This window comes from Leucoraja erinacea, chromosome 1, assembly GCF_028641065.1.
Source record: "Leucoraja erinacea ecotype New England chromosome 1, Leri_hhj_1, whole genome shotgun sequence".
NCBI lineage: Eukaryota > Metazoa > Chordata > Chondrichthyes > Rajiformes > Rajidae > Leucoraja > Leucoraja erinaceus.
In genome coordinates, this window is record NC_073377.1 from 105,714,785 (window position 1) to 105,858,963 (window position 144,179).

A 144,179-nucleotide genomic window follows, 5' to 3' on the forward strand; every position below is an offset into this window, starting at 1 on the left:
TGCATTATAAATACATTTGAGAATTTTAGCTATGTTTTCTATTTCTTCAAGATCTTTGTTAGCTAAAATCACTCTCTCACATTTTCCTTGTATGTCTTTACCTACATCGCCAAGAACTTTACGAATATCGTCAGTTACTTTGTTGAAAACTTGCAAGTTATTCACTAATGTTTCGCCACGTTTCTCAAGGAACGTGATAACTTGTGGGAAGTTTGCAAAATTGGAAGCAATAAACACAAGATGGAAGGATTTTTTTCTGCATGATTTCATTGACGACCGTGACTGCAGCAGATTCTTCTTCTTCAAAACAGTTGACGATTTATTTTATCTTTACAAAATTTGCAGCATGGTAGAGTACAGCAGAGACCTATGTACCCCAGCTAGTCAAAACGGGCTGAGGAAGTAGCGGAATCTTGGGTGCCATTTCCTTGAACAACAGCACACGTGATGGTGCTTTGAGGAAGATATTCTTGACATTGGAAAGTAGGCGATCGACATTTGGAAACAAGCTACATATTTGCTTGGCAATTCTATGAAGTCCTTGAGCTAAGCATGTCAACTCCACCATTTTGGGGAATAAAACTTTGTCACAAACAGAAGAATATTCTCGTGTTTTATACCTACTGGCCAAAGTACAGCAAGTGTAGATATAAACAACTGAGCAATAGTGGAGCTGTTTGAATTTTTCACTACTTCCAAATACTCCTTTGATGGTTGACCTGCCTCTAGTGTACTGATGACCACATTGGCAACATATCTCCCCACAGCATTTTGTTGCATGCAGCTTCATCTTTAATTTTCTGCACAACAATGTTGAAGTTGCTGTCAACATAATTTTTCCATAATGATGACTCGCTTGGTATATGTTCCTCTGTGTATTTCTCTGAAAAACCTCTGAGAGGTTTGTTTTCCAATTTCCACAGTGGAATTCCAGCATCAATGAATGCCTTGCACCGATCACTCGAAAACTCAGATTTGCGACTAGAGCCAGCAGTAAATGTAGCAAGCGTGGATATTTTGCTTGGGTAGGCTACACCCAAGCGGTATCAACATTGACTTCTCTAATTTTAGATAGCCCTTGACTTCTCATTCCTCCCCCTCCACCTTCCCAGCTCTCCTTCTAGTCCTACTGTCTCCACCTCTTCCTTTCTTTTTCCCACCTTCCCCATATCAGTTTGAAGAAGGGTCTCGACCTGAAATGTTACCTATTCCTTCTCTCCAAAGATATAGATTCTGCCTCACCCGCTGAGTTGCTCAGCATTTTTTTGTCTACCTTCGATTTCTCCAGCATCTGCAGTTCTTTCTTAAATAGATCTTGGAGAAGACTGAACCAGTGGGCAGCAGCATGAACTAATGAATGACCGAAAGTGGCGCCCCCAGTTTCATCCGAGTGATAGAAGTTTTCTTGTAAGTTATATTATGTTAACATGTTAATAATAACATTAATATTAACGTGTTAACATAGAAAACGTCATTGTAATCACGGTACAATTAGAGAAAATAGCACAACCTTTTAGCAAAATGGCAAAAAAAGGCTGATTTAGGCACGATCGTGAAAAAGGCAATATCCTGGAAAAATCATCAAAAAAAGGCATGAAATGGCACGTATGGCATTTATGGCAAAATCCTGGCTCTAGTTATATATTTTTTATATGTTATTGATTCAAAATCACAAATTATAAATTCAGATTTCAAAAATGGTTTCACAATTCAGTAGTACTGATTTTCAGTATTCCACACTGATATTTGAGAATACATGAGGTTGCATACAAAATACTGATTTTCAAAAATCCAGTTTTTGTGTAGTACGTTCTATTGCATTTATGTGAGAAATACTGATTTCCCCAACAAAATACTGATTTTCAGCCATCAAAATACGGAAATGCTCAGCAAAACTTGGTAGCTCTGCAATTATTCACAATCTCATTGTGTTTGAGAATGCAAAATGTGATTTGCGATCTTGTTTATGAGTCATCATGGAACTAGAATTTGTTATAACAGTATGACAGTAAAATAGGTTAACACACTCTAACAGTAACAGGCAATCAAATCAACACACAAAACATTTTCTAAAAAAAGGTTTTATTTACCGCAATAACTTCCAGTATTTTATTTGCAGTTTTTGCATGCTCCTTTATAACATTTTACATAACATTTTACAACAGTACAACTTGATTATTAAAACAAGGACAACTTCAATTTTTGATATTAAAAAATGTATACAACAATGACCCCATACACTGGTATCAGCATTTTTAGTCTTCCATAGTGCCTATAAATTTTAAACATAGAAATGCTGCTGAAACAGCATACTCTGGTATCAGCATATAGTGTGTACTCTATTCATAGGGGCATTGGAAATATTACACACAACTCTTTAATTTAAGTCAAAATCTGAAGTACTGGTTAGGGTAATTAAAAATAGAGCTGTCAGTTTTTAATAGCAGTTGCCGTTCGGTCACATTTGTGACTATTGCAGCAGATAGGACATTCCTATTTGACTTAACTTTTCGACACAGTAAGGAACTCCATTGAGGCTCCAGAAAAGAGCTCCTGGCTTGGGAAGCCTTTTTTCAGCTGTGCGTATCAGACACCTGTGGAGCTATACCTAGTGCAGGGTTGCAGTATTTCTCCCACTCCATCTAGCGGACTTTCTGGAAGAGGTAACTCCGATTATAATGCCGGATCATCCGAGTCATATGGGGGCCAGAGGCGCTCCAGTCCTTATCTGTAATACTCCGTTGGGGCTCCAGAAGGAAGTAAGGACTCGGAGTCATTAACAGGTGCAACCTATCTGGTAAGTAAAATGATGATACCGTTAGAGCACCGATCTGCACAACTAGTCCCGGTTTGGCTCCTAGAGGGAGCAGCTTGGCAACCCCGAGTCGGGGCAAAGTCAAAGCCAAGTCTGTGGGACAAGTCCCATTGGACGATTTGGGTCAACAGGATGCTGTCCCCACATCTATGCCAGATATAATTGGCCGTTTTTTTCAATTGCAACATCTGATGAATCAGATGGCGGCACAAGAAATGCTCCGTGTTAATGAAGGCATGTACAGGCAGTTTGAATCATACACCTGAGGCAGCTCCTGGTTCAGGGTTGCAATATTCCTCCCACTCGAATGAAAGGAGTGGTGGAGATGATGCCAAATAATATGCTCCATGTTACGGAGACATGCACAGGCAGTTTAAGTCATACGCCTGAGGCAGCTCTTGGTTCAGCGTTGCTATATTCCTCCCACTCAGATGGAAGGAGTGGTGGAGATGGTGCCAAATAATATGCTCCATATTACGGAAGCATGCACAGGCAGTTCAAGTCATATGCCTGTAGCTACCCCTGGTTCAGGGTTGGAATATTCCTCCCACTCGAAAGACTATCGGAGATGGTGTCACTAAATATGCTCCGTGTTACGGAAGCATGCACAGGCAATCCGAGGCAGACGCATGTGGCAATGTCTGGTTCGGGGTGCACTATTTCTCCCATTCTAAGAGAGTGTCAGAGATCAGTATGGAACTGACTCCAAACATGACTATGTGCCTGAATCCCATGCTTTAATGCATGATGTACGAGAGTCGCATAAGGAAGAGCTGCCTGCTCTTGCCTCTAAATTTGCTGTTCACTCGGGGATGGACAAGCCACTACAAGAGGAGTTGGCCAGAGGCATCAGCTATCTAACATCAGCTAACACCAGCTGAAGAAATGACAGACAGGGTCTGCAAATGGAACCTCGCTGAAGCTCCAACAAGCAAATCGACCCGGAGTCAGAGACGCTGGCAGATGAGGTATCTTTATTAACCTCCATAAAACTCCAAATGGAGCTGTCTGTCGGCCCAGGTTTGGGTTTACTGGCAGCATGGGCTGTCTAATGTTTTTCACTGTCTCTGGAATAGATCCAGTTGATGTAGAGACATTGGCAGGGGCCTTGCATAGTAAGCTTTGAAAGTTCCAAGTAGGAATAGTTTGGTTACCCTAGCTCATGGTAGACCATAATGGTACTTGCTGGCCATATGGGTCATATTGACCAGGGAAGCACTGCTTCCCTGATTGAGTGCAGGGTCGAAGAGATTGTGTTGTACACTCTGGCGACTCAGACAAGTACTACGAGGCAATTCCTGAATCAGGCTTGCATTATACTAATTTCCACTCTATAAAAGAATACTGAGTATTCGTGGTGACTCTTATAGTCAAGTGTTGACAGGGAACTTGTATTCCCACATCTTAGGGAAACTGTATTTTCAGCTCTCGTCATAAGGTTCTGATTTTATGTTACCAGCAAAATGTATGAATAACTAGATAATGCATCTTCCGCGGCAAGAGAAGCCAAATATTTTCTGTCCGTATAGTCAATACAGGAACGGGGGTTCCGAGTGGAATCAGTGACATCTCATCCGAGGATGAGTGGTCTGGCCAAGGACTAGAGGGGTATATTTCTGATACTTCTCAAGATTACAGACACATGGTGCAGTTCGAATCAGGTTAGCATTTGGCTAATCTGATCATGTGTTTAGTTACCCAGTTTAAGATAGATGATTGGCTTTTAGCAATTTAACTGATTCAGTGAATCGATTTTGAAGTTGCATACTTTACCATATCTATACACACGAGGCACAGATTATCTGGTGGTTTTGATAACAAAGCCAGTGGTGGAAGCCAATACTGCTCTACTCAGACCTGGGGGCATTGTGGCATCAAGTTTTAGATAACTATTAAAAATATTGTAGCTGATAAACGTGAGGGTTATCAGTAGATACCTCCTGCGATATTAAGTATGAGGCAACATGAAATTTAATAATGCCAATTTGCCTATTCATTCAGGCCATGGTAAGGCGTCTGAAGCAACTACTATTTACTCACTCACGAGTAAAGGCTGGGGCAGCCTGTCTTCTCGGGCAGCTAGCTCTGCACGATTGTGTGGGAAATTTATGAACAAAATATGTGAGTTATAATTTAAACAAAAGTAACAGAGGTTTGTATGGTTTTCAGTTTGAGCCTAGAGTAGTGTTTATGTGACAGCACAATTGACATTGCTTGTGCTGCTTTGTCATTCTCTATAGTACCATAAGTGGGACAATAGATGATTGGTTATTCACCCGCTGTTCACTAACGTTATGAGAAAAATGGGCAGGATTGCGTACATTTGAAGTTGACAGCATACCCACCAGAGCAGAGATCGGGGGTGTCATTAGGTACACAAGTGCACTGAGTTTGCTGGTACCTATGAGATGAAAGATAGTTTTTTTTTTGTTATTCAATAGTCTGAAAATATTGCTGATTGCTCATTAACAGCCAACAGAATGGATATTTCCCCTTTCATCTTACAGCAAGAGGCTTACATAGTGTGTGTTAATAAATTATAAAATTTGGTTGAATATATCTGGATATTTGTAGATAGAATTCTGCACAATATTGCATGAGTTATTGTCTATCTCAACAGTCTATTGCGACTATGGTCCGGTTAAGAATAATGGCCATGCATGCAAGTTAGCATCATGTTATTAATAACCCATGTTTTTTCTACCATTAATGGTTTATCTTTTTAAGTTTCACACACAGATTAGGTTACTGCATGAAACCACAGAGCTTTGAAGTCTTCACGTTGTCACTCAGGTGACTTCGAAATAAAATAGAAAGATTAAACGATAACTTACCGCTTGAAGTTTGATCTTTATTTTATGAGAAGTTGAAGTGAGGGAATATGTGCCCTCCACTCCCAACCCTACTTCTCATAAAGACCATTCGGTAGTTTAAGGTAGTTTAAGCTCGTTAATACAGCTGCTCTAAAGACTGACGCGCATGCGGACTAGCGGGCTCTTCACATATTCCCTCACTTCAACCTCATAAAATAAAGATCAAACTTCAAACGGTAAGTTCTCGTTTAATCTTTCTATTAAACACTACAACCACCAAATAGGCTCCAAATTATACAGACTTGAGGGCATTTTGTTTTACTTTGCTCTATTATTGTTTGTTTATTATGGGTTTTACAGGGTACTATGTTTACATATCTGTTGTGCTGCTGCAAGTAAGAAATTCATTGTTCCTTTTTTGGACACATGACAATAAAACACATACTCTCATTGATAAATAGACAATCATAATGTTGGACGTAATAAATTCTGTGTTGCTGGGATTGATGTGGAGCTGGAATGGGGAAGGAGACCAGGGTACTTAAGGAAGTGGCTCTAGAAATTGTGGATGCATTGGTGATCATTTTGCAATGTTCTATAGATTCAGGATCAGTTCCTGCGGATTAGAGGGTAGCTAATGTTATCCCATTTTTTAAGAAAGGAGGAAGAGACAAAACAGGGTATTATAGACCAGTTAACCTGACATCGGTGGTGGGGAAGATGCTGGTCAATTATAAAAGATGAAATAGCGACACATTTGGATAGCGTTAAGATGGTCAGTCCGAGTCAGCATGGATTTATGAAGGGGAAATCTTGCTTAGCTAATCTTCTTGAATTTTTTGAGGATGTAACTAGGAAAATGGACAAGGGAGAGCCAGTAGATGTAGTGTACCTTATTCCTTAAACAAATGACTTTAACAAGTTTATTCCAATGTGTCTTCTGTGATGGAACTAGATTGGGACAATCCAAGTGTTTCAAACAATGTTCAAATTATCCCTGGCTTCAGAATACATCATTTTTGCCCTAATGCTGCTCAATTTCATATATTCTCTGACTTAGGTTGCACATTATTGGGAAATAACATGACCTCTTTGCATTATGTATGTAATAGGTAAGTTACAAGCTATTAATGGGCCAATGCGTTTTAGAATTCAGCAAAAAATAAAGAACCATTTATCACGGTCATTCAAACACCAACATGTTATCAATGAATTTAAAGCATACCTCCATGAAATTGTAATTACATAATGGGCACAATTTTTAACTATTTACCCTGTGGAATATTTTTGGAAACAATATAAGTAAAAAATAAATGTGCCGTGTGACAGAAAATGTATACTTTTGTATCTCTCTTTTAAAATTATTTTTTTTGGGCAAATAGCTAATTTAAACCCACTTGTTCTGTTCATCCAGTAAAATGTTGTTATAGCTGATGGTTAATACAATGTTCAAGAAGCCATGGATTGGTATTCTGACTGTACTTCTTTTGAGCAACCAACCAAGCAGACTCGGGTCTGTTCAAGATTAGATTGGAGCGCACCTGGGAGGCTTGCTGCCGGGAGAAATACATGATCCAACCAGCAGAATGCATTCAATAAGGATCTCAGTCACATTGTATGTGGTAAACAATGACCCACATCTTGTTTAGTTGCAACACACGTTTATCTTTGGCCATCAGCACATTCCTTGACTATTGCCACATTCTGTAGTTTTGGTGGTTTTATTTTCTTAATAGATATAATTTGTATCAAAGGATGTGCAGCTAGTACCTGCTTGAGGCATTCCTTGTCAATGGCATTTCTGCGTTACTGGAAGATACTTGAGCAATCAATATTGCGAACTATGTGTCAGCTGGACACCTCCCTGTGGGCATCACAGTAAAATACCAGAATGTAAATAATATTTAGTTGCTCTGACATTTTATTGAATGAATAAACTTAAAACCTCAGTGTCTTGTTCAGATCATGAAGTGGTGAATCACATTTAACACAAAAAATAAGCTGCTGTGGTTATTTCAACTCATGCTTTATGAAAATGTTATTTTAGTAAATTACTATTTTCTTATGTGCTTGAAACTCTATCATGGTTTAATGATTAATATAATTAATATTGTATTATATTTAACCATTTATTTGTCTTGGATTATAATTGCATCAAGTGGAAAGGCGACAGTAGTGGCACATTGTCCTTTCAGCTTCGGTACTTAGGCTTGAATGAAATCCAAACTGCAGAGATAAAAAGCTCTCACCACTACAAGTACCATGAATGAAATGAGTTTCCGCAGTGCCAGTAATTCCTGCTTGATTCTTCTGGTTCACTTTTCTTTCAGAGGGATTTGAACCCTGGAAAATTAGTTGTAAACTGTTTATTTTACGATCTAACACACTTTTAAATTTGATGCTCATATTGACAATATCAATCAATATTTAACCAACACCAAGTTATGGGCTTGTCCCACTTAGGCAACTCTTTAGGCGACTGCCAGGGACTAATTTTAATGGAATTCACCTACGACACCAGGCGATCGCAAAAATTGTCGCGACTGTCACCGAAAAATGTTCGGCATGTTGAAAATTTTGTGGCAATCGCCTGGAGTTGCCCCAAAAAATCGCCTAAGTGGGACAGGCCCATAAGGCTTCATCTAGACCAAGTACAGATACCAATTGGAACAACAACTTTGGTCCTCAGTTTTAATATCCTTCATCTTAATGAACATTAAAATATTTGACAAATATTCAGCATATTTTGGGAAGATGATTTTAAAAAAGCATCCATCACAGAAATATACAGCATAAAAACAGTTCATTTGACCCAAGCTGTCACTGCCGACCAAATCACCCACTTGACCTGGTCACCTTGCCTTTCAAACCAGCACCTGCAGTTTCATTTTACTACATTTTATCCCATTGGCCTTTGTTTGGTCCACAACCATCTAAACTTTTTCTATCCACATGCCTGCCTTAAATGTCTTTTAAACATCGTAATGGTACCCTACTCTATCACTTCCACTAGTAGTTTGTTCCATATACCCACTACTCTCTCTGTGAAAAGGTTGTTCCTCAGGTCCAATTTAAAGCTCTTCCCCCTCATAGGACATAGAACAGTAGAGCACAGGAACAGGCCCTACAACCTGTTCATGCCGGCCCTGCAGCCCACAATGCTCATGCCAAACATGATGCCAAGTTAAATGAAACTCCTCTGCCTGCATGTGATCCATATCCCTCCACATCCATGTGCCTATCCAAATTGTATCTGCTTCCACCACCACCACCTCGGGCCGTGCATTCCAGGCACCCACCATTTGCTGTGCACTTGTCCCACACATCTCCTTTAAACTTTTCTCCTCTTGCTTATAAAGCTATGTCCTCTAGTCTTTGACATGTACACCATGGGATAAAAGTTCTGACTGTCTACCTTATCTATACCTCTCATAATTATGTACTTCCAACAAGTTTCCCCTCAGCCTCCAACACTCCAGAGAAAATAATCCAAGTTTTTCCCACCTTTCCTTGCGGCTAATACCCTCGATTGCAGGCAAAATTCTAGTAAACCTTTTCTCTACCCTCTCCATGTACTTCACATTGTAATGGGAAACTAGAACTCAACACAATATTTCTAATACTCCAAACTACTATGCCCTCTAATATTAATTTTTCCCCACCCTGGATAAAAGACTATGATCATTCACCTTAGTCTTGGCATTATAGCTCTATAAGTTCACCTCTCAGTCCCCTACACGCCAAGAACAAAAATGGTGCCAACCTGTGGCATCCTTCATATTCTAACTCTCAGGGATAAAGGTCTTTATCATATTAGGTTTCCCAGTGGGCGGAATGGTTAGATGACATTTTGGGTTGCGACCCTTCTTCTGATGGAATAGGGTGGAAACAGCTGGGTGGATACAGGTGGGACAGGGGAAATGATGAATGGAGATAGTGACAAAGATTGGAGGCAAATAGAAGACAAGAGGCTCTAAGGAGGGCTGCGGAGTGTTACTTCATAGTAGTACTGTCTTTCAGAAGATGTTTAACTTTGCCCAAATCTATTTTCTAAACAATTTCAGTGCATTAGTTTTGAAGGACAAGGAGGATAGTTCCAGTGAACTCAGAATACCCCTTACTCAATACCTTATCTAGTTTTTAATCAATCACCTTGCCGTTTATGGGTTTGCCGTGCACAAACGGTGTACCATGTGTGCTACATTACAACAGTGACTGCACTGTAAAAGCACTTCATTGGCTGCGTGAGATAAATGTGATTAACACTTTCTCAGAAGCAAACGATGACCTACTTTAAAGTCATTATGTGAGCAATTATTTTGATTTCAACTGAGTTGTGTTTCCAACTCTGTTTTAGGTGTGTAAGAATTGTTAGTGAGGCAGTTATACTTCTAATCTGACACTGTGAAGATGTATTTCATGCAGAAAGGGCCCAATTACTTTCATTTCACCACTTTTGGTACAGCAAAAATGGTTAAGAAGGGAGAAAGAGCACACTAAAGTAAAACACTGCTAATCCCCGGTCGGTGGTTCTGCTACAATGCAATAATAATGATCCAAAGGAACTACGTGTTCAAAAATTCATAAGGGATAGGAAAAGAATTAGGTCATTCGGCCCATAAAGTCTACTCCACCATTCAATCATGGCTGATCTGTCTTTCCCTTTTAACCCCATTCTCCTCCCTTCTCCCCATAACCCCTGTTATAGAAAATAGTGTTATAAAAACAATGATGTCAACAGGGGAAAAGGAAATTAAAGGCTAGAGAGTTTCAGACTCACAATAACGTTATAAAAACAATTGTGTCAAAGGGGAAATAACAAAGTTAATCACAATAACAAAGTTATTTTTCCCCTGCAGGATTTTCAAAAAGAAAGCTATTTTTAATAACTATGTTTACTTTGTTACCCCAAGCTAAAATACCAATAGCTGTATATCATGTTATTAAACAGAGTATCAGTGCACAAATGCCATTAGAAGTGACTACGTGTCAATTTCACAGTGAAATTGACAGACAGTGTTCTTAAGAGACAATGATGTCTGCTTACTGCAGGGAGCCTACATGAAAATATTTTTTTCCCAAGACAGCTTTTTCTCTGCTTACCATTTTCCAAAGCAACGTTTCAGCAGTTCCATAATTCCTGTTCAACATCAAGAACCAATTAGGCCCACAAAATGCCACTGGTGTTCTCTAATTCCTCATCAATCATGTTATATCCACTTTGCATTGTGGCAACATGCATTACAGCAGAACCAACTGTATCAGGTCAAATAGAAATCCAGGAGGTTTGGAATCAGGCTCAAAAGGAAATATACACCATTCATACTAACCGAGGTCTCAGTTCCTCCCCTTCCCACTCACTACAGTGTCCTATCCTGTGCCCCCCTCTATGCTTCCTTCCCACCCATCGGGGCCCTGGTGTCTGTGCTTACTACCCACTCACTAGACTCCAGTACCTGTGTTGCCTTCCCACCCACCAGGGCCCTGTACCTGAGCTCCCTAACTAACCACTGTCTCCTTGATTCTTCCGCTCTCTTCCAAGTCACTTGGACCCCAGGGGATTCCTGCACTTTCTACCAACTCGCTCTCCTGGTGGTCATTCATCTACTTCCTGCCTGTACTTTAGGCATGGCTACTTCACTATAACTCTATGACTAGGTATAGAGAGCAGGACGGCACGGTGGTGCAGTGGTAGAATTGCTGCCTTACAACTCATGGCTTGTTCCTGACCCATGGCTTGCTCCTGACTACGGATGCTGTCTGTACGGAGTTTGTACTTTCTTCCCGTGGATTTTCCCCGAGATCTTCGGTGTTCTCATTTGTTCTCATTCTCCCACACTCCAAATAAGTCTAGGCTTGTAGGTTAATTGGTTTGGTATAATTGTAAATAGTAAATAGTCCCTAGTGATTGTAGGATAGCATTAGTGTGCGGGGATCACTGGTTGGCATGGACCCGGTGGGCTGAAAGGCCTGTTTCTGTATCTCAAAACTAAACTAAACTCTATCTAGTACACTCTCACACCCTTGGGTAATCCTGAAATCATCCAGTTGCAGTTCCAGTTCCTGAATGTGGTCCTTAATGAGCTCTATCTGAATGCACATACAACATATAGTCCTCAGGGGCATTGTAAATGCCCCTGACTTCCAAGATCCTTCAGAAGGAGCATTCCACTATCCCACCTGCCATTTATTATGGTACCAAAACCCTAGGTAGAATTTCCCTGAGAATCAGACTGTACCTTAACCTGTTGTAACTCTTTCCTCAGCTCTCTCACTGAAGCCTCTTGAGCCAAAGATTCAGTGCTACTCTTCACCTCCTCGCTGTCTCTCTTCCAACATGGCCGCTCCCAATAGGCTGCTCCGCTAAACCTTGCCTGCCTTTTTTTGCTGCTATGTCTCTTCAGCAGCCAATCAATCACCTACTTTTTCAAATAATTGCATGAGGGAAAGAAAATGACAGAGGTGGTCTTAAAAGTTCAAGTTGGATGACAGCGAGGCTGAAGGGATTCAATCATAAAATGGAGAGAACATGGAGCCAGGGGTGGAATGTTCAAGAAATATGGCTGAAAATTGTGTTTTTCAGGATGGAAATTGAAGGTATGGATTGCAGATAAAAATTGAATGAAGTAAGGTGGTTTTGTGGGGAAAAAGAGGTTAAGAGAGTTTGTTTGGAGGAGGTAAGCTTGATGAAGGCACATGAGAGGACCATATGTGTAGGTGTTGTGTTTGCTGGAGTTGGATGCCAGATGCAAAAATGTGTTAAAATTAAATGTGATCATTAAGTGAATCTCATTTGGCTACAATGAGTGTCTAGTATATCAGGTCTTATAGAGGATCAAATATTATTATTTCCCCTCATTCATGTTACCAAATAAGAATAATGGCAGGGCTCAGGGTGATTTTGTAAAAAGGAAAAAAAAAAATCTGATTAGGAGTAAGAGGCTATGAACAGTGATAGATGATCTTTCTACTCTGTGAGCATGCCAAATCATGCATAGCATTTATTCAGCAATGATTCATTCAGACTGAAGTTTTGGAACTTTGTTTGATTGTGCTTGATGGGATTGAAGGAGAATTTTGAGAAGCTTTCCTTAGAAGATTAAATGGAAAGATTAGAGTGTGTAATTCATCATATTTCACATGCCTGTGGAAGGAAGGAACAAAATTGACCGGAACGGCTGTCCTCGTTTAGAGGGGCTGACATTTGGAAGATCTACTAACTGATGGCCTGTCACACCTCGCCGGGGAAGCCTGGCAGTAATTGTCAGTCAGCAGTGGAGGTGGTGGGTACTTCCTGGTGTCTTTGGCAGTCATTTAGTTGTAGAGTCAAAGTCATACGGCATGGAAACAGGACATTGGACTTAGCTTTGCTATTTTCTTTGCTATTTAAGGGCATTCGCAGATGTAGTGAGATACGAACAGCCTTGCATCTGGAAAAGGGTCACATGAACTGTCTCAGAATACCTAAACATAGAAACATAGAAAACATAAAGGTCCTGCGACTAGTGGTGTGCCTCAGGATTCGGTGCTGGGCCCGTTCCTGTTTATCATCTGTATCAATAATTTGGATGAGAACATACATGGCAAGATTAGCAAGTTTGCAGATTATGCAAAAGTGGGTGGTTTTGCAGATAGTGAAGATGGTGTATTGAACAAGCTACCAGAGGAAGCAGTTGAGGCCGTGACTATCCCAACATTTAGGAAACAGTTCGATAGGTACATGGATAGGGCAGGTTTAGAGGGATGTGGACCAAACGCAGGCAGGTGGGATTAGTGTAGCTGGGACATGTTGGCCAGTGTGGGCAAGTTGGGCCGAAGGGCCTGTTTCCACCCTGTATCACCATGACTCCATGAGGTTGTAACATGCAGAATTAAGTGAACTCTTCTTTATTATTGATCTTCTATGGAAAGGTATCTGTTCTTCTGCTTGGAAAACACCATTAGCTCCATGTTTTCTGATGGAAGCAATATCAAGTTGCCACCTGCCACCCCTCAACCACTCTCACTGTTTACAACATGATTTATTTTGAGAATGACAAGGGAAAACAGCTACAAGTCTCCTTAACAGCTGCTGAAACGATTCATCCAGATCTCTGGAGCTACAAGCACCAGTTTTGTTGTCACTAAGTAAGATCCCCATTTCCTCCCCCCATAGTCAACTCATGTCAGTTGCAGTGAAATTAAAAATTATTTGGTCAATACAATAGTATCACAACATACTTTTTGTACCTCATTTTACATCATTGTTTCTTCACTTGATACGGTGCATTGCTTGCTCTCTTTCAGACAGACAATTGGACCGCATTTCAGAGTACCACTCTCAAAGCAGGTATGGCACAACACATGCGCTTGTTTATAAAGATGTTGAGATTAAATGTTGTAAAGTCCACAGGGACAAAAATCAAAGGTTAATGACCAATGCTTGCATTTAATATCCAATGGATGGTTAACAATTCCATCCCATCTCCCATTAAAAAAACAGCTTTCTCGCTCTCCTATGGAAATTTGATTATGATGATCCCTTAACTGCATGACTATCTTCATAAAATCACGGAGGTCTGGACCAGTGCCTGGTCAGGGGACTGCTTGGGAGGAAGGGGTATTGAGGAGAGTGTTCCAGAGTTAGGGGAGTAAAGGTTTGGCTCAAGCAGGCAAACGGAGGGTTGACAGGAATCGGCTAAGGTGGGGCTGCAATCTTTAGATGGGCAGAAGGGCTTCAGCATGTTTTGGGGGTCAGTGTCAGGTAAAGGCTAAGACCATGAGTGGGATGTGGGGGGGGGGGGGTCCCAAGAAGGGTTCTGACCCAGAACGTCGCCCATCCTTTTTCACCAGAGATGCTGCCTGACCCACTGAGTTACTCCAGCACTTTGTGTCTATCTTCTAATTGCATCAAGTGCCTGATACCATAATGGGAAGTGCTCAGACAGATTCCCTTTAAGTACAGGGAGCAGAAAGCTTCACGAGTGGTTCAGAACCTTCTCCTCTCGGTGTAACCTGCACTCCAGGTGAGACACTCAAGTATCACTGAAATTCCCGGAACAGGGGGAAACAAAAGTTCAATATCCTCATGAGTCACATGTCAAATTCATGGAAGGTGGGTTTAGATAGGACAGTGACGTTTTAGATGCTTTTAGATAGGCACATAGGAGATCAACAAATAGAAGGATATGGATCATCATAACATCTATCTCCAGAGATAGAGTCCCACACGGTTGAGTCGAGGTCAGAGCCTCGAGGCAGAGTCCCAGCAGTAGGAGTCCCAGCTTTGTAGCAATTTGTGGTGGTCAGAATCTTGAGGTCAGAGCCTTGAGGTCAGAGTCGCGACGAGATCGGAGCCTCCAGGTGGAGTGAGTTGGGCCGAGGTGGACGGCCGAGAACTTGGGGGACCTGCCGTGGCGGGGGTAGGCGCCGGGAAATAATGGGGACCTGGCTGGGACGAGGTAAGACGAAAAAGGGATGAGTACTTTTTGTGACTTTGTCGACGCCTTTGTGGCGACTCTTGTATGCAAAAACAAAGGATTTCACTGTACCTCAGTACAATTGACAATAAAGTATCATCATTATCATAAATATTTTCAAAGAATCTCTTTCGACTTTATTTTAAGGAAGACGTTGGATAAATGTTTACCTTACTTCTACCTTAAATAAACATTTTATTTTTATCCACTGATCTCCAATTCTAGAATCTCCCACAAAAATAACTTTCTCTCCGTGTCCACCCTCATAACATTTTACAAGGTTTCAATCAAACACCTTTTCACTTTGAATATTTTTTACACAAACCACAACACAGCTCTATTGAATGCCAGGCCCTGTGCAATCCATTTTCTGAGAGTGTGTGTTTCATCGAGGTTACCTCTTGGAACACATAGAATCCAAACCTTTCCTGTCCATGTACCCGTCCAAGTGGTTTTTTACATGTTATAACTGTACTCGCCTTTACCACTTCCTCTCACAGCTCATTCCATATATGCCTGAAATCTACATCCTCTGGACTCCCATGCCTGGGCAAGAGACTGTGGCTATTCATCTCATCTATATCATTCATGATTTTATATACCTCTAAAAGGTCACCCCTCAGCATCCCATGCTCCAAGGAAAAATGATGCTGCCCATCTGGCCTCTTTATAGCTCAAAACCTTCAGACCCGGTAACATCCTCGTAAATCTTTTTTACATCTTTTTAAGTTTAAGGACATCCTTCCTATAGCAGGGTGACCAGATTGCACACGGTACTCCAGAAATTGTCTTGTACAGCTGTCACATGACAACATAATTCCTATACTGAGCATACTGAGCAATGAAGCCAAGCATGCCAGATATCTTCTTCACCACCCTGTCTGCCTGTGTCACCACCTTCATGGAATTATGTACCTACTTCCCCAGATATTGTAGCTCGACAACCCTCACCAGGGCCCAACCATTTACAGAGTAAGTCCTACCCTGAGAGAGGGGGGAGAGGGGGGGGGGTAAGAGGGGGGGGGAGGGAGAGGGGGGAGGAAGATGGGGGTTAGAAAGAGGGGGGGGGGAGAAAGAGGGGGGGAGAAGAAAGGGGGGGGTAGAATAAATAGGGGGGAGAAAGAGGGAGTAGGGGGAGAAGAGTGGAGAAAGAATGGGGAAAGAAAGAGGGGGTGGAGGTAAAGGGGGGAAAGAGGAGGGGGGTGGAGGTAAAGGGGGGAAAGGGGGGGGGGGAAAGAGGGGGAATGGGGGGGGGGGGAATGGGGGAGGGGGAAGAGGAGGAGGGGGGAGGAAGGAAGAAAGGCTCTTGATCCAGAGACCGGGAGGTAGGGGGGACGTGTTGGGTTGGTCACAGTGGTCAGGGGGATGATGTGTCCCGCAGCCCTTTGAGCCCTTTGGTGGCTACCGGCTGCAGGCTGCAGGCTTCAGGGCCAGAGTACAGGGGGGAGGGAGTAGAGGGATCGTCGGGGGGGGGGGGGGGGGGGGGGGCACGAGTGACGCCACTCGCAGCGCATGGAACTCAAGAAAATCAACGCAGCGAAAAGTCGGCGGTGGGGGGAGGGGATCACACACACACACACACACACACACACACACACACACACACACACACACACACACACACACACACACACACACACACACACACACACACACACACACACACACACACACACACACACACACACACACACACACACACACACAGAGAGTTTATAAACTATAGACATAACTCAGTTGCCCCTTTAAACCAACATTTATCAGGCTCTTATCATTTTAACAAAAAGCATTTTTATCTTCCTAATAAAGTGACTAATCTCACAATTCACCATCCATCAGCTGCATGTACTCTGACTTACACCAATCAATCATTGACATTACCTAAATGGAAAGCATAGCCCTCCTCCAGGGCAGTTCCTTGGGTTGAGGGTGGGTTATTTCCACCAGATCAGTGGGTCCTGGGGTTAATGATGAGGCTTATGTGGGACCCAGCGACTCTGTCACAGGTGTGACAAAAGGTGCTCTACCAGGTGGGTGCTGGATTGTTTTGGAGATTTGTTCAATTCTACATTTTGGGCGGTCGCAGGCCAGGAATTTGAGAGCACAACTCTGAAGAAGGGTTTCGACCCGAAATATCACCTATTCCTTTTCTCCAGAGATGCTGAGTTATTCTAACTATCTATCTTTGGTTCAAACCAGCATCGGCAGTTCCTTCTTACACAGCCACTGTTGGAATGAACAATATGGTAAAAGATGACTGAATGCATGAAAATATATTTAATTAAATTCAAAAATACTAAACCTGGTCATGGTGATTGGGATGAGTAATAATTTCATCCCGCTAACATTATCAACATTTGCATCTTTGTTGAAAATTTATTGCAATTGCAATGTTACTTTAATGTTCACTCTGCCATTTTAATCTGGTGAAATGGCCACCTTGCAGCGTTACTGTTATTGTGAAAACTCAATAAATTGTTCATATAGCAATAATTTTTGCCTACACTGTTTTACTGTGTGCTGAGTGTGATAAGCTTTGAATCCTCTCAACTCAGTTCCAAGTCAACACAAGCACATTCACCACAGAAGAGATCACAGTCCAGCAATCCTATCCAAGTACATGACATCCCCAGTAAGGCAGCCTCAAGGTTATAACGATACATGTAACGGTTTTTAGCCTGTATGATAATCTGCAGGAGGCACACACCAACCTCCGTGTTTTCCAGATATAAATGCTGCAAACTTTCCTCCAGGTTTGTGGTATTACTTTTACAAAAAATGTTCCAGGGCTGGTGATACCTTCTAATATATATCACATTCCAATATATATTTTAGATTGATTTTAACAGGGGTACAATTAAAGTACATTTTAATCTATATCAACATCAAAATGGCATGTTTAAATATTTCATTCAAGATTACATGGGTATCTATTTCCTGAAAATGCAAGATTTGGTTCTCATTCCAATGATCCTAAATAGATGTGCTGTCAATAAGGTTATTGACCTATTTTTATGTTTTATTGATTCATTCTGAGCTACAGAGTGCAACAGCATGGGATGATTCAATCACTCTTTAGTCAACAACATTGAGAGATCTGCGGAGAAATTGCAAAAAAATGACTGTTAAATTAGTTGTCAAAATGATTGCCTGCATTTGCAATTCACCCATAAATCATGGAAACGACTACCACACTTCACAACAGTGTGCTTGTAAGAAAGGTCTTAGAGTCAGTTTTGCAACTTGATGTTCACAACATAATTTGGGATATTGAAGACTAAAATCCTTGTATTAACTCTTTCACCAGCCTGTCGAGGGGGGATAGATTTAACGTTCCTCTGCTTTTAACTCCTGAGTTTCAGAAGATGGGTGGGCCATCGCCACAGACAGTAAGAGGCCTGATAAATATCTCAAGGCCAGTTCGAATAACATCTCTTGAATTTAAAGCAATGTTGATGCTGGGATTGCCACGCTGTGTTAAATGCACAAAGGAAAACCCATATCAGATGGATTCATGACCAGAAAAGGCCCAGCAATGTACTGCTTGAGTGTTTCACTCACAAGTGTACTTATTGAGCAGGAAAACTCCTCCAGGCCCATAGGAACATTTTAGATTGCTGTTGACAATAGACACTAGACAATAGGTGCAGGAGTAGGCCATTTGGCCCTTCGAGCCAGCACCGCCATTGAATGTGATCATGGCTGATCATCCCAAATCAGTATCCTGTTCCTGCCTTCTCCCCATATCCCCTGACTCCGCTATTTTTACGAGCCCTATCTAGCCCTCTCTTGAAAGCATCCAGAGAACCTGCCTCCATCGCCCTCTGAGGCAGAGCATTCCAGAGACTCACCAGTCTCTGTGAGAAAAAGTGTTTCCTCGTCTCCGTTCTAAATGGCTTACTCCTTATTCTTAAACTGTGGCCCCTGGTTCTGGACTCCCCCAACATCGGGAACATGTTTCCTGCCTCCAGCGTGTCCAAACCCTTAACAATCTTATATGTTTCAATAAGATGCCCTCTCATCCTAAACTCCACAGTGTACAAGCCCAGCTGCTCCATTCTCTCAACATATGACAGTCCCGCCATTCCAGGAATTAACCTTGTAAACCTACTGGCTCAATAGTAAGAATGTCCTTCCACAAATTAGGGGACCAAAACTGCACACAATATTCCAGGTGTGGTCTCACTAGGGCTCTGTACAACTGCAGAAAGACCTCTTTGTTCCTATATTCAATTCCTCTTGTTATAAAGGCCAACATGCCATTCGCTTTCTTCACTGCCTGCTGTACCTGCATGCTTACTGTAGATTGGTTTTGTGCATGACAACCAATCATAATAGGCTAGCATCACTAACCCCACCTTACTGTACCATTTATACCGACTTCCTACACTGCTCAGTTCTGGAAGCAGTCAGGATGCTCTGACAACTAACGATCTACTGTACTGCTACAGTTTGCATAACGATTAAAGATGATCTTGGATTATATATTCTTGTATATATTTCTTGTTTACATGGTGTCAGCCAGTTTGGGTTAACCCACTGCTTCTGTATATCGGGTTTTATTTTCTTTTCGTGAGTTGTTTTTCCGTTTTGCGATAGCTCTATCTTGCCGAAAGCCTGCACAGCTTATCTTCGATTCCGACATCGGTGAGCGATGGCGACTTTTGAGATTGATTAGCAACACTACATGAACATCGTGCACCAAAATGATCCATACGCTGTCAAAACTTCCCTTCTACTTAACCTCGTGGGTCCCGACGCCATGAGGAGGGCTAGGACATCCCAATTCGCCCCTGCAGTCCTCGACGGCAACAACCAGGTAGTTACACCAGCAGAATCTGCAAACTATCCAAATGTTTTACTGCGTAAATTCAGTGAGATCTGTGACCTGCCCTCGAACCACATTTTGGAAAGAGTCAGATTCTTTGCTAGGCGACAGCTTCCCGATGAACCGGTTGAGACATTTATCTGCGATTTGAAATATATGGCCCAAAGGTGCCGCTTTGAAAATATGACTGATCAGCTGACAAGAGACATTTTGGTGACAGGGATGAATGATCAAAAGCTGTGATCAGAGTTGTTGCGTAATCCTAATTTAACGATAGATGAGGCCGCCCGCGCATGCCTGTCACTTGGCAGAGCTCGTCGACCCATTAAACGGTCAACGAGAAACTGAAACTAAATCCATCAACTTGACTGGATTCACTAGACCGCGAACACAGACAGACAACAGAATATTACGACGTGTGCATCAATCAGAAAGATTTGAACTCTGCCATCACGCGCCCTCACTATCCTATGAGGACTGTCGAGGATGTTGCGGCACAGATCGGACAAGCCACCGTATTTTCCGTACTCGATGCAAAGAGCTCTTTCTGGCAGATACCGCTGGACAACGAGTTGTCATACCTCACCACATTTGCCACCCCATTTGACCGATTCAAGATTCTAAGAATGCCATTTCGTTTGCTATGTCGCTCTTCAAGGGAGATGCTAAATGCATTTCGTTGTCTCTGTACTGTACACTGACAATGACAATTAAAATTGAATCTGAATCTGAATCTGATCAACTCAGCCAGTGAGGTCTTCCAGAGGAACATGGAGCTGCTGTTTCTGGGCCTCCCATGTGCCATCATTGTTGCCGATATCCTGGTGTATGGCAAAGACGCACCGGAGCACAACCTACGGCTTATCTTGGACCGGGCACGTCAGATCAACCTGAAGCTCAACCCTAACAAGTGCAAGTTCAGGGTCTCAGAGGCCACCTACGTCGGGCATGCATTCACTCCCGACTGCCTCAAGCCTGATCCGAAGAAAGCTGCTGCCATCACAGGGATGCCTACCCCCATCGACGTGCTCAGCATGCATCGATTCCTGGGTATGGTGAACTATCTTGGAAAATTCATACCAAACCTCAGTGAACTGAGTTCGCCTCTGCGACAACTTACTAGAAAGGATACTACTTGGTCCTGGTTCCAGCGACACCAAAAAACATTTGACGCTTTAAAATCGAAGCTGACCAGCGCACCAACCCTGACATTCTTTGACCTGAAGCGCCCTGTGACAGTTACCTGTGATGCCTCGTGATTCGGGCTCGGTGCAGCCTGCCTACAGCCATCTGCTGATGGTACCTTGCGCCCTGTCTCCTATGCCTCCCGCACCATGACCGACACTGAACAGCGCTATGCACAGATCGAGAAGGATCTGCTGGCTGTCGTCTTCGCCTGTTCAAAATTCGAGGATTTGATCTTTGGAAACGCCTTCACGGTCGAGACTGACATCCAACCACTGGTGACGATCCTCAACAAACCCATCCATGCTGCACCAGCTCGCCTGCAATGCATGATGATGCAGCTTCAGCGTTTCGATTTTACACTTGTCTACAAAAAGGGTAAAGACATGCACGTTGCGGACACTCTCTCTCGTGCACCACGGGCATCCAGCGAACGTCACCCCTATGAACGGGAAGAGTTTACGGTCCTCGGCACTGACTTTGTTCCTACGAAACAACTGTGCCGCCTAGCCGAACATACTGCTGCCGACGCCACCCTCTAGTTACTCTCATCAGTGATCAAAAGAGGTTGGCCAGACGGACAATCCGGCGTACCAACAGAGGTGCAGTCGTTCTTCTTAGTCCGCGATGAACTGGTAATACAGGATGGTGTCATAGTTAAGGGTCATAAAGTCGTGATCCCCTCATCACTACATGAGAAATACAACAAAGAGGCACACAGCGGTCACCCAGGAATTGATGCCACACTGGCCCACCCACAGAACCTGTTCTACTTGCCTGGGATGGCCAAGTACATACGGGACCGTACAGCCTCCTGCCCCACCTGCAACAGTCTCGCACCACACCAGCAGCGGCAGCCCCTACTGCAACAACCTCCACCAGCCCTGCCCTGGACGTCGGTGGCAGCAGACATTTTCGAATGGCGCGGTAAGCTATCTCGTCCTAGTCGACTATAATTCAAACTGGTTTGAACTCGACCTACTGACCTCCATCACATCTGAGATGGTCATTCGAAAACTAAAGAAACATTTCTCTCCATTCGGCCCACCCATCCGTTTGAAGACAGTTTACCAGCAACAATTTCAAGCTCTTTGCCAACCGATGGAATTTCCACCACGTCACGAGCAGCCCCGAATACCCACAGAGTAATGGGCTCGCTGAACGAGCTGTCAGAAGCGCTAAACAACTGATGGAACGAGCACGCCTTGCCAATTCAAACGTATATATCCTTGATCTTTTAAATCTCAGAAACATTGCTAGAGACGGGACCCTGGGCTCGCCAGCCCAGCGACTGATGTCCAGAACAACGAGACCTCCAATTCCGATTGCTCAGCAGCAGCTAATACCGCAGGCGCTGAAGCCAGCCACAATCCAAAAGCGTATTCAGGAGAAACACGACATTCAGAAACGAGCGCATGACAAATCAAGCAAACCACTTAAGCCTCTACTGCCGGGGCAGGTCGTTCATTTACAAACTTCTATGGAACATTCCCGTCTGGGTACTGTTGTCGGCCTGGCTGAAGAACCACAATCTTACCTTGTGGACTATGATGGAACTGTATCCCGCAGAAGTCGCCAACATTTGCTTGCCGTGCAGGAACCTGGTCCGCCACCAGCCGCTCCTTATGCTCCACCGCTTCAGTTCCAGTCGTTTGCTGCCGTACCTTCCACCGATCCCCGCATGTCCCACACTCCTCCACGACCAGCGGCTGTGACTAACCATGTGATTACCCCTCCTGCATGCTCCCCGTGTCGGTCACCACATGTGTTCCCTGCAACTTTCTCGCTTCCGGGTTCACCCCCTCCCTCTAATCTCTCCTGTGAAGGAGGAGAGGGCTTGGTCCGTACGCGTTTGGGTCGGATTAGTAGACCGCCTGATAGATATGGCGAGTTTTTTTCATTCTTATGGCATGTGTGCTCACTATACTCACTCTTTAGGGGGAAGGATGTAGATTGGTTTATGCATGACAACCAATCATAAAAGGTCAGCATCACTAACCCCACCTTACTGTATCATTTATATTAACACCCACTTCCTACACTGCTCAGTTCTGGAAGCAGTCAGGATGCTCTGACAACTAACAATCTACTGTACTGCTATAGTTTGCATAACAATTAAAGATGATCTTGGATTTTACTTCGGAGTCACGTGAGTGACTACGTGAAAGAAGCCCGCTACGACGCATGCATGTCATATCGCATACACGCATTGAACGAGTCAGACATGGGAGAGGACGTCTCCCTAGAGGGAAATGCAAAGAAGCAGGTAAGAGACTGCAAAATTTTTCCCACTTACCTTGCAGGTAGGAAAGGCAAGAAGCTGCGGGAAGCTGGAGGGGAGAACCGCGGAAACAGCGGACAGCCAGCAGCCAGCAGCAGCCGATGCGCGAATCCTCCGGAGAGGATTCCTAAAAGGCTATTTTTAGTAGCAGCAGAACAGCTGTGCCCGACGTCGCTCCCCGCACCGGCAAGATTGACTGCCGCCGGGCGGGAAGCGAAGCAACACGTCCCGGGGGTTTTCCAGACTAAGCAGTCTATGTTGGAGCAGTCGCTAGCGGCTCTGGAGCCGATTGAAGCAGCTGCGGGACCCGGAAGAGAGCAGGACTACTCAGTAGCCGTCAGCCGACATCTGGGACAGCAGCCCAAGGACCTACGCTACGGGGTCCGTGGGGCTGCGGGAGGAAGGACGTTCCTCCCAAACGACAGGCTGAAAACCAGTACAGGTAAGAACAAATTTCCCTTACCTTTGGTTCTTTTTCCAGAGTTTGCTGCTGTATTCTGAAGAGCAGCAGGCAGCCAGCTAAGGACGTCAGGGCAGAGCCACAAGTCGTTACTGCTGTGTTCTGAACAGCAGGCAGCCAGCTACTGATGTCAGTATAGAGCTGAAGTGCTGCCACACAGAATTGCTCCTGCTTAATGACCAGCAGCAGGCAGCAATGAATGTCGGCACCAGCATCTCCCATAAGGGAGCGAGTGCCAAATTTCACCCTAAATGGGTAGAGGTGCCCGTGAGTACCAGGACCATGGGGAGCGACCAGTGCCCGTAGGCATGGGGACCGGCTGCGGGAAATACCGCGTGCGACTAGTGCCAGAGAGCACCAAGGTCGGCAGGAGCGGTCCCATATATTAAAGCACCCGCGACGACTAGTGCCCGAGAGCATGTAAGTCGGCTGGAGCGGTGGCTGGAGTAAATTTCTCCACAGTGGCAGGATTGGAGGATAGCCACAGTGGGCAAATAAATATAAGTCCCACAGCAGTTTTCCATAAGGGCTGCATGAAATGTCAGACGCCTCTGAGGAGGGTATGGACGGTCTGACGGGGTAAAATCTGAGCAGGTGATGGAGCCACTTTCCCCTATTGAAGGGTGGGAAAAAACAACCTGCTGAACATGATGAGCCAGTACTGCCAGCAGGAACACACTGAGAATGATCTCGAGAAGGATGGCTGTGAGTATTGAAGGACTGTGAGTCCACCCATAAACTTCAAGCTAATATTTTTGCTGAAGTGTTGGCAAGGCTTTTATACCCCGGGATATTGTGGTGCTCTTAATGTAGCCATTGTTACAGGTGCATTTGCAGACATGTTGGGAAGGCCGTTAGGAGTCGGGATATTAAAATCCGTAATACTCTGAAAGGTCTCATGGCGGGCATAACAGTTTTGGCCCGCATGTTAAAAAAGGTGGACAAAATTAGTGACCACAAGGATGCCATTAGCACTATTTTTTGCGATGTGCAGTTTGAAGGGCCATTCAGCCAGCTCTAGACCCTAGTTCGCTATACTATGTAAGCAAAGGGCTATAGACCCCGTTATTTGGGGGGGGAGACCTGTCTAAACAGGTAAAAGAATTGGCGAGGAGGCTCGACTTTGGGGCTGATTAGAGCATCCAAAGGATATCTGGGGAAGACATTAACCTTATGTGCATCCTAAGAGAGGTGTGTTTTGTAATTATACTACAAAGAATTGGGCAGAGGTACCCAGCAGCAGCGTCCTGTTTAGGGTTTGGCCCGGGACGACCACTGTGGAAGATGCAAAAGTCTCTACGTCAGCATCTACCCTAACATTAACCTTTAGGCTCTCCACAACCGCGTATGAAACCAAGAAAATAACTTGGTTACCACCGATAACCATGGAGGTAGGTGAATTTGGGGCTCCAGCATTAATAGGGAGCACGGAAGTTGGAGGGACATTGCAACTTCATGTTGAAGCTTGGTGTAATATATCTATGGACAGATATATCCTTAGCAGTTTTAAGGGATATCTGATAGAGTTTCTACACAAACAAAACCCTCCAGTACAACATAAACCGGACAGATATACAAGCTGGTAATGGAATAAACCAAACCTGAACAACAGGATTTGTCTCAAACATCTTTATTAGAAATAAGAAAGATGGGGGTTGCCGTATTATTATGGATTATCAATACTTCACAATGTTGTGCAATATATTCATTTTAAAAATGGATACTTTTAGCAGTGCTAAAGACTTAGTTTTCAGCAGGCTACTGTATGGCAAGTATTAATCTTTAAGATCCTTGCTATTCAATATCCAACAGGGGGGAAAATTTTAAACCAGCGTTGGGACTGCTGCAACACCAAAATCATAGAGTAATGGTATAGTTGGATGATATCCTTATTGTGGGAATAACTTATGAATCGGCATGTTAGGCAGTGGTTGCCACTAAACAATTGTTTGAACAGCTGGGATTCATTGTCCATCCACTTAAGTCAAAATTGACACCATTAACACATTTAATATGTTAATGACTTTACTAATATGGAAAGCCACAGAGTTCAATGGGCTCATAATTATAGAGGTCATTTATTTTGGCCAATGGAGCTAATGATAGAAGCTATAAAAGAATTACAATGTTGGGAACACAAAGTTAAGTATTGCTCCAAACCCAATAGTTATTCACAACCCGTCTGTGCTATTACAAACAGATGCCAGTGCAATTGGTTACGGTACAACTGATACCATCTCGAGCTATGGGGGAGATGGAATATATAAGAAGCTAACCTACATAACACTAAGGGTTAGAAATGTTAAGTGCATTTCATGGGCTAAAATCTTATTGCTCAGGAATGAAACTGCAGCATGTTAGATGGTAGATAGATAATACCTCGGTGATGGCATATATAAGTCATATGGGTGGAAAGATATCAACATCTTGTGATGAATTGGCAAATTCAATTTGGCAATGGTGTGTCCAAAGGAATATTTGGTTATGGGCTACGTATCTACCAGGGATACTAATTCAGTGGCAGACACCAGGTCACGAAAATTTATTGAAAGTACTGAATGGATGTTGGATAGAAGGGTATTTGCTGAAATCAGTAAAGTATGTAAGGCCGGATATTAGAATTGCATCCAGGGTTAAATCACCAGTTACCGAGGTATGTATCATTGGTACCAGATCCTGAGGCAGAAGCTACAGATGCTGTTTCACTGCACTAGGGGAGGGTTTTCATTTATGTATTTCCTCCTTTTCTACTTTATAAATTTGGGGTACTAAGGGAAATTCAACAGGAATTGGCATCGGGGATGTCTTAGTACCTGATTGGCTTACCCAACTATGGTTTTCCGGGGTACAGGACATGGTGCTGGAACCATGTATAACGGTAAGACATAGTCCTAAGTTGCTGGTGCATCCAGTAACTGAGGATAGCTATACATGTCATAGAAAATATTGATTTAGTAGGTTGTAGACTCTAAAACACCGCTACGGGACATGGGGCTATCAAAAAGAACTGTGGACATGATCACAGCAGCACAAAGAAGGTCTACACAAAAACAGTATTTAGGTCATATTAAAAATGGACTAATTACTGCCATAATAACTTTCGGGACCACAGAAATAAGGATGTTCCGGCGGTGTTTGAGTTTTCTCACCAGCCTGCACTATGGAGGACTGAGTTTCAGCACTGTGAATAGTGCCAAAAGTGCATTGTCAAGTTATTGGTGGCAAGGAACAGTAAGACAGTCTGTGGGATCACATCCTCTGGTAGTTAAAATTTTAAGAGGAAATGTTAACACCAAGCCACCAAAAATAAGATACAACTATATCTGGGATGTAAGTGTGGTCTTGACCTTACTAAGGAATTGGTCGCCGGCTACAGCATTAAATCTGGATAACTAACTAGAAATGGTAATGCTGATGGCGCTAGTCACAGCGCATAAGCTCCAGTTATTGCAAAAAGTAAGACTGGATGGCTTCACTATGGCGGCAGGAAGTTTGGGGTTTGTGATCCAGGACCGTATTATTAAACAAAATAGGCCAGGATCAGCGGGGCAGGTCATAGAATTGATGGCCTACCCGGAGGACAAACGCCTCTGTATAGTGAAGCACGTTTTGTTATACAGTGAAAGTACAAAGGCTATCAGAGGCAAGGAATTGGCGTTTAATCAGCTATAAGAAACTGTACCATAGAGTGTAACTCAGACCATTTCGCGGTGGCTGAAATATGGGTTAAGATAGGCGGGAGTGGACAATAACATATTTAATTATCACTCCACCAGGGCTGCAGCTACATCCGCAGCAAAACGCCTTGATGTATCCATGGACCAAATCCTCAGGATTGCAGGATGGTTGTCGGAGAAAACGTTTCAGAAATGTTATAACAAACCAGTTAGCAGTATGGGAACGTTTTCGGGGAACATTTTAAGTTCTGTATGATAATTTATCCCTGAAGAATACAGGGTTATGATTTGAATTAATTCGATATTATTTATCATTTCCATTAAATAATTGGTATGAATGTTTTGAATATAATTAACAATTTCTCCCTAACTACCAAGGCAGTTGTGAAGCATGGACTCGTTTCCACGACATGAGGTCACAGAGCTTTGAAATCTTTGACGTAGTCACTCACGTGACTCCGAAGTAAAATAGTAAGATTAAACGAGAACTTACCAGTTTGAAGTTTGATCTTTATTTTATGAGGAGGAACGTTGAGGGAATACGTGCCCTCCGCTCCCACCCTCGAATGGTCATATCTTAAACTGGTATCTCTTTAATAATCTTACTATTTTAGGTCATTATAGTGTATCTGTGACCTCACACCGCTGCTTTGAAGGATGACACGCATGCGTCGTAGCGGGCTTCTTTCACGTATTCCCTCAACGTTCCTCCTCATAAAATTAAGATCAAACTTCAAACTGGTAAGTTCTCGTTTAATCTTACTATTATATATCGTGTGAATCTCTTGTTTACACTTGTTCATAGACTGATGTACAAGGACCCCCAGATCCTGTTGTACTTCCCCTTTTCCCAACTTGACGCCATTTAGATAGTAATCTGCCTTCCTGGTTTTGCTACCAAAGTAGATAACCTCACATTTATCCGCATTAAACTTCACCTGCCATGCATCTGCCCACTCCCCCAACTTGTCCAAGTCACCCTGCATTCTCATAGCATCCTCCTCACAGTTCACACTGTCACCCAGCTTTGTGTCATCTGCAAATTTACTAATGTTACTTTGAATCCCTTTATCCAAATCATTGATTTATATTGTAAATAGCTGCGGTCCCAGCACAGAGCCTTACGGTACCTCCCTAGTCACTGCCTGCCATTCTGAAAGGGACCCGTTAATCCTTACTCTTTGTTTCCTGTCTGCCAACCACTTCTCTATCCATGTCAGCACTCTACCCCCAATACCATGTGCCCAAACTTTGTCCACTAATCCCCTATGCGGGACCTTATCAAATGCTTTCTGAAAGTCCAGGTACACTACATCCACTGGCTCGCCCTTGTCCATTTTCTTAGTTACATCTTTAAAAATTCCAGAAGATTAGTCAAGCACGATTTCCCCTTCATAAATCCATGCTGACTCGGACCGATTCTTTTATAATTGACTCCAGCATCTTCCCCACCACCGATGTCAGGCTAACTGGTATATAATTCCCCGTTTTCTCTATCCCGCCTTTGTTTAAAAGTGGGATAACATTATCTACCCTCCAATCCACAGGAACTGATCCTGAGTCTATAGAACATTGGAAAATTATCACCAATGCATCCACGATTTCTAGAGCCACTTCCTTATGTACCCTGGGATGCAGACCATCAGGCCCTGGGGATTTATCAACCTTCAGTCCCATCAGTCTATCCAACACCATTTCCTGCCAAATGTGGATTTCCTTCAGTTCCTCTGTCACCCCAGATCTCTGGCCACTACTATATCAGGAAGATTGTTTGTGTTGATTGTGCATCCTTCTACAGCAAAAATTGCCATCAGACCCACACAGCTCTCCCAACCCAGCCCCCTTGATCCAAAGTTTGAAGTTCTAGCTACTTTTCCAAAGGCTCTTTCAGCAGTTTTCAGCCACTCGCAACCCTGCATTCTTCCACCAGCCGTCACATCGTACATCGCATCTCAGGGTGGCAGTCCAATTGAGTTTCAATAATGGAGTCAGCATTCCATAATTGAAATGAGGCCCAGCAATAATATAGCTCTGGTACATGTTGACTTGACATATGGGCCTGCCACTCACTCCCTGCCCAATCCCCTACCCAGGGCTCCCTGCATTGGCCCCTTCACTGCACCTGCACTTATGGAGCTGAAATTATGTTTCAGTCTGTCAAATCTTAAGCAATCAAAGCAATCCGATATGTTAACCATGATGGAAAACTATCCTATTTCAATTTTAATGCCTAGATTTATGCCAACAGGTTCAGTGCAACACTATACTTTTTCTGGAATAATGTAAGAAAGAAACATGTGTCTTCAAATTGATCAAATTTTAAATATAATTATCACCACAAAGCTTTGCATCTAATCCATATTGGTCTCTTTAAATGCATGTGCAATGCTTGAGTTATGGTCGAATATGGCTCACATTTATGTTCATCGAAAAATACATAATTTCCAGCAAAATCCAGGGAAAGGATCACATACAAAGCCTTTTTAATCTGGCAAATGGTGGTCACAGTTAATGAAAAATAAGATGCCAAATTACTCACAGCTCTGCAAATTTCCCAGTGCTTATTAAAAGAAAAATATTAGAAATCATTGCAGTTAATGTCCAGCTGGAAAGTGTATCCTGAGCATTTTGCTGGCTACACAAATGTATCACATGCACATGTGCTGGACCAGCAATGTTATTTATAATTACAGCAAAGTCTCCTTGCTGTGCACAATTATTTCGACATTTCTGACATTTTAATTTTGCTGTTTGATTACTCTTTCTGTGACGCACCCTTTCCCTCTTTGCATAAGCCACTAATTTATCTTCTAAAAATGCAGAGGCTCTGCATACTGAATGAGCTGTGAGACTACTGAAGGGATTGATTTCATAAATCACAGACTTGTTTACTGTGCATGTGTGGGGTTTTTTTCTGTGCTGCACAGCAATACAGCAAGCTACCTTCCCTGAAATAAAAAGGTAAATATACTGCAAAGCTGATCAAGGTTTTCCCCATTTGACTTCAACATCAGAAGTAGTCGCAGTGCCAGAAAGGGACAAGCAGATAACATGATGAACATATCAAGCTTGAAAATAATGGATTGATGCCACTTCACTGCCCATTTTCCTTCACTGGTATGAGCTGCATGATAATTGCAGTGAAAACTTGGTAGAAAGTCCTCCCAGACCCAGGAACTTGACCACTACAGTTTAGTTTATTGTGGCAAGGTAGTAGATATATGCGGCCATCATCACTTCTAAGTTTTCTTTCAAGTTATACATTATCCCAACCTGTCACCAAAATAACTTTCCTTCATAGTTGGTGGGAAAGGTTTCTGCAGCCAAAATGTGTAGGAAGGAAATGCAGATGCTGGTCAACACCGAAGATAGACACAAAATGCTGGAGTAACTCAGCAGGACAGGCAGCATCTCTGGATAGAAGGAAATGAGTGACGTTTCAGATCGAGACCCTATTTCAGCCACCAATGCACAGGGATCTATTGTCATCTTAAGAATGTTGCAATTCAAGAAGTGGCTAACTCCACCTTCTCAAAGGCAGCAAGGAGCAGGTCTCAATGCTGAACATCATCAGACAATGCTACCAATACCCCAGACTTTAACGTGTGAACATTCTGATGTTACACATGTCCAGTTGCTACAGACTAAGACTGCAGATGGACTGCTCACTGATCAACATCACTGATTCGGCATATATATTCATCGCTGGAGAAAGCAGTACATTGTCATTATGATTTTTGTATTTTTATGGCGGTCCCAATTGTTTTGGTTTATTATTGTCATGTGTATCGAGGTACAGTGATAAGTTGTATACATAATGTTACACACAAATAGAATCACATCAAACTAATTGTATTTATGTATTATTATCTGATCTGATTGGATAGCATGCTAAACAAAGCTTCTCAGTAATAGTAAAACTAAACAATTAAGACTGCCACATAAATACCATTAAAACTCTCTCTTCCCAAGCATCTTTATGAGCATGTAGCATTTGCCTCAGGCTGATATTTATCATAATCTGGCAAAAATGTTTCCAGACCCTTTTCCCTTCAGCTGTGACCATCAGTATATGTGCTTCTCCATTTATTGCTTTGCCAAGGGACATTGACCGAGGTAATATTTAGTGTTGTCTTTATCTTGCTTTCCCAGAAACAGAAGGCAAGGGATTGCTATCAGGAGGCAGTGTTATTTGAGCGTATGTATGACAGATGAAAGACCACTGTTAAAAGTATGTAAAGGAACTATTGATCTTATTGTTCTATTATTAATGTTTCCCCTTAGGGGATATTCCTGGATCCTCGCTGGCAACTATCCACAGTGACATAATTGAAATCAGGAGCTTCCTGTTTGGGGAGTTGCATGCACAAATCTGCACTCATCACTTGATGATACATATGTTGTATCACTTATGAGATTAGTCCCTGAGCAAGACCCTGCTCCTGATGATGGCTCCGGACAAAAGGTTAACGAGCTTGATCCATGCAGGTGTGGTCTTGACTTTAATGGCATCTGTAAATTCTCCATTATAAATATGATATGAAAACCTTGTCTTTGAAATTGCATTGTGCAATATTACCCCATGCACAACAAGCACAACATTTCAGTCTCCATATGTTCAATGGACCATGAGTAGTGGTGACAAAGGGAATTTCATACGACAGGTTCTGTGCATAGAAGTAACATTTTGCAGCATAAATTGGACATCAAATAATGGCCAAATGAGCATGTTCATCGCAAATATGTAAAGACATTTACGATATACAATGCACGTTGAGTGTCTGCTGTACACAGCAAGTGTTATTTGTGTTGTTCCATGGCCATATGCATTTGCTGGAGCCTGAAAGGATGTGCAGCAAGAACTACTTAAATGTAACCTGCAACCATTAAAAGAAATGCATAGTGGATGCAAGAAGTGGTGAAAAACAGAGTTATAGGGTCGTACAGTACAGAAACAGGCCGTCTGGCCTCTGGTCCATGCCGCCCAAGGTGCCCTATCTAAGCTAGTCCCACTTGCCCACATTTGACCCGTAATGCACTAAACCATTCTATATGTATTCTTGTCCAAGTGTCCTTGAAATGCGAACACAATACCTGCCTCAACGACATCATGGGGCGGGACGTTCCATATACCACCGTCCTCTGAATGAAAAGGTTTCCCCTCATTTAAAGCGTAATGTATGTATAATTTGTTTTTGTGTGTTGCCCAAGACTCTGTGCCTGTGATGTTACTGCAAGATGTTTAATTGTACCGTTACCTCACTGCATAGTACATATGACAATAAACTCAACATGACTTAACAGTACATGCAGTAACTTAACATGCCATTGGATTGTGGTAAACTCTCCTGTAACTAACCATGTAGACATGCTGTGCACACACACATGATTCCATATTAGATTCATCATTCATTATCAATAGGGACAACAATAACTTCCACCCTCTAGTGGTTTGACTCTTTGGGGTACAGTTGCTTCATTCTCCCAGATATGTTCAGGCCACCCTAGTCTGCAAAAAATATGTTGTCTGAACACACATAACAAATTCCATCTCATCTAAACCCTCAGCACTATGCCAGTCTCAGTCTATACTTGACTTCATGTTCAGTGTGCACTTTTAATTCCGTTTATAGACTGATGCATGCATTTCAGTCAGTGGGGCCATTAGATCAGCATTTCAAAACAATTTATGTCATAATCTACCTCTGTTGTATATGCTTTTCTTTCATCATTTAACTTCCAAAATTTGCTCTCGCCACCATGTTTCACTCTTTAGTCAATGCCCGTATTCTCATAGATTCACCAGCTAAGTACTTCCAGCACCTTCTGACTTAACTTTGTAATCAACCTCCCCCTGCTTGCTGCTGCCTCTGTTTAGCTCCTTGGACAGGTAAACTTCTTTACAAAGATGGTGCCTAGTGTTTTTTCCCAAATGTAATGTGTGCAGTCGGTCGGCACCATCATTGACCGCCGTACCGATCTCTCCACGGTGCCGACACAGGCCCCACGCGGGCTCCAACCTCGGTTGCGGGCTTAGCTGACCCAGGCTCAGTCAGCCACGTTCTCCGACCTAGGCCGCGGGCTTCACGTCTGACCCACGGGGGCTCTGGCTTCACCGACTCCGCCGGCTGCTTGTTTACACTTTACCCCCATAGTCACCTTGGCTTTACCGAGGGACATCCCACTCCCCCAACTTCCCTCCAGTTTAATGAGCTTCTTATGCCATCTTCCCAGTTCTGACCTGAAATGTTACGTCTGTTTCTCTCCCCACAGGTGTAGACTTTGCTGAAACTGCAGCATTTTCTGTTTTTATTTCATAGAATATATTTGTTTTTCCACTGTCTCATCAATAAGAGAGTCAAGAGTGCTTAATTGTCCTACATAGTGGCACAGGGAAGTTATTTTTTTACTTGGGGCAGCTTTAAAGGCGTGTAAATGCAATAACACAAATAAATATTTAAAAAGCAATAATACAATGATACAATAAATTAATAAACAATAATGCTCTAACCGCAGCATCAAAGTGCAAAACTGGTATTGTAATCAAAACCAAAGTCCATAGTAGATGATAAATGCCGAGGTAGAGGTTCGTATTGTGCCTAATGTTTTCTGGGGTAAAAGCTGTTCTTGAACCTAAAGATCATAGTTCTCAGCCATGTACCTCCTTCTTGATGGTAGTCCTGAGGTGAGAGCATGATCAATGTGCTCTGGAATATTACCTGCCTTTTCGAGCAACATCTGTAGATCCCTTCGATGGTGGGGAGATCAGAACCCAAGATGGACCGGGCAATACCCACCTTCATTCCTGGGTGTTTGAGTTGCTGAACTGGGCCACAATACAATCAGTCAACAATGCTCTGTATTATAAACTTGTATAAGTTTGATAGACTATTGGGCGACATACTGAATCTTTGCAATGATCTTAAGAGAGACATGTTGATCTGGAACCATTCAGACCAATTATCAATCTTCCTCCTGCACTCAGATGCATTGATTCCCATTGTTCATCCAACAAAATTGTGTATTTAAAGATGGCCCTGGAGCTCTGTTTGGCTACACAGTCATGAGTGTAGAGAGAGTAGAGCAAGGGACTGAGCACACAGCCTTGAGGCACGCATGTTGATGGCCATCATGGAGGACGTTTTATTGCCAAAATCTGTGGCCTGCCAGCGAGGAAGTTGAGGATCCAATTGTATTGTAACCAGTCCTATACTTACCTTTTTAAAGATCAACAAACAACTTCATACCGAGTACACAGCAGACAGCAGGTGGTTGATAGTTTGAAATTGACTGTCAGATTCTTGGTATGCAGGGACAGGGATCCACCACAGTTTTCATTCCCTCTAACATATACTTTGCTTTCCCTGCAGTTGGAATCAACCATAACAAGACCTTAGCTCCTGCAGTTGGAATCAACTGTAACAAGACCTTCGCTCCTCCAGTTGGAATCAACTGTAACAAGACCTTCGCTCCAGTCTCAAAAATAATCTAGTCGCTGTACCTCTTCCAATCCATTTCACCATGGGTGAGCACTGTTGTCCCACCTGTCCCCCACACACCAATATCAGCAAATATCCATCCTACAAAATGAAAATTATGCTTATTTTTCAATTATTTTTATCTTACAATATGTAAGCAATGCCACAATGTTTCTTTTCAGATATTTTACCTGTCACTTGATGCTATTATTCTTCAAAGCCAAGATTAAGAATTGTTTCATATGTATGTCTGCATCAGAAGGATTATTTTCCTGCAAGTAATCCTCTTGAAGGTATTCTCTAAAGATTGGCCACTGACGCGCAGACTTCCTCCAACAGCAAGTATCAATATCAGACCATTCTAACAGACAATAGACAATAGGAGCAGGAGTAGGCCATCCGGCCCTTCGAGCCAGCACCATCATTCAATGTGATCATGGCTGATCATCCCCAAACAGTAACCCATTCCTGCCTTCTCCCCATATCCCTTGACTCCGCTATCTTTAAGAGCCCTATCTAGCTCTCTCTTGAAAGCATCCAGAGAACCTGCCTCCACTGCCTTCTGAGGCAGAGAATTCCCCAGTTTCACAACTCTCTGTGAGAAAAAGTGTTTCCTCTTCTCCGTTCTAAATGGCTTACTCCTTATTCTTAAACTGTGGCCCCTGGTTCTGGACTCGCCCAACATAATTACTTGTATTTTGTATCCTTTCCAGTTATTGGCAAAGGCCCGAGTTTTCATTTCATATTGTGGAATAGTATTTTGAGAGGTACATTAACCTCGGTACAGAGACTTATTAACCTACGGTTACAGCAGTGAGCTCGTCATTAGAATCACAGATGTTAATTTAATTCCTTCACTAAGTCAGGCTCATTAATTTTTTCAAGCCAGTTCCCCATATGATGCCAACTGTAATTAGCATTTAACAAAACATATATTTAAGACCAACAGTAAAGAAATAGGAACTTAATATTAAAAAGCCAATCTACTAAATGGTTTATAAGCAATGCTGACAGAGTTTGATTCTCTAAACATATTCAATGCATTTCTTCATTCTTTATTGCAGCTAAATGCTTATGAGAGGCGAGTCTCCACTGACTTGATTAATAAATATTAGATCAGATTTCCATCATCAAACATAGGTCACCAAGCTGTCTGATCATACACTGCACCGCAGACCCTTAAGAGCACTCGGCTCCCTGCTAATCAGTAGCATCACCCAGTAAGATACTTTGAATCCTCGTTAAATAAATGTGGTATGTAATTATAGAAAAAAAATGCTGAGGGTGATTTACAAGGAACAGAGTCTTAGAACCACATCATATTTCACAAACTGAATTTCACTCTTATTTGGATTTTGTGTAGTACACCCTCCAGAAAAAACATCATAAAGTTGGGAAATTTACTTTTAAAATATTGTGCACAAACTATGCTGGAGGAATATCAACTATGTTTGGAGTAAACTGAGCACAGAAGTAGCCGACTATCCCCTTAATTAAGAACTGAATGGCGTGCATGATTTGTCCCCCGAAAAGCAGGCGTTAATGGTTTCAATATCTCTGCTTTATTGTGTTATGAAACTTCTAAATAACTACCACTTTCTGACTCTATAAAATAGCAGTATTCTGAGTTTTAATCTAAATGAGACAGTCATTGTTTTTGACTGTCGTATTCCAATACTTTCAATATTAACCCCCTCCAAACAATGACACTTTTGGTTCATTATACTGATCTTTCATGTACTTGCATAAATGCAAGCAAAAATATATGACCTTGTCACTACAAAAACAACCTTCTTAAATATTACCTGCAGTGCCTGCTGATGTGAGATTTTACTTCAGAGTCACGTGAGTGACTACGTGAAGAACCTGACAGGACGCATGCGTGCCATATCGCTACATACATTGTGAAACGACAGGCGGGGTGGAACGACGTTCCCCCGTAGCGGCAAGTTTGAAAGGTGAGACCGACAGGTAAGTGAGTTACTCTGCAGTCGTTGTTATTTCCCGTACTGTTTCACAGGTGGGAAAACGATGGATAAAACCAAAAAGTCGACTAGAGCTGCGACAAAGCTGGCTGTGGAGGACCGCAGAGTTGCGGGCAGCCAGCAGCGGCTGATGGCACTAGAATCACCAGTAGTGGGATCAGCTGTGCCCGACTTCGCCCCTGCGCCGGCCAGAACAACACCGCGGCCAGGCGGGAAGGCAAAACGGAAAACTAACAGAGCCGTTGACTCTGATGAGTCCGACTTTGAGGAGATACCGCGAGCGGCCAGCGACCGTGAGCACTGGAGCCGAATGGAGCAGCTTATGGAGCAGATGCTCCAACATGACAGACTCCGGGAAAAGGAGTCTAGTCATCCTGGGTTATACAAAACACCCACAGCAGCACCTTATGTAGGGCTGCACAGTGCATCTCCCTCGTCAGAGGGGAGTACTGGGGATCAATTCTGGGCTGACCCTGAAGGGGGGTTTGCTGAACAAACAACAAGTGTGCAGGGGGTGCAGGAAGGAGAAAACCTACTGGACCTGGTGTCCAAATACATACAGCCAGATCAGACTGGAAAAAATCTAGAACAAAAACTAGCATCCAGCATTGATTTCCTATCATTCAAGCAACTACAGGAACAGGCTGTGATGGACACCACTGCCAAATATTTGGCACCAGGAAATTGTGTATCCCTGAATGTTCCAGTGGGGAACAATTGTATTTGGAAACACGTCGGAGCAGGAGTTAGAAGCCTGGAGGTAAAACTCCAGAAAGTACTACAATTACTAACAGCATGGATCACAGCATTCACTCGCACAGTGAATGAGATCAATAGTATCAGAAAGAATGCCATCCGACCTGCCTTAAATCCAAAGTTCGCAGGCCTGTGCAAACCTGGAGACACAAAACCACCAATATTATTATTTGGGTGCAACCTGTCCAAACAGGTTAAGGAGCTCGATGAGGAGGCAAAAATCCTGGGGCTCATAAAGGCGACAACAGGAAGGACCTCCTTCACTCAAAGACAGCACCCTTACGCGCCCACCAGCAGAGCAAGACAATCAGAATCTGGTGGAAGCTCAAAGGCCGGACATACAGGACAGCGGTCTTTTTCAGGCCATGGCCCAGACCGACCTTCGTGGAAAATGCACAAGCCCCAAACCCAAACCCAGACACCGGCGTCTCAACCTCCTCGAAGACTACATAGGAAGAAGTAAACTTTCCACTGGTAACCATGGAGGTAGGTGGGTCTGGTCCCTTACAAATTATAGGAAGTGTGGATAATACACATATCAGTGGGAGATTACACTTCTTTTGAGAGGCATGGAGTGCATTAACAACAGACACATATCGTAAACAGTATCCAGGGATATACCATTGAATTTGTGCACAAAAATAGCCCCCCAGTTCAGCATGTCCCGAACCGAATGTTCGTACTTTCACGAAAAGAAAAATTGGAAGCACATGCTGAACTGGTGAGACTCCACACTAAGGGGGTTATTGAAAAAACCCAACACGATTCTCTGGAATTTGTGTCTAATATCTTTACCAAAAACAAAAAAGATGGTGGCTGTCGCATCATCATAGATTTGACCAAATTGAATACATTTGTGCATTATATTCATTTCAAAATGGAAACCTTTGTTACTGCCAAACAATTGATTTCCACAGGCTACTTCATGGCTAGCATCGACCTAACAGATGCTTACTATTCAGTGCCTATACGGACTGATCACAGACATTATTTAAAATTCAACTATGGATGGGGCAACTCCTCTGACAGTATAGAGCTCTACCCAATGGCTTAACATCAGCCCCAGGCTGTTTACCAACATTTTGGAACCAGCCCTAGTGTTTGTTTTGGAAACAAAAACATATGGTCATGGCCTACCTGGATGATATATTAATTGTGGGTAAAACTTTGGAATTAGCTAAACTAGCTGTATCAGCCAACAAACAATTGTTTGAGAAACTGGGGTTTATCATCCATCCAGTTAAATCTAAACTAACGCCTTCCCCCATAATGGATTATTTGGGGTTCACAATTGACTCAGTTCACATGTCGGTGACTTTACCAAAGGACAAGGCTACAGTCTCAACTGAGGCCTGCAACAACCTCATTGACATCTGTGAACCATCTATTAGATTGGAAGCAAGGGTAATTGGCAAAATAGTGGCTGCTTTTCCAGCCACACAATTTGGACCTTTGTATTACCAAAATTTACAAAGGGCAAAAATACACGCACTCAAAATTAATGCTGGTAATTTCGACAGACCAATGAAGCTACCAATCAAAGCAATTATGGAATTAAAATGGTGGAGGGATAACATTCGGCATTGGTCCAGCCCTATCATTGTCAGAAACCCCTTAGTGATGCTACAAATTGATGCCAGTGTGCTTGGTTGGGGTGCTACCAACTCCATCTCTAGCACAGGAGACATTATTACTTCAGACACTTGGCATAAACTACCTGGAAATGTTGGGTGTGTTCTATGGCTTAAAATCATACTGTTCTGGAATGCATCACCCGCATGTTAGACTACAGATTGACAATACCACCGTGGTGGCATATATTAACCATATGGGTGGAATCAAATCAACATCATGTGACAATCTGGCTAATACAATTTGGCAATGGTGTATGCAGAAAAATATTTGGATATCAGCTACTTACCTACCAGGTAACCTCAATTCAGTGGCAGACACCAGGTCAAGCAAATTCAATGAAAACATCGAATGGATGTAGCATGGTACGGAACACCAAATATCGACCTATTTGCATCTAGACTCAATCACCAGTTACCAAACTATGTTTCTTGGGAACGATAGATGCCTTTTCGCTGCATTGGGGGAAATTGTTTTTCTATGCATTCCCTCCTTTCTGCCTCATCAGTAGGGTATTATGCAAAATACAACAAGACTCGGCGTCTTGTATTTTGGTAGTGCCCAATTGGCCTACTTAACCATGGTTCCCTGTGATTCTCGACATCGTCTTAGAACCATGTATCACCATCCTGAAACAACCAGATTTGTTGGTTCATCCCGTAACGGGGGATAGTCATCCATGTCATAATACGACAAACTTATTAATTTGTAGAGTCTAAAGAAACCTCTACTGGAACTGGGACTGACAGACCGAACATTGAACATTATCTCAGCGGCCCACAGACAGTCCACCAAAAAACAATATCTGGTATACATCAGGAAATGGGAGATATATTGTTTCAAAAACATCACTTACAGCACGATGAGCATAACGTCTGTTCTGGAATTCCTGGCAGGCCTCCATTATGATGAGAGGTTCAGTTATAGTGCCATTAACTACACCACAAGTGCCCTTTCAGCATATCTGTGGCGAGGAACAGAGCGTCATTCTGTTGGGACTCACCCCCTGGTAACCAAACTTATGAGGGGAATTTTTAATACCAATCCCCCAAGAACCAGGTACTCTCATATATGGGATGTGAGTACTAATGTTGCTAAGGAACTGGTCTCCAGCAACAGCTCTGTCCCTGCAAAAACTGACGCATAAAACAGTAATGCTGATGGCTTTGGTCTCAGCACAAAGGGTACAGTCATAATATAAGTTAAGGCTGGACAATATGACTTCTTCAACAAGAAATATAATTTTTCATATTCACGAATAAGTCAAACAGAACAGACCGGGATCATCAGGCCTCAAAATAGAATTTAGGGCTTACCCTATAGATGATTGTCTCTGTATAATAAGACATTTATTGTTATACATAGAGAACACCAAAAGTATCAGAGGCAATGAGATGGCAATACTAATCAGCCACAAAAAAACCCACAAAAAGGTATCAGTTCAAACTATTTCCAGATGGCTGAAACAGGTTTTAACAACAGCTGGGGTGGATACTAACATATTCAAATCTCATTCCACCAGGGCTGCAGCTACATCTGCAGCTATGGAATTGGACGTACCGATGGACCAAATCCTGGAGACAGCAGGATGGTCCAGGGAAAAAACGTTCCAACAATTCCACTATAAACCAGTGGTTAAACATGGAACTTTTGCAGAACCAATTTTAAGTTCTGTAATATGATTTCACCCCATGAAATAGGGGCTATAATTTGTTGTTAATAAATTTATCAGGGGTTTTCAATGTCGGATTCATGTTTAAATATGTTAACACAATTCCTCCATTTGTTAATTAAGGCAGATATGATGCATGGACTCGTTTCCACGGCATGAAATCACAGAGCTTTGAAATTTTCATGTAGTCACTCACGTGACTCCGAAGTAAAATAGTAAGATTAAACGAGAACTTACCAGTTCGAAGTTTGATCGTCATTTTATGAGGAGTAACGTTGAGGGATTACGTGCCCTTCGCTCCCACCCTTGATCATAAAGTTCAACTGGTATCCTCTTCTCTAATCTTACTATGTTCAGTCATTACTGTTATCTGCGATTTCACACCGCTGCTTTGAAGAATGCCACGCATGCGTCCTGGCGGGTTCTTCACGTAATCCCTCAACGTCATTCCTCATAAAATAACGATCAAACTTCAAACTGGTAAACTCGTTTAATCTTACTATTTTATGTGGCTAATCCACACTAGGTACAGATTTCCAGGCAGTTCTGAAAGCTATGTAATCTTTAGTTTGTATAGTTTTCTTTAAACAAACATGTTGATGATATTGACTAGATGATCAGGAACAAAAAGGATGCATGGCAAAATATTTTACTTGCAATTATTATGACATTGTAACCTAAGAGGTAGCCTAGGATGTTTCACTCTGTACTTCTATTCATACCAGCCAGTCAGGTAGTACAATCTCCAGCTATTTGTACAACTGGGCACTACAATTGTGTCTGACTGATGTATGTATCCACCTGTCCCATGCGAACGAGAGCAAAGTCTATAAAAGCTGTGATTGCACTGGAGAGTGCAGAAGTGATTTATGTGCATGTCATAGAATCATAGTTTTACTGTACAGAAATAGGCCCAACCGTCCAACATTCCCATAACGTGGGAAAAAGATTGTGACCATCAACCTTATCAGTGCTCCTCATGATTTTATAAACCTCCATAAAGCCAAATTCCAGGGGAAAAACTCCAAATGTGTTCTGACCAACGCCTTGTATATTTGCAATGTAACAACCCAAATTCAGTGTGCAATGCCCTGCTTGCTGACAAATGCCTGCTTCTCCATCCTGTCCAGTTGTATTGCCACTTTCAGCCCAGGTGTCTCAATTCTGCAGCACTCTTCAAGGCCCTGCCATTTACTATACAAGTCCCGCCTCAGTTTAACTTGCCAAAATCCAATACTTTGCACTTGTCCAAATTGTTCCATCCACCATAATTTGGCCCACTTCCCCAGTTTTAATTGAAAGATATAGCACGCAAATAGGATCCTTCAGTTCACAGTCCATGCCAACCATCAATCACCTGTTCATACTGGTTTGTTGTTATCCAACTTTCTCAAGTCCTTGCACACCAGGGACAATTTACAGAAACCAATTACCCTACCACCAGTACACCTGGAGGAAACCCACGCAGTCACAAGGAGAACAAGCAAACTCAACACAGACAACCCCTGAGGGCAGGATGGAACCTGGGTGTCTGGTGCGGTGAGGCAACAGATATCTCTAACAGCTTTGTAACCTTAGATATCCCTCTTCACTGTCCACTGCACCACTGACTTAGGTGATAACCTCAGACTTACTAACCATGCTAACAACATTGTCATCCAAATCTTTAATAGAGATGACAAACTCTGCCCCGATCCCTACAGCACACCACTGGTCCTGATAATTAGAACAATTTTCCAATACCATCCTCTGACTTCCACCAGGCCAATTTTGCATCCAATTGGCTAGCTCGCTGAATCCCATGTGAGCTGACCTTCCAAACGAGCCTACCAAAGGCATTGCCATGTTGCCAATGCTGAAAAATTGTAACATGATAACATTACCTCCTTGACTGTAAAAACATATTTATGTTCTTCAATGAAAAAGATCTCCACACTCATATCCAATGTTTAGACATACATAGGAAATATGGGCTCTGCAGAACGAGTTTCTGCAAGTCTTTCTAATTTACATAATTTATGGTCCAATTTAAATAGGCAGTGAGTATACTATTCTCCATAGATAGCATAGAGACTGCTATTTTTGTAGTGTCTGCAGGTTCCTTTGTGTTGCATTTTGCACAAGGAACTAAACAGAAGAACATATTTTATTAAAGGCAGTAATTCTCAATTGAATTGCTGTGTCCGGGTGCACCAATATATCAAAAATTACACAATATAATACAAATCAGCTCTCATATATGTCGTAGCTCCTGTTTCTAATAATACAGACTGATCTTTTGTATGCCTTAGCAAATGCAGGACTGGCAGAATGGCTGTTGGCGGCACTGTACTCAATTATTGCAGACGGAATAGCACTGTGGGAAGGAAAGGTTGAACAGCGCAAACATTAGCAAGCATTAAGGTAGAATGCAGAATAGCTAAAGCTTATCAAACCAACAACAGCAGTCAGACAACAAGCAATACAAAGAAGGTCAGCTAATTTTAGGCAGCAGAGTATTTGAATGAACAGCTGTTTCCATTTACAATTTGGGGAATCTGAAGTGGCCTCACAGATGGCAGCCACATCCAGCTGTTGTTTCACTGGTACACGTCCCCCAGGAAAAGGAGGTAAGGAGGGGTGGGGTCAGTGAATATTGAAGCACACTCTCTACAGAAGCAACATCTGCCAAGAAACACAGGCTAGCAAAAAGAGAGTGTGAAAAGCTGTGTGGTGGTTTGTGTGGAGTGGGGGACAGGAGAGAATGGGGAAGATTGTTAATTGATGCGGTAGCATATGATAAGGATCTTGCCAGTGTGTAGATGCCTCATCAGGTGTTATGACATGGACAACTACTACCACAGCAATCACGAATGACACTATTCTACTGAGAGACTACCCTCACTCTCACTTAAATACCTGGGAGTCCACATCACAGAGGATCTGACATGGATAACACATACTGCCACCCTGGTGAGAAAGGCAAGGCAGCACCTTTACCACCTCAGGCAGCTCTGAGGATCCCTCAATCCTTCTACTCTGGTGCTGTAGAAAGCATCCTGTCCGGAAACATCTCGATCTGGTTTGGCAACAGCTCTGCCCAGGACAGGAAGGCTCTGCAGAGAGTAGTGCATTCGGCTGCATCGGCCAGCAAGATCATGAAGGACCCCTACCACCTCAGCAACGGACTGTCCCAGCTGCTACAGACAGGCAAGCACCTCCGCTATCATGTAGCAATGTTACAACATTTTGAGATTTTAAAAATTAAGTCTGCAATTTATCCCATCAGATAAAGCACAAAAATAAGTTTAATTTGACACCTAATTCACTTTCATATCTTCAGTATTAAAAATGTTATGGGCATTTTCATACTCGGAAATTAGCATCTTGTTCCCTGTTGATTTTCCATTGACTTAACACAAAAGCTGTGACCGAGGACAGTGAAATGGCCATAACTTTCTTAAAAATTAAGAGAACTGAAAGAAATGTTCAGTTATTATAGATTGAAGCATTCTGATACAAATATGAAACAATCTTACTTGGATGACCTGAAATTAAAGCATATAATTAATTTATATAATTAGTTAGTTATCCAATTGTAGCTAATTCCAAACTTCAATTACTAGATCTAAACATCTATCCATTTCTTAAGAAAAGATTAACATTTTTAAATAGCCTGCGTCCAAAGAACAATCATTAAAATGTCCGGGGCAGCTGATTTGAGTGGCCAGTGCCAGAGTTATTAAAATGTCAGTGCAAAGCCGCAGAATCAGGTGACTGTGAGTACAGAGTGACTGTTTAGCAGCCTCACAGCCTGTGGCAGGAAGCTGTTTAGTCCGGGCTTTGATGCTACGGTATCTCTTGCCTGATGGCAGGAGATCCAGGTGTGTGTGGAGGGGTTGCAGTTTGTCCTTAGCTATTCTCAGAGCTTTTTTCAGACAGCGGCTCTGGAACAGTTCTTGTACCGAGGGTAGGGAGACGCCAATGATCCTCTCTGCTCCCCTCACTAACCTCTGCAGACCCTTCTTGTCTGAGCAGTTGCAGTTGGAGTACCACGTGTTTATGCAGTACGTGAGTACAGACTCCACCGTGCCCCTGTAGAAAGTCCTGAGGATGTTGGTGGGGAGTGAGGCCTGTTTGACATCCTTCTTATTGGTGGGTGACTAAAACTGCCCACATTACTCCATGTAGTCTCCCCAATGACATGCATAGCTGTTTTAAGATGTTCCAACCTTTGTACTCAATGCCCTTCCCAATGAAGGCAAGCATGTGAAGGTTTTATTCACCACACTGTCCACCTTACTCGCCATTTCAAGGAAACCATGCACCCGTACTCCCCCATCTCTCTGTTCTGCAACACTTTTATTTAGTTTAGTTTGGAAACACATTGTGGATGCAGGACTTCGGCCCACAGAGTCGCAACGACCAATGATCATCTGTGCACTAGTTCTATCCTACACACTAGGGAGTATATACAGAAGCCAATAAACCCACAAACCTGCATGGAAGAAAACCAGAGCACGCAGAGAAAACCCACACGGTCACAGGGAAAATGTACAAACTCCAGACAGGCAGCATTCGTAGTTGGGTCCAAAACTGGGTGTCTGGTGCTGTAAGGCAGCAACTCTACCACTTTGCCACTGTGCCATCCTAAGTAGAGTGTCAGGGTTCTATCATTTACTGTCCATTCCCTCCATAAATACAGCCCGACCAAATATGAATCTTCAGCATGTTGGTATTTGCTCAAGATTGCAGAATCTGCAGTTTCTTGTGGTTCCCCAGTCAAATACCATCTTCCAGCGTAAATTCTGGCCAAAACAGAGCTAAAATAAAGCAAAAGATTTATGCATCTACAGGGCCTGTTAGCCTTTTTCTGTAAGAAGCCTCAAGCTGGTGCCAGGAAGTCTAGGTCCCAGATCAATACATCACATAAGGTGAGGTCCAGATATCCTAGCAATTGATAATATGTATGAGGACTTTCGAACCCCCAGAGGTTTAAGAAACGTATAGCGGGATTTGTTGTTCATTCAAAAATAAAGTTTAGTGCTCCAGTGCTTGACTCAGTTTTACTGAATTAGACTAAGCTTTAGGAGCATATTTAGATTGGGGGCTCGTCCGGGATCTCAACGGACCCCCAAACACAAGTTTGCGATCGAGGGTATTGAGCTGTTCCAGATCGCGAGGGGAGAAATCGGCGTCACGGTGCGGTTTTCACATTGGTTTTCCCCACTTTGCTAGTTGGAGCAGATCGATCATTCGCAAACTTGGGCAAGGGTCCCAATGAGATCATAGAACAGGTAGTCCAGCAAGCACTGGGGACATTCATGCCTTTGGGGTTAGAGGCCCCCTTTCTTAGGGTTGGGTTAACATCCCTCTCCTTTAGGTTAAAGGCCCGTAAAACTTAGGGTTGGGTTAAAGTCCCTCTTCTTTGGGTTAAAGGCCCGCAAAACTTAAACCTAGTCAACAGCTGCAGCTGCTGCTAAGACCAACGGTTCGATAATAACTAGTGGTTAGATGCCCTGCCCAGAATTGGATATCCGATTGACTGGATATTGAAAAACAAAACTGGGTCAAAACAGTGCTAAGAGGCAAAAATCGGCATCGACTGCCAGCGTGAGGAGATTGCGTGCTGACACTCTGTGCCAAGCAGGTAGGAAGGGTGAACCTGGGTGGGTTAGAGTCCCCACCTGTGTGAGTATCTGGATCCATGAAAAAACGGAGGAAGGAGTCTCGTAAAGGTACCAGGAACTCAGTGATTAGACTATAAATTGGCCGAAAATATTTTAATCAATCCGAGATTTTCATATCCCTAAAGACATTTCCGTACAGATTTTGAATTTGAATTTGCATACCAAAAAACAATTGGATAAACAACATAACTGAAAATTCTTCGATTCAAATTTACTAATATTCAGAATCTCATATTGAGGTGCTGGTTAATTCAAAGTGTACATATTTCTTTTTCCAAGTGAACTTGTGTATAAATACTTTGTGAGACTTGTTAATAGTTAAGATTGGTGAAGCTACATTTTAAAAGTGTATTTATGACTGTGGATCATTACATTGTATTTACTGTGTATTGCCTTTGATTTAAATTTTGAATGTTAGATACACTGTTGTAATAATCATTTAAATCGACTGTGTAAGAATATAGTTTGTTTGAGACTTTTGTTATGATTGGAGTCTGAATGGTGGCTGTTCGACCAAGGGTTCATATCGTTTGGGTCACTGATTAGTACCTGTTGGTGGAAAAGTAAATTGAGGTAGCGGAAGATTACTTGATTGTGAAGAGTATCTCAATGGGAATTGTGCCCCTAAGTCTAAGCACTTTGTGTGAGGAAAGAGTACCTGAAAGAATAAGAATAACTTGATAGGAAATGTACCACTCAGTGAAAAATACACAGAAGGGAAAGTCTTCTGTATCTGAGGGATTGTTCCGTTGGTTGAACACACCACAGAGAGGGATTGAAATATACTGTGATTTGATTTTGGAACTGTACAGTTAACAAATGTGATATTAGACGAATGCTTGTGGTTGATATAGGAGTGTGGTTGTGTATGATAATAATAAATGGTATAATTTCTTGTCTGTGTACGATTTAGCTTGTGTGTTTGAAGCTCATTTGCATGTGTTTGAATTAAGGTTGTTCTGGGTATAGGAAACAGGCTGTGGGAATGTGTTTGATGGGGTTTGACTGTGTTTGATTGTTACCCGGAGCACCTTAATCTGTAGATGATTGAGAATTGGTAAAATTGTCAGAGATGAAATTGTGTGGATATGTGGGAGACGGTAGAAGAATTTGAGTGCCCGATTGAACGGATTGATTGTGCGATTGTGTGCAAGAAGTGCAAGACTGCAGGGACGCTCCGGAGCCTTTGGCCATTGTTCAGGAGCGAGCTTGATAGCTTCGAAGATTGAGAGGGAGGTGTGAATTGTTGAGGAGGTATGAGTTCCTTAGGAGTCTGTTTCCATTGTTTAGAAATATGGGAAATAGCCTGGAGCGAGATATGACGAAGGATTTTGAAAGTCCATTGCAATTGATATGTAATGAATTTCCACAGAAAGCAGAGAAATTGAGAGACTTTTCGGGAGCATTGAATAAGAAATTAGGGGACAAATTATGGCCGAAGGGAGGCATTAGAACAGTGAAGGGAATAAAGTATATAGAATGAATCATTTGACAATATTGTAATAATGAGGTAGTGAAGGAGTCAATAGGATTCTGGAAGAGATATTATGAGGAACAGAAGGTGAATAGAGAAGTTATGAGAATGGCAGATTAGGAAAAGACAATTTCACAACTTGAACTGAAAGAAGGTGAAGTATATCGGCCTCCAGGCAATAGGGAGGACAGGGGTAGAGACGTAAAGGGCCTGTCCCACTTGCCCGTCATTTGCGCATCACGCAGATGGCGCGCAAAAATTTTGTACATCACAAAATCCTGCGATGCCATGCGCAGCCGCGCGTCACTGCCTATGTCATCACGCACCATGCAAGCCATGCGTCGTGACGCGTAAATGATGTAGCGTAAATTACACGCAAATGACGGCCAAGTGGGACAGGCCCTTAAGAAAGCATAAGGAACAGGGAAGAGGTAGATCTACTTTAAGGAAACTGGTCCCTGTAAATTTAGAATTTAGAGACCCGATGGTTAGTATTGACTTTGAGGGGGAAGGAGATGAATATTTGGAAGATTGGACAATTAAAGGAAGTTTGCATGTTCCTCTTGTGTTCCCCAGGCTTCACTAACAGCTTGTATACCTTATGCCCATAATAAATATCCAGAGCCTGCAGAACCTATAACACCACCTGCAGATTCCACGTTAGAACATGCTCTACAAATAGCAGCAACTAGAGCACCAGATCCTTTGACTCTATTCACTCCATCATTAATAGATAGTCCAGTAGCTCAAGGTACCAGGAGTAGAACGAAGAAGATAGCCCCAGTATTTCAAGAGAAGAATCAGTATCAGAATCACCAGAATCACACTTTATTCGCCAAGTATGTTTTGCAGCATACGAGGAATTGCATTGGCCAGGTCAGTCATGCAATTAAAAGCAACAGTTCACTCAAAAACACATTTTAACATGAACATCCACGACAGTGACTCCCACACATTCCCCACTGAGATGGAAGGCGAAATAAAGTTCGTCCTTCCTTTTGTTCTTCCTCAGTCGTGGGCCTCGATCCCTCCGTTGACGGGACGATCTTGACTCCCGTAGCCGGCGGCGTTCGGGCCCTCCGCATCGAGGCGATCTGCTCCCGCATCGGGGGAATGTCAGGTCCCCCGCGCCGGGCGATCGAACCTCGCATCGGGGCTGAACGAACCTTCCGCGGCATTGGAGCTACGGACTAGCCTCTCCCGAGACTGTGAGCCCTAGATGGTACTAGATGTCTCTACTGTTCTTTGGTTGAATTTTTTCTCCAAACATTCTGCCATTCGGCCCTCCACAAAGGGAAATAGGTGCTCCCTCTTTCCTCTACCCAGAGTCTTAATACGTTTATACCTTAACCTCCTCTGTTTAAACAAAATCAACCACAATTAGTCCAGTCTATCTCTATATCTAAAGCGATCTAGTCCGGTTGACACCCTCATGATCCTCTTTCACACCCTGTCCTAAACAACACCTTTCTTGCAATATGGTAAGCAGATCGGGTTGTTGTGTTCAAAAGGTGCAGCTTAAATAGTATTACATATAGCCCAAGCTTAACCTCAATGGCTCATCCAATGAAAGAAAGCTTTCAAACCATCGCAATGACCCGTCCTTCCACTTTAAGGATCTGTGGGCACACACTCCAAGGGTTCTTCAATTCCTACACATTATTTACATATTCTTTTGAATATGTAAATAATGTACATAGTACATTAAAATACTCAACCTCAAAATTCTCTGAATCCTTTCAGCAATTTCTGCACAATTGATCATATCATTCTAAAGTTGAAAGCTTTGTTCCTCCCTATCAAGATTCAAGATTTGTGTTTATTGTCATGTGCCCCAGATAGGACAATGACATTATTGCTTTGCTTCAGCACAACAGAATATAGTAGGCATGCATAAATATCAGAGCAGAACTGATCAATGTGACCATATACCAATGAATATATATATAAACACACATGGGCTATTAATGATCAGAGTTTTGTTTGAGTTGAGTTTAATAGCCTGATGGCTGTGGGGAAGAGCTATTCCTGAACCTGGATATTGCAGATTTCAGGCTTCTTTACCTTCTCCTGAAGGCAGTGGGGAGATGGTGAGTGGCCAGGATGGTGTGGGTCCTTGATGATGCTGGCAGCCTTTTTGAGGCAGTGACTGCGATAGATCCCCTCGATGGTAGGGAGGTCAGAGCCAATGATGGACTGGGCGGTGCTTGCAATGTTTTAATCACAGACCCAATTTGTATATCATCTGCAAGCTTTCTGGTCGTGTCCAGTCGAACTCACAGACATAGATTCATAGAATGATACAGCATGGAAACAGCCCCTTCAGCCCAACTTGCCCACACCGGACAAAATGTCCTGGCAACACTAGTCCCACCTGCCAACAGTTCCTGAGTTTGGTCCATATCCCTCCATATCTGTTCTATCCATGTACCTGTTTAACTGTTTCTTAAACATTGGGATAGTCCCGGCCTCAACAACCTCATTGGGCAGCTTGTTCCATACTTGATAAGCAATATATATCAAGCAATATGGCATGCTAGATATCGATTTATTTGCATCTAGACTAAATCACCAGGTACCTATGTATGTCGCTTGGGGACCAGACCCTGAGGCAGCAGCGGTAGATGCGTTCGCGCTGGATTGGGGAAATTTTTCTTCTATTCATTTCCTCCCTTCTGCCTCATCAGTCGGGGGCTATGCACAGTACAAATGGACTCTGCTTCAGGTATTTTGATAGTACCCGACTGGCCTACACAGCCATGGTTCCCAATACTCCATGACATGGTTGTTGGAACTCCGATGGTATCCCCCAGTGACCCAGAGTTATTAACACCCAGTGTTGGGCACAAGCCACCCGTGCCATGAGAAAATCAAACTCCTGGGTTGCAGATGCTGCACAAACCACTTCTGGGACTGGGATTATCATAACAAACTGTCGACATCATGTCAGCATCCCTCCGAACATCCACTAAAAAACAGCACTTGTCCAGCATCAAAAAATGGGAGAAGTACTGCTTGGATACAGGGACCACCTACTCAACCGCTACAGTTACCAACGTACTGGAATTCCTGGCGAACCTTCACCACGATGAAGGACTTCAGCTACAGAGCCATCAACACAGCTAATATTGCCGTGCCTGTCTATTTAAAACCAGCTCCACGACAACAGGCCATGGGGTCCCACCAGCTGGTGGTCAAACTAACAAAGGGTATTTACAACTCTAACCCCTAGACCAAGGTACACCCATATATGGGATGTCAGTGTGGTTCTGACATACCTCAGGGGATGCCCACCAGCCAGATCCCACAACCTGAAACCATCTATGCTCAAAACACTCATGTTGATGGTACTTGTAGCTGCACAGAGGGTCCAGTCACTACACCTATTGCGACTGGACACCATGCTCACAGCTCCAGACCAGATCTCTGTCGTTATCCAGGGAATGATCAAACAGAGCAGACCAGGAACACCTAATCCAGTCGTGGAATTCCGGGCTTACCCGCCAGAAACACGGTGCCATGACCCTATTATCCTACATAGACACAACCAAAATGTTCGAGGGAGATGAAAAGTCTTCTGGGTCAGTCATAAAAAACCTTATGGTCGGGTGACGCGCCATTTCGAGATGGCTCAAGCAGGTGCTAAAAGCTGCTGGGATAAAAACTAACATGTACAAAGTTCATTCCACCAGGGCAGCATCCACGTCGACGGCTAAAAGAATGGACGTGCCTATAAACCACATTCTGGCTACAGCAGGATGGTGGGGGGAAAGACCGTTCAGAAATTTTATAATAAGCTGTTGGCAAAACCTGTTTTATTTGCAGGAAAGATTTTACAGACTGCAAATATTAATTTAAGCCCAGGGGAACAATTTAATTTCTTTGTTGTTATTGTTAAAAAATACCATTGTGTTTTTCTACAAACAGATTCATTGGTTGATTACGATAACACACTTCCTCCCTCAAAGACTTTGGCAGTGATGTAGTAATAACTGTTACACGGTTTGAAATCACAGAGCTTTGAAATCTTCACGGAATCACTCATGTGACTCCGAAGTAAAATAGTAAGATTAAACGAGAACTTACCAGTTTGAAGTTTGATCTGTATTTTATGAGGAGTTACGATGAGGGATTACGTGCCCTCTGCTCCCACCCTCAATAATATGGGTCAAATTTATAAACTGATGTCTCCTTATCTTTACTATGTTTACTTCAATAACTGTGTCTATCTGTGATTCCACACTGCTGCTTTGAAGTATGCTGCGCATGCGTGCTGAATGGGTTCTTCACGTAATCCCTCATCGTAACTCCTCATAAAATACAGATCAAACTTCAAACTGGTAAGTTCTCGTTTAATCTTACTATTTTACCTGATAGTCTATTTAATACCCTTTTTTGCATTCCTAGCTAGTTATCTAATTTTACAATGATTCTTTGTGTACTGTACAAAGTTTTCTACAGCGTTAAGCTGTCAGTGCCTTACATACATTTCCTCCTTTGCCTTATATTGGTAGTGAGGAAGCCAAATGCAATGTTAGTATTCACTTCAAGGGGACCAGAATATAAATGCAAGGATGCAATGCTGAAGCTTTATAAGGCACTGGTCAGACCACATTTGGAATATCGTGAGCGGTTTATGATTGGTTATAAACCATTTAGGAATGTACTGAGTTTAAGAAAGCCATCACATAAAGGCAGACTAAATTATTATTTTATGTAGAACCAGTCCTTATATTTATTTTAAATTATTATGTTCTCAGCCTTGCTGTCTTACACCGAGTTCACTTGTAAGTAAAGAGGAGGTTTAAAAAAGGTTTAGAAATGTGTCTCTTTCTGTTCTTCATTATGGGGTCATGAAATAGATTATTACAAAATTCAAGAATGATTTTGTGGCCTGGACAAATCCAAGTGGATTTAGAAGCAACATGAATCTAGAAATGTATTTGCACCTGGTCTCCAGAATAAGATGAAGAATTTGCATTTGCAACTGGCAAGCTGATTCAACCTACATTTACAGATGAGTCATCAAATATTCTTCAATCTTAGCTTATTCAATAGCATGGTACCTAATGGTATGCTATTTATATTGCACTTCATCTTAAATATGAAATATTATCCCAGAAAATAAAATTCCTTCATTGCTTGGAATGAGTATGTTGTAATCAAAGGCTGGTTTTAAGCTTGCAACTTTACAAAAAAAAGTCACAAATAAGTCTTATTGGGCAATATTTAGTTCTTATGTTACCATTGCTTCTTTCATGACATTCGTCCCACCACTTTCAAATCTACAAGAGACATTCAGAGCCATCTTTTGTTTTAGGTAACAAATAATCCCCTTTTCAATTGAATTTCTTTTAGCAATGCTTCCTTTTAGCAATGTTTGTTTTAAACTTTACTTTGGTTGATTTTCCAATTGATTAGCAACACATTGAAATAATAACAAGCACATTGGTATTAGGGACCTATGGATGGATGAGTACAGTGAAATAAGACATCCATCATTTCTATCCTTACCGACTTTCATTGACTCTCAGACCAACATTAAATCTAGTTTTTATCCATTCGTAGCATTAATTCACAGTTAAAACTGAGTATTTCAGCCCCAAAGGTGCACATAATATTTCTATCAATAGAAGGGTTAGGATAAATTGTTATCCATAGTCATTGTTTGATGACATTTACTAATATGATATTCTTAGTTAAGCTGATGCGGTGGAAGTCCACAACATCGATCAAATTTAGCTCAACATACGTCAACACTTTAAGTAAACCTATTATTTCAACCGTGAGCTGTTGGGGAAAAAATGAATGTTTTAAGAAATATTCAGCATCATATGAAGTATTGGATGATTCAGAAGTATCAAAATTTCCACTTAATCAACAATGCCACTTACGTCCAACAACATCACAAAGGTGTTCCAGATGGCGGGAGAGGACTGGCCCTGGAATAAAAATGGAGGAGCTCCGTTTCCTACTTTTAGAGGACGTCAATGTTAATCTGACTCATTCCTTGTAACTATAGCCAACATGACAGTCCTCCTTGGAAAAATGTTCAGGAAACCACTTAATGTTACAGGCCAAGAGCGGTCAATATGTCCCACCAATCGGGCCAAGACTTCTGTTGCCTCACTCCCCCCTAGGCTCGTAATACCTTCACAGCTATCCAGAGGCTTAATTTATTGACTTTTGGTTTCCCTTGACTTTTCCTTGGAGTTTAGAATGAGCCTTCACATTGCTTCACCTCAACCAGACCCCTCACACTTGACAACCAGTGGCTGCCTTAAAACTGCCTTGAAACACTAGAAACTGCCTCTTACCAACTGACCAACCCACTGAAAACCTGATCTGAGATATGCACTCCCATTGGTTCCTTATAGTCCTCATTCACCAGAACCGATATTTGCAGTTTAAATATCAAATAAATTAATATTTCTCTACTTGTGCTGAATTCCCCCTTCCGCATATTACTGAGCACAAGGATAGTTCTGCTGTTTGTATTACAGTACTGCCTCTGGATACTTTCAAAGACACTGTAATATAAATTAGGTGGTTTTCTGGGACCCACCGGCTCAGAACAGCACTTACGGGATGCACTAACTGACCATTTCCAAAAGAAAATAGTCACTGGAGGAAAAGTTGAAACACTTCATTGTGGTGCAAGATTGTCTAATCTCTCACTACAAAGTGCGCAATATGTTTTCACATGATCCTGGTACTGACGAAACATCAGAAAATAGAACATTAATCGATAACATAGAACTCCAAGAATTCTTAAGGCTGTTTATTGTCAGTTAATGGCTACTCAAAAAAAAGGGCCCAGGGAGAATTCAGAGCAGTTCCTACTTTTAGCTTTGTTCATTTTAAGCCATTTGCTCTGCACATTGAATGTTCATTTGATGGCCTACCCTGGGCACAAAGGAAATGTTAGAAAATTAATGACCTAGAAATTCAAGTGCAGTGGAATGTGTGGGTGCGTTGGGAACCGCTGTTGTTGTCTTTGATCCACAACTGATAACTTTGGTTATAGGCAATTCTGCTATAACACGATAGCTGTATTCCTAAGTCAGAACCTCATGTTTTAGAAGATTCAGTTATTAAAATTAATTGTGTCAACTGGAAAAGGTAGGGTTAGAGGGTTAGAAACATTTATTTTTCCTGCATGATATTCAAATGTAATTTTTTTAAAGGCTAAAAATACTTAAAGCTATATTTTAATAGAATATCATAGCACAAATATCAGTAGAAGTGATTGCTTATCAATTTCAATAGCCTCCCCCAGTAAAATTTGCTGTCAAGTTCTGACATGCCAATAGTGTCTTTACTGTGAGGAGACTACAAGCTTTCTATTTCAACACTGTTTTAACCAGGACAGCTTTTTACTCCATGTCAAATTTCAACCCATTAAGTGGTTCTCTAGATCCTGATCAAAATCACATTATAACCACTTCTGCCCATATAATACAAATAGTGTTCCCTAATTCATTGATCGAGTTGTATGCAATTCTCTTTATGAAAACACATGTTACAGCAGAACTGCCTGTATACCCAACCTCCTAGACTTTGAGTCTAATTGATTGACCACACCACATATTTGACACCAAAATATGCAATGCAGTGCTCACAGGCCAGGTTCACCATGATTCCCAACATAGATATAGCTAGGTAGACACAAAATGCTGGTGTAACTCAGCAGGTCAGGCAGCATCTCTAGAGAGAATGAATGGGTGATGTTTCGGGTCGAGACCATTCTTCAGACTGAATTCAGATATAGCTAGGGTGGAGGTGAGGGTAGGAAGATTGCCAGATTGAAGGGGAATGAAAATTTGATATCCTACCATTAGGTAAGAGGTGGGCAAATAACAATGAGACTGGCGGTATGAAGGTTGCAATCATAGAGCTGAGTTTCAGACGTTAGAGACAGGGACAGGAATGAGAAAGAGGAAGAGGAAGGTGGTATACAGTACAGGAATCAGGGGCTACTCCAGTCCTACTTTGCGTAAGGACAACCTTCTTGCCTTGCGAGTGCCCAATGATGGTTATTCCTGGGTCCAGCCAGACCACCAATCCTTCACTGCTCAAAACCAGGCTGCAAAGGGAACACTGTCATTCTCATGCCCTTGACGTGGAGATCCCATCACAGCACAAAGATGGCAGGAAAGCTCAGTCAAATTCTGCAGAAAATTTTCATGTATCATCATTTCCTTATGACACAAAATGAGGCCATTCAGCCCATGAAGTCTACGCATCCTCTGACAACAATCCTATCCCCACACTTATTTCCCTATAGTATAATCTGTCATTCATGCCCATTAACTCATGACCAAACATCCCATCCCATCACCAAACATCACGAGTAATTTACAGTGGGTAAATATCTTAACAAAATCAACCTCCCACAGCAAACCCACGTCAATCACAGGGAGGACGTGCAGACACCACACAGACAATGCCAGACGTCAGGATTGAACTGAGCTCACAAGAGATGTGAGGCAATTGCACAACTAGCTGCGCAGTGCCATGCAAAATGACCAGAAAATTATAATTTACTATGCCAATCTGCAAAACAGTCGTTTTCTGTAGCATGACACTATAGAAAACAACATTTTACAATTGAATTTCTAGTCACATACAAGAATGTTGACATAATTTCACATCCTATTATCAATACCAAAAAACCCCCATGAAAATGGACATATATAAACCATTGCCAAATTATTTCAAGAGCAATGTTTTGAATATGCCAATGCATCAACCTCCTGAAGAATACCAGTGTGGATTACCACAATTACCAGGTAAAAACTAATTCAAATTCATACCATACGTAATCATATGTACATAATGAGATAACAACAGTAAAAGAGGCCGACCATGTGAGATTAATTCCATAAATAGAGCATTTCTAGTTTGAATTGAAGATTGCTTACAATATCAGGTTAATAAAAAGTCTAGAAAGACATCAGTCTCCTGATATTAACAGGGAAATTAGATTGTAAGTTTAGAAAGTCTTCACGTAGGTAATTACAATGGTGCTGTTTTTGAAACCAAGAACTTTCCAATCAACTCAACATCTGGCACAAAACGAGATGGTTAATAGTAGCTATAATAAGAATTGTACTTTTGTGTTTAAACTTGCTTGAAAGCTTCAACTTCTACTGCTTGACCTTAATTAAGTTTATTGTGGTTGTCACTTATGGGCATCTTGCCCACTATGATTTGGAAAGTTGACAGAGCATGGCCATTAGTTTTCCAGCTCCGGGTGTCAAGGGGTGAGATTCCCCACCATAAATGGTCATTTTGCACAATTGTCATGGTTTGTCATGCACTATGCCTGAAAACAGAGTGCATCACCATTTACTTCATCACTATTCTCCTAATATGACATTCAATTAAATCTGGTTGTACACAATGAATAAACAGAGCAATGCAATTGGTCTTAAAGAGATTTTTTGGTGATTGTAAATGGCTTGAGAGATCTTGTAACACTCTTTTAACAGCAAGCTCTTCTATCACTCTATAGAGCCGAGTGCTGACAAGTCAGTTTAGGCCAGAGAACAAAATGCATGATCAGCAATCCCGTGAAATATTATGGCTGAATCAGAAAAGGACTTCAATAGCAATTCTGCTTGCCTCCTACATCGTACATTTTCTCACAAACACAGCAGTTGAGTCAATGCTATTAACTCTTCTCTGCCAAGACTTTTAAAATCATTAGCCAAACTTCAGAAATAATTTGCCTTCTGATTCGGGAAAAGGCTATTTGGTTCATCAGTAGCAATTGCATTCATCATATTCAGCCTTTATTTCCCCGTACCCCTGCATTTGATTCTCTCTCAAATGTAGCCATCATTTCCTCCTTGATTCCTTTTGTTTTTAACCTACAGGAAGCAGTAATGACAAGAACTGAATAGAAAATTGGCTTCATGGAAGGAAACAGAGGGTGAAGGTGGATGGATGTTTTTTCAGACTGTGGGCTTGTAATTTGTGGTGTGCCTCGGGGTTTGGAGCTGGGCCCATTGTTGTTTGTGATCTATACTAATGATTTGGATGAGAATATATGTGCATGATTATCAAGTTTGCAGGTGACACTAAAGTGGGCGGTGTTGTACATTGTAAAGATAGTGGTCAGTTCGGAAGTTGGGCTGAGGAATGGGTAACGGAATTTAATACAGAGAAAGACGAGGTGTTGCATAATGGGAAGTCTAACATGGGCAGGACCTACAAAATGAATGGTAGGGCTCTGGGGAGTTTTGTGGAGCAGTGGAATCTCGGAGTGCAGGTGCATAGTTCCTTGAAAGTGGTGTCACAGGAGGATAGAGTGGTCAAGAAGGCTTTTGGCACATTGGCCTTCATCAGTTACAGTACTGAGTATAGAAGTTCGGAGATCATGTTACAGTTATAAAAGATGTTGGTGAGGCCACATTTAGAATATTATGTTCAGTTTTGGTCACCATGTTATAGGAAAGATGTTGTCATGAAATCAATGCATAATTTACCCTCAGTTTCCCATGATCTAATCTGCCAATTACATCTTCAAAGTGCTTTAATACATTTTAAATGTTCTATTTCCCTTTGATAAAATTAATTGTTCATACCTCTAGTATTATTTGCAGTTAGTACTTATTTAACAACATTTTCCCAGTGATTGCTAATAACCTGACTGACCTTCTCTCTCCTCTTTTGAATACTAGTTAGACCTGGTGCTTTCCACTCCACTGGGATCTTCACAGAATCCAGATAATGTTACAAGATCACAGTCACTGCACCCATCTCTAGAACCCTTGAATGTATATGATCAGGTCAAGGGGATGTGCTAACATTTACTCCCATTAGTTTGTTTAGTAATTTTCATTCAGTGATATTGCTTTAAGTTTCTCCCTTACAAACTATAAATTGGCATTTATGCAGCGTCTACTATTAAGAGTTCCTGTCATATTTTTAATTCTCTATAATAATTGTTCTTCCTCAGCTTCTAATATTTTGACATTCATTATTTCTTTCCCATTACAAATCAGTTTTTATTTTCTCCCCAATTTATCTTTTTTCCAGCATATTTCTGGTTTCTAAAACTCTTCCAATGTGCAAGCTAATTATTATCCTTTGCAACCTTATATGCATCTTCTTTGATTCTATAGCATTCTTTAAACTTCTTCAGTTAGCCCCTAATGTATCATCATTCTTGTAGAATTATTGTTTCTCAATGCAATGTTTCTTTGCTGAGAATCATGATTCAAAAATCTTTGAATGGCTGACTGATTATTTTCCATCATTCTTGTTACTTCCCCGGTCTGCTTTCACCAACTCTCCCATAATACTTATTTAATGCTTTCGCTAGAGGATACTTAATTAATAACACTTCATTACATACAATCAGATCTAAAATAATCTGTTTCCTAGTTATGTCTACATATTATTTGCCAAATGTATCGCAGATGCTTCCTTGAAATTGTTATATCTGTCAGTTACCAAACAACATGAAGATTAAAGCCACCCTTGATTAATCCATTATTTTTTATGTCCCCTTTCTCTTTTGATTGATACTCCATGGAATATGATCTGTACATATGCCTACATGCGATCAGATTTATAATCTGCTGGTGCAGCAAATCACTACTTTTTTAGTTCTTGGTGCGTCAACGTTAAATCAATCAATTCACACATATGGGATTCCACTGTGACAAAAAGTGTTTCAATTGAGTTTGAGGTATTTTTTGGCCTACCCATCTACTCTCCATATGAGATATAGCGCGCCTGAGGGATGTATGTGCCAATCTACTGCTCCCATTTAAGCAAAATAATATAACCCCATTGAACCTTCTGAGCGTGCAGGAAGTCTTTATGGAGATTTGCAATTTGTGGCCTCGAGTCTCTTAGATTTGAAAATAATCTTCTAGACACTCGTTTGCAATCTATGAGGAAAATCATAGGGCTTTAAAGTAATTGCTGGTTTGGTTCATTTCCATTGAATACATTTACTAATTATTAAAATATTGCAATTGTGGGGAAAAAAAGCTACTTGATTGATGGTTAAAATCATTTAAGAATTTGCCTGCTAAATAGAAATTGGTTCTCAACTAATGGGCTAAAGGACTGGTGTAATTGTGTTGGGATATACTCTGCTTCCATCTTCTGTTTATTTTAGCTTCAATGGAACACGTCTCAACTTGGCAGGACCTACACAGTGAATGGTAGGACTCTGGATCCTTGAAAGTGGTGTCACAGATGGATAGGGTGGTCAAAGTGGCTTTCGGCACATTGGCCTTCATCAGTCAGAGTGTTGAGTATAGGAGTTCATGTTACAGTTATATAAGATATTGGCGGGGCCACATTTAGAATATTGTGTTCAGTTTTGGTCACCATGTTCATGCACCAAATGCAGCCATGACCAGCCATGATCATATTGAATGGCGGTGCAGGCTCGAAGGGCCAAATGGCCTACTCCTGCACCTATTTTCTATGTTTTCTATGTTATAGGAAAGATGTTGTCAAGCTTGCAAGGATTCTGAAAAATTTAGCAGGTTGTTGCCAGGATTCAAGGGATTGAGCTATAAGGAGAGGTTGGGCAGGCTAAGTATTCATTGGAGACCAAGAGGATGAGGGGTGATCTTATAGATGTGTACAAAATCATGAGAGGAAAAGATAGGGTAAATGCTTAGATAGGGTAAATGCACAGTCTTTGGACCAGAGTATGGGGACCGAGAACCAGAGGACATAGGTTTAAGGTGAGGCAGGCAAAGATTTAATGAGAACCTGAGGGTGTATCAAACAAGCTGCCCAACGAGGTAGTTGACGCACGTATTGTCACAACTTTTAAGAAACATTTAGAGAAGTACATGGATAGGATAGGTTAAGGGCCAGGTGCAGGCAGGTAGGGCAGGTGTAGATGGGGCATGTTGGTTGGCATGGTCAGGATGGGCTAAAGGAGCTGTTTCCACACTGTATGACTCTTTGATTCGTTGATTGATTAGATTTGTGGTCAGAATTTGCCGGAGCTGTTTTAAATGGTCTAACGCATTTGCTTGAAGCTGGAAGGTACACAAAAATGCAGGAGAAACTCAGCGGGTGAGGCAGCATCTATGGAGAGAAGGAATAGGTGACGTTTCGGGTCGAGACCCTTCTTCGGACTGATGTCGGGTGGGGGCGGAAAGAAGAAAGGAAGGTGGAGACAGCAGGCTTGTGGGAGAGCTAGGAAGGGGAGAGGAAGGAGGGAGAAAGCACGGACTGCCTGAAATTGGAGAAATCAATGTTCATACCGCTGGGGTGTAAACTACCCTAGCGAAATATGAGGTGCTGTTTCTCCAATTTACGGTGGGACTCACTCTGGCAATGGAGGAGGCCCAGGACAGAAAAGTCGGATTCGGAATGGGAGGGGGAGTTGAAGTGTTGAGCCACCGGGAGATCAGGTTGATTATTGCGGACTGGGCGGAGGTGTTGAGCAAAGCGATCACCAAGCCTGCGCTTGGTCTCACCGATGTAGAGCAGTTGACAGCTGGAACTGCGGTTGCAGTAGATGAGGTTGGAGGAGGTGCAGATAAATCTCTGCTTCACCTGGAAAGATTGCTTGGGACCTTGGATGGAGTCGAGGGGGGTGATAAAGCGACAAGTGTAGCATTTCCTGCAGTTGCACAGGAAAGTACATGGGGAGGGGGTGGTTTGGGTGGGAAGGGACAAATTGATCAGGGATTTAAGATCCATTTTACTTCGGAGTCACGTGAGTGACTACGTGAAGACCCCGCCATTACGCATGCGTGTCCATATTGTCTATCACATTGCGTGCTGACTGGCAGGATGGACGTGATTCTCCTGCCAGCAACAGACCTGAGGTAAGTTTTAAAAAAACTTTTTCAGGTTTTTCATCTTCTTGCAGCATCCCTCCACTTAGAGGTCCTGTTAAAAGTCCGGGGCAAAGTTGGGACTAGGGGAAACCCCAGTCACGAACTTCCAGGGAACCCTGGTCACGGGGATGCCTGCCCATGGACCAAGTCGCTCAAGAGACCACAGAATGCGGGTAGCGAGCGGAGGTGGATTCGTCTTTCGAGCCGCTGGCGGTGGATTCGCCTACCGAGCCGCTGGCGGTGGAACCAGCGGCTTCATATTGGTGCCGGGGGCACCTGGAGAACCACTCCGGAGACCGCGGGAAGCGGACAGCGGTGAATGTGCCTTCCGAGCCGCTGGCAGAAAACCAGCAGCTTCATATTGGTGCTGGTGGCACCCAGAGCAGAGCGGGGTTTCCCCACCCCCACCCCTGCGACCGACATTGCAAATCGCGGCTATCCCTTTTATAGGGACCGCGGGGATATCCCGGCTGCAGTTTCTGCGGGGATACCCAGCTCAGGGGGGGTGGGGGGGGTGGGGAAGCCCCGACTGGAGAACATCGCGGAGAAGCCCTCCTATAGGGACCGCGGAGGTAAAGCTCGGGGGAGAAATACCCGACATGGAAACCTTTCTACAAGGACCACAACCCCAGCTGCAACAACTAAGACCAGGAGACCAGGCTCGGGAGGTGCGTTGCGCCTGCAGCAGAAGGTTTAAAACAGGACATGCAGGTAAAATCCTAACTCAAAGGATGTTTTGTGCTATTTTATGAGAATGTTACAGGAATGGACTGCATCCAGACTGACTGAGGAGGACCGCGGAATTACGGGCAGTCAGCAGGTGTAGACGGCACCTGGATCGCTATTGATCAGCAGTCTCCGACCTGACACCTGCACAGTCGGAATCGACACCACAGACTGGCGGGAAGGCCAAGCAGAAGTCGGACGAGACTGGGTTGAGCTGTGAAGATTCACCGCCGGCGGGAGTGACTATGATCACATATCCCGCATGGAGCGGTTAATGATGCTGCAATGTGACATGCTCCGGTATATGGAGTTCTAGTCACCATGGGGTCCTAGGACGCCCATGGCAGCACCTTATCGAGGGCTGCATAATGCATCTCCCTCGACAGAGGGGAGCATTAGGAGTCAATTCTGGGCTGACTGGAGACAAGGGTTTGGCCGAAGATACCACAAGTGTGCTCGGGGTGCAGGAACAACACAAGCAGCAGTAGGAGAAGGCTGTGAATAACAACTACCAAATACCCAGCACCAGGGAACTGTATTTCGCTCAGTGTCCCAGCGGTGAAAAGCTATCAGGTGGATACTGCCATTTGGGCAACCTGATGAAACAAGTCAAGAAGCTCGACAAGGGCCGTTGGGCTCATGAAGGCCACATCATCACGCAAGATCTCACATCTTCAGCAGCAGCACCCCTACCCAGCACCCACCAGCAAACCACGATTCACTGAAGCTGGTGAAAGCTTGAAGGCCGTACAACCAGGACAAAGGTCTTTTTAGGCCACAGCCCAGAACGGCCTTCCTGGAAGATGCGCCAACCTCGTACTTGAGCTCCTCTACCTCCCAGGAGCAGAAGTGCAAAATCATGCACACATGGTTTAAATTTAAATCAAGCTGATACCAACTGAAACTATTGATTATTGGAATACAATCAATCCATTTATTTGTCTGGAATTCGGCTCTGAGACAAAAGATTAGACATCTGCTATTCGCAGCTGAAACTATCAAAGTCACAATGGTGGACGAACATTCAGCGTTGCTCCACTAAACCTCTGTAAATCCGTAAATCGTCAGTCATTCAGAAACTGATGCTATTGCTCAAAGATGGGGAATTTACTAATACCATCTCTAGTTAATGAGGCAGATGGGATTAGCACGAGTTGTCAATTGTTCAGTCATGGTATCATCTGCCAATGGACACCAGATGCGTTCTGTGCATTAAAGGGTGTGTGAATATGCATAATCTGCATGCACAAGTCCTAGGTGATACACTTTGGTGGTGGAATATGTTAATCACTAAGGTATCAAATCAAAGTATCCGGTGATAGTTTTACCTAACCGCATTTATCACTGGTGTATTATCATGCAAATCAATGACAACACAGAATGAATGTGCGAGCACAAGGTATTTAATGACATTGTGAATCGATGGAACACTAACGATCAACATGCTTGCATCCAGGCTCCAGGCTCAATCTCCAGTTACAAAAATATGAGGCATATCAGTGGCGAAGGGTGCATTCTCGCTTCACAAGGGAGGAATGGTCTTTTATGTCTTCCTCCATTTGGCCTCATAGGACGGGTCATGCAAAATTCCTGCTTCCGGCTTTTCATAGTGCCTGCCTGGGCGATTTACCCATGGTTCCCGCTAATGTGGGGAATGAGCATAAAACCTTACATAGTTATTTCTGGGCACAAAGATGCTGGTTCAGTTGTGATGTTGAAACCATCCTCTGCATGATATAATCAATTCATTGACTTACAGACGCTGAGAGACCGTTCCTGCGGCTCGGGTTGTCAAACCTAAAGCATTGGGAGTGCCCACTGTAGATTGCAGGAATAGCATCAACCTCCCAGGTCTAGGGACGCAGAGATATGGGTTGTTAACATTGTGCTACGTCACTTAGCCGATGGGCACCAGCAACATCCCTGTCCTTGGTCAAACTCACTTACTAGTGGTTATGCCATGGTGCTGAGTACAGCACTACGGGTCCAGTCATTGCTGCACTGGATAGGATGATCATATATGTGGGCTATAATAAACATGTTTTGTTCATGATTAGTCAAGCAGAGTAGACATGGACATAAGACCAAACTAGATGTTGCATATTCCATGGACCTTGGGTTGCATGTAATCATGCATCTACACCAGTATGTCAAGGTCCTTAAGTGTCTTATAGACTCTGACTAGCTATATTGTTAGTTACATAAACCTTGTTAGAAGGAATCACTACAAACCTTCTCCAGAGGATTAAATGGGTCTGGCATATACTGGAGTGAACATTGACATTTTGACTCACTCCACCAGGACCGCTATACCTCAGCAGCAGGGTTATGGACCACATCCTAGCGGTTGCAGGATGGTCAAACTATTGTTCTGTCCAAATATTCAGATCAAACTCATTGCCACATTGGGTGTATTTGCCAACTCTATGTTATGTATGTTTCCTCCCGGTTGAGGGAGGTTACTATTGCACTATTGTTCATTAATAGCATCAACATGTCTATATCAATGTCATGTCTGAATGCAATATTAATGTTCACTCATCATTGGACTACTGATGCAGTGTATGACGACTGGACTCGTTTTCCACGAAATGAAATCACAAAGCTTTAAAATCTTCACGTAGTCACTCACGTGACACCGAAGTAAAATAGTAAGATTAAACAAGAACTTACCAGTTTGAAGTTTGATCTTTATTTTATGTGGAGTAACGTTGAGGGATTACGTGCCCTCCGCTCCCAGCCCTCTATCATAAAGGTCAACTGGTATTATGGTTCTCTTATGTTACTATGTTCAGTTCAATAACTGTTGTCTGTGATTTCACACCGCTGCTTTGAAGATTGACACGCATGCGTACTGGCGGGGTCTTCACGTAATCCCTCAACGTTACTCCTCATAAAATAAAGATCAAACTTCAAACTGGTAAATTCTCGTTTAATCTTACTATTCATTTGCTCAGCAAAAGTTCAATTAGAATTTGTTGCCATAAGATCACAATCTGGGTATTTAAATGATGTGCAGGTAGAAAAAGATAAACAATCTAAGCCCCTCATAAGTTCCTAGATGGGAGGTGAGATGAACCAATGCACAGAATTACAAATAAGTATCACTAAGTAATTTAATGCAATATTTACTGTCAAATACAAGACTGGAAAGCCCATCACAGAATGCCTTACTTTATAATTTTTAGTCTTTCTTTTATATAACCTATTCAATTGTTTGACTTGGCTTTCTCACGGTCTTTTCTCTAATCAAGCCCTGCAACATCAGTCCTGGACATTTCAGTGCCCAGAAATTAATTTGTTATTGTTTTATGCATAAAAGCTATTTTGTGCACATTAGTTAACAATCAATGAGTAGTCATCAGGTAATGAGCAAGATTCACTCAAGTACGTTTGACACTTTTAATAAAAGCACAAGAGACTGCAGATGCTGGAATATAGACCAAAAAGCAAAGTGCAAGAGGAACTAGAGGTCGAGAAATTATGAGAGCCACAGAACAGAGTAGGCAGTCAGAACCTTTAACCCATGGTGGGAATGTCAAATATTAGAGGGCACAACTTTCAGATGAAAAGGGCAAAGTTTAAAGGAGATGTGTGGTGAATGTTTTCATATATAACGGGTGGTGGGTGCCCTGAATGTGCTGCCAGGGTGCCATCGGTGGTGGTGGTGGTGGTGGAGGCAGATACAATAGTGGTGGTTAAGAGATGTTTAGATTGCATGGAATTGAGAGATATGGATCAAGTGCAGGCATAAAAGATTAGTTTAATTTGATATAATCTTCAGCCTTTTTCCAAGTTTGTACGTTTCTATGTTCTATGTCCTAACTCAGCTGGTCAGTCAGTATCTGTGGAGGGAAATGCACATATAATGATTTGGATCAGCACCCTTCTTCAGACTTTATCAAAATCTATTTCTACAAGAATTCCATTCCACAGGAGTTAGTTCCACATTTACTGATAGAATTGGCTGCTACAGGCATGACCAATAGTCTCCATTCTGGGTATACATCATAACAAGTAGCAAACAGCTCAACATATCAGCAAAGATACTCATATTGAAGAGCTCCCTTCTGGGGAACAATGTTTCACATGGAACCTCAACCTGTACACAGTTTGTTTCACTTGCATCACCAACAATGATCACTGCATCTCTATACCATTGACTGTACCATCACTGGCCTCTTGATTTGTCCATAAGCCACAGTGGCTTCGGGCCAATCATAAAATCATAGAATGGGAGGGGGATTGCGGCCAGCATTACCTGGCCCCATTGTACCAGACCATTGTGTTGGGATTGTGAGAGGCACTGCAGACCACTCTCTTCCATCTCTCTTTTCCCCTTGGACTAAGGCAACCTTTTATGCTGCTGCACTGCAGCCGTCATTGGTGTCATGCCATTGAGAACCGATTAGCATCCTGGCAGTCAGCATGGCACAGTCATGATAACTGTGAAGTCGTAAATTGTACATGATTTAATAATTAGTTAATTGATTAGCAAATAAAAGTAGGACTTGGCCTAGAGGAGCGGCCGTGTTGAGGTGAAGTACCTTGGGAGGTAATGTGTGAGTCTTTGGCTCAATAGTCCTCGGCGAGGAGGCTGAAGCAAGGACTCGGCTTATTCGGTTGTGTGTTTAATTTAATTTAAATGTTTAAACTTATTGGCATGATGGCAGGACTATTACTGCAGTGCATTTGCTGCAGGATGTAGAAAATCAGGGGCACCACTAGCGTCACTGACCACTATGCCTGTGGGAACTGTGTCCAGATGCAGCTCCTCAAGGACTGAGTTAGAGAACTGGAGCAGGAGCTGGATGACCTGCAGTCCATCCAGGTAGATACAAGCTGGAATGTATAATGGATGGTTTTCAAAACCGATATGTAGAACCAACTAGAGGACAGACCATCCTTGAGTGGGTATTGTGTAATAAGGAAGGGTTAGTTAGCGAACTTGTTGTGCAGAGCCGCTTGGGAAACAGTGGCCATAATATGGTGGAATTCTACATTAGGATGGAGAGTGACACGGTTAATTTAGAGACTAGGGTTCTGAACTTAAAGAAAGGAGACTTTGAAGGTATGAGAAGACTAGGATAGACTGGCAAATTATACTTAAAGGGTTGACGGTGAAGATGAAATGGCAAAGCCGGCATTGATGAACTCCAAAAAAATTGTTCCATCCCTGTTTGGTGAAAAAATAAACCAGGGAAGGCAGGTCAACTGTAGTCAACGAGCGAAATCAAGGAGAGTGTTAAATCCAAGGAAAAGGCATATAAATACACCAGAATAAGTGGCAAACCAGAGGACGGAGAAACTTAGAACTCAACAGAGGAGGGCAAGGGTTTCAGTATTGGTGTGGATAGAGAACTGGCTGGCAGACAGGAAGAGTAGGAGTAAACGGGTCCTTTTCAGAATGGCAGGCAGTGACTAGTGGGGTACCACAAGGCTCAGTGCTGGGACCCCAGCTATTTACAATATATATTAATGATTTGGACGGGGGAATTGAATGCAACATCTCCAAGTTTGTGGATGACACAAAGCTGGGGGACAGTGTTAGCTGTGAGGAGGATGCTAGGAGGCTGCAAGGTGTCTTGGATAGGTTGGGTGAGTGGGCAAATGCATGGGAGATGCAGTACAATGTGGATAAATGTGAGGTTATCCACTTTGGTGGCAAGAACAGGAAAGTAGACTATTATCTGAATGGTGGCCGATTAGGAAAAGGGGAGATGCAATGAGACCTGGGTGTCATGGTACACCAGTCATTGAAAGTAGGCATGCAGGTGCAGCAGGCAGTGAAGAAAGCGAATGGTATGTTAGCATTCATAGCAAAAAGATTTGAGTATAAAAGCAGGAAGGTTCTGCTGCAGTTGTACAGGACCTTGGTGAGACCACACCTGGAGTATTGTGTACAGTTTTGGTCCTAATCTGAGGAAAGACATTCTTGCCATAGAGGGAGTACAGAGAAGGTCCACCAGACTGATTCCTGGGATGGCAGGACTTTCATATGAAGAAAGACTGGATAAACTTGGCTTGCACTCGCTAGAATTTAGAAGATTGTGGGGGGATCTTATAGAAACTTACAAACTTTTTAAGGGGTTGGACAGGCTAGATGCAGGAAGATTGTTCCCGATGTTGGGGAAGTACAGAACACGGGGTCACAGTTTAAGGATAAGGGGGAAATATTTAGAGATGAGAAAAACATTTTTCACCCAGAGAGTGGTGAATATGTGGAATTCTCTGCCACAGAAGGTAGTTGAGGCCAGTTCATTGGCTATACTTAAGAGGGAGTTAGATGTGGCCCTTGTGGATAAAGGGATCAGGGGGTATGGAGATAAGGCAGGTACAGGATACTGAGTTGGATGATCAGCCATGATCATATTGAATGGCGGTGCAGGCTCGAAGGACCGAATAGCTCACTCATGCACCTATTTTCTATGTTTCTATGACAAGGGATTAATAAGCGAGTTCGGTATTCTGACTGCGCATGCCCAGGTCATAGGTCACAAGCAAAAACCAGTCTTGGCAATGGTGGTGCTGCGTTGTGTGCAGGCTGTGTTTCGTCCGTAGTCGGGGTAGGACCCGGCTCTCTGTCACTGCGGGTGCTGTTCAGTTGCTGATGGGTCGTCCCCGTCCGCTCCCTGGTGACCCGTCCCTATCCGGAGATGTCCAGGGTGGCCCTGGGTTGTTTGGGTGGCCCTGGACTTACAACCCCTGGCTCCAGCTCGGCTCTGCCTGTCCTGTCGGGTTGGCCAGTAGCCCTCCACCCACACCCTTCCTCCCCTAAGTCCGACACTGAGATCCTTCTGAAGATGGGCAGCCGCCGACCCTGCTTAAAGCTGGCGATTCGGAGCCGCTGCTGCTGGAGTTGTCCTGGTCGGAGATAGAGTCTGCGGACGGGCTCCTGCCGGTCATGGGTAGGCCGGGTGCCCGCTGGACCTGCTGGTGCTGTTGGTGATGGTGGTGCTGGCGGCAATCAGCAACCTCCTCCCCATCCCTTGCCCAGCCCCAAGCCCAGAGTCCGGGCCAGCTCCACCTCCAGGTCGGGGGCCTCGTTCCTCCTCAGCATTGTGGATGAAGTGGCAGTGGGTACCGAAGGGGCGGAAGCCGGTGGTGTGCAAGGTATGGCTTGTACTTGGGGAGGTGGCTGAGGGAGCGCAGCTCGGCCAGGCCATGGACGAACTGGTACTTGTTGCCATAGCTGCCCATCGGGGAATGGGCTCATCTGGAGTAGGAGCGGGGTTAGGCTGGTGTTGGTGTTTCTTCTCCGCACTGTCTGGGGGCCGGTATCCCGTCAGTCCGGACGTCGAGTGGAGGGTGGGGGCGGAGGACCGGGGATGGTACAGTGGCGGTTCGGTATCACCGCCCCCCCCCCCCCCCCCCACCGGCTTTCCATTTGTATCTGACCCCTGACAAATACAAACTTGAAAAAAGACAAAAAAATCGTACCCAAATTATACTCACTGAATCTACAGCGCTTTGTTCCATTTTTATTAATAGTGTTTGACCTTTGAAAAATCCCATGATTCGTTACGTTTTTCGGAATACCGAACTGGCTTATTAAGAGGGGGAAAAAAGAGCATGAAAGAAAGCTTGCCGGGAATATAAAAATGGACTCCAAAAGCTTCTTTAGATATGTAAAAAGGAAAAGAATAGTGGAGACTAATGTGGGTCCCTTACAATCAGAGACAGGTAAATTTATAATGGGAAACGTGAATTGGCAGAAAAGTTAAACAAGTACTTTGGTTCTGTCTTCGCTAAAGAAGACACAAACAATCTCTTGGAAATATTAGGGGACCGAGGATCTAGTGGGAGAGAGAGACTGAAGAGAATTCACATTGTTCAGGAAATGGTGATAGGTAAACTGTTGGGACTGAAGGCAGATTCATCCCCAGGGCCTGATCCCAGAGTACTCTAGGAGATGGCCCTAGAAATCGTTGATGCATTGGTGATCATTTTCCAATGTTCTCACAACTCTGGATCAGTTCCTGTGGACTGGAGTATAGCCAATGTAACTCCACTTTATAAGAAAGGAGGGAGAGAGAAAACGGAATTATAGACCAGTTAGCCTACATCGGTAGTGGGGAAGATGCTTGAGTCAATTGTTAAAGATGTTATAGCAGCGCATTTGGAAAGCAGTGACAGGATTGGTCAAAGTCAGCATGGATTTATGAAGGGGAAATCATGCTTGACTAATCTTCTGGAATGTTTTGAGGATGTAACAAGTAGAATGGATAAGGGAGAGTCAGTGTATGTGGTGTATTTGGACTTTCAAAAAGCCCTTGACAAGGCCCCACACCAGAGATTTTTGTGCAAAATTAGAGCACATTGTATTGGGGGTAGGGTATTGACATGGACAGAGAACTGGTTGGCAGACAGGAAGCAGAGTAGGAATTAATGGGTCCTTTTCAGAATGTCGGGAAGTGATTAGTGGGGTGCCACAAGGCTCGGTGCTGGGAGCCCAGTTATTTACAATATTAACAATTTAGACGCGGGAATTAAATGTGACATCTCCAAGTTTGCGGATGACAAAAGCTAGGTGGCAGTGTGAGCTGTGATGAGGATGTTATGAGGCTGCAGGGTGACTTGGATAGGTTGTGTGAGTGGGCATTTACATGGCAGATGCAGTATAATGTGGATAAATGTGAGGCTATCCATTTTGGTGGCAAGAACAGGAAGGCAGATTATTATCTGAATGGTGTCAGATTAGAAAAAGGGGAGGTGCAACGAGACTTGGGTGTGCTTGTACATCAGTCACTGAAAGTAAGCATGCAGGTACAGCAGGCAGTGAAGAAAGCTAATTGCATGTTGGCCTTCATTGCGAGAGGATTTGAGTTTAGGAACAAGGAGATGCTACTAGAGTTGTACAGGGCCCTGGTGAGACCGCACCTGGAGTATTGTGTGCAATTTTGGTCTCCTAATATGAGGAAGGAGATTATTGCTATTGAGGGAGTGCAGCGTAGGTTCACCAGGTTAATTCCTGAGGTGGCAAGACTGACAAATGATGAAAGAATGGGTCAACTGGGCTTGTATTCACTGAAATCTAGAAGGATGAGAGGGGACCTTATAGAAACATCTAAAATTCTTAAAGGATTGGACAGGCTAGATGCAGAAAAAATGTTCCCGGTGTTGGGGGAGTCCAGAACCAGGGGTCACAGTTTAAGAATAAAGTGGAAGGCCATTTAGGACTTAGATGAGGAAAAACCTTAGTGACACATAATTATGTTTAGGGTTTGGGAATAGTGTGACTAGTACCAGGGCAGTGCAATAACTGAAAAGGCATGTGATCCTCTTCTCATGCACGAGTGCTGGCTTCCTGCTGCAACATTGGATACTGAGCAACAAGGTTTGAGCCTGAAGAAGAGCTGAGACAATGTCAAATACCTTGATTGCAGCTTTTCAGACGGCACATTATGTCCCATCAGTCAAATGTTCACGTTCATAATACCTTCTGTTGTGATGTCGCATTCAGCATTATTCTTTGCATCATCAACAGTTTTCATTGCTATTTACCTCACTAATCCAGTAAATCACTAAAATATCTTTAGAATGTCATTTAAGTTATGAAATATCTAAAACAAAACTGGAGCATTTAAGGCCTGGTATGGACAAGCTTAGAATGTGTGGGAGTGTGGGTGAGTGGGAGGATGGATATATGCATGCATCGTAAGTTAGTGTGGGAGGAAAGATGGGTGGCAGGCAGCAACATCCGTATACAGTAACCAACTCCCTCATTTCCTACCACCGCTGCCTACGTCTGGCTCACAACTACGTCTGTACAAAAAGCAGCAGCTTGGTTAGCTCTTAGTAGGTGAACAGAGGCTTGGGATTGATGTGCTATGAAACAAACCCACAAAATAAAATGCTCCACCACCATCAACATCTTGTGTGGTTTCAAGGTAAGTCTTTTGACGCGGGCAGCCTGGAGAAAAGTAGCATTTGATTCTTGAAAAAAAATGTCAGCTTTGTGAGCTGAGTGCTCTTTGTTCAGTATATTGCTCCCAAAATCTAAATAAATGGCTCAAGTAGAAATACTTCCCATGGCTTGATGTGATTGTTTCTCATATGCAAGTGCAGAATTGGTTTTGCACTGCAAGGTATGCAATGAAATATTCACTCATGCAAAACCACTTACCAGTTCAAGGAAGATATGAAATTTGCATAAACATTTCAGAAAAGAAACCAATGTTAAATATCTGTCCTTTAGAAGTTTAGAAGCTTGAAACACCGTTTACACAGGATTTAACCTGGGAGTTGCTACCTCAGAGGCAGCATTTGTGGAAATTCCAACAGGAGAGGATATTCCGGCAGTCTTGTACACCTTTCACTATTGCAGTCTGCAAGAAGTTTGCAATTAGGTAGCACAGCGGCACAACTGATAGAGCTACTGCCTCACAGTGCCAGAGACCCTGCTTTGATCCTGACCCTGGGTGCTGTCTGTGTGTGGAGTTTGCACGTTCTTGCTGTGACTGCATGGGTTTCCTCCAGGTGCTCTGGTTTCCTCCTACATGCCAAAGATGTGTGGGTTTGTAGGTTCATTGGCCACTTTAAATTGTCCCCAGTGTGTACGGAGTGGCTGAGAAAGTGGGATAAAACAGAACGTGTGTGAACAGATGATTGATGGTCGGTGTGGAATCGGTGGGCCGAAGGGCCCGTTTCAATGCTGTATCTCCAAACAGGTGAAACATCCCTATGACCTGCATTTGCATTGGATGTGGCCATTAGCAACAAATGCACCCCAGTTGGCAATTCATTCATACATACACCATGTGGTAATGTTCAGTCATGCAAAGGCCACGTACAACTGGCCTTTGCATGACTGAACTACAAAGATGTTGATGTAAAACGTGTGTAAATATTTAAAAGAGAAACCATGGTTAAAATATCTGTTCATTGGAACTAGATCCTTAAACATATCTTGCATGAGATTTTGTCTGGGAGTTTAAAATGAATGATGAGGAAGTGGCTCAAAGAGCAATCTTGATGTGGGCGAAGAATGCAATAAAACAAAAACATGCATCATCAGAGAGTTCTCAGTAGAGTAGCCCAAAAATGACAGAAAATTAGTCCTGTGGAACCCCAATTCCACTAAGATGAATGTTTTTTGTAAACTGTGTCCAATTGTCATGGGTAGTCCCACACTCATAAAACAACTGAAGTAATTCTTAATCTTTATTTTTAAACAGGTAGCAGGAATTATTGGTTCTAGACCAGCAAACCAAAATCTTAGATTCCTCCCATGCCCCTAAACTGGAATTTTCTTTCCATTATTCAAAAGACTTAACCATCAATGGCCACAGCATGGGAGCATCCCAATGTGTCAACTTCCTTTTGACTGGGCACAGCTTGCTGGCAGCACTCATCCGTATATTCCCATTACTACCTCAGACATTTCCATTTTACATCCATTTTGCTAGGAAGATAAAATACATTCTTTATGTTTGGAAGGGACATTCATGAATCCAGTCTAGATTAAGGTTCCGGTCTCTAAACATCCACTGTAATTTCCCTCCTCACATGCTGCCTGACCCATTGTGTTCAACCAGCTACTCTCCTTTTTTTTTTGCTACAGAGTTCAGCATCAGCAGTTTCTTGCATCTCCATCATATGGATTCTTATTCTTGTTTAAGGCAACATTTGCAAAGGAAAGGATACGTGCAAGGTAGATCATTAAATGACTGAATATCGCTCTGGAAATCCTCATTTAGTGAATCAACAGCAGCAGGTGATTTTCAATCTAGACGATCACAGGTGATCCATGGAGAAAACAAATAGTGAGCCAAGCCTTTTGGTCACTCCTCCTCCCAGATTCTTGATGAACAATGCAACAATGTGTTTTGATTACACCTCAGCAAAATGCTTTGAATGTTCACTCCTCACTAAATGACCAATACTATTGTATGTTTAAGAAAGAACTGCAGATGTTGGAAAATTCCAAAGGTAGTCAAAAATGCTGGAGGAACTCAGTGGGTGAGGCAGCATCTATGGAGCGAAGGAATAGGTGACATTTTGGGTTGAGACCCTTCTTCAGACTATGGTGGTTGTTGGCGTGCTGATTAGTGCAGCTACAACCTGTCCTGATGGAGTTAGCCAAATGAGTCAAAGCAGTTGACCCAGTGTCTATTTCGTTTAGTGATACAGCATAGAAACATGCCCTTCAACCCACCAAGTCCATGCTGAACAGCAATCACCCATTCACACATTAACGCATTTTATCCCAGTTTATTATCCACTCCCTACACACCAGGGGCGATTCACAGAGGGCCTATCAACCTACAAACCCACACTTTTTTGGGATGTGGAATGAAACCGCAGCAGCGGGAGGAAACTCATACAGTTACAGGGAGAACGTGCATACACCACACAGACAGCACTCGGGGTCAGGATGGAGCCCGGGGCTCTGGTGCTGTGAGACATCAGCAGTACCAGCTGTGCCACAGTGTTGTCCAGTCTCCATTTACGAAGGGCTGCAAGGAAAAACCTGGGAACTATAGACCAACCAGCCTAACATCTGTGGTAGGCAGGTTTATGGAAAGCATTCTGAGGCTTAAAGTAAGATATATATGTATTTGGACAGACATGGACTTTGTAACAATGTTCATTTATTACGAATGCCAAGGTAAACATATTCTCCCACAAATCTGATTGAGTTACAGGGTAAGGTACAGAAGGATATCTTGAAACAATGTGTAGATAATCCATGACGGGATGAGGCCATAGCAGACTTTATATTGAAGAATGACCCAGGCTGGATGATCAAAATTTCACTGGGGGAACATTTTGGGAAAAATGTCCACAATTCCATAAGTTTTAACATGCTTATGGACAAGAGAGGACTGATACCAGAGATGATTGGGTTAACGTCTGAGCAGCGTTTGATGAATTGAGGCATGTATTCGCTGGAGTTTAGAAGGGCGAGGGGGATCTTGTGGAAATGACTGAATAATGGAAGGTCTAGATAGTGTGGATGTGGAGATGAGATTTCCGGTCGTGACTAGAGGGCACAGCCTTCGAATAAAGGTCGGACCTTTAGAAAGGAGCTGAGGAGGAATTTATTTCACCAGTGGGTGGTGAATCTATGGAATTCATTGCCAGGCTAAGTCATTATGTATTTTTAAATCAGAGATTGAAAGGTTCTTGATAAGTAAGGATGCCAAAGATTACAGGGAGAAGACAAGTGAATGGAGTTGAGAGGGAAAATACATCAGCCATGACCAAATGGCAGAGCAGACTCAATGGACCAAATGGCCTAATTCTGCTCCCATGTGTTATGGTCTAATACCAAGAAATGTTATTTGTATATGTGGAGCAAGGTGGTAGGTAGGGGAATGATGGTTTTAAAGGAGGGAATATGGGCATGGAGGCAGAGGTTCTTAATGAGTAGTTTTCACATATTCACCAAGGAGGAGGACATGGATGATCATGAGATCAGAAGGGGGCATGTCAATATTAATAAGGAGGTGTTAGGATTTGGGTGTCTTGAAAAATATTAAAATGGATAAGTCTTCAGCACCTGATGGGAAGCAAGTGAGGAGATTACTGGGATCTTAACAGAGATCTTTGTATCCTCTTTAGCCACGGGTGAGTTGCCAGGATACTGTAAAATAGTCAATACTGTTCTTTTGTTTAAGAAGGGCAACATGGACAAATCATGAAAATATTGGCCAGTGAGTGGAGAGAATTCTTAGCAACAGGATTTGTTTGCATTTGGAAAAACATGCACTTATTGGGAATAGTCAGTGTAGCTTTGTGCAGGGGAAGTCCTGTCTCAAAAAATTTGTTAAGAGTTTTTGATGAAGTGACAAAGATGATTGATGAAAGAAAGGCAATGGACTTCAGTATAACATTTGATACTGATGATCCCATGTACCTTATTGTTCGGAATCAGCCTTATAAAGGGCAGATTTCGAAGGTTAAATCATAAGCTATCGTAAGTAATCCAAAATTAGCTTTGCTTAGGAAGGTGGTAGAGGGGTGTTTCATTGCCAGATATTCTATGGCAAGTGCCTTTCTGTATGGATCTGGGCTGGGTCCTCCTGATTGTATTAAATATTAATGATTTGAATAAGAATATAGGTGGTCTAATTTGTACAACTACGAATGACATGGAAATTGGTGAAGTTATGGATGGCGAGGGAGGTTGTCAAAGATGATGGCAATGGAGTTCATTTGGAAATTCGAGCGGAGAAGTGAATGCTTAGTTTTAATCCAGACAAGTCTGAAAATCACGTCGGAAGACATCCCAGCGATGGGCAATGTCATCGTCAAATACAAGCGGGTCGGGCTTGCGGCACGAGTTGGCCATGGCACAAGAGAAGGAATCAGGGTAAGGGTACTGGGGTATAAAATAAAAGAAAACCGGCAAACAGGAGGCGCGGGGTCACAGCTGTGACACCATGTAAAGAAGTCTCAACAGCACTTTGTCTTAACTGTAGTTTTATGAACTGTTCACATTATTACTATCTTAGCTGTACGTGGTCTGTCACCGTAGCTAGAGAGAGAGACACCAGGGAGGGAGCATGCAATTATACACCTAATAAGGGGAGTGGTTAAGGGTAGTGAGGTCACTATGTTAAAGGCACATGCACTAGCCATCTACAGTTACCTAAAATGAAACACATAGAGACTTGATGATCTGAATGTAGGGAGAATAAATCTATCTAGTTGGGCAGTCTAAAGCTAATGGTCTCGGTTCAAGGGTCTGTCATTCGTGACCAGGCTGTGGAAAAGATCCTTCACACAAGCGATTGCGAATGTTTGTAATTTAGTATTCAGGAAACCTGTGGATTTTGCCACTGAGCATTTTCTTGGATATAAAGGAAATGAGAGTTTGCAGGAAGATTAAGCTGAGAAAGATAAACATGATCTTTCTGCTTTCTTATCAGAGGGAAAGCCATTGTTGGATTGTGAATAAGTACAATTTAGATGAGATAGCCTGGCTACCACAAGGGTGGAAGTATGTTGCAAGAGAAGGTGATCTACGATCAGCAAATTGGTACTATCCTGCAAACATTCTGCAGCCGGCTAGGAATAAGTTGAATACACTGAAAGCATATTTTTCTTTCACAGCGTGATGGATGTCTCAGGAGTTTAGATTTTAAAGCCTGGTGATCAACCTGTGAGCCCGACATGTGCTCTTTGAGGTTCCCTAATGCCAGATTGTTGTGGAGCATTTGAGCCTCTTGGAGGTAGGATTTGTGGGAATTCCAACATCAGAGGATGTTTCAACAGTCTTGGTCATCCCAAATTGTAAGGGGTCAAACATGCTCCTGCCTTCACCAAGCTGCACAGGAAATGTTTGAGGATAACAGCTGCTGAGTAAAAAATTTTCAAATATGTTTGACACTCGTTATAATGGTGAGAAATTTTAGATCCTGCACCATAGTTCAGATTAGTTTAGTTGCCATTCCTAACTTGCTCATGTGAAACAAATCTTTTGTTGAATTGTACAAAATTATGAGGGATAAGGATAAAGTGAACACTTAGTCCTTTCATCACCTGCCCCCCCCCCTCCCCCCCCCCCCCCCCCCCACACACACACACACACACACACACACACACACACACACACACACACACACACACACACACAACAATGTGTCAACGAGAGTAGAATTTGTCAGTTCCCTTAATTTTCCTCATTGTCCAACATAATTTTGTCTATAAAAACAATAGGTTAAGCATTCTAATTTATTTTAAATTTGACATATACTTGATGTTTAACATGGATAAGTATGGGGCCACTTTCATGGAATTATGTACCTGTGCCTCAATGTCTTTGTTCTACACCACTGCCCATAAAGGGCCTGGCCATTTAATGCTTAAGTTCTGCATTGGTTTATCATTACAAAATAGAATACCTCACATTTATCTGAATTAAACTCCATCTGCCATTCTTCAGCACATTAGCACAGTTGATCAAGACCCCATTGTAATCACAGATAACCTTTCCTGCTGTCCACTGTAGCAGCAATTTTATTTGTCATCACAATCTTATTAATCATACCACCTACACTTACATCCAATTTATTAACATAAATAATGGAGAACAAAGGACACACAACCAATACCTGTGGCACACTACTTGTTACAGGCCTTGAGTTTGAAAAGCAACACTCTGCACTACCTTCTGTTTCCTATCCAAAGCTAATTTTATATCCATTAAATAGCTTGACTTGATCCCATGTGATTTAACTTTACAGACTGGCCTCCCATGTGGTGCCTGGTCAAATGTCTTGTTTTTGCATGCGTAAAGGCCATGCAAAAGTCGATTCAGCCAACGTCTACTACATAGCCCTCAACAACCTTCTTGGTCACCTCTTCATAAATGACACAGTCAAATTGGTGAAACACTATTTTCCAGTCACAAAGCCCATTTGTTTCTATGGTGGTCACAATGGACATGTCAAAACTTCACATTTATTTAAAGATTATTCCACCTCAAAGCCAGTGATGTAAGCTGAACCTCTTCTCCTTGCAAATTATATAGTGATGTATTCCTTATTTTAATTGTTTCTGCAATCACTACCAAATCTGGGTGGTCAAATCCTATATACATTCTGAATCCTGTACATGTAGTTCCCTGAAAGCCCTTACTTACACATTTTTGACATAAAATTATTTGGAAAATATTTATAATAATTTTTTTAAACAAATTAACCTTCCCCAACTTGATAACAAAGCTTCAGAGGTGAATCTGGGAGGTGAATCCGGTGATTTGGAGTTAGCTGGTGCAATCAGCCTGATAAGCTGTTTGCTGCTGAGGCAAAGGCAATATTCTTGATGGGAATTAGAAGTGTGAACTGCAATCCCAGTTGTTTTGCAGGTTTGTATTAGATGAGCTTGCTGGCTGCTGTAGTTCCAGGCAGTCTTTCTTGGGATCAACTGGGATATCTGGTAGCATAGATTTGCCGATTTCTGCGGCCATCTTCCTCTGGGTGCGAATGGACCAATTCCGGATGCCTGCTTTCCCCCCATCAAAACCCAAACCCCATCACGCATTATTTTATACCTCACATGAAATACCACCAGTAAATAATGACAAGAGTTGCAGATGCTGGAATCTGGAGAATTAAAAAAAACTGCTGGAAGAAGTCAGTAAGTCAAGCAGCATCTTTGGAGGCAAAGGGACGGTTGATACTTCAGGTTGAGATGCCTGATAAGTCAGTATAGCAGAATCTTGTCTCTAATCATTGTGGAAGTGCATGTGGGTGAAAAACCAGCAGCTACTTTTAAAGAATTTACACACAAGAACCTTCCACCCCTCTGAGTTTGACTATCTCTGACCTCAATGAACCACCTAAATGGATTATACTGGTTGTGACCTTATGGATGCTTTTGTAGAAAGAAAAACACTTAGAAGTTTGCTCAATATGTTGGGGAAGGTTTAAACTAATTAGACTGGAGAATGAAACATAGTACATGTGCAGTTTAGAGAGCAGTGCATATAAATTTTGAAGGAAATCAAGGTCAATCCAGGAAGCTAAGTGCATGAAAGATAAGGCACATGGAAGGAATGCAAGGCTAAATTATATCTGCTGTAATGCAAGGAGTCTGACTATTAAAGCACATGAACAGAGCGTTGATTAACATGTAGGAATGCAACACTATTGCTGTCTAGAAGACGTGGCTGAAAGAAGAGCAGGACCGACAAATCCTTAATTCATGGCATGGAAGCTTCATGCCTAATGGTGGGCAGATGGGAAAGAGGTGGGATTGCAATCTTTGATTTAAGGATTTATTACCGCAGTAATGAGGAAGGATATCCTAGGATCCTCAAATATGGCCCTAAGGGGAAGAGAATTGAACCCAAGAGAAACTATCGTTTTAGTGGAGGTTTATTGCAGTCTTTTAACAACAAGCAACCAATAGAGGAGCAGATTAGTAGATCAAACACAGATACAAGAATAATAGGGTTACTGCAGTAGGGGATTTCAGCTTTCTTTGAATTGCCTGGGGTCTCTTTAGCTTGAAAGGGTAAACAATGTGGAATTTATAAAGTGGGCCAAGAGAGCGTTTTAATACTGTATGTGGATAGTCCCATTGGCAAAGCGGTGTTACTGGTCCTGATTTTAGGGAATGTGGATGCTAGGTAGCTGAAATGTTCAAGGCAGAGCAGTTTGAAGATAGTGACCGTAACAGTAAGTTTCAAGATCATTTCTGGACTGACCTGCTCCCTTTCTGTAACTAAGGTACTGAATTTGATGGGAAAGCAGATTTAATGCATTTCGTTGTCTCTGATGGGAAAGAATCTGAATCTGAATTTAAATATTGACAGACAGGACCTGGGAAAACTGGACAGGGAGCAGTTACTTGCTGGTAGGTCAACAAAAGTGAATCTTTCATAAGTGGCATAATGAGAGTTCAAAGTTAATATTTTCCCATTAAGGTGAAAGGTAAGCATTGCAAATCCAGGAAATCCTGGATGTAAAATGACCGAGAGCTGGGTAAAAAAAGTAAGCATCAGGCAGGAATAGATAGTAATAAGCGACAGCCCTTCAGGAGGCTAACATAAGAGGCAGCCCTTCAGGAGGCTAACATAAGAGGCAGCCCTTCAGGAGGCTAACATAAGAGGCAGCCCTTCAGGAGGCTAAAATAGCTAGTAGGATAGTTAAAAAATAAATCAGAAGGCCAATTAATGACAATATGTCACTGATAGAGGAGCAGTGGAAAATCCAAAAATGTTTAATATATACTAAAAAGCAAGAGGTTAACCAACGAAAATGTGGGGCCTCTGAAGGACCAAGGGGGACGATTTGTGTTTGGTGCTAAAGGATGTGGGTGAGGTCCAAACTGGATATTTTGCACATTTATTCAGAAGGACATTGTAGTTGGAAATTTCAGGGAGGGGGACGGTGAAATTCGGGAACCTGTGGGAGGCCAAATGGACTGTTTATATGCTGTGCATCTCTGTGACTCGGACAGTAATCTCAGAAACCACAAAGATTAAATTTCTTCACACAATATGCAAAAAACACCACCACGTGAGAATATCTAGACCTTGGTATTTATACTGTACATCTTTAACATCTAAACTGCTAGCTTGCCACTGAAATATTTCTGGTCTGGACATTGTTCTGAAGAAAGCCAACCTGGCAGTCACAAAAATGTCACATGCACAACAATGAGATAAATGATGGGATCACCTACTTTGCATGCATCAGATAATGCCATGAGATCTTTAGCATTCACCAGAGTGTTACCTTCTTATCCAAAATTTCACCTTCAACAAAGTAGCATTCTGTCAGTATTGCACTGACATGCCAACCTAAACATCATTTAAAATCATCAATGCTACCAGTGTCAAGACTGATACCTGAATAGATTTTGCTTTTTTTTTTAATTATGCGATTTCAGGTGCTAATCTGGTACAATCATGACGAGACACAGTTTGAGCTATTCACAGACCAGAACAAAAACTTTAATGCTATTATTTCACAGCAGCAGTTACTGCAGCAAACCATTTTGCAACAATTAATTCAATAAAAGGTCTTACTGGTTGGAGTTTAGGCTGGTGCACATTTGTTTCAGAACTCAGTTTGTTGCTATGACCTTGCTTGAGCAGTCAGCGAGATGTCTTGTCAGTAGTGTGGCTGCTACTCCAATCTGGGAATCAAATCTATGTCAAAACAGTCTGCATCTTTGACTCAAACCAGGAAACATTTCATTTCCTGGCCTGACCTGTCATTTCACAACTGTATTTGAGATGTTTTAGTCAGATCTGTTGTGACTTTGTTACAAGAGGTAAAAAAACATTGTGGCCTAGCAAGTGATTTCTGCCACAACAAACTGGCCACCAGAATGTCTCTTGCATGTGAATGTCTAGGTCTGAAGCACACACATAATTGGTTTTCATCCTGAAAAAGGTTATTGAACATCATCAGATGTCTCCAATCAGTTCCCTGGTGAATCATGAGCCGCTATGTTGATGGCAGGAACTCCAAATGAGGATCTGGGTTTTGTTGGGTGAGGTACAAGGAGCAAGTGATCAAGGGAGGGTAAAGGTCAAGGGAGGATAAGAACGTACAAGTCGTAGCATAACACAGAGCTGAAACTTAGACATCTCTTCTTTAGTAGTAAATGGTCTTTTCCAATTTTTGTTCCTCTTCTATTTTAAACACTTTACCGGTTACAAAAAAAATATTTTCAATCAAGAGTATAGGCACAGATTTCAACCAATAATTACTGCTATGGGAATAAATCCCCTGTCATAGAGTACTTCCTGCATAATGGAAACATAGCTCAATAATTGTACCGAGGCAATGACAACAGAAAATGAGAACAGGAAATTCTTTTGGCACACAGGAGATAGGGCATACATGTAGTATCTAGGTTTTCCAAACTAATTGTAAGTGATTTCAATCAACAAATGAATGTGATATTTCAGCTAATAAAAACAGAAAATGCTGACTTTCTATGCACGTCAGACTGCATCTATGGGACAAGAAAAAGAGTTAGCATTTCAGATGAAAGACCCTTCATCAGAACGTTATATTTCAGAGTTTGATGAGGAGTATCATGGTGCCAACAAGGTTGATTACTCTACACAATTTCACTGCATGAAAGGATTCTAGTTTTAATTCCTCTTTTCTGTGAAGTTGGTGATTTTCTGAAAGGGCAGTGGGAGAGAAAGCCTGAAACCTACATTGACATGCCTAAGGAGGAGGTTCACCCTAGTCCTTGAGCTAAATCTCCTATTGGTACCTACCCTGTCTGGTACATCGGACTGTATCAAGTTGCGGCCACGGTGGCTCAGTGGCAGAGTTGCTGCTTGACAGCGCCTGCATCACCGGAGACCCGGGTACGATCCCGACTAGTGCTGTCTGTACGGAATTAATGTTCTCCCCGTGACCGCGTGGCTTTTCTCCGAGATCTTTGGTTTCCTCCCAAGTCCAAAGATCTACAGGTATGTAGGTTAATTGGCTTGGTGTATGTGTAAATTGTCTCTAGTGTGTGTAGGATAGTGTTAATGCGTGGGAATCGTTGGTCAGTGCGGACTTGGTCCAAAGGGCCTGCATTCCCGCTGTATCTCTAAACTATGCTAAACTAAAGGTTACTGTGGGCATTAAGGTGATGATCTTTCATAAACAATTCAGCAGAAGCCCTTTCAAAACTCTGAAGTTGGATGTTTGTCACATAGTTCATATACAAAACCCTTACTGAACAAGAATAGCTGAAAGATATTATCTGGAAGTTTGCCAAGAGAAAATGCATCCCAGGATTCTCTACAGTGTCAAGAATTATCTCCAGCAATAGCCTAATCGCATTCATGGCAACTGAGTCTCAGCTCTCAGCCATTTGTCTCCGGAATTAGGTAGGATGTTGCTGCCAAACTCTTCACATCAAGGAAACAGAATTATCTTTTTTTGTTAGATTTTTGGCAAAAAAATAAAATTCTACAGGTTAGAAAGGAGATAGAAAAAACAATGTTCTCATTGATCATTGGTTATCCTTTCTGGGAAATGTCTCAGCTAACCTTGGATGTGATGTTTCACATGGTCACGATATTTGCTGACATAGGCTACCTAAATTCAGTAGACTGTAAGTCAGTGAGGATTTCTGCATGAATTCAGCACCTTAGTAGGAGCATGGAGGAGAAGATTGATAGTTAAAAAGTCACAATGGCTCGCTTGTCAGATGAACATGTATAACATACAAAGTTCAGAACAAATTTTCCAGTACAAATGAAGTTATTTTAATTTGGCTCATGGTGGAAAATGAGTCACATTAGAATGGCTGTCAGTTAAAACCTCTCTTGATTTGTGAATTCATGACATTAACCATTTTATACTATAGCCTAGCCAAAGTACTTAATACAAGAATATTGCCATTGAAATTCAAAAGTGCTTGATTGTCAAAGCCCAAGAAATGAGCAACCTTAACAATGTAATGACATGCAGCGTAGATATTAATTCAACTTACCATTAATGAAGATTCTCTTCACTATAGAAAATAAACAGACTTCAAACCAATGCAAAAGGCATTCTCCTTGACTTGTCCATCACAAATATCTAACCTAGGAAAGATAAAGATTAATTAATGCACATTACTTCTCTAAAACGTGGCTTGAATCAGTTACCTGGTAACTGATTTATAGAAGGAAGAGCAGTGGCCAGGAGAAAACAAATGCTCAACTTTACAAAGCAAAATCTTTACCTGATCAGGTAAATACTACCATCTTTCAATGCCATCTGCATTCGTCAGTTGTTTTATTCTTACAGTAATTATTTTTGGTAAAGATAGCACTGTGCAGATGTGAATATATATTTTGTATGCATCAGTTTCTGAGGGAGGGGATATTAATTTCAATACAAGGAACTGAAGTTGCACCAAGACACAAAATGTCAGAGTATCTCAGCAGATCAGGTGGCATCCCTGGAGAATATGGATGGGTGATGTTACCGACGGGACATTAATGATATATATTACATCAAAAGCCACAGTTTTGTTGCTAGGATTCACTAAAGAAAATGATTTTTCATTTCAGTTGTTTAATTGAACTGGCAATGTAAACATTTTCCTCTAACAACATTGGGGTAATTAAGAAATTAGGGTTTTACTTTCTTAAACCCTAATATATATAAAGATCACACTTAACCAATATATTATTTTATTTCAATATGTCTATTAATTAAAAATATATATTGATTGTTTAAAACAGTGGATCGCTTTAATGCATTTGGGATGAATGAATGATAGTTACTTAGCTCAATACCATCATGACGCTATAGCTACTAATACAATATTTTGAGTGATTTTGTCATACCATCACCTAAGGACCACCAGAATAATAACATCAGATACAGTCATTGCTCAGAAATACATAACATGACAATTCTGTATAACTATTTAATTTTAAACAATAACAGATACTGATGATTGTATCTTAGTGGTGCCCCTCACTAAGTACTGCCAAACCCCTTCCTTCCTTCCCGATATGTATCCACAAAATGCTGGAGTAACATTTGATCAGCCAGCACCTCTGGAGAACATAGATAGGTGACATTTCGGGTCTGGACCCGTCCTCAGCCTGCCAGATTAGAGGATGATACAGGTGAAGGAGTTTTTGCGATAGACAGATAGTGGACAAAGGCTGGAGATTACAGGCAGAAGGTGAGAGACAAAAAGATTGAGGAGTTGCATATTATGAAGCCAGAAGGAGGAATGTATCTGGAAGATGAGGGGTTAGGCTTCGACTCCATTCTAGTGCAATGAGCCCTAGTTTTTTTTTTTAAATGGAGCCTTCTCAACTATCTTTGGAAAACCAAATTCACTTTATTAATCTTTGATTGATAAATACAGCATAGAAACAGGCCCTTCTGCCCACTGAGTCCATACAACTATCGATCAACTGTTCAAATTGTGTTATCCTACATTTGCATCCACTCCCTGCACACTGGGGGCAACCTACAGACACCAATTAACCTAGAAGCCCGCAAATATTGCAGATGTGGGAAGAAATCCATGCGATCACAGGGAGAACATGTAAACATCACTCATTCAGTTCTCAAGATCAAGATCAAACATGGGTACCTGGTACTGTGAGGTAGCAGCTCTACCTCATCTACTGCATCCAGGGTTTCCAACGTAGCCTCCTGTACATCGGTGAGACTAAGTGTAAACTTGGTGGCCGTTTCACCAAACACTTGCCTACTGAATCTCCAGATTGCTGGCCATTATAAACTCCTCTTCTCATTCCCATACTAACCTTTTAGCCCTGGGCCTCCTCCATTGCCAGAGTGAGGTCACAGGCAAACTGGAGGAACAGCACCTCATATTCTACTTGGGTATCTTACAACACAACAATCTGAAACATAATTGGAATCAAAATCCTCCTTACACCACCACTACCTGCAGGGTGAGTTAGATTTAGCTCTTAAGGCTAACGGAATCAAGTGATATGGGGAGAAAGCAGGAACGGGGTACTGATTTTGGATGATCAGTCATAATCATATTGAATGGCGGCTATAGCTCGAAGGGCCGAATGGCCTACTTCTGCACCTATTTTCTATGTTTCTATGAATAGTAAATTTTCCAATTTTAGGTAACTACCAAAACAGCACCCCTCCCCATCCCTTCTCTGTGCTCCACCAGGACCCAAAACTTATTTTCCCCCTCCTCTCTTTACCTACATTCCTTCCTCTGGCTTCGACTCTTCAATCCTTTTGTCTTACACATTCTGTCTTTTCATCTCTGGCTTTTGTCCAACTATCTGCCTATCAAAATGCTCCTCACCTGTATCTACCTATCATTTGCCAGGCTTCTGTCTCTCCTCTCTTCCAGCTTTCTCCTCCTCCTCCTCCCTCCCCCCACCCCTCCACTACAATCAGCCAGAAGGTCCCCCGAGCCGAAACATTACCTATCCATGTTTTTCAGAGAAGCTGCCTGATCCACTGAGTTTCTCCAGCACTTTGTGTCCTTTCTGTAAACCACCATCTGCAGTTTGTTTCTAGTTCTACCATCTTGCCGGTTGAATCCTCAAATGATTCCAAAGTGTTTATCAAACTCAATTTCCATTTAGGAAATACATGGTAATTGTATTTAGCCATTTTATTATTTTCTAAGTATTTTGTTATCATGTCCCTCATAACTTTTTCTGATCCGTTGGGCCCATCAATTTCAGTGTTTATTATATTAATTTCTCTTAATCAACTTTTTATACGTACAAATCACTCTACTTTGTTCATACTGATTAGACCCTTAATTTCCTGTTATTTCCAAACCATCATGAAAAACAAAAACAACGTGTTTCTCAGATACAACCACCACAACCTATTTCCCATTACCATTCTCTCTGTCAGTAAGAGACAGAAGTTTGGTTTTCATATCTGTTTCTGCATACCAGTTTATAGATTTTACAATCTGTTGTTGTTATGTTTCTTCAGATCCTACTTCCTTCCAAAAACATTTTTTTTGATACATGGAAACAAGATGAAGTCACAGCTTATGAGTCAACTTCCACATTTCATGCAGTGTGATGGCATCGGGGACATAGTGCACATACATCATATGAAATGGGTTTTAGATTGATGCTACTACTCTCCCACAGTCAGGAGCAGCAAAATACCAATTACCATACCACGTTGTCTTTTTCTCCAACACTGGGCAATCTCATTGAATGAAACAAATGCAAATTATTAATATATAAGTTTCATAATGCAATGAATGATTTACAAATTATGTGCACTCATCACACTGAATGCCGTAAACTGATAATCCAATTCTTAATTTATCTTGAGGAGGAAGTAAGGTGGGTGACTGCTAAGGTGGGTCAAAGCCAGATAGGAATGTTGAGGGTCCCATGTCCAATGTGTTTGTTCAAATAGATGCCCTGCAACTTCAAGCACCAAATGTGGTGGCTGATAATGCTTGTACATTTTGTATTATTCCAAGACCTGCCTAAATCCCTCACAAATGTTTTTCCTTGCCTCATAGTTTCCCATCATGGCTAAGGATCTGCGTGAGTGCAGTTTGTTGGGCAGCACTGTACTCCCTCAATTGTTGCCCATTTTAGAATAAAAGCAGCTGTTGATTCTGCAATTGCACCCCACTCTGCATGCATGACATCTATCATTCATGCACTTGGTGGATTACACCAAATAAGAACTTTTGTTTTACAGAGGCTTATGTGTGATACTGGTGGCAGTCAAATGCGGAGACCATTATTTGCCTTCCATGGTTGTGTAAATGCCAAGAGGTGTGTTAATGAATCATTTTGTTAAACTTCTATGGTTGCATGGTAGCAAGCATATTGACTGGTTGCATCACAGCCTGGTTCAGCAACTTGAATGCCCAGGAATGAAGGAGATTACTAAAAGTGGTGACTGCCCAGTCCATCACAGACCTCACACCATCAAAGGGATCTATAGGAGCCGCAGTCCCAAAAAGGTAGCCGGCGTCATCAGAGAACCACACCACCCTGGCCATGCTCTCATTTCGCTCCTGCCATACACAAGGTAGTATAGAAGTCTAAAAACTGTGACTCCAGGTTCAGGTGCAGCTTCTTTCCAACAGCCATCAGGCTATTGAATACTATGATCTGCAACTAAACGTGGAACTACCTTGACTGCACATGGGACTTGGGGCTTTGTTTTGATATTTGCACTATATTGTTTGTTTTTATTATACTCAACATCGTTTTGCTGTTTATTATGGTGTCTAATGAGCACTAGGTTTAAATATCTGGTTTAGAGTCTGACGTCAATATAGTCTTAAAGTCAATATAGGTTTAAAGTCTGAGGAGGGTCTCGACCCGAAACGTCACCCATTCCTTTCCTTCAGATATGCTACCTGTCCCGCTGAGTTACTCCAGAATTTTGTGTCTATCTTAGGTTTAAATATCTGTTGTACTGCTGCAAGAAAGAATTTCATTGTTCCTTTTCAGGACATATGGCATTAAAACACTCTTGACCCTTTTGACAGAGTGCTTGAAGCTTGCCAATCTGCACAAATATTGTTCGAAGCAATGTACAACCCAGTGGTGAAAGATGGACGTGGTTAGGCAAATGCAAACTGTCCAGAAGTCAGTAGATTCTTCCTCTGCACAGCTGCACTTAGATTACAGCTGGTTATTGTTAATTAGCATTGTAAATTAATGTTTTTTTAAACTAAATATAGAAAATGTCCACGAGGTGAACAAACATAGTCCTTGTCTTTTAAAAAAAACATTTGCCAAAGTGAACCAATAATTCCATTCCCAGCTGTTTTTACAGCAAGATTTTGTTCCTGAGCTGTGCACTTTCCCATGAGGCCTCCTCAAATGGTGCATTTGATTTTGCTGCTATGACACCAACGTACAAGGAATGGATAACATTGGTGAGTGAGATCAATCAACTGGATTTAAGTTTATTAATTGAGCTAGCATCAATAGTTATTTTGTGGGAGAGTTCCATATCCCTGCCATTTCACGTACGAGGAAGCACTTCCTATCCCCTCTCCTGAATGTTTTGGCCCATTGTCATAGAGTTGTACATCAGAGAAACATGGTCTCTTCAGCCCACCATATTTATACAATCTTATAATTCATAACATGTATGAAATTTACTTTTTATCTACTCTATCTGTTACCATTAATCAAAATAGATGGGTTTTGAATCAAGGGTAAAGTACAGTATATTACACTGTAAATGGATCGATTGTAATCACGTATTATCTTTCTGCTAACTGGTTAGCATGCAACAAAAGCTTTTCACTGTACCTCGGCACACACGAGAATAAACTAAATTAAATATCAAGGCAAAGCCGTGCAAATTATGATAAGCTCTGTCAATTAATATCGTCCAAAGATTAATATTTTGAATCCTTTTGAATAATGTGTACTAATGAATGTGAAACAAAGGATTAGTGAGACATACAGCGCGGAAACAGGCTTTTTCTCACTGGACTTGAAGCACATTTGATTACTAAACCCTATACAGATTAAGTTTGTTTTCCTAAGAAGCCCAACAATTCTCTGGAAATTCTACCATCCACCTGCACACTGGGGACAATTAACAGTGGACAAATAATCCACCAACAGCATGTCCTTTAGGATGTGGGAGGAAATCAATGCAGTCACAAGTAGAGAGTGCAATCTTCAAGGAACCATGAACATTTAACATAATTTTACTCTTGTTACCTTTTTCCAGTGTAGGCAGTTATCTGTCACCTATATAAATTACAGAATTTAAACTTGTAAATGGTCTAATGGGATCATTCAGTTTGAAATCTGTGTTGCAACATCCAGCTCTATTATGCCACACCTTTTCCCTTGGCTTCTAAATCATTATTCTGGACAAAAATACAGTGTTACAATGCAACACAGCTATTCAACTGCTCCTTGAACAAGTGATATTCAAAATCAGATGCAAGATTGATGTTGCTTCTTCTGTGAATGAGCTTTATTTTGAAGATTGAGGGAGACTGTAAACTGCACTGTCATTTTGATTTGCCTCAAAGCAACTTTCTTTATCTGAGTGGGAGAAATGAATGATTGGGCTATCACTTGGATTTCAATAAACTTGTGTTGTCTAGAAATACAAATAAATGTTCTTTCTGATTGTCCTACTTCCCACTTGAGGAACCCAAGAATCAAACATGTCTGCAGAGTGGTGGCTGTTAAAGTGTTCATTAATAATTGAAAGTTGAGATAAATGATATGCTTGTAGCTCCATGAAAACAACAGGAGACATTTCAAAAACAATGGATCATCTTTCCTCTGGTGAAACGATACCTGCACATCTCTTTCTTATCGTAACAACATGGATAATACTGCCAAAGACTTAACCAAAGAAATAACCTATTTTTTGAACGTCTTGTAGGGCTCTCTGCTGAACAACTTGCACAAGAAACAAACTACTTGAGAGTTAAAACTTCTCCCTATCAGGCTTGCTATTACTGTAATGGGGCTCGTTATCGCCCAAACCATTGTAGTCTCTGCAGCAACAGCAGGAAATGTTCGGATAGGTTTTTACGCCTTGCAAAAGGCGCAAAAACAGAATCAGGAAGATGAAGCGGCAGTAGCTGTTTTTACTGTAGTGGGGTGCACAGGAAGGGTAAAATTGTGTAGGTTGGTTGAGTCAGCAATCCAACAGATTAGGTAAAATTTGTCTTTTTTTCCCCCTTCCTGGCAGGATGTGATAAGTGGCATGTCACAGGGATGCTGGAGCCTCATCCTGTTACAATTTCTGTGACTTTCATGAATTTACCAAAAAGATGGTTGCCAAATTTACCAATGACACTCGGACAGGTAGTAAATTAAATTGTGAATAGAACATTAGTAAGCTATGAAGGGTGATAGATACAATAAATAAGAGACCAAGGAGCTGGCAAATGAAGTATGATGTGTTAAATGGACCATTTTGGCATAGCACATAAAATATACCAATTAACTAAATGGTGAGAGATTGGAGAGTTTCAAGATACAAAGCAGTCATCCATTGCAATAGGATAACATTCAAATTAGTTTATTCTCAAGTACAAGTGCAATGAAATTCCTTGTTCACGTGAATCTTTACAGCAATGATAAATAAAACAATAAATATAAATGCAAAACAGCAAAAATTGTGCATGATTGTCATGCAATCTGAAGAAGTGCAAAAACTATTGAAGTATAATAGCGGAATAACCAAAGGTGTGAAGGAGATGATTAGTTCAAGAGTCTGATAGCAGTGAAGAAGAAGCTGCTCTTAGTCTGAATGTTTGACCTTCAAGCTTTTGTTTCTTCTCCCAGAATATAGAAGAAAAAAGAGAATTGCCAGGCAGCCTTGACGATCTTTCCAGACTTCCTGATGCAACGCACAGTGAGGAAGGATTGGATGGAATGAAGTGACAACAATGTGACTGGGCTATGATCACCACTCCTTGCATGTTCAGGCAGTCAAGACCAGAACAGCTGCCATGCCATGTCGAAATGCAATCTTTTATATAGCTTCAAGATTATCCTTGTGGACATGCTGAGCCTTCTCAGTTGCCCAAGGTAGAAAATACACAGATATGCTTTCTTGGTCACCGCATCAGTGCGCTGGGGTCAGGATAGATTGTTGGTGATATGCGAAGCCAAGAAACCTGAAGCTGTCACCGTTTCTGTTGACAAAGTAAGGTTGTGTTCAACCCCTCACTTCTTTAGGTTAGTGACCAACTCTTTCATCTTGCTTACGTTAAGGGCTAAATTGTTATTTGACAGCATGATATAAGATAGAAACAAAATGCTGGAGTAACTCAGTGGGACAGAGAGCATCTCTAGAGAGAAGGAATGGGTGACATTTCGTGTCAAGACCCTTCCTCCGTCTGAAGGAGGGTCTCAACCCAAAATGTCACCCATTCCTTCATTCCAGAAATAGGCTGTCCCACTGAGTTACTCCAGCATTTTGTGTCTATCTTCAGTGTAAACCCACATCTGCAGTTCCTTCTTACACAGCATGACAAAGGGGCTCAATCTCTTTCCTAATCCAGCCAACAACAATGGTATCATCGACCAACCTAACAATCGAGTTGGCATTGTATTTGGCCACATAGATATGTGTGTGCAAGAAATGTGCAAGGAATGGACTGAACACACATCCTTGAGGGGCAGCAGTGTTGAGGGGCAGCAGTGTTGAGGAAATGTTATGACCAATTCTAACTGACTGAGATCTGCCAGTCAAAAATATTACATTTCCCTCTATATTGAATAAACTAAACGCTCATTGCACCTTCAGTGATTGGTAAAGATCATCCCGATCTTCCAACTACCTGTACCTTACATTCCCAACTCCACTTCCATCCTGACTGTTCTGTCTTCGGCTTCCAACTATTCCACACTATTTCAACGCAGTCCATTATGTGAGAGGAACAATATCTCTTCTGCTTAAGAAATAACTGCAGGTTCTCCTCTGCTATCTTTTCTGCTATCTGTGCCTGAAAATTTAATTCAACTTTGTTGAATAACAAGCTTTTCCTGTTTGCGTCAGAAGTGGCTAGCTCTGATGTAATGTGATCCCTGCCACATTATTTCTCTGTTGCCTTCTCTGCGAGCGGATGATATCCAACCTGCTTGGTATTTCCATGATTCTCATTTCAGAATTGACTGATAGTTGTGTTCTTCATCTCAGTTCCAGCATTTTTGCTCTTGCTTGCTGCTGCCATTCATTTTTTTCCACGTACCCTCCCCAGGAAACGATTCGTTGCTGCCTTTTATTGGCACTGACATTATCACCCGGCAATCTAAATCTCCACCTTTCACGAATATTCCCATTATTCTTTCCATGTTCACTACCAAAAAAACGATATTACAAGCTTCCTTCCCTGCAGATCCTGCTAGACCAGCTGAATGCGTACCTCAGACATTTTCTGTTTATATTTCACATAGAGAATGGCCATGTCTACAAGGTAGTAAATGGGTGAATGGTCTCTGTGAAGCAGATTCAAACAAGAGTCAGTGCCTTCAGAAGAAAAAGGCAGCTAAAGGGGACGGAAACGCTTCAAAAAAGAAAACTGCATGTTGGTGATTGGCATTTTCATATTACTGGACATGATTAATTTATATTCTAAATTCTCACAAGTGCAACTACCATGTTCAAATGACAGGCGAGGGCTAACTAAAGCAGAGCTGAAAGGGGGAGAATTTGTTTTGTGTGTTCAAGTCTAGGAGATTCAAAGATAGACATCAACATTTTTTTTTTAATTACAAAAGTCGATCTGAGTTGCTGAGATAATGAACCATTTTAGAGAGGGAATGTTAGTAGTTTAAAGAAGTGGTTTAGTTATTCAGGAATAAAATAAAGCAAAGTAGACAATTATTTCAGGCATGATACAGATCTCTAATTATTGTTATCAGTGAGTACCTCAGCACAAAATGATTTAATACCAGAAAATTAATCTGGCTTTACTTTAACAGATTACATTCAGTCATTTTCACTAACCTCTTAAGAAATTGGAAGTAGTGACATGCTGCTGCATTAAATAATTCAGCACATAAGGGCTACAAATTAAAAGCCACGAGGTTATACAATTTCCATTTAAAAATCGTAACACATCAGCAGTTCTTCGCCCTGTCCAATACTACACTGAAGTTGCAAATTATAAGACATGTACATTTGATACTTAAAATTTCTATTATTTAGTGTCAGAGATTCTGAAGCTTCTCAAGATGAAGACGTAATTGCAATGACTGCTTGCCAAGCTTGGGGTATAATTTCAAAATTATGACTAGTTGCCTTCAAAACAATCAGTTTCCCAAGCTTTATGAGTACAGACATTGTCCTTATTATTTGATTATAATGTTGAAGTTACTAAGTGCAAAAGGTTATCTATTCATTTGTAACTGAAATTATATTCTGTTTTTACTTTTCTGAAAGCTTTCATATACGTTTTTTTTTTTTTTAATTACAATTAAATAATTCCTCTTGCTGGCTTTGCAATAATATGTTTGAAGGTCAATAACTTCAGCTCTTTCTTCTGGCCAAAGCCAAAAGAGAGGTAAAGCTAAGAGAAAATCCTGAGAATGGAATGGACATTGGCACTTGATCCTCAATAAATGAACATGCAACTGCCATTATTACAGCACAGAAAGAGATTGTTCAGCCCATCGGACAGTTTCCAGCAGAGCAAACATTAGTTCCATTTCCCCACTCATTTTTGCCTGCAAATTATTCTCTCTCACATATGTTCAATTTCCCCTTAGTTCTTTTGCCATTAAACCATAATGAATGGTAATGTACAGTAACCAATAAGCCTACCAGCACCCTGGGGCAAAGGTACATAGATAACAAAACTGGGGAAGTGGAGCAAACCTAGCAGGTGGAAACTAGCTCTGATATGTGCGAGGCATTGCATTTTGGAAAATTAAACCAGAGCAGGACCTGCATAGTAAATGGTAGGCACTGAAGAAAAGAGGGACATAGGGTGCAGTTACTGAGTCTCATCAAAGTAGTGACATAGAGGAAAGGGTACAGTTACATAGTGTTACATAGCGGTTGGTGTTCAGCACACATGCCTTCATCAATTAGGACATTAAGTACAGGAGTTGGGATGTCATACTGCTACTGCACAAGTTATTGGTAAGACCTACAGTTCTAGTGGCCCAGCAATCGGAATGTCATCATTAGGCTCGAAAAGGAAAAGAGCATATTCATGAGGATATTGCTAAATATGGAGGGCTTGAATTATAAAAAGTAGAAACTGGATAGGTTGGGGCTTTTCTTCCTGGAACATAGGACGCCGAGGGTGACCTCCGTGGTATATAAAATCATGAGGCACTGATAAGTTTGATTGATGATCAATCTTTTTCCCAGGGAAAACAAAACTAGTGTGAATGGATGATTGATGGTGGTTGTGGACTGGATGGCCTGAAGAGCCTGTTTCTATGCCGTTATAGTAAAGGATAAACCGTTGACAGTGACAGAGCTGGTGTTTGCATTGGGATCGGCCACAAAGACAGCCAGAAAGGCCAAACTGAGTTTCTTTGTGTACTGTACTTCCGAATATAACCGCACCAGAATTTTTGTTCAGTGAACATGGGATGACTGACGATGGATTTTGCTGTCTGTCCAGCAGGAGAAATTCCATAGCATCCCATGGACGCATCCTTGGGAGATTGGGTATGAGAGAATCTGATGCGTCTTACACAATTTAAATGGGGTCTGATAGATGAGGAAGGAGTCCGTTCCCAGGAACCCTGGCAAATTTGAGGGTTTACAGGGCAACAATTCTGCTTCCACTGGCCCACAAGTAAGGGTGGCAAAATAGCACAGCTAGTAGATCAACTGCCTAGCAGCATTAAAGATCAGAGTTCAATACTGTCCTCAGGCAGTTTCTGTGTGGAGTTTGCATGCTGTCCCTAGGACTGCATGAACTTCCTCCGGGTTCTCCATTTCCTTCCACATCCCAAAGACCTACTGATAAGTAGGCAATTGGCCTCTGTATCTTGCCCTGAGTGTGCAGATGAGGAGAGTTAATGGACATGTCTGGAAAATTGTCTGGAGATTTGTTTTATATATGTAGTTTAAATGGGTAGTTAATATTGTAAACGGTGAGTTGAAGGGCCTGTTTCCATCCTATATTTTGATAATTCTGTAATAAGTACTCTACCTCTTTCATGAAGAGATATTCAGTTATTTTTTAACTGTTCAGCTTTAAGTGGACAAAATGATAACTATTCAATTACGGGATTTCCAGCAGGAAACTTAGAAAATATTTGTATCTTACTTAGATTAGATTAGATTAGATTAGATTAGATTAGATTTGTTTATTGTCATTCAGACCTTTCGGTCTGAACGAAATTCTGTTTCCCTGCAGTCATACATATAATTTTTAAAAAATGACAAAACACATAGTCAACACAAATTTAACATCCACCACAGTGAGTTCACCAAACACCTCCTCACTGTGGTGGAAGGCAAATCTTAAAGTCTCTGGCTCTTCCCTCTTTGTTCTCCCTCTGCGCCGAGGCGACGGTTCAAACTCCGCGGGTGGTCGCTGCCTCGCCACAGCTCAGAGGCCGAGTCGGGTCTCCGCTGCCGCTGCCGCCGCTCCAGGGCCGAGTCAGGTCTCCGCTGCTGCTGCTGCCGCCACTTAACCCCATACATACTTAACCCCAATCCCCCTGAAAAATCACAGATCACATTCTACAACCATCCTAAGATAAGACATGCTATTACAAAGTGTGGCTTGCATAATAAAAAGAGAACAGTGGTTGTTTTACATCGCAATTAACGATGGTGTAATTCTTGTATGAAGTTGCGGTAAGAGATCAATATCACCCTTGTAAAATGCTTTGGCAAAGTAGACAGTATTCTTCAGAGGCAGACTGTAACAGGAACTGCTCTATTAATAGATGAAGCCACAAAGAGCAATATGGTTTAGTTATTACATGTTGCAGAGTGGGAGCATTGATATCAGATATAGCTCATCTATTTATCTCCTTTGCCAGGTACTGAATTTACAAAAGATAATGAAACCAATATATTTTACGCTGACTGAATCACAAAACTAGAAAAGTTAAAAGATAAATGAAAACTATTTTGCAGACATTACCCATATGAGTATATCCTGGTTCCATTGCCATTCAATGTCCTCAGTTGGTACACAGTGAATGGAATATCTGATGCTCCAAGGTCCTCTGATAAAGATACAATGCTCAGGAAGCACCATTTTCTAACAGTTTTGTTATTTCTCCAGTTTTATTATTTATAAACTTCTAATTTCCCTCCTGTTTCAAACTTTATCATGATAATTACACTGTTTCAAGATATACAACTTACAGATTCAGATTGCAGACTTTTTGATTAAATTGATATAACTATGTCTCATCTATTGTGCAGCCTATTTGGTGTACTATTTAGTGTCCTACTCTATTTAATGCACTGAAATCATTAGAAGGAAGATCTGAAACTCCACAAGAGAGGACTGGATAGGAGAAAAGCAATCTGATCCAGCAGATCACCACCCAGCCTGTGCACAATTGCCATGTTTGGTTCCGTTTAGCTACTGGATAGCTACACTGATTGAGTTATTATTCCAACTCTTGCATATTTTCATTAAAGGAATGCTACAACTTGAAAAATCCTCAGAATATATAGCAGACTGCAGCCAAACTGAGAGAGAAGGAATTTACATCAGTTGACAAATTAGGAGTTTGGAAAAAAAGACCAATGGTTCAAATCAAACAACGTCACAGAGCTGAACAGGAAACTGGTTGTTTGGCCCAGATTTTCTATGCTGACATAAATGGCATTCCAGGCTTATCGCATTTGATCACATTTGGCCCTTATCCACCTAGATCCTCATTCCAGCGAAGCACTGCCGCTGAATGAAAAGTACCCGATGTCCATCTTAAATCGCTTACCTCTCACCTTAATCTTATGGCCTCTAGTCTTCGAATCCTCTACTCTGGGGGGAAAAGGCTTTCAGCATTCATTTTATCCATGCCCCCTCATGTTTTGTATACTTCAATGAGGTCACCTCAAAATCCTACATTACCGAGAAAAAGGTACCAAACCATCTAGCCTCTCCCTGTAACTCAAGCCCACGTCCAAGTAACAACCTGATGAATCTTCCTAGTGAATCTTTTCTGTTGAACCCTTGTCAGTTTAACGGCATCCTTCCTATAGTTGGGCAACCAGAACTGCACAAGGTACTCCAAGTGTGATCTCACCAACAACTTTTACAGATGCATCATGATGTCCCAACTTGTGTACTTAATACCCTTCCAAATAAAGGCGAGCATGTAAACAAAAAATGCTTCATCATCCTGTCCACCTGTTCACCACTTTCATGGAACCATGCATCTGCACTTCCAGATGTCTGTTCCACAACACTCTCTAGCACTCTGCCATGTACTGTGCAGATCCTGCTCTAGTTTGCAACACCAATGTGCAACACCTCACACTGACATATTTTTGCCATTCCTTGGCCAACTAATCTAATTCCTGGTGTAGACTTGGATATCCAGTGACCAGCACGGCCTGGAGTGTTGGCGGCCAGTGGAAGGAAGCCTTCCAGGAGGCCCAGCATGCCTGCTGCAGACGTTGATGGTTCGAACCCGCGCTGTGAGATCGAGGAGGGACCCTTGAGCAACAGCCGAGGGCGAGAAAGACAGTTGGAAACTTCCGGCGAGCGCTACAGAGCTGTGCAAGAGAGGACCCAGCAGTGGGTAGCCGAGGACAGGCCAGCGATGGATAGCACGTCGGACGAGCCCGCGCTGGGTGCTGGTGGACGTGCAGTCGAGAACAATGAAGGACGCGGCATGGGGGGGGGGGGGCGCCAAGAATTATAAGAGACCATTGGGGACCACACGGAATACTTTGTAACTTTGTCAACGCCCTATACATGGGGACTGTTTGAAAACTTCATGCATGGTATGCAATACAAAGAATTTCACTGTAACGTCGCTTATGACAGTAAAGTATCAATCGATATTTAGTGGACCAATCTTGCTGTCATCAGCAAATTTGCTAACAATGTTAATGGCATTGTCAATCAATTCGTTACGACAGATAGGAAGCAACAGCAGACCCAGCACCAACACTTGAGGCATGCCGCCGGACACAGGCCTCCAATCAGCCAAACAACCCTCCTCCTTGACTCCTTCCTCCAAATCAAGTTTAAATCCTATTGTCCAGCTTACCATAGATTCCATATGATCTAGATTCCCAGACTAGTCTATAGGGTGTCAGGGGTTATGGGGAGAAGGCAGGAGAATGTGGTTCAGATGGAAAGATTCATCAGCCATGACTGAATAGCGTAGACTTGATGGGCCGAATGACCTAATTCTGTTCCTATCACTTGTCAAAGCTTTTGCTGAAATCCTTGCAGACAATATCCATTGCCCTGCCCTCATCAATCATCTTGATGACCTCCTCAAAAAAAACACATATTTGCGAGGCAGTGCTGACTAATCCTCATCAGTCCATGCCTATGGTAGATCCTGTCCCTCTGAATCCCACCACTGACTTCAGGTTCACATGCCTGTATTTCCCTGGTTTGTCTTTACTGCCCCCCTTATATAATAGTACTGCAATAGTTGCCCTCCATTCTTCCAGTACTTCACCCGTGGCTATAGAGGATGCAAATATCTCTGCAATGGCCTTTGTAATTTATTCCCTAGCTTCCCACATGGTCCAAAGATACCCTTGGTTAGGCCATTATGATTTATCTGCCTGAATGTGTTTTTAAATCATCATTGCAACTCCCCTTTGGTAATTTATGTATGGTCCATGACATCACAACTCAGCTTTGTAGCTGCCATGATCTTCCCCTCAGTAAAACAGATGACAAATATTCATTTAATATCTCCCATCAATTTGTGGCTCTTCAGAAGATATAGCCATGCTGATCTGAAGCGGTCTTATTCTTTCACTAGATATCCTTTTACCCTTGATATATCTGTGGAATTTCGTAGGATTTGTTTTCTACCTTGCCCTTCAGCTCCATTTCATGTCGTCTTTTATCCCTTCTTAATTGTACTCTTACACCTTTTGTACTCCCAAGAGGTATTCGCTTGATCCTGACTACCGACACACATGTCCTTCATTTGGCCGAGCAGAGCCTCAACATATCTTGATCCTTAGACATGCCAGCCTCGTCCTTCATCCTGAGAGAAAATGTGGCACTTGTACTTTTGGTCTCACACTTTTGAAAGTGTTCTTACCAGCCATATCTTTACCTGCAAACCGACTAACCCAATTCACTTCTGAAGGTCCTCCTCACTTCAGCAAGCCCCCCCCCACCCAAATACCTCCAAATAGGACCTTAACTTCGGCCAGTCCTATCTTTCTCCAAAACTACTTTCAAACTAATAGAATTATGATCACTGGTCATAAAGTGTGCCTCCTTGACACTTCAGTCACTTTCCCAAGAGGAGGTTCAGTGTTGCATCCTCTCTCGTGGGGTCCTCTCGATATTCATTAGGATTGAACATAATTGAAAGTAACAACATGAAACGGGTCCTTCCGCCCACTGAGTCCACACCGACCATCGATTACTTGTTCTCACTAGTTCTATGTTATCCCACATTTCCTACACACGAGGGACAATTTTACAGACACCAATTAACCTATAAGCCCGCATGTCTTTGGGATGTGTGAGGAAAGCCATGTAGCCAGAGATGACATGTAAACTGCACACAGCCAGCATCTGAGGTCAGGATTGAACCTGGTTCTCTAGCACTGTGAGGCAGCAGCTCTACCAGCTGTGCCACTCTGCTGCCCTAGCCCAACATTTGAAACTAAGCAACTGAGCAGGTTTTGAATTGACTTCCTAAATTGATTTTGATCTCTTGTCATCACTTATAGCCGAGAACAAGGTCTGATGTGGTACCGACTATGTGGGATGGTAACTCCTGTTGCATTTCCAGTCTGTGCTGAATTACCTGAACTCAATGATTTATTATACTTGAATTAGCTTCCACAGGGCTAAGATAAAAGGAGAAATAGATTTAAGCCTTGAGTATTTCCCGATTATGAGAAATATGCGCATTTATGCTTTCTACGGAGCGGACCCTACAAAGCATTATGGCAGCTGAATATCATGATAACTTTCATTTTCTGAGCTCCCAGTAAAGTGTAGATGGGTAGAGGCACTAAATCAGAAATAAAAACAGAAAATGCTGGTAACACTCAATGTCATACAGCATCTGTGGAAAGAGAAACAGGCATGTTTCAGGCCTGAGACCCTTGGTCAGATTTTCATTCACTGAGGCACCAGATATTTATCAACGTCATTATGCCACACCACGGAAGAGTCAGTGGCGGAGTAAGATATGGATGGCTCAAGAATACAGTTCTTTGTTGTGGTTTTCTTTTACAAGGTGAAGGATGAAGTTCTACAGCAGCTTCAGCAAGCAGAAGCAGAATACCTACAGAAAGGGTTTCAGACCTTCCATTTCAATTTCACTAGATTGTGGGGAAAACTAATTTGGCAGGTCAAAAGATTTTGTCAGAATTTGAACAGAACCATTGCTGGGTAAGGCTCAGGGAAATAGGTCAAATTTTAAACCAGAATCCTAGTTAACAGCTTAACATCTGTAGTTGGAACTTTACTAGAGACTACTCTGAGGGATAGGTTATACAGGCATTTGGACAGGCAAGGGCTGATTAGGGATAGTCAGCATGGATTTGTACGTGGGAGGTCGTGTCTCACAAAATCGGATTGATTTTTTTGAAGACATGACCTAAAAGGTCGATGAGGGCAGAGCTTTAGATGTTGTATACATGGATTTCAATAAGGCATTTGACAAGGTTCCTCATTGTAGGCTGCTCTGGAAGGTTAGATTGCATAGGATGAAGGAGAGATAGTTGGATGGATAAAAATTGGCTCTATGGAAGGAAGCAGAGGGTGATGGTGGAAGGTTGCTTCTTGGACTGGAGGCCTGGGACGTGGTTTGCCTTAGGGTTCGGCGCTGAGCCCGTTACTATTTATCAGCTACATCAATGATTTGGATGAGAACATACAGGGCAAGATTAGCGAGTTTGCTGATGATACAAAAGTGGGTGGTTTTGCAGATAGTGATGATGGTTGTGAAAGATTGCAGCCAGATCTGGATCGATTGGCCAGGTGGGCTAAGGAATGGTTGATGGAACTTAATACTGAGAAGTGTGAGGTGTTGCATTTTGGGGTGTCTAACATGCGCAAGACCTAACCAGTGAATGGTAGGAGCTCTAGGGAGTGTTGTAGAGCAAAAGGATCTAGACGTGCAGATGCATGGTTCCTTAAAGGTTGAGTGGCAGGTAGATAAGGTGGTCAAAAGGTACCTGGATGGGACGCCGAAGGACGAGAAGCCGAAGCCGAAGCCGAAGCCAAGATGCTGAACGGACATGACGTCGAAAAGCCATGATGCCGAACGGACATGACGCCGAAAGGACACGTCGAAAGGAAATAACGTTGAATAGGCATGAAGTCAAAAATTTATGACGCCAAACAGACATGAAGCCGAAATAATAAATATGTATGAAACACTTTAAAAAATCTATATTTGCTGCAAGTATTCTTGTACCTTGTTACATTTTTAAATAGTTACATTGTTGTTGTACTTTGTTTCAGTTTAAAATAGTTAAATTGTTGTACCTTGTATGTCTCCGGGGACGGGATTGGTCCGACACCTTGTCAGTCATCAACAAAGGTCAGCGATTGGTCCAGACCCTGCATCTATCACATCACTGCCTCTGTGACAATCGCAGAAGCTTGGAGTCACTGCCACCATTTTACAAACGCAAGCTCAAGCTCCCCTCCATCCTCCCATCTACCCCTGGCCAATGATGGGAAGGACGCGGGAGTCTGGACCAATCGCTGACCTTTGATGATGACTGACAAGGTGTCGGACCAATCCCATCCCCGGCGACGTCATATCTGCTCAGAGTCATGTCCGTTCAGCGTCATGGCTTTATGACGTCATGGCGTTATGTTCGGCGTCTTGTCCGTTCGGCATATTGGCCTTTCGACGTGATACCCATTCGGCATCTTGGCTTTGGCTCCTTGGCTTTGGCTTCTTGTCCTTGGCATCTCGTCCTTCGGCATCTTGTCCACACATGGGTCAAAAGGCTTTTGGCATATTGGCCTTCATCAGTCAGAGTATTGAGTATAGAAGTTGGGAGGTCATGTTGCAGTTGTATAAGACGCTGGTGAGACGCCGTATTTAAAATATTGTGTTCAGTTCTGGGCACCAATGTTATCAGAAAGATTGAAAGGGTTCAGAGAAGATTTACGAAGATGTTACCAGGACTGGAGGGTCTGAGCTATAGGGAGAGGTTGAGTAGGCTGGGTCTCTATTCCTTGGAGCGCAGGAATATTGAGGCTTATCGAGGTGGATAAAATCATGAGAGGAATAGGTCGGGTAGACGCACAGAGTCCCTGGCCCAAGAGTAGGGGAATCGAAGACGAGGACATAGGTTCAAAGTGAAGGGGAAAAGATTTAATTGGAATCTGAGGGGTAACTTTTTCACACAAAGGATGGTGGGTATATGGAACAAGCTGCCAGATTATGTAGTTGAGGCTGGGACTATCCCAGTATTTAAACAGTTAGACAGGTGCATGGATAGGACAGGTTTGGAGGGCATGGATAGGACAGGTTTGGAGGGATATGGACCAAGCACAGGCAGGTGAGTAGTGTAGCTGGGACATGTTGGCTGGTGTGGGCATGTTGGGCCTGTTTCCACACTGTATCACTATGATTCTCTATGGATTTCCAGATTATGTAACTGGAATTTGTAAAATGATTAAAATAGTAAATTCTGTTCAGGTGCATTGGAATAAGACAGACTAAGGAAGAAATTATGAAAGTATAGTAACATCAACGGCTAGAAAATACTTTTGCTACGGAGACATTTAGTTTTGGAATACATTTGGTGCAAGACATGGTTGTCAAGTGTTTACTTTACTCATGATTACATTTTAACAGGACTGCATTTGGCATAAACCACAATGGGTCACGTGAAAGTTTTTTTAAATCTTTGATATAAATGCCAGCCATTCTTCCTCATCTAATGCCAAACAAAATCTGGAATCGATCCTGCAAGCAAATGGTATCTGTTATAGACATTAGACTTTACTTTAGATTTTAGAGATACAGTGTGCAAACAGACCCTTTGACCCACTGAGTCCGCATCGCCCTGCGATCACCACATACACTAACACTACATCCTACACACGAGGGGCAATTTATATAGTTTTACCAAAGCCGATTAACCTACAAACCTGTATGTCTTTGGTGTGTCAGAGGAAACTGGAGCACACGGAGAAATCCTACACAGTCATACAGAGAAATTACAAACTCTGTACAGACAGCACCCATAGTCAGGATTGCACCGGGTCTCTGGTGCTGCAAGGCAGGAACTCTACTGCTGTTGCACCCCAAAAAATAAAAATGTAGAAGAGCTCACAGTGATTAGATTGACAATAGGTTTCACAGGGTAGGATACGTGCAGATATATTCTTTCCTCTCCATTTTTACATTCTTAGCAGAGATAAGCAGGAAAAAAAAAGAAAATTGAAATAAATAATGAAGATAAGTTTGACATTGTTTCCTCTGGAAATAATTAAATGAAGGCGAGGTAAACATTTTATGCAGTTCTATCAGCATGCTTTATTTTTATCTGCAAGCAGAATTCATTCAGAATAATTTTGAACACATCAGCTGTTGGATTCAATGTATTCCAACTATCCATATCACAAGGTGGGTTCTATGCAGGTGTTGCATAGAATTTTAAGCTTATGATCATAGACTTAAAGCAGAAAAAAAAGGCCCTTTAGACCAACCTACGCCAACCAAGATGCCCCATTGAAGCTATCCCCATTTGCTTGCCTGTGATCATGATAAATCTTCAATTTTCCCCATTGACATTTATCTTAATAGTTAGTCGCATGAAAAACCTCAAAGGGATATTTTCATAACTTCCCCATTTAAATTGATTTTTATTATCACTGTTTTATGTGTCATTCCTAACTGTCACTGTGTGTCATGTCACTTGTGGGTGGAGCACCAAGGCAAATTCCTTGTAAGTGAATACTTGACCAATAAACGTATTCATTCATTCATTCATTCATTTTGCTTCCACATTCTGTAGTTATTACCAGGACGAACACAATTAAATGTAAAAATATTAATGTAGTAATCATTATAAGAGTTTTCTGTTATTGAATCCAATGGTCAATTTTGACTTATCTTCGAAACTGTACCAAATTCAACAATTTCATGTAATCTCAGGTCAAATGCATTGTCTCTATCAGAACTGGACAGTTCTGTTATAGGTCATCCATCTATAATATTAACACAGTTTTCTTTCTTTGCACTAACACCTGCTGGGCAATTCATATAGCTCTCATCTGCATTTTGCAGATTTTGTATGTTCCTTTGTTTTCTCTATCTCTCCGACTTTCTAATTAATCCATCAACACTTTATTACCACTGGCTCTGGCCTCACCCTTACAGGTCTTTTCACTTTGTCCTATCTCCTCCTCTTCTACCTTCTAGGGAACTTAAAACTAACATGTTTTATGTTCTTCCCCATTTTGTGATAAAGATTTTTTGACTGGAGCATTAACTCTATTTTTCTTTCCACAAATGCTAATTGATCCCCACGTGTTTCCATCATTTTATGTCTGTATTCCTGATATAACAAAGGTTGTCACACAGTAATAAATAGGCGATATTGAGAAAGCAATGTTGGTTTTCTTCTTGTTTTCCCACTGCATTCTCTTCCAAAACGTCGTCAAGCAAGTACAAGCAGGATAGTCAGTGACAGTGACTCATGCATGTTCATTGCTGTTAGGGAAAAATCAGGAGATTAGTATAGAGAAGGAACCCACACTGAGGAGTGAATTGCAAGACTAGTTGAAGTCAGAGACAGCAACAGGAGACAGTGAATAATTGACACAATTTGAATCATACATTCAATTAATTAGCCAGAAATAAACCCTCAAGCGGTAAAATGGAAGGACAATTAACAGATCGAATCAATAATGCACAAAAACCCCTATGAAGTATCCAAATCAGAATTACAATTGCTAGAAGTATCCAGAATATAAACTTGCCTTTCCCCCTCACATGTAACATCTAAACGGGGCCAGTGAGGTGGATTCCTGCTCTTAATGGGATTTGATCTGAATTTTTGTTGTTTTCTTTTTCATGTTTCTCTCTACTCAACTTAAGACTTCACATTCCACTGTTCTAAAACAAAACCATTCTGGTTACCTCCCTTGCCATGTATTTTCCAGGCATTTCACCCAGCCTTGCCAGTCTTGATGTCTTGCCACCGAGCTGTCTTGAAACCACTCCTTCCTTTGTTTATCTCTAAGCTTATTGGGAGCTAGGTTCACCAGAAAATGGTAAACCAGCTGAAGGATCAATATGAACTGGTATCCCATGACCACTGATTCTATTGCAGGCCAACATTTAGTTGCCTCCCAACTGGAGTGATTCCTGAATGTCGCCAGTGCTAAATGTATTATTCTTTGGGTGCATGCTTCATCTTTAACCTATATTGGAACTGCTGATTAACACCGTGGAACTGTGGTTGCGGAGCTTCTAGCTGCGGGCTGCGCTGACTTTAACATCACGGAGTCCTGGGATCTTTTGCCAAGGGTTGCCAGTATTGAATCTCCGCCCAGCTCGGCCTGTGGACTTCGGGAGCCGTGATCTCTGGTAAGAAGTGGCCGATTCGGAAACTCCAAGCCGCTGAGTGTGTTCTTCCATTTCCGATGCCGGAGCTCCGATCATCCCGGCGAGAGGACCTGAACATCGGGCCGCCGTAGCGGCGACTGCGGAGGGCTCAAAGGCCACGACCACGGGTGAACAAAGAGGAAGATGACTGAACTTTATTACCTTCCCTCGCAGTTGATTCCGCAGTGTGGGGATGTTCATGTTAAATTCTATCGTGTATTGTGTTCTTTTTATTCGTATGGCTGTATGGTAATTCAAATCTCACTGTACCAATTGGTGCATGTGATAATAAATGTAACATGAACTTAAACTTGAACTTGATATTTGTATGAATTGCCTGAAAGCAGCCCGAACCTCTTAAATTGGAGGTTCATTGGAGCCACAAGAAGCAGTGGAATTTTCTTCAAAAGTCAACCTGTCCTGAGATTACTGGAGAAATATTGGAGAACACTGGACAAGGCAGTATTGATTCAAAGGTTTTGGCAAAGGTGCCAATATTGTGAGGTTCCCAAGACAGACACTATGGGAGCAGTAGTTATTGCAAGAAGCTACGAAAACCATGGATGCAGCGCCGAAACAAGTCAAATAATCTCACACTAGTCAAGAAGAGTAAATGCAATTCCCACAATGTTGTCTCTCACAAGGTTTCATACTCACCTCAGATACTCTCAATGCACCACTCATCACTACAACAAAAAAATTTCCTTACGTGGAGATCAAATGCATATTTGTTGAATCAATTCACCTCAAACACTGAGCATTACTGTAAACATCATGCACTCCTCACAATTTGCAAATGCTGCCAGCAATACAATCATGACAAGCTTATCACCCAATGATACTTCTTTCCTCATTTGTATATAGAATTGTATAATTGGCTCCATGGCAAACCAACGGAAGACACACATCCCTTTAAGCCATTGCAGGAGAACCTCAATCAATGGCAAGGCTCTCGTGATTGAAGATGCAGAATGCCAATTCCGTTTCATATCCCATTCTTCCTTGATCCTAATTAAATTGTTCAACCAGCTTTTACTGGAAAGAAAATTTTAAATTGATCAGTAAAATTACATCTGAGAGCATTCCCGATATCATAGCCTGACAGTGTGTTGCCTCATTTGCAAGGACTTTTCTTTCCTTTCCTTTGTTGGACAATCAAAATTTCCTCTTTCACTATTGCAAAACCTCTCTCCACGCTTATGGATCTCAGTAAGAGGGAAACCGCTTTGGTCGCCTCCTCCACGGAGAGGCAACTGTTTCCATGTCCCTCCCTCGCGGCCTAACACAGAGGATCGGTGCAGCCTTTCCCGGAGACGAGCCCGGGGCTTCAGCCCTCCGGCGAGCCCTCCCAGTGGGTCGCTGGAGGGGAACACTCCGTTTTCTCTGGCCCGCGGCAGCCTGAAGCCGCGGTCTGCGGAGCTTCAGCGGGCGCGGCGTCCGGATCCTGGGATCCCTCATTGGGGACCCCGGAGGAGAAGAGCTCTGACCGCCGGCCCGCGGCCTACTTCTAATCGCTGGCGCGGCGGGGACTTACCATCCAGGGCGGGTTCCCTCGCCGGGGATCCCTGAAGAGGAGCTTCGACCGCTGGCCCTGCGGTCTGCGGTGCTTCTGGCTACGGTGCGGCGGGGACTTTAGATCTTCGACCGCCACCTAGCGGCCTACAGATTACCGCCTAGAGCGGTTTGTAGATTAATTGGCTTTGCTAAAACTTTTAATTGTACCTAGTGGGTAAGATAGTTCTAGTTTACGAGATTATCACTGGTCGGCGCAGATTCAGTGGGTGAAAGGCCTGTTTCCCTGCTGTACCTGTATCTCTAAAGTCAAAAGGAGGTAATTAAGGCAGCTTCTATTATATCATTTAAAATATATTTGGACAGGTTCATGGATAGGAAAGGTTTAGCGGGATATGGGCCGAACACAGGAAAGTGGAACGAGTGTAGATGGTGCATCTTGGTCAACATGGGCAAGTTGGGTAGAAGGTCCACTTTCCATGCAGTATTGGCTCTATGACTATGAGTCTCCACCAATGCTGTATTGCCTTCCACTCGCAATGGTTGGTTAGTACTTCAACAAATACCCTCACCTAATAGAGAGCTGTTGTTTGGGAGTCAGGTTCATGTCAATTTCCTCTTAAGTGCTCATGAAGACATATTCACTAATTAAAAGGTGGTCACTATTTCAGTCAATGCTCCAAAATATCTTCTGAAACACACTGGATGACCTTATGGCACTTTTTTTAAGACCTCACAATATTGTCAAAGTTATCCAGGAAAATCTATGGTTTTCACTTAGAAGGTGAGTACTATACTATTCCCTGAACAGTCATCTATAGTCAGCAAAAAGGGAATATCTGGAACTACCTGTTCAAGAAGGAACTGCAGATGCTGGAAGATCGAAGGTACACAAAATTGCTGGAGAAACTCAGCGGGTGCAGCAGCATCTATGGAGCGAAGGAAATAGGCGATGTTTCGGGCCGAAACCCTTCTTCAGATTGATGGGGGGGGGGGGGGAGAAGGAAGGAAAAAGGGAGGAGGAGGAGCCCGAGGGCGGGGGGATGGGAGGAGACAGCTCGAGGGTTAAGGAAGGGGAGGAGACAGCAAGGGCTAGCAAAAATTGGGAGAACTGGAACTACCTGTTGGGGAGTTTACCCTGGTTCAGTCAGGAAATGAAGATGAGGAAAATGACAGCAGCGCCATCTGCTGCATGGCAGAGACAGGAAGATGCAGGGTGTGCTGGGTGTCCTTCTTTTAAAGGGTATAACTTGTCTTACTAATTCAAACATCCTAAGTGCAGGACTTTATGTGCAATATCCAAGGCCCAGCGGGTCCCCTGCCTTGCTCCCAATGTCAGGCATCTAGGTGCTGCAGAGTGCCAACCCACTCCAAGCCTTTAATGGAGATGAGTACGCATGGCAGCGACTATCATGTTAGAGACGCAATTATACCCCAAATGGCAAGCTAAATCTGTACTTTCAGTAATTTCATATTAACTCTCTATGCATTTAGCAAACAACAACAGCACATTTCACCCTTTTGTCAAAAAAGTCTCTCTCTCTCTAAAGCACATTCTACTGAGGCAAATCTCTAGAGTGTGATTCTGCAAATGTAGTCCAAATATTCCTCATCCAGGGACAAAAAGATCGCTGCAGAATAATATTTATGTTGCTTTTGTTTACTATTTTCAAATTGCTACTTTCCTTATCTCAAAGTGAAAACAAATGCTTGGAGTCAAACAAGGATGTTCAAACTTAGGGCAGTTGATAGTCATGTAATTGGTCTTTCAATAGCTTGATCAAGAGAAGGCTGTTCCGTTTAAACTTTGCCTCATTCTACCTTTCCTGCTGTATTCAGGCAGCCCCCAGAGATCAAGTAAAAGGCTCCCATTCAGCAGCTGGAGAAAAGATATAGAGTGTGCACAGTCCACGAGGGGCAGGGGAGGCGACACACAACACTGACCAAGCATCCACCTCAACAATAAGCACAAGATGAATCTCCCTCATCACCATGAAGTATCAAGTGGGATTACGGGCTGATCACCCAAATGAAAAGACCGGGGCCTAAAAATGTACATGGCTTTTTCCAGTGACCCATGGACAGAACTACGTTTAGTTTAGGGTTACAACACAGAAACAGACCCTTTGGCCCAACAAGTCTACACTGACCAGCGATCCCCACACATTAACACTACCCTACACGCACTGGAAACAATTTTACATTAATACCAAGCCAATTAACCTACAAACCAGAACGTCTTTGGAGTGTGGGGGGAAACCAAAGATCTCGGTGAAAACCAACGCAAGTCACGGAGTGAATGTGCAAACTCTGCACATACAGCACCCGTAATCTGGATCAAACCCGGGTCTCTGGCACTGAGGCAGCAACTCAGCACCATGCCTCAGCACCATGCCACCCCATCGTGTCTGCAATGGGAAGCATACACCACCACTGCTGCCCTTCAGTTTTATTCGAGTTGGACTTAACAAGTGTAGCATAGTCCCAGTTATTTAATTGGGACTGCCAACTCTTATTGAACAGTGTGGGTATAATTGATCTACTAAAAACTCAATTTTTGCAGTTCTCTCATCATTTCAATATTTCAAAATCATTTAAGTGTTCAGAGTCAATTAAAAACAAGTAAGAATGCCTTTGACAGAATGAACCATCAAAAGGCCTTCACGGCTCTTTAGGATAAGGTCATAGGGTTGGCAATAAGAGCTGAGTCATTGCCCTGGGATTACTCGACTTTGGAAAACGGCCGAGGCTCTCAAAAATGTAAGGACACACAGGGCTTTAAAAGCCCCAAGTACAGAGCTGGCAAGGGAGGAGGGAGCAGGTTGGATCAAGTCCGAAGAATCGTCCAGATCCAATCCATGTTCTCCAGGGATGCTGCCTGACCCCTAGAGTTACTCCAGCACTTTGCGTCTTTCATTTAGATCAAGCACAGCTGGACCTCAGAGCTAGTATTCCCATCGTGCCCAGCCATAGATGAATGAACATGAACTCATTTAACACATTGGGAATTGTTTCAGTGATGCAATCAAGCAGTACTCCTGGCTCTCCCCAATGGCTCCATTAATTTTGGATTGGTTGAGGTAGAGGTGTGGGGAGCATACTGGATATTAATCATGCTGCCACTTAAATCAAGATAGAGTCCCTTGGATGGACTATGTTCGCATGGACACATGTGGAGAGAATTCTGAAAAGAATGAATGAAACTATTGAAAGGGTACTGATATTCTCTGTTTCTGGCAGCGAAGAGGTGGAAAGATCCTTTTCCCTTTCGCATATAGTGGAGAAATTTGCTTGCAGAGAAAACCCAGAACCCCAACGTATTCAATATTCCCAACATGTGATCCTGATGACCGCACCAGCACTTCCACCAGCATGCAAATAAACAAACATGAGCGGCCTTCCTGTAATAATGGACTATTCGATAGCCTGGTTAGCACCCAAAAGGCAAGTGCCGCTTGTGTGAATTTTTAGTCATTGCTCTTCAAGACGAAGTGCCTCATGATATTATAGGTTTATAACTGAACACAAGTGTGACAAATCTGTAAACTAATTTCTGCAACACATTATCAATAATATCTCTCTTTATTTCTGTGTCAGTGTGATAAGGTCTTGTTTTTGATTATTTTACCAAAGATTAATTGGTGAGAATTTAAGGAGGAAAATAAAGATGGTGAGAAATGCCATTAAAGAAGATTCCGGGGGATTCATGTTTAGTGTTGAAAAAAAATCATGAACTCGGGAGATATGCAGGAATTTAAAAGTCAGAGAGGTGATCATTTGAAACCAAAGGGTAATGTCCTGTTATTCAGCTCAGTTAGCATTCAATTTGAACAGTGCAGAGTATCAAAGCACATGAGCTATTTTCATCAGCCAAAATAATATTATTAACAATCATTCAATCATTTTCACACAAATACAAAATAGTCTGATGTCTACATCTTGCTCTCTCTCTCTCTATTTGTTACACAAAGAAGATTTTGAGTCAGAGGTCTCAAGGAAGTTATAGACAAGACAGACCGTTGAAGCCATTCATTCATCCAGAAACATCTTGACATTTTACAGTTTTGATCATCCTTACGAGAGGACTTGTACATCGGGCCGTCCATAGCGGCGACTGCGGAGGGTTCAAGGCCCCGACCACGGGTAAATAAAGGAGGAAGATTGACTGAACTTTATTGCCTTCAATCACAGTGAGGAATGTTGATTCCACTGTGAAGGATGTTTATGTTAAATTCTATCGTGTATTGTGTTCTTTTTACTTGTATGGCTGCATGGTAACTCAAATATCACTGTACCATAATTGGGGCATGTGACAATAAATGTGAACTTGAACTTGAACTCATTAGCAATGGGAAGGTTACAGCTATGAGACCACAGAGAACAAAATCCACGGGAGATCTGACTCCAAGACCTCGAAGAACATGCGGAAATGGTAAGAGTTTATGAAAGCTCTTGAATACTGCAAATCAAAGAGACCACTACCACGCAGGTGGAGGATGACAGGGTAGTTTTAATATCAGCAATTCATGAAGTTGCCAAAGCCAGACCTGGGGAAAATAGGCCCATAAATAACAACCGATTTGCAGAAAATAGAGCTATTCCTTTTAATCAAAATGAAGATCAGAGGTTCTCTTGAACAACAGAGTGCACCAAAGCAAGATAATTGCAGTAATAGACCAATTCCCTATGAGATATAACCTCATAGGCAGGAAACATGACAGTCCTATACAACAGTCTGAAGAAAACTTTGGGACCCTTTGTCAATTAAATTGCACCTCTTAATTCATACATGGTGATGCCATTGTAAACAGAAGCATGCAGATGCCCCGTTGTGTTAAAATGTATTTGCAAGAAAGAAATATCACCATTGGATATCATCAAATTCCAACTTGGAAAATGCATCCCACCTTCATCAGCATTGAGGTGAAAAGTGGTCTTCATTGTACTTTTAAAACACATGTTTAAAAGACATGGACAGTGGATTGTACCTATATTCAAAATTAAATAGTAAATGCTTTAACCTGTCATGACTGAAGGTGAAAACTAAAGTCAGAGAAGTAGTATTCAGAAAGCTTTTATTCGCTGATATTGCTACACGTATAACCCTAGTGAGGACCTACTGCAAGAACCTGTGGAATGCCTTTCATTAATGTTTTCAGATATTTGCCTCATAATAAGTACAATTATACAAGGATGCATCACAACTTTGTTTGGCAATATCTCTAACCAAGACCATAAGAAATTCAAAGTGTTGTGGATGTAGCCTGGTCCATCACATAGACCAGCCTTCCCATCATTGACTCCATCTACAGTTCACATTACCTTAGGAAAGCAACCAAAATAGTCAACGACCACTTACACCCTGGTAATTTTTTATTCTCCCTTCTCCCTTCAGGAAGAAGATATAAAAGGAACTGCTTCCTCCATGCTATTGGGTCACTGAATGGTGCTCTCATAAGCTGCGGGTATATTCACAATCACACAAACTATCTAATTGTGGACTTTGCACTGTTTTTAAAATCTGTACTTTCTCTGTAACTGTATTACAATATTTTGCATTCCTGTTGGACTTCTGAATGATTTGATTGTACTCATGCACAGTATGATTGGATTGGATAGCAATTATTGTCTTGACAATAATAAACCAAATATAATAGCTTACTTACCGTCATTGCCAATATGTTTTTATTAACAAGCTTATTGGCCTGAATCATATGTACCTTCTGCTGACTAATTCAAAAGAGAACAGTAGCAAGATAATTTTTGCTAGCCAGATGTGCTGAAATCAGTTTACCTCTGACCTCCATGCCAAAGCATTTAGATGCAGAAGTCAGGGATGAGTTTAAGGTCAACATTGGCACATTCAAACTTCCTATTCTGCTACCCGATTCAGTCCTGTGTTTGGGGCAGAGGGCCAACATGCTGAGCCAAGGGGCCAGGAGCACTTTGCATTCTGGCTCACAGCTTTATGCCTGGGAAACCTGGTGTACGTAGTGTGACCACTTTCATGAATGGGGTCACCAACTTCAATTGAATAGGTTTAGTGCACGGACGCAGTTTGTTTCTCTTCAATTTATTTTTAGACAATAAAACCTGAAAACAATTTTGAGCAAAGTTCTTATTCTTTTGTAAGATAATTAGTTTAAAATATATATATATTTATTTCAAGTGTTTTTTCTCCAATTGTTCCCAATTATCAAAGATTAAAAATAGGTACATGAATAAGACGGGTTTGGAGAGATATGGATCAAATGCTGGCAGGTGGGACTAGTGTAGCTGGGACATATTGGCCAATGTGGGCAAGTTGGGCTGAAGGGCCTGTTTCCCCATCCATGACTCCATCTTTGACAGTGATGGCCAGATAGCCATAGGCCTGCAAAATGTAAGTGGAGCAAGGAGCAGGTGCAAATGGCAAACAGATCAAGTATAATGCAGCTATTAACATGCTCTTTCACAAGTTATGTTGCACGTAGATGGTTATTCCTGCTCATGGCAAATTGGAAAGTATTAAAGAGAACGTCCTGCCCAGTCATCGTAAGGTCCAACTGGATCCATGCAGTTGGATTTTAGATTATTGTTTTACTTCTTAACTATATTTCATGACTTCCCCAGAATACTATTATTGCACAAAAAAAATTTACAGACAATCAGCTAGCCCAAGAACTTGGAAAACCATCTTTAGGTGAAGAGAGGTAAATTGTACTGGGAACAGCACAATTAAATTATTATTCCTGCCATTTTAGAGGGCCATTAATGCAATAACACAAATACATGTACAATAATCAAATCAGTCGTTTGGCATTCTGTGACTACGACAGCATTCTTGCTGTTTAATGTCACCTGATGTAAATGCTCAATAACTCAAACAGCCAGAATGCATAGAAATATTTGAAAGTGATATTAATACAGCTCCTCCACAACAACTATAGTACTGCTTAGTTGTTGGTGTTTGAATCCTGAACCCAATCCCACATATATGATTGGCTTTGTCATTGCATGAACAGTAAGAACACTAATTACTTTGCTATCTTCTTTTCCTGTGCTCCAACTGAAGGCTAATATTTTTAAATTCTTCTCTGCGGATACAGGTGGGCCAGTTCAAACACATTTAGATTATTTAACAATATTGTGGATTTGTGCAGTTATCTTGTATTATTTGATGTTTTTGCTAATTGTTGGTTAGCTGTATATTTTCCTGGGGTGATGGTGTTCCAATAAAATGGTTTAAATAACTGGATAGGTTATCCTGGAACTAAGCATTTTCACTTTCGATTTTATGATTTAAATCTTTTTATTTGAATTTCACAGCAATTTGCATACATACAATGATAACAGACAGTGACAGTCAAGGCATAATTGTGCAACAGTATGTAAGTGACCCTCAAAGCCCTTACCCATACCCACCTTCAACCCACCCGAATAAGGTCGGAACCAAACGGGGACAAACAACACTCACATACATACACATCCACACAAATATGGTAAGATAAACAAAACAAAAAGTACTAAAAAAAAAAAGGGGTCATTAATAACAGTAAATAAGTAAGTAATTAAATAAATAAGTTTTGGGGAGGGGGGGGGTTAAGGGGAGAGCAGCTGCAGCAGAACAATGGTGGAGAGCACTCAGTCCTCTTCCGAGTCTGGGGACAAGTTGAGAGAGTTAACAAGTTCCAAGGAAGGGTTCCATGTATCTAGGAATGTCTTGGTAGAGCCTTTGAGAGAGAACCTAAGTTTTTCAAGCTTTAAATTGTGAAGCACCTCCTTAATCCAGCAGGTGTGTGTCGGGGGACAGGTGAGCCTCCAGTTAAGCAAGATCAGTCTCCGGGCTAACAAGGTTGTAAATGCTAGAAACCGTTTCAATGCAACAGAGAGGTTGGTGTTGGGAGGGGTACCGAAAATGGCTGACAGTGGGTTTGGAGGAATAGTCTGGCCGTAGGCTCTGCTTATCAAGTCAAAATCACTCCTCCAAAAGGCTGCTAGCTTAGGGCAAGACTAAAACATATGGTTATGGTTGGCAGGAGATTGATTAGATCTGTTGCAGTTGTCCCTAACAGTGGGTTAAATTCAAGATAATCTTGAACTTGTGTCGTGGACTTTGTGAAGGACTTTAGCATTGGATTAGGAGACAGCAGGGGAGCAGGATGGGGAGGCACAATGGAGGAAGAATGGCATGAACATCAAGTCCCAAGGCAGAGTTCCATTGCTGGTCTCCTCCCACCCTCCAGTTTCGGCTATTCAGCCTTTTCGCCCACCCACGCAGCTTTTAAAGAGGTAAACGTTGTCCAGCTGGTTTCAATATAACCGACCCTAACAAGTTGTACAAAACAGACGCATTGCATTTCTTCCGGTTGGGATCTAGAGCTAAGATGGTATCGGTCAGGGTTTCAGGGGGGCGATTTGGGAAATTGGGGAATATCTTCTTCACAAAATCCCTAATCTGGAAAAAACGAAAAAGGTGGGCGTTTGGGAGCTATAGTTGGACGAGAGCTCCGCAAAAGACGAAAAGATGCCATCCTTGTATAGGTTTTTGATACTATTGATACCGTTGCTATGCCAGGTTTTGAATGTGTGGTCTGTACTTGAAGGTTTAAAGATGTGGTTTTTAAGCAGTGGGGTCAAGATGGAAGGCCCTTGTAAACCAAAGTTTTTCCTAAGTTGACTCCATATCTTGAGCGAGAGGGACGCAATTGGGCCTGCACCCACAGATGTTATAGAAAGGGGGAGTTGGGAGCATAGGACAGACCGCAGCGGGAGATGTGAACTCGCCTTTTCCATGAGTACCCAGGTCGGTAGGTGGTCACAATCATCATTCATCCAATACAAGAGTTTTTGCAAGTTAGCTGCCCAATAGTATCGCCTAAAGACAGGAAGTGCCAAACCGCCGTCACTCTTAGGAGACTGCAGTATCGCCTTTCGGATTCTAGCCGGTTTGCTACCCCATAAAAATTTAGATATTGTCCTTTCGAATTTATCAAAAAAAGATTTAGTGATAAGTATTGGGACGTACTGGAAAAGATACAGGAATTTAGGTAGGACGACCATCTTGACCAGATTTATCCGGCTCACTTTCGATTTTAAACCTAACTTTTGGCAAAGCATATATCTGTGGCTTATATGTCTAAGTCAAAATGCGAAAGTATCGGTATTTTATCACTTTGAGTACATAGCTGAAAGCATGGAGGAAATTTTAACTAAAACTGCATGGATGCAATTGCATGGAGACCATTTAAAATGAAAATTTCAAATCCACAGTCCGCAACCTATCTATTTCAACAAAAATCACACTCACAATGACATTCACACTGGATAAATCACACTAAATCAAACTCAAACTGGACGAGCTTCTGTGCATAAAACATGGGGAAATCACATCGTCAAAGCCTATCCTATCAATAAAACCTCAGTTGCAGAGGTTGGATCGACTTGGATTGATTTTTCTTGAATATCAGAGATTGAGGGGGGACGACAGAAATATATAAAATTATGAGAGGACAGATAGGGCACACACTCAGAACCTTTTCCACAGGCTAGAAATTTTGAACACTTGAGGGCATACATTAGCTAGAAGGCGAGAGGGAGAAAGTTTCATGGAGAAGTGTGGGCAAGGTTTATTTTTTACACAGAGGGTGGTGGGAGCCTACAATGTATTGCTGAGGTAGTGGAGACAGATACGATAGTGGCATTTAAGAGAATTTTAGATCGACACATGGAAGTGTTAATCTGTGGGCCATAAGGGCCATTCCTGTGCTGCACGTTTCTATGTTCTAACAAATCACATTTAACAATGGTATGTTATATCCACTGTAGATATGAAGCCACCATCTTTCGAACTGGGTATTATCAATTAAATAGCAACTGAAAGCGCCAGGACCAAATTAATTGCTCAATACAAAATGTAATAAAAAGGGAACAGCAGATGCTAGTTCATACTATGCAGATAGATAGATGTATCATAGATAGAATGTTGGAGAAACTCAACAGCTCAGGACACTACAATTAGGCTGAAGAAGTGTTCTAACCTGAAACATCATCTAAGCTACTCGAGTGATGCTGCCTGACCCGCTGAGTTACTCCAGCATTTTGTGTCTATCTTTGGTATTTCTTGCTTGTTGTTCAGCTTTTCTTTAGTGCCATGAAGCCCATTGCCAGATGACCACCTGCTCCTGAGCAGACCTCACCGTTTGCTGGTGAAGTGTGGGAATTAAAATAGGCCCTCTGTTTAGATATTTTGCTTTTCCTAGGATGAAACATGAAGGGGGGGAGGGGCTTTTGCATTTTTCAGCTTGAAATTGTGCAATCTGGTGCATACTGTAGCGACTTCTAATTTACACTCGAACGCAACATTTATGTTTTAAATTGAATTAGGTATAAATAAGGGTAGACTAAATTACATTCCTAATTACATTCCACACTATATTCATGTATGGAATAGAGAAAAAAAATCAGAAACAGGGCAGCAAGAGGAGTCAGACTTCCATCACTGTTCTGCACAAATAAATCAATCAACCTTACCCTTTGACGATAGAAACAAGACGAAAATAATGCCACATATTCAACCAAGTATATGGTTCAATGAAATTAAGATATGTACGTAAAACACACACATATATATATATCTATATTACTAAATCTCTGATCTTGACCGCTTTTGGCCGACTGTGCTGCGATTTCCGATAGAATGCCGCTACCTACGGCCGTCATTTTTGGCCACCTCGCTCAGAGCCCCCCTCCGCCTTACGAGGATTTTTTCCGTCGATGAAAAATGAGAGATATTAATGTTTTTACAAAATTCCCCATTCTCTCTGCTGCCCCCGCTGGCGGCAGGGGGATGGACTATAAAACCAGGAAGTGTCGTGCCTCACTCAGTCTCTGCCAGACCCAGGAAGCTAGAGGGTCTCGGCTCTCTGAGCTGCGAATAACACTGAACGCACGTCTACTCCACGGTGAGTCCCCTCGATGCGGCTGTAAAGTGGCTGCAGCCCTTTTTGAAAAGTTTGTTCCCAAAATGAATTTTGGTTGTTGGGTGTCTGCAGCCCAATTGTTTGCCACGCCGTTTTTTAACAAGTTTGTGTTCACAAAATGAATTTTGGTTGTCGGGTGGCTGCAGCCCAATTGTTTGCCTTGCCTTGGCTTTTAAAATTGTTGCAACAGTTAGAAGCCTGCCCAAGCATCTATACGGCCCACAATGTCTATACTAGCCCTCTGGAAACCAGTACCTTCAGCCCACAACACCCATACTAGCGCAACAGACAGCCCCCCCACTGGCGAGCAGTATTGGAATTGGTGGAGAGGTGGAATATTGCGTTGGTGACCAGCCCTCCCTTGTGATGCTGGGACCCAATGGATCCCACTTAGTCTAGTATATATATATAGAAACAGGCCCTTCGACCCACCAAGTCCACGCTGACCAGCAATCTACCTTACACCAGTTCTATCCTACATGCCAGGGACAATTTACACAAGCCAATTAACCTTCTGTTGGATGTGTGTGAAACTGGAATATCCGGCGAAAACCCATGTGGTCATAGGGAGAATGTACAAATACTGTACAGACACCACCCATATTCAGGATGAAATCTGGGTCTGTGGTGCTGTATGGCAGCAACTCTACCGCTGCGCCACCGTGCCACCCCATTCAATTATTTTTTCTGTAATACATTTATTAAGGTGTCACGTCAATGAAGATGAACATATGATTCTGATTTCTGCCCTTACTTAGATAACACACATCTACAGTCATTGTGTTTTACATCTATATGGCAGGTTTTCAACCTCTTCAGTCTGAAGGGTTTCGGCCCGAAACACCACCAATCTTTCTCTCCAGAGATGCTGCCTGTCCCGCTGAGTTATTCCAGCTTTATGTGTCTATCTTCAGTTTATACCAGCACCTGCAATTCCTTCCTACACTCTTTGTTAAGCACTCTTACACACAACCTGACGCACACTCACACTCACACAGACATATCTTCACACATTCACTCACACACACACACACCCTCACATACACACATATGCTCTCACACACACTCTCACAGACACTGCCACACACTGACACACTCTCAAACACACTGACACACACTCTCACACTATTCTCAATATTACTTCCTATTCTCATAATATTATTCACCTCAACTAAATCTTTTCTTCACCGTTGCTGCAGAGAATACAATCCCAGTTATCAAATCTTTCTTCAAAGTAAAAAAAAATATTCCAGCCTGCCAACATGTTCATAAATCGCCCCTAGGTCCTCTCCAGAGCAATTGCACTTGTTCTACAATGTGTCATAGTCTTACAGTATGGAAACAGACACTTCATCCCAACTTTTCCTACAGGTAGAAGGAAATCTGTGTAGTTTAGTTTAGACTCTAAACTAAAAATCTATGATCATTGCTCTAAACTAAAGTACTTTTTTTCCCCAAATCATCCCGCGGGTCGGATTGGACCCCTTCGCGGGCCGGTATTTTAGCCCTGCTTTAACCCAATTCCCTCTAGTTCGTGAATCACATATCCCGGGGAAATGACTATGCATTCACCTTATATATTCTCCTCATGGCTTTTACTCACCTCTAAAACAATGTGCTTTATTTTGAATTTCCAGCACCTGCAGATTTTGTTTTTTTGCCATTTTAAATAGTGTGCGATGGGCTTAAGCCAATCAAATTGCTCGTTCTTTACGGGAAACCTGCCGACAGAAAACTATTCTCATTGGTGAGCATGGAGGAGATCTGGAAGCCTTGGGCGAATTGAATTGTACGTGACTATTTATTTATTCACAAAAATATATATATATTTTTGAGCGTGAGAAATTCTGTGATTAGCATGAGAATTTAGCGAAATGCGTGTCTCACGGTCAATGCGTGAGAGTTGGCACCAAGGAAAGTTGGAACCCACAATGGTCCTTTGTTGGCTGTGGAGAAGGTGTTGAGTGGAAATGAACAGTGAAACTAAGCACGGCGAGTTAGACTAGTCGGACAACTAGGCTAGGTGGAGGTGGTGGGACAGAGAGAGGGGATGTAAAGGTTAATTAGGCCATTCAGCGCATTAATTCTGCTCTGCCAAACAATCATGGGTTTAATGGATATGCAGGAAATGGAGCGGTATGGATCACGTGCAGGGAGAGGAGATTAATTTAACTTGGCATCATGATCAGCACGGACGTTGTGGGCCGAAGGGCCTGTTCTAAATTCTACCACAGTTTAATGATTCACACACCAAGTCACACTGGCCACTCCCTCTTTCCCCCTTCTCCCATCAGGGCAAAAGGTATAGAAGTGTAAAAACGTACACCTCTCGATTCAGGGACAATTTCTTCCCAGTAGGTATCGAGCAACTGAACCATTCTACCACAACCAGAGAGTAGTGCTGATCTACTATCTACCTCATTGATGACCTTCAGACTATCTTTGCTGGCTTCACCTTGCATGAAACGTTATACCCTTAACATGTATTGTCTTCCCGCTGGCTGCTTAGCATGCAACAAAAGCTCTTCACTGTACCTCAGTACACATGACAATAATCTGAACTGAACTGAAATGAACTTGCACTTTATGGGGTTTTTTTTCAGCTGACGGATTGACTACATCTTCGGCGTAAGGTACGTTCAGCCAGTTTTATTCGGTACAACTTGTCCTGATATATGGGAGCTAGGGAATTCCCAAATTTGGTTAGTTGGGATTTATTGGTCGTCTGAGCTAACTTCAGAGCCCCAACATTTCCTCACTTTCTATCCCTTGGTTTAAACCAGCCTCTGGAGTTACTGCAGTATATATACTTGCAGTAAACACAGCACTGTCCATAATATAATAAACAAATAAAATAAATAATATAATAAACAAGAAAAAAATGTTCAGTATGTGTGTGTGTAATATATATATTCTTGTTTATTATATTATTTATTTTATTTGTTTATTATATTATGGACAGTGCTGTGTTTACTGCAAGTAGGAATTTTAGGATAGTGTTAGTTTGCGGGGATTGCTCACTTCAGATAGCCCCGGCGTTCCCCCTCTCTATCTCTCGCACCAGCTTGATCACACCCAGCAATGGCCTGTTTCCTTTATCATTGTTACTTGAATATCTTTTGTTCAGTTTTCTTTACATCATCACCCATAACTCTCCCGTGAGTCTGAAGAAGGGTCTCGACCGAACATCTACTAATCAGATTATTATTATCAGAACAATAAAATTATATTATTTTGTGATCATCTTTAAAATGGTGAATTAGGGAAGGAAACCTATAAATGGGATTTAGAGGAGGGCACCTGTAAATGGTGGATTTAGAGGAGGGCACCTGTAAATGGTGGATTTAGAGGAGGGCACCTGTAAATAGTGGATTTAGAGGAGGGCACCTGTAAATGGTGGATTTAGAGGAGGGCACCTATAAATGGGATTTAGAGGAGGGCACCTGTAAATAGTGGATTTAGAGGAGGGCACCTGTAAATGGTGGATTTAGAGGGCACCTGAGGCTGCTCCATAGCCAGAGCTGCAGTGAGCGACTTGCCAGCCCGGCAAACACTCGCCAGCCCCGCTCCCAGTCCGCATCTGTCCCCGCCGCTGCTTCTGCTTCCAGCACCCATGGCTCATGCGGTTTATATGAGTTTTGAAATTTTCGTCGATCACAGAATTTCTCACAGTGAGAAATTTATGATCAGCGTGAGAATTTGGCAACATGCGTGATTCTCACGCTCAATGCATGGGAGTTGGAAGCCCTGCCTCGCTATCCCCCTCTCTCCCCCCCCCTCCCTCCTCTCCCCCCCTCCCTCCCTCTCCCCCCCTCTCTCTCTCTCTCTCTCCCACTCCCTCTCTCTCTCTCTCCCTCTCTCTCTCTCTCTCTCTCTCTCTCTCTCTCTCTCTCTCCCCTCCCCCTCTCTCTCTCCTCTCTCCCTCTCTCCCCTCTTCCACTCTCTCCTATTCCCCTCTCTCTCTTCTCCCCCTCTATCTCCCCCCTCCCCCCTCCCTCCCCTACCCCCCCTCTCTCTCTCCCCTCTCTCCCCTTCCTTCTCTCTTTCCCTCCCTCTCTCCTCTCTTCCCCTCTTTTCCCCCTCTCTCCCCCTCCCTCCCATCTCTAACCCCTCTCTCCCTCCCACCTCACTCTCCTCCTCTCTCCTCTCTAGCCCCTCTCTCCTCTCCCTCTCCTCTCTCCCCTCTCTAATAGACACAGGGTCTCTCCCTCTCCTCTCTCTCCCCTTCTCTTCCTCTCTCCCTCTCTCTTCTCTTCCTCCTCTCTAAGAGACACAGGGACTCTCCCTCTCTCTCCTCTCTCTTTCCCCTCTCTCTCTCTCCTCTCGCTCCTCTCTCTCTCTCTCTACACACTCTCTCCCTCCTCTCTCTCTCTCTACTCACTCCCTCCTTTCTCCTAGAACTTTTGCATTTTTCAGCTTGAATTTGTGCAATATGGTGCATATTGTAGCGAGCCTTTTACCTTACACTTGATTGGAACTTTTTTGAATTTGGGCAGGCTGAGCGATCACTGATCACTGACCTTGGGGGTACCCGGTGAGGGAGTGGAGCAACCGAGTGGGAAGAGGGTGTAGAAGAAGGGTGTCTCCCTCCCAGGGTAGGAACTTTTTGAAATTTGATGTATTAAAATCATGCTTTAGTGCATTGTAGATGTATGATTGTGTGATTAGTGTTTTTAAGAGGTAACTTTTTAAGGGTTAACTATATCCACATAAAGGGTGATGTGTGTATGGAACAAGCTGCCAGAGGAGGTAGTTGAGGCAGGGATCATCCCAACATTTAAGAAAAAGTTAGACTGATACATGGATAGGACAGGTTTGGAGGTATGGACCAAAAGCAGGTAGCGTAGCTGGGACATGTTGGCGGGTGTGGGCAAGTTGCGCCGAAGGGCCTGTTTTCACACTGTATCACTCTATGACTACATTATACCTCCACCATGCATGAATGCTTCAAAATCAAGTGATCGAGTTTTATTGCCATATACTCAAGCATAGAAACATAGAAAATTGATACAGGAATAGGCCATCGGCCCTTCGAGCCAGCACTGCCATTCAATACGATAATGGCTAATCATCTAAAATCAGTACCTCTTTCCTGTTTTTTCCCCATATCCCTTGATATTGTTAGCCCCAAGAACTAAATGCAATTCTCTCTTCAAAACATCCAGTGAATTGGCCTGCACTGCCTTCTGTGGGCAGAGAATTCACCAACCACCCCCATTTGAAGTCCACTATCTTCCACCGTATCTACCCACTGCTTGGGTACTTACTTCCAGCAGCCACTGGTTGTCCTCCTGGATGCACCGAGTCGCAGCCCGATCCATGCCGGTCACCTCGCAACACAGAGACTCTCACGGCAGCGGCACAACGCTTCTGATGCCTTGCACTGAGGCTGCTCCATGGCCGGAGCTGCAGTGAGAGACTCACCAACCCGGCAAACACTTGCCAGCCCTGCTCCCCGTCCGCATCTGTCTCCTCCGTTGCTTCTGCTTCCAACACCCGTGGCCCATGCAGTTGATATGAGTTTTTAAATTTTCGTTGATCACAGAATTTCTCACAACAGAGCGAGAGAAATCAGCGTGAGAATTTGGCGAAATGCATGGGAGTTGGAAGCTCTGCCTCTCTATCCCACTCTCATCCCTCTCTCTCTCTCCCCCCTCTCTCTCTCTCTCTCTCCTCTCCACCCCCTCTCTCTCTCTCTCTCCTCCCCCTCTCTCTCTCTCTCTCTCTCTCTCTCTCTCTCTCTCTCTCTCTGTCTCTCCCTCTCTCTCTCCCCTCTCTCTCTCTCCCTCTCTCTCTCTCCCTCTCTCCCCTCTCTCTCTCTCTCCCTCGCTCTCTCTCTCTCTCCCCCTCTCTCTCTCTCTCTCCCTCTCTCTCCCTCTCTCTCCCTCTCTCTCTCTCCCTCTCTCTCTCTCTCTCTCTCTCTCTCTCTCTCTCTCTCCCCTCTCTCCCCCTCTCTCTCTCTCTCTCTCCCCTCTCTCCTCTCTTCCACTCTCTCTCTCCCCCTCTCTCTCTTCTCTCACTCTCTCTCTCTCTCTCTCTCTCCCCCTCTCTCTCTCTCTCTCTCTCCCCCCTCTCTCCCTCCCTCTCTCTCCTCTCTCTCCCCCCTCTCTCTCACTCTATTTCTCTCTCTCTCTCTCTCTCTCTCACTCCATCTCTCCCTCTCTCGCTCTCTCTCTTTCTTTCTCTCCCTCTCCCTCTCTCTTTCTCTCCCTCTCTCTCTCTCTCTCTCTCTCTCCCTCTCCCTCTCTCTTTCTCCTCTGTCTATCTCCTTTCTCTTTGCCCCCATCTCTCTCTTTCCCCCTCTCTCTTTTACCCACCCCTCTCTTCCCCCCCTCTCTCTCCCATTCTCTCCTACCCACTCCTCCCTCTCCACCCCCCCTCTCTCTCCCTCTTTCTTCTTCCCTCTCACCCCTCTCTCTCTTCCCTCCCTCTCCCACCTCACTCCCCCCTCTCTCTCCCCCCTCCCCTCCCTCTTCTCTCTCTCCATTCACGCCCCCTCTGTCTCTTCCCTCTCTCTCCTCTCCCCCCTCTCCCTCCCCCCCTGTCTCCCAGTCTCCTTCCCCTCTTTCTCTCCACCTCCCTTTGAGAGTCTGTCCCTTTGGCACAGAGATTCTCGCGGCAGCGGCGCAACGCTTCCGATGCCTCCGACGGCCCAGGACTCTTGAACTGCTCCATGGCCGGAGCAGCAGTGGGCGACTTGCCACCCCCGCAAACACTCGCCAGCCCCAAATCCCGCATCTGTATCCGCCCGCTTCTTCCATCCCTCCCTCAGCCCCGGCTCTCCAACACCCGAGGATCATGCAGTTTATCTGTGTTTTCTAATTTTCGGTGATCACAGAATTTCTCATCACAGAGTGTGAGAAATTTCTGATCAGCGTGAGGGAGTGAGAGTTTATTCAAATGCGTGATTCTCACGCTCAAAGCGTGAGAGTTGGCAGCCCTGTGAATATGTTATACCAGTTGAGAAAATGAAGCATTTATTGTTTTATCAAGGGTCTTGCCAATGGGAGGGTGGTCACTTAATTGTTGGGCTACAATCGGCACTGATTGAATATGTGGCTGATCCGACATACTGTGCTAACTAATCTTGCTTTATTTTGTATGATTCACATCATTTCTCCTAGAAGATCAGGATGCATGTATCTTGTCTTTCCTTACTTGAATAAATCTGCGCTTCTGAACATTTTGCATTAAAAACACCAACACAATTAATTAGTATTCAACAGACAAGATGGAGTGCTTGGTTGTGGCATTCCCCTCAGACAAGTCAATCACGAGTGTGATTGTACCAATGGTGACTGTGACAGATGCAAGATCGGATTTCGAGAGAGTGAATCTGCAGAAAGCAACTGGCCCACATTGAGTCCCTGGAAGGGTCGTCAGGACCTTTGTGGATCAAAGGACAGAGGTATTCACGGCCATCTTTAATCTCTCACAGCTGCATTCTGGGGCCACTACCTGTTAACTATCCATAAGTTTGCAGAGGAGTCCACTTTCGGCCCGAAACGTTACCTATTTCCTTCGCTCCATAGATGCTGCTGCACCCGCTGAGTTTCTCCAGGATTTTTGTGTACCTTCGATTTTCCAGCATCTGCAGTTCCTTCTTGAATGCTTTTCACTAGTTTAGTTTCGAGATACAGAGCGGAAACAGGCCCGTTGGCTCACCGGGTCCGCGCCGTCCTGCGATCCCCACACTTACACTATCCTACACACACTATGGACAATATACAATTATACCAAGCCAATTAGCCGACAAACCTGTATGTCTTTGACGTGTGGGAAGACACTGGAGATCCCGGAGAAAACCCATGTGGATCAAGGGAAGAACATACAAACTTCGCACAGACAAGCACCCGAAGTCAGGATCGAACCCAGGTCTCTGGCGCTACAAGCCAGCTACTCTACCACTGCCCCCCCCCTGTACCTATGACAATAATAAAGTTGAACCAAAGGTAATGACGTGGTACATCGGGTTTGGGGGCAGTCAGGCCAGAGAATCAATTTACACCAACTGATTACATTGAACTGAATTCAACAGAGCATAAAATCAAGTGGGCTGGGATATGAATTCCACATACGCAACTGGAACGATCCCCACAGGCTGGTTATCTTATAATTTTGTTCGGAAGTTAATAAAAGATAGGAAATATGTGCCTCAAAATACATCACAAAACAATATGGTAGCATGACACCAATTTACTCTGCCTGGAGATTCATTCCATTGACCACAATGGAATAGATTTCAGAATTGGAGTGCAACAGAGTGGCAATGTTATCTAATATATTTTATGCTACCAACCAATAATTAATTTTTCAGCAATTGATTTGCAAGATTATTCACTGGTGCAGATAATACATTCAGATAGAAAGTGTTTTCATTCCACCAGATTGCTTCGACTGAAACGATAATGCAAATCCTCCTCCTCAGATCCAACTTCGTCATCCCACAGACAGGCAGTATATCTGGAGAGAAGGAATGGGTGACGTTGCGGATCGAGACTCTTCTTCAGACCTGAAGTGTCACCCATTCTGTCTCTCCAGTTACTCCAGCGTTTTGTGTCTATCTTCGACGTAAACCAGCATCTGCAGTTCCTTCCTACACATTTCCTCATCCCACTTCCTTTCTGGTTTAAAATTAACTGATGTTTTAACACCATCACACTAATGGTTCCCTTCCTTCATAACTACATCCTTGTGCTATCTTATCTCTATGGAGCCCCAGCTGTTAAGTTTTTGGGTTTGGAGCAATAAGCTGAGGACAATAAGTAGGTCTTCCTCCCTATCCATCAGCTATGGCGATTGGATCTGCATGTAGTAAGGAAGGCAAATGCAATGCAAGCATTTATTTTGAGAGGACGAGAATATACAAACAGGGTTGCGATGCTGAAGCTTAATAAAGCACTGGTCAAACTGCAATTGGAACATTATGAACAGTTCCGGCCTCCTATCTGAGAAAGGATGCGTTGGCGTTAGAGAGGATCCACAGGATGTTTACGAGAATGATCGCGGGAATGGTTGGGTTAACATATGATGAGTGTTTGGAGGCACTGGGCTTGTATTCATTGGAGTTCAGAAGGATGAGGGGGTATCTCATTGAAACTTACCGAATAGTGAAATGCCTGGATGGAATGCATGTTGAGAGGAAGTTTCCACGTGGGAGAGTCAAGGACCAGAGGCCATTGCCTTGGAATAAAAGGACGTACCTTTAGAAAAGAGATGTGAAGGGATTTCTTTAGTCAGAGGGTGGTGAATCTGTGGCATTCATTGCCACAGATGCCTGTGACAGCCAAGTCAATGGATATTTGTAAGGTGGAGATTGACAGATTCTTGATTAGTAACGGTGTCAGGGGTTACGGGGAGAAGGCAGGAGAATGGGGTTAAGGAGGAAAGATAGATCAGCCTTGGTTGAATTGCAGTTGATGGGCTAAATTACCTAATTCTGCTCCTATAACTTATGAACTTATGCACCCAGTGGATTTCCTGGGGTGACTGACCTGCAGCCAGGAGGGAAAACGATTCTGAACCCTCTCTCCAACAGGGCAATGCACAACACGGAATAGGTAGACAACAAATGAAGGTTGATGGGTATACACAATCAGGAATTAGGGCATGTTTGGAGAATTGTGTTAAATGTTAAATTTTGGATGCAACCACACTGCAGAGTGGTGTGAAGGTGGAGATTGCTGCTTGTATTTGCAGCCTTGGTAGAAACTACAAAATACAATGCTATCACTATCACTACAAAATACAATACTATCAATTTTTAATATCCCTTCTCGCTTAGAACTGTGGTTGGAGCTCCACATCCCACTTTGAGGATCCCAGCCTCCTCTCCCATTATGTATCAGAGTGTTGCTTTGGAAAAATGTGCACATTATTCACCAATAGACACTGAAACCAGGTTAATTCCCAGGATGGCAGGACTGACATATGATGAAAGAATGGATCGGCTGGACTATTCCAATTCACTGGAATTTAGAAGGATGAGAGGATATCTTATAGAAACATATAAAATTCTTAAGAGATTGGACAGTCTAGAATGATGTAGGAAAAATGTTCCTGATGTTGGGGAAGTTCAGAACCAGGGCTTAAGAATAAGGGGTAGGCCATTTAGGACTGAGATGAGGAAAAAGGTTTTCACCCAGAGAATTGTGAATCTGTGGAATTCTCTGCCACATAAGGCAGCGGAGACCAATTCACTGGATGTTTTCAAGAGAGTTAGATATAGCTCTTAGGGCCAACGGAATCAAGAGATATGGGGAGAAAGCAGGAACGGGGTACTGATTTTGGATGATCAGCCATGATCATATTGAATGGTAGTGCTGGCTCGAAGGGCCGAATGGCCTACTCCTGCACCTATGTTTCTATGAAACAATACTTGCACAACAACTCAATCTCAGATTTCACTCCAGCAATTTAATCTCCAAGAACCAAAATTATTAAAGATCTCTTTAAAATAACGTAGCTGACAAGGGTGATGCGATGTGGCTTGATGGGAGAGAAGAGCTTTCAGTGCATGAGAGACATACGGTAGTAAACACACATTGCGGTAGGGGTCAAATCAGCATTACACATGGACTGGGTTCAGCAACAACCTTCTCACAATATGCTGTACGGTACCCATGGAAGCGCACAATTCTATTTGTTAGGTGTGAGGAATGCTAGAGTGTTAAGATCATCATTCACAGCTGAAACCATCGCAACATTGGGACCCGTGCAGTTGAATCAAAAGATGCCACTCAATCCAGTTTCTAGGTCAACGGGTCTTCACAGCAGAGGTCGGTTTTGTATCTCTCACTTCAGTGCACCTGGGAATAAGATTATTAAAATGATTTCGAAGCAATGACCTTCAAGTCAATGCATACTCAAAATCAGTTTGCAATAAAGGAGAAGTGGCAGTGTAACTGAATATTTATTAAATGTATCAAAGATGTTATTGAGCACACTGGAATGTCAGAGAAAATCTAACAACTGATGAACACTCCAATTCAAATACACATCCAGAGTAAAACAATTTCCCATCAATGAAGTGGGCTAACATTACATTTAGTCTTCATTGTAACAAGCTCACTGGAAGGAAACCGGATTATGGATGGGAGGCGAGTGCTACAGTTAAAATATTGGTCAATCTCTTTTGGATCTGTTCAGATGCAATAGAAACATAGAAAATAGGTGTAGTAGGCCATTTGGTCTTTCGAGCAAGCATCACCATTCAATATGATCATGGCTGATCATCCTAAAATCAGTAACCCCATCCTGCTTTTTCCCTATATCCCTTGATTCCTTTAGCCCTAAGAGCTAAATCTAACTTTATGTAAACAAATCTAAATCTAACTAACAAATATTAAATCATAAACCAACAGATCAGTGTCCAATCGCAATATTAGGGCCAACTACTATCTTCACCCAGGGCTGCACAGAACTGCAGTAGCGCAATTATTGTTGGGCCCTATAGGCTGAAATAGTAACCAAATTCAGAAAAACCCAGAGCAATACAAGTTTCTTCATATATTTAATTTCCCTTGTGGCCCTCTTTGGAATGCACTGCCATAGGAAGTGATGAAACTAAATACAATTACTACATTTAAGAGGCACAGACACAAATACGCAACTCAGAAGGGTATACATCTTATTTAAATAGGCAACTCATTAAAGGATCTAAATCCAATGGAGACAAATGAGATGTGATCAGACAGACAAGGCCAGCATGGATGTGGGTGGGCTGAAGGACACTGGCTTTATGACTTTAGGATTTGCTTCTCCTGGCCCCCAAATTGGTTCTTACACCAAACTCTGCACTGTTCATGCCTGTCGATGACACAGGACAATGTTACCGTCGAAGAAGTACTGAAGGTACTGTGGTGTATGAAGGTAGACAAATCTCCAGGGCCTGATCTAGTATATCCGAGGACATTGTGGGAAACGAGAGAGGAAATTGCGGGGGCTCTGTTTGAAATTTACGAGTCGTCCATAAATAGAGGAGAGGTGCCGGAAGACTGAAGGGTGGCAAATGTTGTGTCTCTTTTCAAGAAGGGCTGCAGGGAAAATGCTGGGAACTATAGGCCGGTGAGCTTAACAACTGTAGTTGAAAAGTTACTAGACTTTGGGATTCTGAGGGATAAGTTATACAGGCATTTAGATGGGCAAGTCTGATTAGGGATAGTCAGCATGGTTTTGTACGTGTGATGTCGTGTCTCACAAATCTGATTGATTTTTTTGAAGACGTGACCAAAAAGGTTGATGAGGGCAGTGCTGTAAATGTTGTGTACATGAATTTCAGCAAGGCATCCGACAAGGTTCTGCATGGTAGTCTGCTCTGGAAGGTTAGATCGCATGGGATCCAAGGAGAGATAGATGAATGGATAGCAAATTGGCTCCATGGAAGGAAGCAGAGGGTGATGATGGAAGGTTGCTTCTCGGACTGGAGGCCTGTGACTAGTGGTGTGTCTCATGGTTCTGTGCTGTGCCCGTTACTGTTTGTCATCTACATCAATGATTTGGTTGAGAACATACAGGGCAAGATTAGTAAGTTTGCTGATGATTATATGTGAGTGGTTTTGCAGATAGTGAAGATGGTTGTGAAAGATTGCAGCAGGATCTGGATTGATTGGCCAGGTGGGCAGAGGAATAGTTGATGGAATTTAATACAGAGAAGTGCGAGATATTGCATTTTGGGATGTCTAACAAGGGCAGGACCTACACAATAAATGGTAGGCCTCTGAGTAGTGTTGTAGAGCAGAGGGATCTAGGAGTACAGGTACATGGTTTCTTGAAGTTTGTGTCGCAGATAGATCAAGTCAAGTCGTCAAGTTTATTTGTCACATACACTTGACTTGACTTGATCTATCTGCGACACAAACTTCAAGAAACCATGTACTTGTACTCCTAGATCCCTCTGCTCTACAACACTACTCAGAGGCCTACCATTTATTGTGTAGGTCCTGCCCTTGTTAGACATCCCAAAATGCAGCTATTTATGGAGGAGATAAGGTAGTCAAAAAGGCTTTTGGCACTTTGACCTTCATCAGTTAGAGTATTGAGTATAGAAGTTGTGAGGTCATGTTGCAGTTGTATAAGATGTTGGTGAGACCACATTTAGAATATTGTGTTCAGTTCTGGGCACCATGTTATAGGAAATATATTGTCAAGCTTGAAAGCTTGAAAAGGTTTATGAGGATGTTGCCAGGACTAGAAGGTCTGAGCTATAGGGAGAGGTTGAGTAGGCTGGGTCTCTATTCCATGGAGTGCAGGAGGTTGGGGGGATCTTATAGAAGTATACAAAATCATGAGAGGAATAGATAGGGTTCACTTGCCCAGAGTAGGGGAATCGAGGACCAGAGGACATAGGTTCAAGGTGAAGGCGAAAGATAATTAATAGGAATCCGAGGGGTAACTTTTTGACAGAGTGGGTGGTAGATGTATTGAACAAGCTGCCAGGGGAGGTATTTGTGGCTGCGACTATCCTATCGTTTAAGAAACAGTTAAACAGGTACATGGATAGGACAGGTTTGGAAGGATATGGACCAAGCGCAGGCAAGTGGGACTCATGTAGCTGGGACATTGTTGGCCGGTGTGGGCAAGTTGGGCTGAATGGCCTGTTTCCACAATGTATCTCTATGACAAGTGAACCTGACATCATTGATGAGCAAGTTACTGGGAGGATTCTAGGAGACGAGATCTCCCAGCACTTGGAGAGACAAGGATTGATTAGGGATAGTCAGCACAGCTTTGTGTGTGGGAAATCATGTCTCACAAATCTGACAGATGATTACTAAGGGCAAGGCAGTGGATATATTGACTGCCATGTAGCATATACATGCAAGTCAGTAGAGGACACAAAAATAAATGGTGTTGTAAACACTGAAGGTTATTAACAAATACAGCAGGATCTGGATCAGATTGGTAAATGGGCTGAACAATGGCAAATGGCAACAAACCAGATACAATGTGAGATGTTGCATTTTGGGACATCAAATGAGAGTAGGACTTCATACAGCGATACCTGGGGAGTGTTGTAGAACAGAGAGACATAGGAGTACAAGTCCATAGTTCTCTGAAAATGGCATTACAGTGAACAGGGTGGTGAAGGAGGCTTTTTGCAATGGTTTACTGTCGGGGAACTGTATATAGAAAATAGGGCTTTATTTAACACTTACACAAGATGTCAGTGAGGCTGCATTTGGAGTAGTGTGTTCCGTTTTAGCCACCCTGCTATAGGAAAGATGCCAGAAACATTGCAGAGAAGATTTAAGAGAATGTTGCCAGGACGGGAGGCTGTGGCGTTATACAGAGCGGTTGGGCAGGCTAGAACTTTATTCTTTGGAGCATCAGAGACTGAGGGGTGACATTGTGGAGTTGTATAAAAGGGGGATATAAAAGGGAAAATCTATTGAGGGGAATAGATTGGGTGAATGCACACAGCCTTTTTTTTTCCAGATTACAAGTCTTGGAAACAGGAAGGTGTAGGGTTAAACTAAGGGGGGAAACATTTGGAAGGGAATTGAGGAGCAACTTTTCGACAGGGTGACGGGTGTATGAAATGAGCTGCCAAGGGAAGTAGTTGAGCTAAACACAGTAACAACATTTGAAAGGTATTTGAACAGTTACATGGATGGGAAAGGTTTAGAGGGATACAGGGCAAACATGAGCAAATGGAATTAACTTAGATGGGTATCTTGGAGTTGGGCCAAAGAGCCTACAGCCATACTGAATTACTCCATGAGTCTCAAAGAATTAAGGAAAGTGGGAATGGCAAGCAAAAAGTGCAGAGCAAAAAAGTGAAAAAAAAGAATAAAGAGAGAGAGGGGGGAAAAATGAGAATAAAAGCAGGAGACACATGTGGGTCTCAATGTTATAAATCTACACGCAGAAGGCAATTGATGAATATGAAATGCATCCTGGATGTATCTGGTATCATACATACATCCAGTGAAGAGCTGCATGCTTGGTGAGTGTCCTTGGAGGAAAAAGGAACATTTCACTTGCTAGGGTCAACGACCTCAGGTTTCAACTATATTTCTCTTTGCACTTGCTGAGTCTTTCTGTCATTCCATTTATTTTACTTTTAACTTTTACTGGCAGCTTCAGAAAGTTTTGAAAACTCTATTGGTCAGGAGGAGCAGTCGTGTCCATGCTCAGCCTCTCAAAGACTTTGTCTTATTACTGCAAACCGTGGCCTTGGTTTGCTTATTGCCAACTCTATTGACCAGTCCCAGCCCTGAACAGTGGTAATGGGCCTGGCCCACAGGTGATTTTTCAGCAGGCTGCCGTCGAATGTCAAGTTGCAGTCAGTCCCCTGAAAATCCGGCAACTGGAACAGCGACTGTCGGAGTGGAACACACACACACAGACACATTGCGCTGTAAAAAGACAGCTAAAGAACAGTGTACGGTAAGTCCTTTAAAAGAGGATGAGAGAGGGGGGGAGAAGGGTTCAAGTTCAAGTTCAAGCGAGTTTATTGTCATGTGTCCCTGTATAGGACAATGAAATTCTTGCTTTGCTTCAGCACACAGAACATAGTAGGCATTTACTACAAAACAGATAAGTGTGTCCATATACCATAATATAAATATATACACACATGAATAAATAAACTGATAAAGTGCAAATAACAGAAAATGGTTATTAATAATCAGAGTTTTGTCCGAGCCAGGTTTAATAGCCTGATGGCTGTGGGGAAGTAGCTATTCCTGAACCTGGTTGTTGCAGTCTTCAGGCTCCTGTACCTTCTACCTGAAGGTAGCAGGGAGATGAGTGTGTGGCCAGGATGGTGTGGGTCTTTGATGATACTGCCAGCCTTTTTGAGGCAGCGACTGCGATAAATCCCCCCGATGGAAGGAAGGTCAGAGCCGATGATGGACTGGGCAGTGTTTACTACTTTTTGTATTCTTTTCCTCTCCAGGGCGCTCAAATTGCCGAACCAAGCCATGATGCAACCGGTCAGCATGCTCTCTACTGTGCACCTGTAGAAGTTAGAGAGAGTCTTCCTTGACAAACCGACTCTCCGTAATCTTCTCAGGAAGTACAGGCGCTGATGAGCTTTCTTGATAATTGCATTAGTGTTCTCAGACCAGGAAAGATCTTCAGAGATGTGCACACCCAGGAATTTGAAGCTCTTGACCCTTTCATCCATCGACCCGTTGATATAAATGGGGCTGTGGGTCCCCCTCCTACTCCTTCCAAAGTCCACAATCAGTTCCTTGGTTTTGCTGGTGTTGAGTGCCAGGTTATTGCGCTGGCACCATATGGACAGTTGCTCGATCTCTCTTCTATACTCTGACTCATCCCCATCAGTGGTGTCGTCAGCGAACTTGATGATGGAGTTCGCACTGTGATTGGCTACGCAGTCATGGGTATAGAGTGAGTACAGCAGGGGGCTGAGCACGCAGCCTTGAGGTGCTCCCGTGCTGATTGTTATCGAGGCTGACACATTTCCACCAATACGAACAGACTGTGGTCTGTGAATGAGGAAGTTGAGGATCCAATTGCAGAGGGATGTGCAGAGACCCAGTTCTGCGAGTTTGGTAACCAGTTTGGAGGGGATGATTGTGTTAAATGCCAAGCTGTAATCGATGAATAACAGCCTGACATATGAGTTTTTGTTGTCCAAGTGGTCCAGAGCGGAGTGGAGGGCCAGCGAGATCGCATCCACTGTTGGTCTGTTGTGGCCATGAAGGAGACTCCCCGGCAACCACCCACGAACATGTGGCGACCATGTGGTGACTGCATAGTCTCCTGCAGTCGTCTAAAAAGTTGCCTGTGGGACAGGCCCATAATGACCCTTTCCCCATTGTCCAAGTTGTGCCATTCCCCAACTCATTCACATCTGATGAGAGTTGTTCTTTAAAATCCTCTCAATTTGCAACATTGGTCATTTCCAAAGTGGTGTTAAATTTTACCTCCTCAACAGTGCCTCCAGCTTCTTCCCCAAAACATTTCCTGCCCCAGTGCTGTGAAGAACCTTAGCAAATATTATTACCATGAACACACTATATAAATACCAGTTCTATAGAACTGTGCTTACATGGGGCATCTTAGTTTGCGTAAACAAGTTGGGCCGAAGGCCCTATTTCCATGCTTTCTAACACCATGACTCACTAGCTGTAGAAACCAATTACTGTAGATGCTGGTTAATACACAAAAGGGCACAAATTACTGGAGTAACTCAGGCCAGGCAGCATCCCTGGAGAACATAGATAGGTGACATTTTAGGTTGAGATCCTCGACCCGAAATGTCACTTATCCAAGTTCTCGAGAGCTGCTGCCTGACTTGCTGAGTTGCTCCAGCACTTTGCGTCATTTTGTATATTAACAAGCATCTGCAGTTCTTTGTTTCTACATTTTGACTGCTCCATTGTAAAATTTAATCCGAAGAAGGGTCTTAACCCAAAAGCTCACCTATCCATGTCCTCCAGGGATGGTGCCTGACCAGCTGAGTAAATCCAGCAATTTATGTCCTTTTGACTTTCTAGCTGTGGTTGGATAAATGTATTGTGCCCACCAGAAGTTGGAGGTAACTTAGTCCTTTTATTTTTTTTCTGGAAGTGCTCTCTCCTCAAATTGAGAGTTTAGTTGTACAGTAATAATGGCCATACACAATGTCATGCTGCATCTGCATTTCTGATGGATAAGGCAAGCACCCACAAGCAATACAGAATCAGGACACTGCCACTCCAGTACAATAATCAAAAGCCAATAACTTGGTTGGGATGCATGGAGTGATAAGTATTTACTTCAGATATTATTGGATCGGTACTCAAAAAGATATATCCACCCCACCTCTAACATAGCTTTCAAAATCTCCAGAACAAAGAATATAGAATAGTACGGCACAGGAATGGCCATTCGGCCCACAATCTGTGCTGAGCATGATGCCAAGATGAACTCTTATCTGTCTGCAGATAATCCATATTCCTCCGTCCCCTGCATATTCATATCTATATTACTAAAAGTCTGATCTTGACCACTTCCTGTTGCTCTGTATATTGATTTTAGAAAAAACGCTGTCACTTACGCCTGTGATTTTTGGCTATCTTACTCAGGACAAGAGGGTTTTTCCCATTGATGAAAAGTAAAAGAGTTATTAGTGTTTAAAAAATGTTGAGATTACCTCTCGTGAAGGCCATGCCCGTTCCGGAGGGACTATTAAACCCAGAAGTGTTGAGTGCCTTAGTCAGTCTCTGCAAGATGGGGGAGCAAGAGGGTCATATCTCTCAGTCTGAGCTGTGAATAACACTGAACACATGTCATCTAAACTGTGAGTGGTTTTCCTGACCTGTCAGTCCCCTTAATGTCGTTTGAAAATATAGTTTGGAAATGCTAAAGCAGTGTTACCTTTGGTTTGGAAATGCTAAAGCTGTGTTGCCTTTGGTTTGGAAATGCTAAAACCGTGTTACCTTTTGTTTGGAAATGCTAAAGCTGTGTTGCCTTTGGTTTGGAAATGCTAAAGCTGTGTTGCCTAATTAAAGTTGCCTTGCCTAATTAAAGTTGCCTTGCCTAATTAAAGTTGCCTTGCCCAATTAAAGTTGCCTTGCCTAATAAAGTTGCCTTGCCTTCAATATAATTAAAAGTCAAATCTTGACCCTGTTTGCACTTTGTATTGATTTTAGAAAACACGCTGCCACGTGCAGCTGTGATTTTTGGCCATCTTACTCAGAGTCCCCCTCCGCTCATCAGGTGCCGAGGATTTTTCCCATCGATGAAAAATAATTGAGTTATTATTGTTTTAAAAATGTTGAGATTCTCTCTCCTTTCAATCATGCCATGAAGGCCACGCAATTCTGGTGGGAGGGGGGAGGGATTATAAAACCCAGAAGTTTTGGTGTGGCTCAGTCTCTGCAAGATGGGAGAGGGAGAGGTCACGACTTGTTGTCTTTAGTGGCCTTGCACCCTGCTTGAAATGGTAGGAGCTCATTGTAGACTTCAGAAGGTCTAGGGGCGGCACGTACACGCCCATCCATATTAACGGGATGGAGGTAGAACGTGTTTCCTGCTTCAGGTTTCTGGGGGTCAACATCTCCTCAGACCTCTCTTGGACCCACAATACCTCAATTCTGGTCAAGAAGGCTCACCAGTGTCTCTTCTTCCTGAGGAGACTAAAGAAGGTCCATCTGTCTCCTCAGATTCTGGTGAACTTCTACCGCTGCATCATCGAGAGCATCCTTACCAACTGTATCACAGTATGGTATGGCAACTGCTCTCTCTCCGACCGGAAAGCACTGCAGAGGGTGGTGAAAATTGCCCTAAGCATCACCGGTTCCTCACTCCCCTCCATTGAGTCTGTCCAAAGCAAGCGCTGTCTACGAAGGGCACGCAGCATCGTCAAGGACTGCTCTCACCCCAACCATGGACTGTTTACCCTCCTACCATCCAGGAGGCGCTACAGGTCTCTCCGTTGCCGGACCAGCAGGTCCAGGAACAGCTTCTTCCCTGTGGCTGTTACACTACTTAACTCTGTACCTCGGTGATTGCCAGTCACCCACCCCCCGGACACTCCCTCCTTCCACCAGAAATAATTACACTACTACGACTGTATGTACGTAAATATATTTATTGCTCATATTCTATGTTCGCTCTTCTAGGGAGATGCTAACTGCATTTCATTGTCTCTGTACTGTACACTGCACAATGACAATAAAGTTTGAATCTGAATCTGAAACTGCAATTGAATTGTGTGGCCTTGCACCCTGCTTGAAATGGAATTAAGGAATAGCCGTGAGTCAACGGCCAGCCCACCAGCCGTGAGTGAGTGAGTGAGCTGCCAGCACAACAGGCTTGAGTGACTGAGCTGCCGGCCTAAGAATCCATTCGGCCCACAATGCCCATACTAGCCCTCTGGAAACCAGTCCCTTCAGCGCACAACACACATACTAGCGCTCCAGAAAGCCACCATCCCCCCACTGGCCACCTATATTGGAATTGATGAAGAGGTGGAATATTGCGTTGGGGGAGCAGCCCTCCAGTGTGATGCTGGGACCTAACAGGTCACACTTAGTCTAGTACCTATCTAAAAGTCTCTTAAATGCCATTATTGTATCTGCCTTCAGCACCACCACTGATAGCACATTCATAGCACTTGCCACCCTCTGTGTAAAAGCATTTGCCCCACACAGCTCATTTTTAAATTGCCCCTCTCATCTTAAAGCTATGCCCTCTAATGCCCTCCAACCAGGGAAATAGGTTTTGACTGTCTACCCGATCAATTTGTTTCATTTTATATACTTCTATCAGATCTCCTCTTAACCTCTAGCATTCCAGAAAAAAACAACCCAAGACTATCTAGCCTTTCGTTGTATCTAATAGCCCCTAAACCAGGCATCATGTTGGTAAACGTCCTCTGCATCCACTCCAAAGCCTCCATATGCTTCCTGTATTGGGCAACCAGAAATGCACACAATACTCCAATGTAGCCTAACCAAAGTCCTATAAAGCCACATCATGACTTCCTGATTCTTATACTCAATGCTCAGACCAATGAGGGTAAGCATACCATATGCCTTCTTCACCACTATCTACTTGTGCTGCCACTTTCAGCAAGTTATAGACCATCACTTGGAACTCCATATAAATGGTGGGATTTGCAACTCCTGTCATTTTTTCTGGGTGATACAGGGTGGCAAATGTGAGGAGGTTTGCATTTCAACCAACTATCTATTCAAAGAACACCTGCTGATAGTCATCCCTGCCATTTCCTTTGAATCCTTTGCGTTAGAAATATAAATAGGATAAAAACCCTTTCCAGGCCACAGTTAATATTCTCAGATATATTCACGTGGCATTTATACAGTCCTCCAAACCTCAGGCCACACGCACTGCAATGTACCTTGAAAATATATATATACAATTAAATAATACATTGCTTGGCTTGTTGTTATATTGCACAAGCAAAATCTTTGAGAAAAACATCAATCATGCATAATTATACTTGTAAAAACAAGGAAATGTGTGGAATTAAATTGAAGAGTTTTAATGTTTACTAGACCAAGTGCAGACCCGTTGGGTCTGCTCCCCCAATGGTGTGATCCCCCAACCCAATATTCCACCATGCACCCGTCTCCTCCAACGGAACTGAAGCCGTTCCCAAATGTAAGATTCCAGCACTCCCCTGCCTCCTTCAGCAGTGGATTGAAAAAAAATTCCAATTGCACCAGCCCTGCCTGCTGCAACAGTTCCAATTGCAATACCAATTGGCCCTCCCCCTCCTGTTGAAGCACTTGCTGTGATATCCCATTGAGGTGAAAAGTTCAGAGTGTTCCTGCAACTTTGTTTTGAAGTGTGTTGGAAGCTGATAGGAAGGAGCAGCGAATCAAAAGGAAGAAAGGCAGCCGGCAGCCGAACGGACGGACGGCAGGCGGCAGCCACAGACTTTTATATAATAATAGATAGATTATATTATCTCAATGTTAAATCAAAATATATATTTCAACTGCCTCATTTTTTAATGCACATTATCCCCAGGCAATGCAATATTCTATCTGGCAGCTATATGGAGATAACATTCAGATAAAAGACTTAAGTGATCCAAAACAGTGAAATATATTGCTCTCTGTCATTCTCTGGACATTCAGATACATAATGCAATCCGCTAAAAGTGCAGCAATGCCATTAGACACCTCAGGCGTTCAATTACACTAATACTTTATCCTTCTTAATTGATGCTGCTAATCACTCTTGTCTAATCGTTTGACAATCCTCAGGAAATTTGCCTGATAATGAGTCAAGTTAATTTGCAGTCTGTGACACTGCAGCAATTACCAAAGATCTCTAACGCAAGCCAAAAATCAATACCATGCTATAGTTCTACTTTTATGTTTGCTTATTCAAACCAACTCGCTGTTACACTAAGATGCAGTGGAATCAAAGACTGATTGTAATCAGGTTGAGAATGCTACTGCAAGCACAAGCGTGGAGAACCTATTAAGATGGATTGGAGCATGCAGAAAGCAGAACTACCATGGTTAGTCCTTGAACATGGATCAACTCCCTGGAGGCTTCAAGCTATCGGTGCTGGAACATCAACAGTCAGCGGAAAAAGGAAAAACACCAGCCATGTTATACGAACATTATAATTGATCTTGCACAGAGCGAGTGAAATATCATAGAATGCTTCCTATTCATCAGCCTTTACATTATTGAAAGATGTGAAGATTGTTTATTTGTTACTTTAATGTTTTTTTCCCAGTTCTTCTGTCAAAGCTATAGTGGAAGAGGAAGAAAGCAAATGCTGACAAACGACATATAGGTGGAACAACGTATTCAGAAACATTTAGGGAATGTAAATGATGGGATAATTCCAGGTGCAACATAATCGCCATCCTAATGTTGTGTTTCTATTGTAAAGTTCTGCATTAATATTTATAACATGATATGCCTATGTAAACATGTCCTTTTTTAACCACTGCCCCTTACCAGTGACCGCCTACAGAAAAGTAGCTAGTAGAATACAAACAATCCAATCCAGCTTCAGGCCAAGGACAGAGTTCAGATGAAGCTTCACTGCTCCAGCCACCGGGGTTCAATCGAGAGTTCCAAAGCCATTCTGTATAGAGTTTACACATCCTTATGTCATAGAGTCATACAGCGTGAAAACAGGTCCTTCGGCCTAACTTATCCACACCGACTAACACATCCCATATACACTAGTCCCACCTGCCTGCGTTTGGCCCATATCCCTCTCAGCATGTCCTGTCAATATACCTGTCTAAATGTTTCGTAAATGTTGCGATACTACCTGCCTCAACTACCTCCTCTGGAAGCTCATTCCATACTCCCACCATCCTCTCTGTAAGTTACCTTCTGGTACCGATGAAATCTTTCCCCCCTCACCTTAAGGCCATGTCTTCTGCTTCTTGATTTCTCTACTCTGGGCAAGAGACTATATACTCAATCTATTTCTCTCTTGGTTTTGTGAGTCCTAGCCTGCTTAATCTCTCCCTATAGCTCAGCCCTCAAGTTCTGGCAATGTTCTTATAAATCTTCTCTACACCCATTCCAGCTTGACATCTTTCCTATAAAATGGTGCCCAGAACTGAACACAAAACTCTAAATGCGGCCTTACCAATGTCTTATGCAACTGCCGCATGACCTCCCAACTTCTAAACTGTGATCACTGAGCTTTGCTCTGGATTACTCCCAAATCCTAAAGACATACAGATTGAAAATTGAAATAAAAACAGAAAATACTGGAAAAACTCAGATCAGGCTACAGCTGTGGGAAAAGAAACAGAGCTAACAATTCAGGTAGTCAAAACAGATTTCAACATACAGAGAAGGTAACATTGACATCCAAGCAAAATTTGCAAGATTAAAAATCAGCACTTTAAAAAAAAATCACTCACATGGACTTTTTGATGAATCAAATTCAACACCTTTTGGAACAGTATGCAGTGAAAACATGCAAAATCTAATAAAGCACAAAGAATGCTGTTGATATTCAACAGTATGATGAATATAAAAGGCAGAACTCAATGAAAAGTTTAAAAGCTTACTCATTATTTCTTGCAAGTATATTTGCAGTTATGTTTTTTTGTAACTTGCTGCATTTTGAATCTGTGCATTGCAGTCATGGTCTGTGATTATTTGTTTGTCCAACACCATGGATGGTAACACAATAGATTTATACAGTACATTCAATAACCTTGATTTACCAGTCCTTCTGAATGCAGTTCATCAATCCAGCCCTAAAATGCTGATAGTTTTGCAAAGCAAGAACCATTTCCCTCCATTCATCCAAAGCCATGTGGTGTACTTGCTAGATGTTGGATCTTTATATTCTCAACCGTACGTTTGAATTTAGGATGCACACACTGTAAAAGACTGGCTTAGCTCAGTTTTCAATTGAGGTTTATCATCACAAAGCTAATCTTTTAAATGCGTTTGCAAAGTTAGGACATTCATAGCAAGGTAGTAAGGCACCAGAAAGATATTAGAAATAAAACAGATCAGAAATATTAAAAAAATAACAAGGCTAGAATTGGGGGAAAGAATAAACTTAAAATCAAGAGAAAACAGGAAGGTATGGAGAGGAATATGACACAGCAATAAGGCCCCAGGAGATGCCTGACTGGTAAACATGATAAGATGTTGAGACTTCCGCCCAAAGACTTCCCAGTCCTTGCCACATCTCTCTCTCTCCTGTTCCATGGAGGGTTTGTGTCTCCATCTCTCAGAAGTCACATTGGGTGCAACATGTTGAAGGGGTAGGAAGTGTAAATTGAACAAGTGCACATAAATGTTTTGCAAGTTTTAAGATCTAACTGATCTAATAATTTGGTACAGTTCCATGTCACTGCCTGCTAAAGGCCAATTCATCCTTTCACATATTTCACGATGAATATTAATGGATGCCAAGATTCATTGAGCAGACAGACGTCCAATGGATAAGAGACTGTTGAAAAATTGTTTAATGCAAAGGCAGCAGGAGAACTAGGGTTGCCTATTGCTGATCTATGGATTAGGTTTCAAAGGAGGAAAATGTCTGTTCTGTTTGGGAACCAATGTCAGCAATGCAAGCAGCTGACCTGTGAATGGGTGGCCCACCTTCATCCTCCTTTGTAAACCTGGAGTTCTTCTTTGAATAAGTTTTGTGACCACTTCCAGATGTGTGTCCATTGAAACAAAAAAATTTGAGAGGGTGTAAGGCACCACAGTGGCACTGCTAGTACATTGCCAGAGGTTCAGGTTTAATCCTGACCCCATATCTTTTAAACACCTCCCCTCTTTCAAAAACTGTCAATTTAAAGAAATGTGTGGCAGCATAAAAAACAACATCCAACAGCAAGGAAAATCTGTAAGTCCAGCACCAATGAATCCAGCATGCTAGGTTACTTGATATTCTTCCTAAATAATGGACAAAATTGTCCACAG